Genomic DNA, 144,179 nt, shown 5'->3' with positions numbered 1-144,179 from the left:
TCAATGGTAACATCTTGCAAAACTAGTAAAATATTGCTACCAGCATATTGAAACTGATATAGTCGAGATACAGAACATTTCCTCTCCTTCATGTTGCTGTTTTTTTACCATGCTTACTTTTCCCTCACCCTCTCCCATTCCTTAATCTCTGGCAACCATGTATCTGTTATTTATTTCTATGATTTTTGTCATGTCATGAATATTATGTAGTAGAATTATGCAACATATGAGCCACAAATATGAGCAAGGAAAAACAAAAAGTTTTGTGCTAGACCCTTAAAATTAGGCACAGAAGGAGGAAAGTCTCTTTAAAATAGTAGTAGCAGGGCCAGGATCATCATTTAGTGCTCAATTTCATGTGAGGCCCAGTTGTTTCATTATTTAATAACCTGTTAAACACACACACACATATGCACACACTAGAATTGCCATAGACTAAATGCTTGCATCTCCCCAAAATTCATGTTGTAACCTAATCTCCAATGTTGCTATAGATAGAATATTTGTGGTTCCCCCAAATTTGTATGTTACAACTGAACTTTCAATGTGATGGTATTAAGAGATGGGACTTCTGGAGAGGTGATTAGATCATGGGGATGGAGCCCTCATTAATAAAGTTAGTGACTTTACAAAAAGGACCCCAGAGAGTTCCTTTGCCCATTCCACCATTTGAGTACACGTGAAAAGATACCCATCTATGAACAAGGAAGCAGGCCCTCATCAGACACCAAATATGTTGGTGCCTTGATCTTGGACTTTGCAGCTTCCAGAACTGTGAGCAGTAAATTTATATTGCTTGTAAGCCATTCCGTCAGTGGCATTCTTTTAGAACAGCTTGAATGGACTAAAACCAGGGTTTCACACACATATGCACACACATTTCAAATACATAGATATTTCAAAGATTTATATACATTAAGGGATATACATTTTTTCAGAAGACCCTAAGATATCTTGTTCTCCATGATATATCTGACCAACTGTCACCAATTACTACCTAATCCTCCTCTTCTCTGTCATTTTTTGACCAACTGGATTCTTTTACTCATTTACAGAAGATCATGAAGAACTTGACTCCTAGTCTTAATCACGAGAAGTCTTGACATCTTCCAGGTAGACTTCAATATCCCCGGAGGCAGTTCCTCCAATACCTAAATTTCTTTGCTCTTGAAGCTTCTTGGCTTTAGAGAACTGTAAGAGTAATCACTTAGCAATTCAACTTCCTGTCACACTGCCAAACATGTGTAATCACACTTTTTCTTTTCTACTTCCTACTTTCTTCTATTAGCCTTTTTCCATATGAATTAAAATGTATTCAAGTATCTCCCACATTACAAAAAGGAAATTTTTTTGAGCCTCTGATTCCCCCTTTAATTGCTATTCTAACCTTCATCAGTTCCTCACCTCTACCAATTAAGTTTCTCAAGGGTCCTCTTCCATCCCATGTGTACCTTCTCCACTAACACTAACTCCTCAGCCCAGTGCTTATTTTGTTTCTCAGGATTATATCACTAGCAACTTTTTCTTCTCACTTTATAGCTCATCCAAGGAAATGTCACAGACTACAATGACTTCAGCTGCCATTTGTATTCTGATGTTTCTTAAATCTGTTTTTCTAAGCCAGGTCTTTCCCAGCTTCAGATCTATATTTACAACATCTCCACTTGGTTGACCTAAAATGAACCAAACCTAGACTGTTCATACCTAAATCCATCTTTTGTCGTCCAACTATTTCTCCTACTCTGGTCAATACTTCAGTGAATTATATCACCAGCCATGCAGTTGTACAAACTTGGAATGTAACTCCTGGTTAAACTTGCCTCTTTACCTCCCATAGTCAATCACAATTACTGTCAATTATAGCCCAAATTCATTGACTTTTCTCTATCCTTATTGTTAATAGCTTATTTCAGGCCACCATTACCTCTCACCCAGATAACTGAACAGTCTTTCTTTATTTTGTTATTTACTAGTTATTTATTAAGTATCTACTATGTACCACAGACTGTTCTAGGCACTTGTGATACCAATAAACACTTATAAAAATCTTTGACTCTTGGGAGGCCAGGGCGGGTGGATCATGAGGTCAAGAGATCAAGACCATCCTGGCCAACATGGTGAAACTCCATCTGTACTAAAAATGCAAAAATTAGCTGGGCATGGTGGCATGTGCCTGTAATCCCAGCTACTCAGGAGGCTGAAGCAGGAGAATCACTTGAACCCGGGAGGCGGAGGTTGCAGTGAGCCGAGGTTGCGTCACTGCACTCCAGCCTGGTGACAGAGTGAGACTCCATCTCAAAAAAAAAAAAAAACTTTGACTCTATAAATGTTACTATATACTAGATAAAGATAGACAATAATCAATGAACATAATAAATGAGTAAATCATATATTATTTTAGAAAGTGAAAAGTACTACTACAAAAAATAATTCAAACAAGAAAGAATGTTATGGTAAATTTAGTCCTAGAGTAAAATGATTGGTTGTTAAAGGAAAAGGGATGTTCAGGACAAATCAGAAAGTCCAAGCATGTCATGAACAGCCTGTGTAAGTGACAATAAGAGGATTTATTTTTTAAAACTTGAAAACTTTTAAATGATCTAGTTATCTATGATTAAAGGGAAAATATGATGGTCTTTCTATAGATCAGGTTTGATGTTAAAAAAACCTCACTTATACACTAAAGAATAGAATTGATTAGAACAATGAAACTTTCTTAAGGGTTTATTCACCCTTAATAAATTATAAGATATTTTAATTTTTTAATTTTAACCCAAAGTTCAACTTTTATTGCATCTCACAGGTTTTGGTTTTCTCTCCCCTTTTAAAAGACATGAAATAGTAACACTACCCTTCAACTCATTTTCAGTTCATATAAGGTTCTATTTATTTATTTATTTATTTATTTATTTATTTTCCTGCTCAGGTTCTGTTTCTTTTGGCCTGATGCTAGCAATGTTTTCTTAAAGGTTTAAAGGAAATGTCTTCTTCCACCATAATATTCTATGCACTACAAAAGGTCTTTTCTTTTGCCTTTGGTAACTGGACTAACAGATTTTAAGTTTTATCAAAATAATTCCTATGCCACTATTATTAAGTTTGGTTTGCTCAGGAAAAAATTGAGATTAAAAAAATTTTAATTAATGTTATTGCATCCTTGTATCTTCCTGTATGTGCTTTTAAAGTCCTTGTGACATTGAGTTACAGGGCTTTGACTTCTGGGTCTAAAAAGAACACTAAGTCCCACTAAACTTAAGCTCTGACAGCAATTAAAGCCTCATCTTCAGGCCTGGTAGAAGATGCCAATCAAAATTAACTGCATTCCTGAGACACAGGGCTAGAAATTAAAGCTATTCAACTCCTCAAGGCTCAGGGACTATCTTGGAAGAGGTGGGCATATGAGATTGTAAGGGCCAATTTTAAAAGATAAAATAAGATCAGTTTCTCTATAAATTAATCATTAATGTCAAAGGCACACTGATGCAAGACCAGCATGTGGGTCCCTATGTCAGATTAACAAGGTTTTCTTGAAGCATTAACCTACTCCTTAATAAAGGTTATAAAGACTTATGGAAGTTATATCTTATGATCAGGATGATAATTTTATAGATTGTTTATAAAATTTTGGAAAATAAATTTAATTGGCTTCCTGCTGTTTTTATTAGGGCTTGTTGTTTGGAAAATTAAGTCTCCTCTCTCAAAGAATGAAGGTTTTGCTTTTTAAAAAAATCCTTGAGTTATCAGTTTGGTAAATGAATGATTTATTTTACAATGACCTGTGATCCTATTTTGTAATATCAAGTGTTTTAAACCTTTGATATTTGACAAACTTTCCAAATTCAAATTATAAATTATGTCTTTTTCTGACCTTATTAATCCTTTAAGATATTACTAATAGGTCCCCTAAAGTCCAAAAATGACATGTTTGTCTTATTTGGTATAAAAATTATACAGGAAGCATTGTCAAATGTAAAATGGTGTTTAGTTTTCTTTGCACTGCATTTGTGTAAATATGTTATTAGTACGTATTCCAAAATTATGGGAAACTCCTATAATTCTGATATCACTTAATGTATGTTATCAGTAATAATTATAATTGCCATGTTAAAAAACATTCAGAGTAAGGGGAATGCTAAGAGGTGGGAGTGGAGATGTGTCTGGTGTTAAATCAAGAAGATGAAAAAAACTTGAAGGAAGTAAGAACTATGTGGAAGTTACATGGAAACCTGGAGAAAGGGAAGAAAAAGAAAACAGCCAGTGCAAGGATGTCTTGGACCAGGCCTAGTGAGTTTCTGTGCCCTTTATTTAAATGAGTCCAATAAAACACTGTGCCAAGGAGTTTGGGCCATACACATACTGCATGAAGAGCCACTGAAGGTAGAGTACCATATTCAAATTTTCATTTTAGAAATAAATTTTCAGATTCTTGAACACAAAGATGATGTCCTGTATTTCTGTATCTTTAATTCCTAGACCAGTGCCTGACACACAATATACACTTAACAAATGTCTGTTGAATGAATGCTTAGAGCAGGCTGAGACTGGAGGCAGGGAAATTAATTGGAAAACTATTTCAACAATTTAGATGAGCAATGATAAAGTATTGGTCTAAAGAAAGACGATGTGGATGGAGAAAAAAGGACAGACTTGAGAGACATTTTGGAGGTAGGATTGATAAGACTTGATGGCTGATAGCTTGTGGAGGGAGTTTTCGCTTGATTGACTACACAGGCTATGGCAACAATTATTAAGACTGGAGAGATAAAAGTAGAGAATTTATTTCTATTTGATTTTGTATGCTTGTTTTGTTTTTATTAGGGGATGATGGTGAGACAGATTATAAATTTGGTGTGTGTGTTTTTTGTGTTGGTAGTGCTAGTGGAAGACTTAGGTGGAGATATCCAATGAATAGTATATATTCAAGAGTGGGGCTGGGAAAAGGTTTCAGCCTTAGAAGGACATAGCAGAGATTCTCAAATGTTAGCATGCTTAAGAACAAGCTGAGGAGCTTGTTAATACTGAGATTACAGTAGTTCTGGAGTATGGCTCAGGAATCTGCATTTTACGCACAGGAATAAACACAGGTGTTCTGGGCAGAAGGCTCCCAGACCTCACTTTGTGAAACACTAATATTGGTAGTGGATAGGACCTGGGCAAATGAACTAAAAGGTACAAGCATAGAAGAGAAGAGGATCAGAGGAAGAAATCTAGAGAATACATATTTATAGAGAGGCCCCAGGAAAAGAAACCTCCTGCGCTGTGCTCTGAAGCCTTTTTTTTTTTTTTTTTTTTTTTAACCAGTTCATATTACTGGCTGAATGCCCTAGACTGTGGTGCTTCTTGTTTGAAGCTTGGAGGTAAGTCTGCATTAGACAAAGGTTAGAGAGACACTTTTAAAGTTAGCTGGGTTCAAATGTAAACGGGCCTCAAATGGCTAAACAAAGGAGTTTGTTCTTTATATTGTCATTGGTGAAAGCGTTTGATCAGGACCGGGAGATGATGAAAGCAGAATTTCTGAAAGATTATGTTTGTACTAAATGGTCAGGAAGAAAAGAAACTGGAAGCAAGGTGAGTTAAGAAAAACTTACAAAGGGAAGAGTCAAAAGACACTAAACTACTTAAAGAATAAGAAAACCCCTGTGAAAAAGGCAGAGGACTGAAACAGAAACTTAATTAGTTTGAAATCTCAGAGGCCAAGGGAGGAGGAGAGAATTTTGAGGCTGGATGTTTACAGTGCCAAGTAGTACGGAGATGGCACAAATCCATCTGCCATTTTCTAAAGAGAAACAATAATAATCTATACATTGCCATTTAAAATAGTAATAATAATGTATGCATTGCCAAAGGGATTTATGCTGAACAGTGAACCCCCGATCCACATTCTCCTGCTAAGATGATATGCCTTTAACTTATTTCTTGCCATGATAAAGTATGCATTGCCAAAGGGATTTATGCTGAACAGTGAACCCCCGATCCATATTCTCCTGCTAAGATGATATGCCTTTAACTTTTATTTCTTGCCATGATAAAGTATGCATTGCCAAAGGGATTTATGCTGAACAGTGAACCCCCGATCCACGTTCTCCTGCTAAGATGATATGCCTTTAACTTTTATTTCTTGCCATGATAAAGGGGGTCATTCAAATGAAGTCACTGTGACCTTCTGTGAAATTCTTAAAAAGGAAGCTTCCTACCTTTGTGTGGTCTTTTGAAGCCAAGTAAATGACCCAGAAAATTAAGATAAATATCAACATCAGCAGTAATTTTCGAGCTATGGCATTTGGAAACAAAGTGAGTATCCTATAAGAGAGGACAGGAGAAATAATCACATTAAATCAAATAAGCACGACATAGCTCCATATACTTTGGTTCCTCTTCAGTAATTTCCAGAACAAGGTGATGTTATCCTGGATTTTCCAAAAGTTCCTTTATATCTTCTATTGTCAATCAGAAACAAAGTGTTTCCCTGAGATAGGGAACAAAAATCCCAGAAGGACTCTTGGTTTCTGATGCTCAGGTTAATTCTTTGGGTTTGGAGTCACATCACATACTGGAACCTGTTTTCTTGTTGAGGTCTCAGCATGGACAGCAAGGTTTTAGATTATTTACCAGAAAAAACAGTACCCCCACCCCCATCCTACCCCCGCCGTGTCCTCTAGTGAATCGTGGTCTCTAAATCTCTTTCTCTGATACACACACACACACAAGCACACACGTGTTGTCTAGTGTCCTCTCTCCCTGGTCTTATCTGCTTCCAAGAGCTTCATTATAAACCTCCCATTTACTATTTTAGGCAGCTTGTTGCCACCTCAGTTATCTCCTCAAGCCAATGCAGTTGATTAACACTGCCAAAAAGAGTAAAAGTTAGTCTTTAAAAAAGCTCAGTGTTGAGTGGTTAGAATTTTAGTGTTAGTTTTTAAAACCCAGAATCCCAAAAGTATGTGGCAAAGAGCTAAAGTATGGCAATCTTTACCGAACGTTTTTGACCAGGACCCACAGTAAAAAACCAGAACAAACAACCCCCTCTCCAAAAAAAAAAAAAACACATCATACCAAATCCCAATTTAGGACACATGAATGCATACACACAAACACACACACACACACACATCCCGCAAAAAACTCATAAAACAATACTTATCTACAATGCACTATGATTTTTTTCTAGTTACTGTTTTATTCCATTTAATTGCATTCTATTTTAAAAGTATTTTTACGTCCAAGTAAAATGATTTTACTATCCTCTAAAGGGTTGCATCACACCATCTGAAAAACACCAAATGGTCTATAGTTCTCCCCTCCCTTCCCTGACGTTAGCTTGCCAGTAAGAGTTGGAAAGTACCACACCTATGGATGAATATTTTCTCCATCATCTTCTCATGTTCTCACAGGAATTACAGTTGTCCAGAGACTCTCCTTGATTAAAGCAGTCTTTGCATTTATTTTAGGGTTGGAGTTTCCCTATGAGCTTCATTGATCAAAAGCTGAAATCCTATTTGTGGCCACAGCGTGCCAGCTGGAATCATACACCTCCTTTTCATGATCTGTTCCTGCCCAACCCACACCACAGAGCCAGAAGAAAAATGCCATGAGGAAGCTCTGAAGTTTGTTTTTAGAGACTGGACATCTAATTGCAGCACTGGGTCACCTCTGGTTGAGGTTTTACTTATTTATAGACAGAGTGCACTTCCCTTGCTCATGCCTTCGTATGGTTTCCACGTGGGATTAGTCACCTCCAAGGTAGCAGGAGGAGTAACTGAAAAATCAGAAAGAAGAAAAACAGAAGCCCCGAGTCCACAGTTCTTGAAGGCCTGAGAATTGATTCAGCTGGGTCCTCTCAATTTTTGGAGTGCTTTCTTTGTAAACTTTCTCTTGCTCTAAACCATTGCATACATCAAGCAGTCCAACAGTGACGATTTAAGTTAAATCTCAGGCCACAAGAGGAACAGCCACAGGTCTAAATCTCACTGCAACTTGAATATGTAACAAGGTAAGAGAATCCAAAAGAGCAAATTCTGCGGATGTGGGTATGACACTGATCTTCAGTGGTCACAGTGCAACTACTAGCCAGGTGGCCCTGGTACCACCATATCACACGAGCCACACTCAGTATGCATTGCTCTGCATGAGAGTGTCTAGATATAGATCTCTATATCCAGATATAGAGAGATGATAGCTATCTAGATATAAATATGGATATATACATGTGTATATTTCATAGATATATATATATATATATTTATATACACATAGCATTTGTTTGTTTGCATCTAAGCCAGTGCCTCTAGCCACCACATATCCCTCCATGTCTATATAACAGCATGGATATCAGAACTGAAATCACAGCATATTGGAGATTGGCTCAGAGATCCAGTAGATAACTTTTAAAGAAATTTATTGAAAGAAAAAAGATATAGATCCTGCCAATTATTCCTCACTCCTTATAAGGCATGTTCTTCTCCTCTGCCTTGTGCTGCAGTGCTATGACAGTTATAATAGTGCATCCACAATTTTTTTCAACTTTATTGAGGTACAGTTACAAAGAAAAAATGTATACATTTACAGTGTATAATGTGACGTTTTGATATATGCAGACATTGTGAAGTGACTACTACAATCAAGCTAATTAACATATCCATCACCTCACATACTTATTTTTATTTGTGTGGTGAGAACGCTTGAGATCTACTCTCTGCAATTTTCAAGTATGCAATAAAAAAGTATTAATTATAGACACAATGCTGTACAATAAATCTCTAGAACTTATTCATCCTGTGTAAAGTGAAACTTTGAGTCTTCTGACCAACATGCCCTATTTGCCCCTCTCCCTGACCAGCCCCTCAGCAACCATGATTCTGCTCTATTTGTATGAATTTGACATTTTTTATTTCACATGTGAATGAGATAATGCAGTATTTTTCTTTCCGTGTTCTGTGACTGGCCCATTTCACCCAGCATAATGTCCTCCAGGTTCACCCATGTTGTTGCAAATGACAAGATTTCCTTATTTTCTAAGGCTGAACAACACCCAACTGTTTATGTGTATATATGACACAATTTCTTTATCAGTTCATCTGTTGATGCATACTTAACATTGTTTCCATGTCTTTGCTACTGTGAATATGGGATGCAGATATCTTCTTAAATACTGACTTCCTTTCCTTTGGATATATACCCATTAGTGGGATTGCTGGATCACACAGTATTTCCATTTCAAATTTTTTGAGGAATCTCCATATTGTTATCCAAAATGGCTGTACTAACTTACATTCCCATTAACAGTGTACAAGTATTCCCTTTCTCCCCCTCCTCACCATCACTTATCTTTTGTCTTCTTGATGATAATCATACTAACAGGTATGAGGTAAGCTCTCATTATAGTTTTAATTTGCATTTCATGATGATTAGTGAGGCTGGACATTTTTTTTTTTTTGTATACCTCTTGGCCATTAGAATGTCTTCTTTGAGAAATATCTATTCAGCTCCTTTTCCCATTTTCTTTTTTTTTTTTTTTTTTTTTTTTTTTTTTTTGAGATGGAGTCTTACTCTGTCACCCAGGCTGGAGTGCAGTGGCACAAACTCGGCTCACTGCAAGCTCCGCCTCCCGGGTTCACGCCATTCTCCTGCCTCAGCCTCCTGAGTAGCTGGGACTACAGGCGCCCGCCACCACGCCCGGCTAATTTTTTGTATTTTTAGTAGAGACGGGTTTTCACCGGCTAATTTTTTGTACTTTTAGTAGAGACGGGTTTTCACCGTGTTAGCCAGGATGGTGTCGATCTGGTGACCTCGTGATCCGCCTGCCTCAGCCTCCCAAAGTGCTGGGATTACAGGCGTGAGCCATCACGCCCGGGCCCCATTTCCCATTTTCTAATTGGATTATTCGTTTTCTTACTATTAACTTATTTGAGTTCTTTTAAATTTAATTTAAATATTAATTCCTTATCAGATGTATGGTTCGCAAATCTTTTTCCCATTTCATAGATTGTCTCTTTATTCTGTTGTCACCCTTGCAGTACAGAAGTTTTTAAGTTTGATGTAATCCCATTTTGTCTATTTTTTGTTTTGTTGCCTGTGCTTTTGGGGTCATATCAAGAAAAACCTCAGTGATCATACCAATATCAAAGAGATTTTTCCCTACGTTTTCTTCTAGCAGTTTTACAATTTCAGGTCCTATGTTTAAGTCTTTAATCCATTTTCAGTTGGATTTTTTTAATATGTTGTGAGATAAGAGTCTAGTTTCATTCTTCCACATGTGGATATGCAGTTCTCTCAGCACCATTTATTGAGAAGCCTGTCTTTTCTCCATTGTGTGTTCTTGGCACTTTTGTTGAAAAATCAGTTGACTGTAAATAAGTGGATTTATTTCTGGGGTCTCCATTTGGTTCCATTCTTCTATGTATCTGTTTTTATGTCCTTACCATGCTGTTTTGATTACTAGAGCTTGTAGTAGATTTTGAAATCAGGTAGTTTAATATTTCCAGCTTTGATATTATTGGTCAAGATTAGTTTGGCTATTTGGGGTCTTTTGTGATTCCATGTAAGTTTCAGAATTATTACTTTTATTTCTGTTAGAAAGTCCATTGGAATTTTGATAAAGATGACATTAAATCTGTAGAATGTTTTGGGCAGTATGGACATTTTAACAATATTAATTTTTCAAATCCATGAACACAGGATATTATTCTACAAACAGATCTTTTCCCTACTTCATGAAATTAATTCCTAAGGGTTTTTTATGCTATAGTAAATTGGATTGTTTTCTTGATTTCTTTTTCAGATAGTTTATTGTTAGCATATAGAAAATCTATGTATTTCTGTGGTTAATTTTGTATCCTGCAACTTTACGGAATTTGTTCAACAGTTCTAACAGTTTTTTGGTGGAGTCTTTAGAGTTTTCTACATATAAGCTCCTGTTGCCGGCAAACAGAAACCATTTTACATCTTCATTTTTTATTTGGATGCCTTTTATTTCCTTCTCTTGCCCAACCATTCTGACTAGGACTTCAGTACTATGTTGAATGCAATAGCAAGAGTGGGTATCCTCTTATTCCTCGTCTCAAAGGAAAAGCCTTTAGATTTTCACCACTGAGTATGATGTTAGTTGTGGGTTTGTCATATATAGTCTTTATTGTGTTGGAGTATAATCCTTCTAATAATCCTTCTATACTCAATTTTTTAGAGATTTTTTCTTCATGAAAAGACATTGAATATTATCAAATGCTTTTTCTTTATCTCTTGAGATGATATGATTTTTGTCCTGTATTCTGTTAATGTGATGGATTACATGTATAGATTTGTGTATGTTGAACAATCCTTGCATCCTAGGGATAAATCTCACTTGATTATGGTGATTCATTCTTTCAGTGTGCTATTGAATTCAGTTTGCTAGTATTTTCTTGTGGATTTTTGCATCTATGTTCATTAGAGATGATAGTCTATAATTATCTTTTCTCCTAGTGTTCTTGTCTGGCTTTGATATTGTAGCAATGCTGGTCATCTAAAATGAATTTGAAAGTATTCCCTTTACTTCAATTGTTTGGAAGAGTTGGCATTATTTCTTCGTTAATGTTTGCTAGAATTCACGAGAGAAGCCATCAGGTGCTGGCTTTTCTTTGTTAAACAGTTTTGTTCATTGTTTTCTAACTGCTTTATAGTTACTTTGTGCCATTCTTTCTCTCTTGTTGTATTCTTTTGTGATTTGATTTTTTTTGGGGGGGGTGGTATGTTTCGATTCCTCTTTATCTTTTATGTTATCTACTACAAGTTTTTTCTTTGTGGTTGCCACGAGGTTTGCATAAAACATTCTATGGCTCTAAAATCCATTTTAAAGTGATAACAACTTTGACCACATACGATAGGATTCTCTCCTAATGTGGAATCTAGTCTTTAGGTAGCTAAGTGAAATTATTCAACTCCATAAACACTTGATGATAAATGTGTGTCTGAGCCACATCATAATTACTGAAGCACATTTTTCCCATTGTGTTATTTTTATTTAATGATTTTTCGAGGGAAAATTAAGGTTATTTGGTTGGCAAATAATTTCAAACATTTTTGTTAGTCTAAACTTCAGCATACCATGCTAGGAAATGCAACATATGCATGAATTTTTAAAATAAAAGACTACCAAGGCATTTTAATCCCTTAGCAGGTTTTGTTTACTTGCTTGTTTGTTTCTTTGTTTGTTTTTAAGCAACGTCCACCAGCCCCTGGAGGCCCCTTCTCTCCCTTTGAAATTTTTAATATCATCTAATCCCATCATCATCTTTGGGATGATTTCTAGTCTTGTCTTTATCCTGCACTTGTGAAGATAAGCTGATAAATGACATTGTCAGGGTGAGATTTAACAGAATTCTGGTTTCGGGCTAGTTTATAGGAGGGATATGTATCCTGAAGGATTTAGGAATTCACAAAGAATTTCCTCATGAGCAATTTGAGGGAGGCTATCTGGGGAGATATGTGGCTTCCTATCATTGTGGGAACCCAGTTTACGGATGAGGCTCTCACATAGAGTTGTGAAATTATAGATCTTTGGGAACAAAAGGAAGGCAGTATTGCATGACTCAGTTCCCAAGCTTAACTTTCTCTTTGGCATAGAGAGTTAAGGGTCCCAAGATTCTATTTTCTTTCACAATAGGGATTTTTTCTCTTTTATTCCTGATTTTAGTAATTTGAGTCTTCTCTTTTATTCTGAGTTATTCTAGCTAAAGGTTTGTCAATTTTATTGGTCTTTTGAAAGGGCTTCTTTTGGTTTCAACGATTTTTCTGTCCTGTTTTTCTATTCTCTATTTTATTAATTTCTGCTCTGATTTTTATATTTTATTTATTTTGCTTGCTTTATGCTTAGTTTGCTCTACATTTTCCAGTGTCCTTAGGTGAAATGTCAGGTTATTGATTTGAGATCTTTCTTCTTGTTTAATATGGGTGTGAACAGCCACAAATTTCCATCTAATCACTAGTTTATCTTTATCCCATAAGTTTTGGTTTGTTAATACCTTCATTTTCATTCATCTGAAAGTATATTCTGATTTCCCTTGTGATTTCTTCTTTGACACCTTGATTATTTAGTAGTGTGTTGTTTAATTTTATATATTTGTGAATTTTCCAAATTTATTTTCATTACCGATTTCTAATTTCATTTCATATAGTCACAGAGTATATTTTGCATGATTTCAATTATTTTATATATTTTATATATATATATATATATATGGAGAGAGAGAGAGAGAGAGAGAGAGAGAGAGAGAGAGAGAGAGAGGCTGTTTTATGGCATAGTATATGGTCTATCCTAGAGAATATTCCATGTGTACTTGAGAAGAATATGTTTTCTGTTGTTGTTGGGTAGAATGTTATATAGATATCTATGTGGTCTAGTTGGCTTATAATTTTGGAGTCTTCTGTTTTCTTATTATTATTCTGTCTAGTTGTTCTAACCATTATTGAAAGTATGATATTGAAGTCTCTAACTATTATTGTTGAATTGTCTATTCCTTTTTTCATTTCTATAGGTTTTGGTTTATATATGTTAGGTCTATATTGTTAAATGCTTATATTTTTCTAGGTATTATATCTTCCTGATGTATTGACACTTTTATCGTTAGAAAATGTTCCTCATTATCTGTGGTGACGTTATGGGTTTTAAAGTCTATTTTGTCCACTTCATTTTTCTTATTATTACTGTTTGAATGATATCTTTTTTCCATCCTTTTAGTTTCAAACTGCTTGTATCATTAAATGTAAAGTATGTGTCTTGTAGGCAGCATATGCTAGTTGGATCTTGTCACATTAACCAGTCTGGCAATTTCTGCCTTTTGATTGGATTGTTTAATCCATTATTCACATTAAGTATTATCATTAAAATAGTTATTTTACCTTTTGTTTTTAATATGCATCTAGTATCTTTTTTCTCTGTTCTTCCTTTACTGATTTCTTTTGCATTAAGTGAATATTTTCTAGTGTAACATCTTAATTCCTTTCATTATTGCTGTATTTTTTGAAAAAAATTAGGGATTGTTCTAGCAATTAACTTGTACAGTAGATTCTTATTATTCATGGTTTTTATGCTCTATAGTTGCTTTTTGTGTATGATATGGTTTGGTTCTGTGTCCCCACCCAAATTTCATGTTGAATTGTAATTCCCAGTGTTGGAGGAGGAATCTGGTGGGAAGTGATTGAATCATGGGGGTGGACTTCCCCCTTGCTGTTCTCATAATAGAGTTCTCATGAGATCTGGTTGTTTCAAAGTATGTAGCACCTCCTCCTTCTCTCTATGTCTTTCCCACCAGCCATGTGAAGATGTGCTTGCTTCGCCTTTGCCTTCACCATGATTGTAAGTTTTCTGAGGCCTCCTCAGAAGTAGAAGCCCATACAGCCTGCAGAAACATAAGCTGATTAAACCTCTTTTATTTATAAATTACCCAGTCTCAGGTATGTCTTTATAGCAGTGTGAGAATGGACTAATACAGTGTGTTTGTCTGTTTGTGTATTCAAATTACTGTCTGTGGTCACTTGCTTTCAAACTGAGGAATTCTCCTTGCTATTTCCTGTAAAACAGATCTGTTGGTTATGGATGCTCTCAATTTTGTTTATCTGAGAATTTCTCTTTTTCCCCTTCACTTTTAAAGACAGTTTTGCTAGATAAAATATTCTGTTGACAGGTTCCTTTTATTTTTTTCTCTCAGTACTTTGAATATGTCATCCTACTGCCTTCTGGTTCCACTGTTTCTAAAGAAAAGTCAGTTGTTAATCTTATTGTGGTTACCTGGTATGTGATAAATTATTTTCCTCTTGCTGCTTTCCAAATTTCCACTTTGACTTTGACTTTCATTTTTGCTATGATGTGTCTGGGTGTGGATTTCTTTACACTATCATACTTGTACTTTATTAAGTATCTTGGATATATAGATTAATGTTCTTCATTAAATTGGAGGAATTTTCAGCCATTATTTCTTCAGTTTTTCTGCTCCTTTCTCCCTATACTCTCCTTCTAATTCCTCCATTATGTTTCTACTGCTGTGCTTAAATTTCTACCATATTTCTCTAAGGATCTATTGATTTTTTTATTATTTTTCTCTCTAGACTGCATAATCTCTACTGATCTACCTTCAAGTTTGCTGATTTCTTCTTCTGACAGTTCAAATCTACTGCTAAGTATCACTAGTTAACTTTTCATATCAGTTATTATACTTTTCAACTCCAGAATTTCAATTTATGATGTTTACATATATATAATTTATATATATAATTATGTTATATATAAATTATATATAATTATAATATATTATATTATATACATATTTGTCCATATATATATATTTGTCCTTACTATCTCTCCTTGATGAGATATTGTCATAATAATTTCCTTTCTTTTTTTAAGCAGGCCTTCCTTTAATTCCTTGAACATATTTACACTGACTATTTTGCAGTCTTTGTCTGACTTGGTTTGACAGCTTGGCCCTCTCAGAGGCAGTTTCTGTTGCCTGCTTTTTCTCCTGTTTGTGGGTCATTCTCTCCTGTTTCTTTGCATGTCTTATAATTTTTGTTGAAAACTGAATATTTCAGATAAAATATTGTAGCAAATTTATATACTGGTCTCCACTCTATGGAACTTGATATTGTTGTTTGCTTGCTTTACATTTATTTATTTATTCATTTATAGAGACAGAGTCTCACTCTGTTTCCCAGGCTAGAGTGTAGTGGTACAGTCATACCTCACTGTAACTTTGAACTCCTAGGTTCAAGTGATCCTCCTGCCTCAGCCTCCTAAGTAGCTAGGACTAGGTGTGCACCACCATGCCTGGCTAATTTTTTAATTTTTTGTAGACATGAGGTCTTGCTATGTTTCCCAGGCTGATTTCAAACTCCTAGCTTCAAGGGATCCTACCACAAGGGCCACTTTAGTGCTATGATTACAGAATGTGAGCCACTGCGCTTCATCTGCTTGTTTGTAATTAGGCTGGACTATTTTAGTAAAGTCTATTTCTCCAGAAGTGCATAGTCTCTGATGTTGCTCCTCAGAAAGTAAAGGCTTGGGCATGCACACAATCATCTTGGAATAACCGTGATTTTATCAAGGCTCTCTTTGACCATGTCTTATTTTGATTTCTCTAAGCTCTCTCCATCTGTTGGTATCATACCTAGCTGTTAGCCTCTACTAATTCCTGGCTGATTGCTCCATTGTTTCCCACAAGGTCCTGGGGCATAAACTGCTCTATAGTCTAAATAAATTAAATATAGGCTCCTTTGAGGGGCAGTTTTTGAGACCAGTCTTTGAGGTTTGTTCTAATTTTATAGGGCTCTACCTAGCTATGTCTTTGTGCAGTTTCCTCTGGTAAATTAGTTGGTTTATGGTTTTGGTTGTTGCTCTCAAGGAGCTGCCAGCTTGCTCTTAACCCATTTATGCCTGAGGTTGCAACGTTTTGAATTTTTGCAATCAGACCTTGAGGATGACCTCAAGCAGTAGGATATAAATAACTCCCACATGCTTAGCGTTCCAATAATGGAACACTAGGCATAATTAATTGCCTACAACCAGTATCCCCATTATCTTTGGAAGAGTTTCTTTAGGACTGAAATTCCCTTCAGTCTGCTCCAAATAAAGTCAGTACCCTTGGAAAAATCTGTGGAACATTCTGTTGCTATGACTTGCCTCTCTTCCTGGGCAAAACTTCTGCCAGAACTGAAGTCAGTGACAGTGGCCCATTTCTCAGAGTGACACTCTAGCTTTACACATAAATCTTCTTGGCCTTTCTCTCCCAGCCAATGAGCTGAAGTGAGAATGACTGGAGCTTCGTGTTCTCAGTCCGTCAAACCTAGAAAAGTGTTTCTGCTCTATAAGTAGGGGCTGGGTAGAGAAAGAGGGTCCAGGACTTCTCAGTCATTCTTGGGTAGAGTAGAACCTCTGCAACACAGAATTGGAAGGAATGAGAAATGCTAGTGGACTATCCCTTCAGGTAAGATATTCTTGACTGGCAGGTCAGGGAAGATGAAGTCTTCTTGATTGCACTCGCCAGAGTAGAGCTTTGTCATGCTAACTTGTGGGCTTGGAGGGAGAGAATGGAAGGATTTGGTGGCTCAGTTTCCAGTCTTTTTCTATTCTTACTGAGATATAGAAGATTTTCTTTAAAAAATGTTTATTCATTTGCTGTATGCCCTTGGGATAATTTCCAAAGACTTTAAATCATTGTTTGTTTTATAATGTGTATCAATTTTGAGTGTTCCACTGGGGAGAGGGGTCCACAGAGCTTCTCACATTTTGGCTGGAAGTCATCTCTCAATTTCTATTGTTTTTGAAATCATTCCAGAGCATGGGAATTTTCTGTGGCGCTCTAAATCTGATCAGTCTCCTCCACTTGCAGCAGGCTACCATTCCTCACGGAAACCACTCTGTAGAGCTTGGAGTGGAATGGGAGCAGCCCCAAGTTAAAATCACAGAGATTCCATTCTTCTCATCAAAATTCAGTCATTGTTCTTAAATAAGTGTTGTCTGATTTATTGGACACCTTTGGTTCCTTTTCAGAGTTTTGCAATGATTGTTTTTGATGATTTTGTCCAGTTATTTCAGGGAGAGGATTTGCCAAGCTTCTTATTTCACCATTCCAAAAATGCTGTCCTAATACTCGGCTTCTATATTTACAATATTCACTAAAGATTAACAAGCAACTTATTAATATTTTATAAAGAAAATATAAAGATAAGTCATGGTCTCTGTCCACTCCCATTTATCTTCCTAGTTTGTTCCTTTTCCCCACTTGCTCTGGGCAGATCTTAGAATACCATGTGCCCTTACATACCTTATGGCTGTGTTTAGCTGGAGAACTCTAACTGGTACGTTAGCCTATTCACTAGCAGAAATAGGAAAGAGACAAGCAGGAGCCTGTCCCTTATCTTCCTCCAGAAGTCTCCCTCTAGTGTCCCTTAATTAACATAGACCCTAATAGGAAAGCAGCTAAAGTTTGCGGAGTCCCAGCCACAGAATCACAAAACAGAGCACAGAAAAGTAGTTTGGAGTTGAGGGCCAATAGCTTAAGAGTAGGCACACTATCCATCTATCTAGAGGTATTCAGTCTTTTCCAAGAACACTTCCTGAACATCCTTTTCCCTAAGAAACGCTGAGGTTCCTTCTGTGTGTGCCTGTAGAACCTCAACCTCACTGTTGTAAATAGTGCTTGTCACAATTTTTTGTTTGCTTGTTTCTGTATCCTCTGTGTATTAGTTATCTACTGCTGTATAACTTAGTAATTTAAAACAACAAACATTTATTATCTCATAGTTTGTGTAGTTGAGAACTTAGGAGTGGCTTGTTTGGGTGGTTCTGGCTCAAGACCTCTAATGAGGTCTCTGTCCATATGGCAGCTGGAGATACGCTCATCATCTGAAGGCCTGGCGGAGGCTGGAAGATTTACTTCCAAGATAGCTGATTCAGATGGCTATTGTCAGGAGGCCTCCGTTCTTTGCTGTCTGTTAGCAAGGTCTCAGTTATTTGCCACTTTCCACGGACTGTTGAGTGTACTTATGATGTGGCAGCTGGTTTTCCCCAAAGCAAGTAATCCAAGAGAGAAAGCAAGGAGGAAATCACAATGCCATCTATGACCTACTCTCACATGTCATAACTTCCACCAAATTATATTTGTTAGAAGCAAGACCAATCCATTATTACTCAAGAGGAGGGCAATTGGGTTCCACTTCTTAGAGGGTGGAGTATCCAAGAATTTATGGACCTCTTTGGTGTTGCATGTTTAATTAATGGTAACCTCCAACTGAATTAACATTTAGAAGTCTGTTACTTCAGAATTAAGCTTCAAATGGACATTTTTAGAGAAATTTGTCTAGTTATTAAATACAATTACATTTATTAAAAACACCTTTTTAAATTCACTCTGCTACTCTTTCTCAACTTCCTATTTGTAATGTGAAAAGAATAAATTTAAAAAGTTCAGAAAGATACGTTCTAAAAGAACAAAACCAGTTTTATCACTGTCTGTCAATCAGGACCTGGATCTTCATGTTAATATCTTCGTGTATACAGATAACTCACTGGACCTCATGGCCATCACAGCACAGGTAGAACAACACCTGGCACATGTAAAATTTTGTTGCATGAATGAAAGAAAAATAGAAACATACTTTAAAAGTGAGAAGGTTAGATGTTCATTAATGTTCAAACCTGTGTTTGTGTTTCTGAGGGCTATGGGTATGGATATATGTGTGTGGGTGTGTGCAGGGTTTTTTTTTTTTTTTTTTTTTTTTGTATATATGCTATAGAGAAGTGTGTGTATTGTGACTGAAGGGTAATATTTGTTTTACCTTTGATAGTTCTGTCCATTATGACTGAAATAAAAATTCAGTTCAAATGTTGCAAATACAAGGAAAAGACTAATACTCTAAGAGAGCATTCCAAGACAACCTGATATTCTAGCTTATAAAAGCTTCTCATGTGCATACACTAGCAATTTGAGACCCTAATACCTCTTTAAAAATTATTTTGTGAAGAAATTATTTTGTGAAGCCTTGAATAATATTTCAGATCAAAAAACCAAAGTACTAAGTGCTTATATGATTTAAGGCCATATATCCTATTAAACAACAGATTTAAGATAGAACTGGTCTCTTGACTATCAATCCAGTTAATTTGTTATGCCATTTTACCATTTCTGAAAAAAGGAGAATTATCTTTTGTTTGAAAGTTCATATATAATATTTTAAGACAAATCAATACTGACACATTTTATACTTTGATAGTAATAATCAAATTGAATTACCTTTAGGGGAAAAAAATCTTTCACCCCCGAACTGGGGTAATTCTGGATGTGTGGGACTTTTACTTTACTTTAAAGGAGGCCTGGAAGTGGCCCCAGGCTAGCAAGAAATGTTGTAAAAATGAAAATGCTGCTGTGTGTCCAGGAAGATGACGGTTTAAAGAGGAATGAATCTGCTATAGGGTAGCAAAGGTATATAGCTTTCAAAAAAGCAAAATGGAGAAAAATGTGAGAGCCTTAGAGAGAGGAGAGGGTCAGTGGAAAGGATGGCATGGCTGTCTAAAGATGTGGAGAGTCATCAGAAGTCTGGGAAAATGTGTGTTAGGGCCAAAGGAACCTGAATACTGGAAGGATTCTCATAAGATGCAGGATAGTTGGAAGTAAGGGCACTGGAATCAGAAACCTGTAGATTCAACTCCTAACCCTGTCCCCTACCTCAGTCTCTTCACTTGTAAAACAAGAGTGATAATAACTGCACACAGATTTGTCATGGAGACAACTGTTTCAGTGCAAGCAAAGGTCCTAGTGCATTGTAGGTGGTCAATAAATGGCACCTTTAATTAGCTTGAAGTAGTGACAGTAATGTGATAGGAAAGGACAGTTCCAAGGAGAAACTTTTAACCTGAACAGTCTTAGCCCTTCTCCAAGTCCCTGGAATCTGACCTTGACTTTATCTGTGGATGTTTGCCACCTATGCACTGTCTTTCTGACTCCAGATTACAAATTATTTAACCTGCTGAACTATCTTCCACCTACATTGACTCTTAGCAGTCTGTTCTAGTTCTTGCTGTCCTGTCCTACTAATATTTGATGTTAACTACGTGGGCTTCAGAGAAGTTGTTGAAATACTTTAAAAGGTACATATCTCTTTGCGTGCTTTGAGAACCTCAGGCTTTTCAAACTCCTTCCTTTTTAGAAATGATATATTAAGGACTGGCATATGGATGGTTTTCACGAAGTATGACTGAAAGTGGAATTGAAATCAGGTTTGCTATGTTCATAGAATTTTAAAACTTTGGACAAGTTCAGAACATCATTGTTAATAGATCATCAAGATGTGATGGGCTTATAACCACGACATTCTAATTAGAGAGACTGTGGGGGAGAAATTAGCATTTCAAATGACTTAAAGCTGGATGAGAGAATATTTTAGAGACTAGAAAGCATTTTTTGAATTTGTCTTAAATAGATATTACTTTCTGTATTTTGCTAAGATAATGGCATCATCATAAAGAAAATGGGAAAGACGTGGCAAGGCTACTTTATATATCTATAATGAAACCCTAATATACGTTTTGTTTGAGAAATGGGAATATAAGATAATAATGATGCTGTGTACAGATGCGCCCCAGCTTACATGGGGTTATGTTCCATTAAACCCATCATAAGTTGAAAATATCATAAGTTGAAGATGCATTTAATACATCTAACCTACTAAATATCATAGTTTAGCCTAGCCCACTTTAAATGTGCACTTACATTAGCCCACAGTTGGGCAAAATCATCTGGCAACCCAGTAGTACACTGTAGAATATTGGTTGTTTACCCTTGTGATTGTGTGGTGGACTGGGAGCTGAGGCTCCCTGCTGCTGCGCTGCCTCCCAAGAGAGTATCCTACAGCATATTGCTAGGGAAAAAGATCAAAATTCAAAATTGGAAGTACGGTTTCTATTGAATGTTTATCACTTTTGTGCCATTTTATGAGTCAAAAACTCATAAGTCAAACCCTCACAAGTTGGGGACTGTGTCATTAAGTGCACACAAAATCATATATGTCACTTTAAGGAATTTGTACTTTCAAGGAGGTCCTTTTCTTCTGTGTGTGCAGAACAGTCTGACAACGAGCAAATGTGGGAAATGGCACTCTGTCCAGGTTTTTGTAAAGTCAATTTATTGTGGTACAATTTACGTACAGTAAAATTCACTATTTTTTTGTTTACAGGTGTAAGCTTCGATGATCATGTAACTACCACCACAATCAAAAGAGAGAATAATTCCCCACTATCCAAAACTTTTACTCATACACCTTTGTGTTCAGCCCTTGTCCCTAATCCCAGACCTTTACAAACTCGCCCTTAATTTATTTTCTGCCATTATGGTTTTGCCTTTCCCAGAATGTTATATAAGCCTTTTTGTCTGTGTTCTTTTTACTTCACATACTGCATTTGAGATTCATATTATAGTACTTGTGTATCTCGTTGCCACTGAATTACAGCATTCAGCAGTATGGATGTATCCCAGCTTGTTTAATTAGTCGAAGGACATTTGAAGTATTTTTCAGTTTTTGGCAATTGTGAATAAAACCTCTCTATAAATAATCACATATAAACTTTTGTGTGAACATAAGTTTTCATTTCTCTGGTGTGGCGTTGCTGTGTGGTAAGTCTGTTTTAACATTATAAGAAACTGTCAAACTGTTTTGAATTGTCTGCACCATTTTTGCGCTCCATCAGCAATGTGCCAAAGTTGACCTTCTAATAGGTGTGTAGTACAATCTCACTGTGATTTTATTTTTATTTCCCTAATGACAGATGATGCTGAGCATCTTTTTATATGCTCATTTACCATCTCTATATCTTTTTTGGATGAAATGTTTAAAGTTTGTCCATTTTTTACTTTGGTTGCTTATTATTATTGAATTTGGCAATAGGTAGGTAGATTAGATAGATAAATAGATAGATAGATAGATAGATAGATAGATAGATAGATAGATAGAGATGATAGATAGAGATAGACAGGAGATGGTGAAGGGGCCTGGTGACCTTACAGCTCCCAGTTTACAGCCCTACTGAGGGGTGGGACACTCATGCTCTTGGCTTCCATAAGACACCACCATGTCCATCTAAGGCAACCACCATTTTATTTTACATAAACCCACACCCGTTTTTTGTTACCTACAACCATTGAGTCCTAACTCATGAACAGGAAGAGGGCCCGCCAATCCAGAGATTGGCAGGCTACAAGAGCAGCCTAGGCACAGCATTGAGGCTACAATGGATATTAATGGTTCTATTGTACTGCAGCTAAGTTGGCACTGAAACCACAAGACACAGTCCTCCCCTCTTTTCCCTTCCCCTTTCCAAAGTAAGAGGCACTTCCACCTGTGGCTACCATCACAGGCCCAGAGGGAGCACTGCCAGACTACCACCAATGTTCCCTTAAGGCCCAAGGGCTCTTCAGTCAGCCTTTGGTGAATGATGTCTGGCCTGGTACTGATGCTTCGGGGCAATGGGCTCCTGTCTGGTGCAGAGCAGGTCCAGAAATGCCATATAAGAGACAAGTGCTGGAATCAGGGACCTCAAGAGGCTGCTTGTTGCTCTCCTCCATTGTGGCCGAGCTGGTACTTACAGACAGCAAGTCTCAGGCTCACCCAAGGCCCTCAATATAGTTCCCGGATATTGCTGCTGGTTATTCAAGGCCCAAGCGCTCTGCAGTTAGCAGGTGATAACTGCTGCCAGGACTGGGTTCTGCCTTCAAGGTAGCAGGTTCCCTTCTGACCCAAGATGTGTCTAGAAATGTCATTCGGGAGCTAGGGCCTGGAGCGGCAGCCTCACAGCTCTGACCCATACCCTATCCTGCTGTGGCTGGGCTATCCTAAATGTAAGACAAAGTCCTCACCACTCTTCCCTCTCCTCCCCTCAAGCAAAGGAAGGGGTTTCTTTTGGAGCTGTGAGCTGTGCAGCCTGGAATTTGGGGAGGGGTGATGCCAGCACTCCCTTAGCCACCCCAGCTGGTGTCTCAGAAAGTTGTGTGCTCCCCAGTCCACTGACTCTGGGCCAAGTTCAGCACTAGTAGCAGCTCATCTAAAAGTTGCAGTCCTTGTGGCCTAGACTGTCTTGGAGTTTACTTGGAGCCCCAGAGCACTTCAGCCTGCAGCGGTGAGGCTTGTGGGAACTCAAGTTCCAATAACCCGGATGGGTAATTCCCCTCTGGCTAGGGCTCGTTTAAATGCTGTCTCTGTGGGGGGGCATCAGCTGAGTTTGGTCCAGTTTTGCTTTCTGCTATAACAGGGCAGCACTGAGTTCAATGCCTCACAGTTGCTGTGCACTCTCCCTGTCTCCCCCCAGTGCACAGAAACACTCTCCACACTATGTCACCACTGCCGGGATTTGAGGGTGGGGTTTTTCCTACCTCTTCAGTGCCTCTCTCAGTGATATGGACTTAAAACGAGGTACTGATTTTTGGTTCTTATAAAGGTGCTTTTTTTGTGTTGATAGTTGTTAAATTGGTGTGCTTGCAGGGGGTGGGTGGAGAGGGTGGTGATTGGTGGAACCTTCTATTCTGCCATCTTGCTCCACCTCCCACAGGTCCTTTTACCAGCATAATTTCTTGAAAAGACAAAATTTCTTCATTGAGTTGCCTTTGCACCTTCATCAAAAACCCATTGACCATATACATGTGGGTATATACAGAGAATCTTTATTTTTTTTCTGTCAACCTATGTGTCTGTCTTTTCACTGACACCATACTGTCTTAATTACTACAGCTTCCCAGCAAGTGTTGAATTGAACTACTATGTGTTTGTAAGAGGACAAGTCACCAGTGGCCTTGGCCAACGCAGTTCTTGTCCCTCTTGCTTGCATTTCTTGGGAAGAATGTATCGATAATGCAAAATCATGAGATAAAGAGGAAATGTCTGTAACAATCAAGGTTTTGTCCTTGTTCCACCCAGAATGGGATGTTCTACAATGCTCGTACTCAGCAACCCAAGTGGTACGCAGGATGTAAAACTCAGAGGAGAGTACTTTTGAAGTCCATCAGCTGCAGTATGATGACAGTGCAGGCAAAACAGGCGTTCCTGAGCTTGCTCACCATGGATCCTGGGCTTCTGTTTACCTTTGTTGCCTATCTGAGTAATAAAGTTGCTTTGCCTGACTTGTGGTACAAGTGTTCTGTCTCACTGGACCAGACCCAGGAACCTTTGCAGAGTCCTCCAATAGTGCTCTTCTTTTTCAGAACCAGTTGATTATTCTATTTCCCTTACCTTTCAACATAAATTTTAAAATCAAATTGTTGATTTATACAAAAAGTACCCCATTGGATTTTTATTTCAATTTTATTGAATCCATAGATCAATTTTGGGAGAACTAATATCCTAATCATATTGAACCTGCCCATCCACAAACATGGCCCGTTTATTTATGTCTTCTTTGATTTCTTTCATCATGGTTTATGGTTTGCAGTATACAGATCTTGTGTGTTTCATTAGATTTATACCTATTTCCTGTTTTCTGTGCTATTCTTAAGCATGCTGTGTTTTTAATTTCAATTTTAAACTGATGATTGATAGAATAACAATAAAACTTTATATTAAGGAGCAGGCCTGAAGAAAAAAACTTTATATTAGCCTCGAACCTTATAGTCTTGCTGACACTAAACAGTTCTGGTAGATTTTATGTAGATTCTTTGGAATTTTCTATTTAGATAATCATATTGGCTGTGAAGATACATAGTTGTATTTTCCTTTATCCAAATTGTATGCCTTTTATTTTATTTCTTTCTAACACCTCCAGTATAATGCTGAATAAGAACAGCAGGAGTGAACATTATTGACTTTTTTTCGATATCTTGGGGCAAAGAAGTCTTTCACCATTGAGCACGATATCAATATAGGGTTTCCTAAATGCCTTTGAGTTAAGAAAACTCCTTTCCATTTTTAGTTTACCATACGTTTTCATTATGAAGAATGCTGAATTATGTTAAATAATTTTCCTGTTTATACTGAGATTATCATAGGGTTTTTCTTCTTTAGCCTAATGATACGGTGATTACTTTGATTGATTGATCTTCAAATGTTGAACAAGGCTTTTATTACCAAGATAAGCCTCACTTTGTCAGGATATATTATCCATCTTAAAAATTGCTAAATTCAATTTGCTAATACTTTGTTGAGGATGTTTGCCTCTGTGTTAATTATAGTTTTGAAATTAGGGTTTTGGAATCTCTTTTTCTCATAAAATGAATTGCAAAGTGTCATCAGTGCTTCTATTTTCTGAAAAAAAAATCAGTAGAATTGTTATTATTTATTCCTCATATTTGGTCAAATTTGCAAATAAAACCATTTAGGCCTGATTTTTCATTAGGAATTACGAAAAATCCTGATGCAGATTTTTCATTAGGAATGTAGTTTCTCCCAAAGCTATAGAATTTTCAGGTTATCTATTTTTCTTAAGTGAATGTTGGTAGTTTGTGTCTCTCAAGGAATATTCTCATTTCCTTTGAGTTGTAGAATTTATAGATATAAGATTATTTAGTATTCTTTTAATATCTGTTATATCTGTAATAATATTCCCTCTGTCATTTCTAACATTGAAACTTTGTGCCGTCTCTCTTTTCAGTCATCCTGAGCAGTAATTGTTTCATTCATTTACTTTATTTTGTTTCGGTTTTTTAATTTCATTGATTATTTGCTCTTATCTACATTATTATCTTCCTCTGCTTACTTTGGGCTTAATTTGTTTTTCTTTTTCCAGTTTCTTAAGACAAAAGATTAGTTTATTGATTTTAGACCTTTGTTCTTTTCTAATACATGTATTTAATGTTACAACTTATCCTTCAAACACTGCTTTACCTGCATCCCCATATTTTGATATATTGTTTTCATATTCATTTCATTAAAAATATTTTCTAGTATTCTTATGACTTCTTATTTGTCCCTTGAGTTATGTAGAAGTATATTGTTTCTTTCAAAATATTTTGGGGTTTTCCAAACATTTTTTGTTAGACCATTTGATATTATTTCACATCTCTAGGGTAATCTATACTGGTTTTTTTTCTTCACTCTTTTTTTTTTAGTAGAATAATTTTCATTGACCTGTCTTCATATTCACTGATTCTTTCCTCATGCTTGTCAACTCTACTGATAAGGCCATCAAAAGCATACGTCATCTTGATGACTGTTTCTGCTGATAATACCAACATTTGGTCATCTCTGAGTCTATTGATTGCCTAGCTCTTTACTGTGGATTATTTTTCTTCCTTTTCTGTACATCTCATACTTTGTTTATTATTGAAAGGCATAATGTTTAAAACAATATAGATTAACATAAACAGTATTCATGCAAAGAAATGGGTACATATCTTCTCCTGAGCCATGAGGTAGAGAGGAGCATTGACTCAATCTAGTCAGCCCAGCTGTGTTTGAGGTTTTTGTTGCAAATTTTTCTGGTTACTTGGTGCTTAAGGTGGCTATTGTTTTGACAAAGAGCTTTTCTCAGTGTTCCTATTTCACCCTTAGCTTAGTCCTTCCTTGTGTGTCAATGTCCCAGAAAGAGCTTCTCTTTATGCTCTTGTCCTTTCTTCCATGGTAGATTGCTGTTGCTTTCCACCTGGTGCTGCCTAGCCTACTGGGAGAACAAGTGAGATTCTCTTTTGTTGGGGATCAGCCTCAATCCTAGGTAGGTCTTGTGTTCATGTTATTTTGTAGGGTTAGGGAAAGGCCTTCTCAGTGATCCTGTCCTCTTCTTCATAGTATTAGAAAAATCTCTGATGGTCTGAGCCCAGGACAGTTTCCTGTCTCTCCCCAGGATGGTTTTCTGCCCTTCCTCAAGAAGTTCACAGTTTATTATTTTTCCATTTTCCCAGCCACAGGGGTCTTCATATGTGTCTTGAAATCACAGAGTTTGCTGCCCTTCTGCCAGTAGCATAACATTTTAGTCTTCTTAGGGGAAGGGCATGAGGGAGCTGTATGTCTTTTCCTTTGAGGCAGCTACCCTCCCCCTCCAGGCCTGCATTAGTGAGGTCTGGTCTCCTGCCCTGACCCATCTTTCTCATGAGTGCCCAGTGGAGGTCCAAAACAAAGAGGTACGAGGTAGGAACAAATTCTCTTTATGTGCAAAGTCCCTTTATGTCTATGCTCCTGAAAGTTCAATACTCTCATACTAGCCCACATTCAGCCTTTAGAAATTCACTTTTAAATTTAGCTGAATTCTTTTTACCCATCTATATGGCAGTTCATCCTCTTCCCCTGCTTTCTTTTCAAAAGTGAGTCAGTATTTGTGTTCTTTCTGCTCTGCCTTTCATTAGATTTTAAGTTAGATAGTTGGCCTGTGACCTTAATTTCTGAGTTAAGTGAAAGTTATTTTGTAGATTATCCAGATTTTTCTTTTTTATGACGGGAGTGATGCCTCTTGCAGCTAAGTCTTCCAAGGTTTATTTATTTATTATTATTATTTTTTGAGACAGAGTCTTACTCTGTCGCCCAGGCTGGAGTGCAGTGGCCGGATCTCAGCTCACTGCAAGCTCCACCTCCCAGGTTTATGCCATTCTCCTGCCTCAGCCTCCCGAATAGCTGGGACTACAGGCACCCGCCACCTCACCCAGCTAGTTTTTTATATTTTTTAGTAGAGATGGGGTTTCACTGTGTTAGCCAGGATGGTCTCGATCTCCTGACCTCGTGATCCGCCCATCTCGGCCTCCCAAAGTGCTGGGATTACAGGCTTGAGCCATCGCACCCGGCCCCAAGGTTTATTTTAAAGGAAACAAAATTATGTTAGGAAGACAAGGTCCTTAGACCAGGAAATATAACTTAAAGAAAGAAATAAGTTAGTTTGTTCAATAAGCTAACTGATTGGGCATTAATAGACTATGACTAATGGTAAATAACTGTATTCTATTCCTCTTTTGATTGAGAAGATGATGGTGTTAAATGAATCTATGAGAGATTTTGCTCAGTCTGTAAAATTGGGGATGGAAGCTGATTTGTAAGTGAAAACAGTATATTTAAGTAAATTAATGAAAAATATAATGGTAAGTTCTAAAACAGGGGTTCGTATATCCTTTTATTCTTTGTTCATGGAAGCCTTTTATGATCTATGTACTTTTTCTCAAAACAGTGTTATTAAATGCATGAATTTAAATATAAAAGATTATAAAGAAAACCAATCATATTAAATTACAGTTTTCTAAGTATTTTATTATGATATATAAATATACCTCCTTCCTATTATACAACATTAAATAGCAATATCTAGTGTGGGCCTAATTGCTATAATTTCAAAGTAGTGGTAAGAGTAAATGGCACTTTGTGATACCTGCAACAATTGTAGCATGATATGAAATATTATAATTTCCATTGATAAAAATCTTGGATATCACTAACACTGCTGAGCTTTATTGCCTACATTCAAATTAGAGAAAATGCTGAACTTCAATTAGATGTTAGTGAAAAATAAAGATGTGATCTTTTTCCCATCTAAGTTCACAGACTCCAAATTCTATATCAAGATCTCTCAAGGGGACCCCTGGCTACGAACCTCTGTGCTAAAAACAGAGAACCATCAACAGCAATCAGAGATAGAGGTAGGAAAAACAGAGAAGGCATCAGGGAAATTCCACGTGGATGTTCCAGCATCTGAAAAATTGTACAACTGAGGATGAGTATAGTACAATCCAAGAACTGAAAATAATTTTTTTTGAGACATTGTCTCGCTCTGTCACTCAGGCTGGAGTGCAGTGGCATGATCTCAGCTCACTGCAAGCCCTGCATCCTGGGTTCACGCCATTCTCCTGCCTCAGCCTCCTGAGTAGCTGGGACTACAGGCTCCCGCCACCATGCCCGGCTAATTTTTTGTATTTTTAGTAGAGACAGGGTTTCACTGTGTTAGCCAGGATAGTCTCGATCTCCTGACCTTGTGATCTGCCCATCTCGGCCTCCCAAAGTGCTGGGATTACAGGCAGTAATTTGGTATTTTTAAACAGTACTACTACTAGTTACCATTTTAAGGGTATTTTATAATAAATATCAAGTACTGTATAAAGTATATTATAAATATTTTTCATACAATTAATTTCATGATTTGGCTCTCTGCTTGCCTATTTTTGGTGTAAAGGAGTGCTTGTGATTTTTACACATTGATTTTGGGTCTTGAGACTTTGCTGAAGTTGATTATTAGTACTGTATTAAGTATATTATAAATATTTCTCATGCAATTAACTTATCACAACATTTCTTTGAGGCAACATATTTGATCCCCATTTTAGAGATGAAAAACTTGGGATCTAGGGAGCATGAAGCCTCCAGCTTTGTTCTTTTTGCTTAGAATTGTCTTGGTTATACAGGATCTTCTTTGATTCCATATGAAATTTAAAATAGTTTTTCCTAATTCTGTGAAGAATGTCAATGGTAATTTTATGGGAATGGCATTGAATCTATAAATTACTTTGGGCAGTATGGCCATTTTCTTGATATTGATTCTTCCTATCCATGAGAATGGAATGCTTTTCCATTTGTTTGTATCCTCTCTTATTTCCTTGAGTAGTGGTTTGTAGTTTCCTTGAAGAGGTCCTTTGCATCCTTTGTTAACTGTATTCCTAGGTATTTTATTCTCTTTGTAGTAATTGTGAATGGGAGTTCATTCATGATTTGGCTCTCTGCTTGCCTTTTGTTGGCGAAAAGGAATACTTATGATTTTTGTGCATTGATTTTGTATACTGAGACTTTGCTGAAGTTTATCAGTTCAAGGAGTTTTTGGGTTGAGATGATGGGGTTTCCTAAATATAAAACCATGTCGTCTGCAAAGAGAGACAATTTGACTTCCTCTCTTCCTATTTGAATACCCTTTATTTCTTTGTCTTGCCTGATTGCCCTGGCCAGAATTTCCAAAACTACGTAGAATAGAAGTGGTGAGAGAGGGCATCCTTATCTTATGCTAGTTTTCAAAGGGAATGCTTACAGCTTTTGCCCATTCAATATTGGCTGTGGATTTGTCGTAAATTGCTCTTATTATTTTGAGATGTGTTCCATCAATACCTAGTTTGTTAAGAGGTTTTTCTTAACATGAAGGGATGTTGAATTTTACAAAGCGACAGTAACCAAAACAGCATGGTACTGCCACCAAAACAGATATATAGACCAATGGAGCAGAACAGAGGCCTCAGAAATAATACCACACATCTACAACCATCTGATCTTCCTCAAACCTAACAAAAACCAGCAATGGGGAAAGGATCTCCTATTCAGTAAGTGGTGCTGGGAAAACTGGCTAGCCATATGTAGAAAACTAAAACTGGACCCTTTCCTTACACCTTATACAAAAATTGACTCAAGATGGATTAAAGACTTAAATGTAAAACCTCAAACCATAAATACCCTAGAAGAAAACCTGGGCAATACCCTTCAAGACATACGCATGGTCAAAGACTTCATGACTAAAACACCAAAAGCAATGCCAAAAAAAGCCAAAATTGACAAATGGGATCTAATTAAACTAAAGAACTTCTGCACAGCAAAAGAAACTATCATCAGTGTGAACAGGCAACCTACGGAATGGGAGACAATTTTTGCAATCTACCCATCTGACAAAGGTTTAATATCCAGAATTTACAAGGAACTTAAACATATTTACAAGAAGAAAACAAACAATCTTATCAAAAAGTAGGCAAAAGATATGAACAGACACTTCTCAAAAGAAGGTATTTACATGGCAAACAAACATATGAAAAAAAAGTTAATCACCACTGGTCATTAGAGAAATGCAAATCAAAACCACAATGAGATACCACCTCACATCACTCAGAATGGTGATTATCAAAACATCAGGAAACAATAGGTGCTGGCAAGGCTGTGGAGAAATAGGAATGCTTTTACACTGTTGGTGGGACTGTAAATTAGTTCAAACATTGTGGAAGACAGTATAGCGATTCCTCAAGCATCTAGAACCAGAAATACCATTTGACCCAGCAATCTCATTACTGGGTATAGACCCAAAGGAATATAAATCATTCTACTATAAAGACACATGCACACATTTATTGCAGCATTGTTTACAATAGCAAAGACAGAACCAACCCAAATGTCCATCAATGATAGACTGAATATAGAAAATGTGGTACATATACACCACGGAATACTGTGCAGCCATAGAAAGGAATGAGATCACGTCTTTTGCAGGGACATGGATGAAGCTGGAAGCCATCATCCTCAGCAAACTAACACAGGAACAGAGGGCCAAACACTGCATGTTCTCACTCATAAGTAGGAGTTGAACATTGAGAACACATGGACACGGAGAGGGGAACAACACACACTGGGACCTATTGGGGGTTGCTGGGGGTGAGGGAAAGGAACGTAGAAGATGGATCAAGAGGTGCAGCAAACCACCATGGCACACATGCCTATGTAATAAACTTGCACGTTCTGCATGTGTATCCCTTTTTATTTTTTTTTTTAAGAAATAAAAAAAAAGTTGGGATCCCAAGATTTTAAACAACTTTCCTAAGATCCGATAGCTTGAATGTGGCAGAGCATATATTTAACACAGCTCTGTTTCATTCAAAGCTCCTGAGGGGCTTTGGGTGTGTTTTTCTCTGGATGGAAGGCAGGCATCTCACTCTGGAAATGCTCAGCGATGAAGAGACTTGAATGCCAGGCTAAGGGTTATAGATTAGATCCTGAAAGCCAATGTGGGGTCTACTTTCCAACCTCATCTCCTGCTTCTTTGTATACACCTTCACCACTTTGTATCACTGTCATTACTTGATTTCCCTACGTTCATGCTTTGCATGTTTTCCCCTCTGCCGGTTATGCCTTCCTTCCAGGTATGCCTCCTTCTCCTGGCTAACTGGAACTCATGTTTCAAGATATCATGGGAACTTCCTCTCTAGTTCACAAATGCAGATTGCTCTTCCTTGCTTAGGAAAGCTAGAATCTTGAGCTTTCCAGAGGCAAGTAGAAAGGAAAGCAGGACAAGGATAGTCCTAACAAGAAAAGGGAATGAAATACGGAGTACAAACATCCAAGGGTTAAATATTTTCAAAGCTGCTTTCCAGAGGCAGCAAGAAAAGTAGAGTCACATGAGCAATGAAGAAAAAAATAGATGGTTTATTGTCTATATGACAAAGCCGTTGAACTTATAGGGACAATAAAATTAACAAGAGCAGACTGAGATGGCTGATGCTTTCTTGAACAATATTGTCTGGGCTCAGCCCTTATAGAACGTTTTTATAATGTCTGCTTACATTTCCTTTTGCACTTCCAGTCTTACATTGTTAAATCTAGAATAATAAATGTTTTGTTTTAAAATCCCTTTCTCCAGATACTTTTATAACTTTGAAACTTATAAAACCAGTCAGTATTGGTATAAATACTTCTTAGAAAAGCCTTGTTTTGAAAATTTATACATTCAATGAGTAAAAAGGCACAAGGCACTATGGAACATATAATGATGAGTTCTACATCAGCAGAGCCGTCCAGATTTTACACAGAGGTTGCAAATTTTCATCACACAGTCATCTTTTGTTTGCTCCAGATTTTTAAGAATACTAAAACTTCAGATTTTACATAATCATCTGGATTTCTGGCTTGACTTGAAAAAGTGGTTGGCACCACTAGGCTTGTAGTACCAAATGGAAAATGCTCTAGCTGAATGCGTTGCCTTTTATAAACTAGACACAGGCATTTCAGTGCCCCATAGGTGCCACCATTCTGCCAACCCCAGAGTCTCAAAACATAGAGTCATTCTTGACTCTGCTGTATCACCCTTCATATTCATTCAGCAAGTCAGGTTCTCTACAATATTCTTTGCTTCAATTTCCTCTTCCTAATTCTAACTTCAAGAATGATTTCAAGACTTTATTACCTCCTGATGACAATTATAACAATAACAGTTAACATATGTCGAGCAACACTCACTGTGTTAAGCATTTTACATGGACCATCTCTTTTAATCCTCACAACAGCCCTTAGAGATGAATTCCATCATAATCCTCATTCTATAGCAGAGAACTGTGAGACCCTAGAAGCTTAACACATCTGCCCAAGATCTCAAATCCTGCAAGTGTTGGAATCTCACTCTGGACACTGAATTTTTGACCGTACAAATCACAGTCTAGGGAGTTTCAAGCTTAGGCACAGGTAGCTTTGGCTCTGGTGCTTTGAAGCCTTTCCAAAGGGGTAGAAAGGAACAGGATTCCTTAAGGGCATCATTTCCCCTTCCATATGCTCAACATCCATAAATATTTTTTCATGTGCCAGATTCACCTGCTAACTCAACTGAGGTCTCAGAGCCCCTCTCAGTGTGACCCTTCTCTCCCTGCTTATCTCTCACCCATCCGGAGTCTTATTAGAGTACTTTGACCAGGGTGTGAAACACTCTAGGCAGTAGATTAAAAAAACAATTTGAAGTACTGGTGTAGGTTTTAGAAAAAGTAAATAGCTTTATCAGTTGGGTAACAAATGCTTTGGAATTCCAACTGAGTTCCAAGTTCCACTTCAACCTGGGATGCAGCAAGCTGGGGTGCCACTGTGAACCTAACAGCACCCTAATAATTTGGTTTGTTTTGTTTATGGTTTTTGTTTTGCTATTATATATGTAATATTATATATATTATACATTATGCTAGCTATTATATTATTACCTTCAATGTACCACAGACTTTGAATTCTTTGTTGCCTTCTGCTTAGGGTGGGGGCTGAGATGCAGGAGGGTTTTTCCTCAGTGTTCCTGCTTCCTGCTGTGCTCTCAGCCATCTCTGTTAGCCAGTATTACAAGGCTCCCCCTTCACCAGCTGCAGCCTGCCGTTTTTACTGTTGTTTCTTGGGGTAGGGCAGGAGAGAGACTCCATTTTCCTGGTCCAACCTCTGTCTTTGGCAAGCACCTGCTCCTCCTTCCCATGGCAGCCACACTCTGCCTTGTATCAATGGTTGGTCTTGGATGGGAGTTGCCTGCCCTATTCATGGTGGTAGCAGATTTCTGCTTGATATCAGCATATATCCTGGGTCCAAGACAGCTTCCTGCCCCTAGGGGTAAAGGTCTTATTCTTCCACCTCCTCCCTTTGCAGCAGATTTTTGCTCACCTCCTGGGGAAGGAGAACAATACCTGCCCTTCCTCCATTGATGTAAGGCTCTTGCTTAAGGAGAGGGCTTTATGCCCATCCCCTAGCTGCCGCCAATTACTTCCTTCATGCCTGCACCCAATAGGAGCACCCTCTCAATCTCCTGGTCTTCTCTGAGTCTTTCTCATAAATACTAGTAGAGGATCATAGGGAAGAGCTCATGGGTGATTGTGACCTCCTCTTTTCTGGTAATCCCAGCTATTCTGAATTAGCACACTAGCTCACACTGGGCCTTTAACAATTCATTTTAATTCTGGCAGCATTCTTCTTTTCTTTTTCTATTGCTCTCTTCTCTTTTTCCTGTGCTCTGCCAAAGATGAAATCATTTGTGTATTTCATCTCTCCCTGAAGGGGCTTGTTCCTCTTTAGAATTCCGGCCACTTGGTCATCTTGCTACTTGAGCTCCAGGATGTATTTGAGAAAGTTACATTTTTGTATATTATCTGGATTTTTTTTTTCGTTGTTAGGGTGGAAGCAGTGTTTTTGAAGCTTATTACAATTTATGTAGAAACCGAAATCTTTATTGACCTTTTAAAATACAACTTTATGGGAGGCATATTTACATATGATATAATTCATCCATTTCAGATGTACAATTGAAGCTTCTTACAAACTGCACTCATTCACCAACCAGCCCTAGAATCCCTGCCTTAGTGAAACATTGTAACTGAAAAGAGTGTCAGAACCCTCAGGCACATATTCCAACATGGGAAATGGTTGGTAAATATTAGCTCAGAGGCAGAAAGTCTATTCTGGAGGCTATTGTGTGAGTCAAAAAAGGCAACTGGATTCATCACCCCACCCGGCCTTGGACTCCTATGATCATTTCCTCCTACTACCTGTTTCCCCCACCTCCAGTCTCCTTCCAGCTCAACCTACTTTATGTTTCATAGGGGTGTATTACCATCATCGTAAGTTAGAAAATTTTCATCATCCCAAGATGATTTTTACCTAGTTGCCCAGGCAACCACCAATGGGCTTTCTGTCTCTATAGCTTTGCCTTTTCTGGCTATTTCAATCAAGTGGAGTCACAACATGTGGCCTCTTGTGTCTGGTTTCTTTCACTGAGCATAATAGTTGTGAGGTCCTTCCATATGCTAACATGTACTAGTAGCTCATTCCTTTTCATTGCTGAATATTATTTCATTGTGTTCATATGCCACATTGTGTCTATCCATTCACCAGTTAAAATACATTAGATTTTCTCTAATTTTTTGCTACTAAGAATAATGCTTCTAAGAACATGTATGTGCAAGTCTTTGTGTGGTTCATTAGTATTACCCTGCCCTATGATTAACGTCAATGGAAAACTAAAATGACCCAGTCGAGGCAGGATTAATGGTCCAGACTCTTCAAAAGTAAAGGTTTGGGTCATCCCACCAGGTAAAAAAAAAATGACAAGCTGAGGTGCTTGCTGACGGCAAAAGGCATATGGAATGGTAGTGGAGGATAAATATCAGTTATAACCATGTGAGCAGTTACATAAACAAAGACTGTAATTGTCATGAGTATTTCCTTCTTATTTTTGTATAAAAATATATTTGTATTGTGTGTATAAAGCAAATTTGTTTGTTTTCTTTCCTCTTATCTCCTTATCATATAACATAAGATGCATTGACTTCGTATCATAGTATTTAAGTACTGTTCACTTTATATTGTATCATTTCAACTATGGCATACAAGTTATAAGATATCAAGTATTCAAGTTATGGAATATGAAGAAGAGTAAATATCACTCAAGGACTTTATCACCTTTTCTGGAGAAGAGGTTAGTAAGTTTTCAGTTGTATGCAGGATTGTATCATAATTTAGGTGGAATTACGACCTTGTCATTGTCTTCATTTGGAGATTAAGTGTGATTTAAGGAGATGCATATGGGTGCTAACTTGACAAGGGGTAGACATGATGATTAATTTTATGTATCAACTTGACAGGGCCATGAGGTATACATATGTGATTAATCATTATTCTGGGTATTTCTATGAGAGTGTTTTTTGGTAGATTAACATTTAAATTAGTAGACTGAGTAAAGCAAATTGTCCTCCCCAATGTAGGTGAGTCTCATCCAATCTGTGAAAGCCTGAATAGAACAAAAGGCTGACCCTCCTCTGAGTAAGAGAGAATTCTTCCGGCCTGAATGCCTTCACACTGAGATATGAGTTTTTGTCCTGTTTTCAGACTAGAACAAAACATTGGCTCTTCCTGGACCTGGAGCCTACCAGCCTTTGAAGCGAACCTACACCATTGGCTCTCCTGGTTCTCATGCCTTCAAATTCAGACTGGTGACTAGCTCCCATCTTTTAAGGTCATCTCAGGGCCCCTCCCTGAGTCACTTCACTAGCACGAACTCAGATGTGCTCAAAAAGGGCTCATTATAAATAGGCAAAGATACTCCTATCATCAGGAAATTCTAAGGTTTTTTGGAGCTCTGTGTCAGGAACCAGGGGCAAAGACCCATGTGTTTCATATACCACAGGGAATATTAACAAAACCAAAATCTAGTTCTTAAAAAAACGTTAAGTTGACCGGGCATGGTGGCTCACACCTGTAATCCCAGCACTTTGGGAGGCTGAGGCAGGTGGATCACGAGGTCAGGAGTTCAAGACCAGACTGGCCAAGATGGTGAAACCTCGTCTCTACTAAAATTACACAAATTAGCCATGCACGGTGGCAGGCGCCTGTAATCCTAACTACTTGGGAGGCTGAGGCAGGAGAATCACTTGAACCCAGTGGGAGGAGGTAGCCATGAGCCCAGATCATGTCACTGCACTCCAGCCTGGGTGACAGATTGAGACTCTGTCTCAAAAAAAAAAAAAAAAAAAAAAAAAAGGAAATCTCCCAAATGCTGATTGACAGAAAGAGACAAAATACAGAATGAGATTAAATAACCATATATAATCCAGAAGCTGAAAGAGAGAATGTTAAGAAATTTATTAAACAGCAAATGTAAAACCTAGTAGTACTGATACATTTCCAAAAAATAGAGAATGCCAAAATTGTGGCAGAAAACTTACAGTTAGTGAGCATTAAGGAAATAAAACATGGTAAAGACTTTGCCTCCCTTTAAACAAGCACTAGATTTAAATGGTTTTACAAGTGACAGCTATCAAACTTTTATGGAAGAACTCATTCTATCTTACATAAGTTGTTCTGGAAAGTAAAGGGAACACCCAAAATTCATTTTATAAAACTTTGTACCAAGGCTGATAAACACAGTACAATAAAAGAAAATTACAGGCCCATTTAACTTAGGAACATAAACTCAAAATCTTAAGTGAGACATTACTTACCCAAATCTACTAATGTAGAAGGTGAATAACATAATAGTGATAAATACCCATTCAGGTAATAAGAATCAGTATAATTAGTGGTTTTATTTAATATTACTATTTCAACTTATGAGGGCTCATGTTTGTTTACAAGGTTCATTCTGGATTTAGGGCACATTGCAAGCAGGTGTGCTTTAGGAGATGCAACCCAATCATGGGTAACCTTTGCAGGTGTGCCGTCAGTGTCTCTTCTCCTTTCAAGACACTTGTGTTGGTTTACAGCACTGATATTCTCCAACCTCATGCTTCTTATTTGCCAACTTTTTCATGAGTATAATATCATTTGCCTTGCTTCTATCAAGTTCCTTTGCTCTGTTTTTTGTTTTTTGGATAAACATTGAGAATCACATATGGTCCTGCTTTGTAACCATAGTCTTAAGCATAAAGTGTATACTAGCTTAAAAAGAAAATTATTTAATGAGAGAAGACAAAACTTATTATATTGTGTAATTAATAAAGAGAAACTATCTTGGCAGGTTGTGTTCTCAAAATAATTTTCAATTATTGAGGTAATTCGGTTTATTTTAATGGTATTTGGTGGTGTTATAGTAAAAATACTTGTTATTTTGATGCTAAGAATGTGTAACATATTTTCCTATTGAAATGACTAGCAACTACATTTGATTTATGATAATTCACTTTTATAATTCAGGCTTTTTTAAAAATTACATTTCTCTAATAAGGTTAAGTGATCTTAACCTCATGATGAAATGAGATTCAGCTCAAAAATGCAAGAATGTTTTCACACAGAAAATTTCTAAATGTAATTCACTGAAATACCACCTAGGGACTTACAGATAAAAATTAACACTTACTGTTTTTTAATTAAACTTTATGTTCTAGGGTACATGTGCACAACGTGCAGGTTTGTTACATATGTATACATGTGCCATGTTGGTGTGCTGCACCCATTAACTCATCATTTACATTAGATATACCTCCTAATGCTATCCCTCTCCCCTACCCCCATGCCACGACAGGCCCCGGTGTGTGATGTTACCCACCCTGTGTCCAAGTGTTCTCGTTGTTCAATTCCCACCTATGAGTGAGAACATGTAGTGTTTGGTTTTCTGTTCTTGCGATAGTTTGCTGAGAATGATAGTTTCCAGCTTCATCCATGTCCCTACAAAGGACATGAACTCATCCTTTTTTTATGGCTGCGTAGTATTCCATGGTATATACGTGCCACATTTTCTTAATCCAGTCTGTCATTGATGGACATTTGGGTTGGTTCCAAGTGTTTGCTATTGTGAATAGTGCTGCACTAAACATATGTGTGCATGTGTCTTTAGCAGCATGATTTATAATCCTTTGGGTATATATCCAGTAATGGAATGGTTGGGTCAAATGGTATTTCTAGTTCTAGATCCTTGAGGAATTGCTACACTGTTTTCCACAATGGTTGAACTAGTTTACAGTCCCACCAACAGAGTAAAAGTGTTCCCATTTCTCCACATCCTCTCCAGCACCTGTTGTTTCCTGACTTTTTAATGATTGCCATTCTAACTGGTGTGAGATGGTATCTCATTGTGGTTTTGATTTGCATTTCTCTGATGGCTAGTGATGATGAGCATTTTTTCATGTGTCCATTGGTTGCATAAATGTCTTCTTTTGAGAAGTGTCTGTTCATATCCTTTGCCCATGTCTTGCTGGAGTTGTTTTTTTCTTGTAAATTTGTTTGAGTTCTTTGTAGTTTCTGGATATTAGCCCTTTGTCAGATGAGCAGATTGCAAATATTTTCTCCCATTCTGTAGGTTGCCTGTTCACTCTGATGGTAGTTTCTTTTTCTGTGCAGAAGCTCTTTAGTTTAATTAGATCCCATTTGTCAATTTTGACTTTTGTTGCCATTGCTTTTGGTGTTTTAGACATGAAGTCCTTGCCCATGCCTATGTCCTGAATGGTATTGCCTAGGTTTTCCTCTAGGGATTTTATGGTTTTTGGTCTAACATTTAAGTCTCTAATCCATCTTGAATTAATTTTTGTATAAGCTGTAAGGAAGGGATCCAGTTTCAGCTTTCTATTTATGGCTAGCCAGTTTTCCCAGCACCATTTATTAAATAGGGAATCCTTTCCCCGTTGCTTGTTTTTGTCAGGTTTGTCAAAGTTCAGATGGTTGTAGATATGTGGTATTATTTCTGAGGGCTCTGTTCTGTTCCATTGGTCTATATCTCTGTTTTGGTACAAGTACCATGCTGTTTTGGTTACTGTAGCCTTGTAGTATAGTTTGCAGTCAGGTAGCATGATGCCTCCAGCTTTGTTCTTTTGGCTTAGGATTGTCTTGGCAGTGCAGGCTTTTTTTGGTTCTATAAGAACTTTAAAGTAGTTTTTTCAATTCTGTGAAGAAAGCCATTGGTAGCTTCATGGGGATGGCATTGAATCTATAAATTACCTTGGGCACTATGGCCATTTTCACGATATTGATTCTTCCTATCCATGAGCATGGCATGTTCTTCCATTTGTTTGTGTCCTCCTTTATTTCATTGTTAGTTTCATTCAGTGGTCTGTAGTTCTCCTTGAAGAGGTTCTTCGCATACCTTGTAAGTTTGATTCCTAGGTATTTTATTCTATTTGAAGCAATTGTGAATGGGAGTTCACTCATGATTTGGCTCTCTGTTTTCTGTTCTTGGTGTATAAGAATGCTTGTGATTTTTGCACATTGATTTTGTATCTTGAGACTTTGCTGAAGTTGATTATCAGCTAAAGGAGATTTTGGGCTGAGATGATGGGGTTTTCTAAATATACAATCATGGCATCTGCAAACAGGGACAACTTGACTTACTTTTTTCCTAATTGAACACCCTTTATTTCCTTCTCCTGCCTGATTGTCCTGGCCAGAACTTCCAACACTATGTTGAATAGGAGTGGTGAGAGAGGGCATCCCTGTCTTGTGCCAGTTTTCAAAGGGAATGCTTCCAGTTTTTGCCCATTCGGTATGATATTGGCTGTGGGTTTGTCATAAATAGCTCTTATTATTTTGAGATACATTCCATCAATACCAAATTTATTGAGAGTTTTTAGCATGAAGGGCTGTTGAATTTTGTCAAAGGCCTTTTCTGCATCTATTGAGTAATCATGTGGTTTTTGTATTTGGTTCTGTTAATATGCTGGATTACATTTATTGATTTGCATATATTGAACCAGCCTTGCATCCCAGGGATGAAGCCCACTTAATCATGGTGGATAAGCTTATTGATGTGCTGCTGGATTCAGTTTGCCATTATTCTATTGAGGATTTTTGCATTGATGTTCATCAGGGATATTGGTCTAAAATTCTCTTTTTTTTGTTGTGTCTCTGCCAGGCTTTGGTATCAGGATGATGCTGGCCTCATAAAATGAGTTAGGGAGAATTCTCTCTTTTTCTGTTGATTGGAATAGTTTCAGAAGGAATGGTACCAGCTCCTCCTTGTACCTCTGGTAGAATTCGGCTGTGAATCCGTCTGGTCCTGGACTTTTTTTGGTTGGTAGGCTATTAATTATTGCCTCAATTTCAGAGCCTGTTATTGTCTATTCAGGGCTTCAACTTCTTCCTGGTTTAGTGTTGGGAGAGTGTATGTGTCCAGGAATTTATCCATTTCTTCTAGATTTTCTAGTTTATTTGCACAGAGGTGTTTATAGTATTCTCTGATGGTAGTTTGTATTTCTGTGGGGTCGGTGGTGATATCCCCTTTATCATTTTTTATTGCGTCTATTTGATTCTTCTCTCTTTTCTTCTTTATTAGTCTTGCTAGCAGCCTATCAATTTTGTTGATCTTTTCAAAAAACCAGCTCCTGGATTCATTCATTTTTTGAAGGGTTTTTTTGTGTCTCTCTCTCCTTCAGTTCTGCTCTGATCTTAGTTATTTCTTGCCTTCTGCTAGCTTTTGAATGCGTTTGCTCTTGCTTCTCTAGCTCTTTTAATTGTGATGTTAGGGTGTCAATTTTAGATCTTTCCTGCTTTCTCTTGTGGGCATTTAGTGCTATAAATTTCCCTCTACACACTGCTTTAGATGTGTCCCAGAGATTCTGGTATGTTGTATCTTTGTTCTCATGGGTTTCAAAGAACATCTTTATTTCTGCCTTCATTTTGTTATGTACCCAGTAGTCATTCAGGAGCAGGTTGTTCAGTTTCCATGTTGTTGAGTGGCTTTGATTGAGTTTCTTAATCCTGAGTTCTAGTTTGATTACACCGTGGTCCAAGAGACAGTTTGTTATAATTTCTATTCTTTTACATTTACTGAGGAGTGCTTTACTTTCAACTATGTCGTCAATTTTTGAATAAGTGCAACGTGGTGCTGAGAAGAATGTATATTCTGTTGATTTGGGGTGGAGAGTTCTGTAGATGTCTATTAGGTCCGCTTGGTGCAGAGCTGAGTTCAATTCCTGGATATCCTTGTTCCTTCTGTCTTGTTGATCTGTCTAATGTTGACAGTGGGGTGTTAAAGTCTCCCATTATTATTGTGTGGGAGTCTAAGTCTCTTTTTAAGTCTCTAAGGACTTGCTTTATGAATCTGGGTGCTCCTGTATTGGGTGCATATATATTTAGGATAGTTAGCTCTTCTTGTTGAATTGATCCCTTTACCACCATGTAATAGCCTTCTTTGTCTCTATTGATCTTTGTTGGTTTAAAGTCTGTTTTATCAGAGACTAGGATTGCAACCCATGCCTTTTTTTGTTTTCCATTTGCCTGGTAGATCTTCCTCCATCCCTTTATTTTGAGCCTAGGTGTGTCTCTGCATGCGAGATGGGTCTCCTGAATACAGCAAACTGATGGGTCTTGACTCTTTATCCAATTTGCCAGTCTGTGCCTTTTAATTGGAGTATTTAGCCCATTTACATTTAAGGTTAATATTGTTATGTTTGAACTTGATCCTGTCATTATGATGTTAGCTGGTTATTTTGCTTATTAGTTGATGCAGTTTCTTCCTAGCATCTATGGTCTTTACATTTTGGCATGTTTTTGCAGTGACTGGTACCGGTTGTTCTTTCCATGTTTAGTGCTTCCTTCAGGAGCTCTTGTAGGGCAGGCCTGGTGGTGACAAAATCTCTCAGCATTTGCTTGTCTGTAAAGGATTTTATTTCTCCTTCACTTACGAAACTTAGTTTGGCTAGATATGAAAATCTGGGTTGAAAATTCTTTTCTTTAAGAATGTTGAATATTGGCCCCCACTGTCTTCTGGCTTGTAGAGTTTCTGCTGAGAGATCTGCTGTTAGTCTGATGGGCTTCCCTTTGTGAGTGACCCAACCTTTCTCTCTGGCTGCCTTTAAATTTTTTCCTTCATTTAAACTTTGGAGAATCTGACAATTATGTGTCTTGGAGTTGCTCTTCTGGAGGAGTATTTTTGTGGCATTCTCTGCATATCCTGAATTTGAATGTCAGCCTGCCTTGCTAGGTTGGGGAATTTCTCCTGGATAATATCCTGCAGAGTGCTTTCCAACTTGGTTCCATTCTCCCCGTCACTTTCAGGTACACCAATCAGATGTAGATTTGGTCTTTTCACATAGTCCCATATTTCTTGGAGGCTTTGTTCATTTCTTTTTACTATTTTTTCTCTAAACTTCTCTTCTCACTTCATTTCATTCATTTGATCTTCAATCACTGATACCCTTTCTTCCAGTTGATCGAATCAGTTACTGAAGCTTGTGCATTTGTCACATAGTTCTCATGCCATGGTTTTCAGCTCTGTCAGGTCATTTAAGGACTTCTCTACATTGGTTATTCTAGTTAGCCATTCGTCAAATCTTTTTTCAAGGTTTTTAGCTTCTTTGCAATGGGTTCAAACTTCCTTCTTTAGCTCAGAGAAGTTTTATCATCTGAAGCCTTCTTCTCTCAACTCGTCAAAGTCATTCTCCATCCAGCTTTGTTCCATTGCTGGCAAGGAGCTGCATTCTTTTGGAGGTGGAGAGGCGCCCTGATTTTTAGAATTTTCAGCTTTTCTGCTCTGTTTTTTCCCCTTCTTTGTGGTTTTATCTATCTTTGGTCTTTGATGACGGTGAAGTACAGATGGGGTTTTGGTGTGGATGTCCTTTCTGTTTAATTAACACTTATTTTAATGTATGCAGAAAAGAACTTAAGTTATTTACATTTATTTGTAATATAAATATATGTAATATTTATGAAAAAAATTCTTGAAAAACTAGAAGTAGAATGGAGCCCTCATATTTTTAAAAGGCTATCTGGTGAAATTCCATAGCAGTGATTGTACTTAACAGAGAAACTTTAGACATAGCAATTTTAAGATATAGAAATGACAAAGATACTACTATTACCTCAGGCCAGCACATAAAAATAAGAAAATATATTAAGCAATAAAAGACGTTGAAGGGAAGTCACAAGTTGTCATTTGCAGATCATATCATATCTGCATTTAGCCTAGCAAAATCAAAAGATTTGTCTCTGAAGTACTAACCAATAGATATAAATGCTGAGTCAAAGGCTATACACATATTTAATTTTACTAGATGTTGCCATAAATGTTCTCCCAAAATGACTGTCATACCAGAAAGGTAGAAGAGCCCCATTACGCCAAATACTTACCAACAAATTATAATTTTTATACTCTCAAATTTGGCCTATCTAATGAACATGACATCTGTCACTGTGATTTGAATTTTCACTTATTTTATAACTAGTAACATTGAACATTTTCACATATATATACTCGTCATTCAAATATCACTGTATATGAATTGTTTATTCCTGTCTTTTCCTCATTTTTCTATCAGGTTTTCTTTTCCTTTACTTTGGAGGAGTTCTTTGCTAATTTTGGACACAAATACATTGTTCATTTTATTAACTGGACGTAGCTTATGCCTTGCATTTTTACTTGTTTTAGGGTATCTATTATTGTACTGAATTCAAAAATTCAATATAGTTAAATTTATCAACATTTTCTTCTATCATTTATATTTTTGGTTTTGGTTTTTGTTTGTCTTTCAAAAATCCTTTTATTCTCTAGAAAATACATCCTTTTACATTTTCTCCTGAAATTTGGAAGATCTACCTGGAATTTGCAGAGGCATGCATGACATGGTATAGGGAATCTTTTAGGGATTGGGTTTTTTTATTTTTATTTATTTATTTTTGAGATGGAGTCTCACTCTGTCACCCAGGCTGGAGTGCAGTGGCATGATCTCAGCTCACTGCAGCTTCTGCCTCTCGGGTTCAAGCGATTCTCTTCCCTCAGCCTCTGTGTAGCTGGGATTATAAGTGCACGCCATCATGCCCAGCTAATTTTTGTATTTTTAGTAAAGATGGGATTTCACCATGTTGGCCAGGTTGGTTTTGAACTCCTGACCTCAAGGAATCTGCCGGCCTCATCCTCCCAAAGTGCTGGGATTACAGGCATAATACACCATGCCCGGCCTTTTTTTTTTTTTTTTTTAATAGTGTGAATAATCATTTATTAAGTGTTTATCCTTTTTCATCAACATGTCATGATAATTTCTGTTACTTATCAAGCTTTTTTAATAGATTGAGTTCTGCACTTTTAATTCTATCTTAGTGGTCAATTTGTTTATAGCTGTGCAAATGCTACATTATCTTAATTACAGTTTTTTTAAAATTGATATCTGGCAGGGTGGGCTCCATTATTTTCATCCTCTGCAGATTTACATATGTATTTTTGGCCCTTTGCTCTTCCATATAATGTTTAGAATCAGCTTATAGAGATATGATAAAATTTGGAGAAGAATTACCATCTTTATGATATTAGAAATTCCAATTCATAAACCTGACATAATATTCCATTTATTCGTGCCTTCTTTCATGTCCTTCAATATTGTAATGTCCATAAAAATATTGTATATCTTATTTTAATTTCAGATGTTTACATGGAGTAGCAAATAGGATATTTTTCTATTACATTTTTAATAAGTTACTATTACTGCTTAGAAAAGGAATTGATAAAATTCAACACCCTTTTATGCTAAAAACTCTCAATAAACTAGGTATTGATGGAACATATCTCAAAATAATAAGAGCAATTTATGACAAACCCACATCCAATACCATACTGAATGTGCAAAAGTTGGAAGCATTTCCTTTGAAAACCGGCACAAGACAAGAATGCTCTCTTACCATTCCTATTCAACATAGTATTGGAAGTTCTGGCCAGGGCAATCAGGCAAGAGAAGGAAATAAAGTGCATTTGAATAGGAAGAGAGGAAGTCAAATTGTCTCTGTTTGCAGATGCCATGATTGTATATTTAGAAAACCCCATCATCTTAGCCCCAAATCTCCTTAAGTTGATAAGCAACTTCAGCAAAGTCTCAGGATACAAAATCAGTGTGCAAAAACCACAAACATTCCTATACACCAGTAATAGAGAGCCAAAACATGAGTGAACTCCCATTCACAATTGCTACAAAGAGAATAAAATGCCTAGCAATACAACTTACAAGGGATGTAGAGGACCTCTTCAAGGAGAACTACATACAAATCACTGCTTAAGAAAATAAGAGAGGACACAAACAAATGGAAAAACACTCCATGCTCATGAATAGGAAGAATCAATATCATGAAAATGGCCATACTGCCCCTATAGATTCACTGCTATCCTCATCAAGCTACCACTGACTTTCTTCACATAATTATTTAAAAACTACTTTAAATTTCATATGGAACCAAAAAAGAGCCCATATAGCCAAGACAATCCTAAGCAAAAAGATCAAAGCTGGAGGCATCACGCTACCTGACTTTAAACTATACTACAAGGCTACAATAATGAAAACAGCATGGTACTGGTATCCAAAACAGATATCTAGACCAATGGAACAGAATACAGGCCTCAGAAATAATGCCACACATCTATAACCATCTGATCTTTGACAAATCTGACAAAAACAAGCAATGGGGAAAGGATTCCCTATTTAATAAATGGTGTTGGGAAAACTGGCTAGCCATATACAGAAAACTGAAACTGGACCCCTTCCTTACACCTTATACAAAAATTAACTCAAGTTGGATTAAAGGCTTAAAGGTAAGACCTAAAGCCATAAAAACCCTAGAAGAAAACCTAGGCAATATCATTCAGGACATAGGCATGGGCAAAGACTTCATGACTAAAAGACCAAAAGCAATGGCAACAAAAGCCAAAAGTGACAAATGGGATCTACTTAAACTAAAGAGCTTCTGCACAGCAAAAGAAACTATCGTCAGAGTGAACAGGAAACCTAAAGAATGGGAGAAAATTTTTGCAATCTATCCATCTGACAAAGGGCTAATATCCAGAATCTACAAGGAACTTAAAGAAATTTACAAGAAAAAAACAACCCCATCAAAAGGTGGGCAAAGGATATGAATGGATACTTCTTAAAAGAAGACATTTATGCAGCCAGCAAACATATGAAAAAATGCTCATCAACACCTGTCATTAGAGAAATGCAAATCAAAACTGCAATGAGATACCATCTCATGCCAGTTAGAATGGTGATCATTAAAAAGTCAGGAAACAACCGATGCTGGAGAGGATGCGGAGAAGTAGGAATGATTTTACACTGTTGGTGGGAGTGTAAATTAGTTCAACCATTGTGGAAGACAGTGTGAGGTTCTTCAAGGATCTAGAATTAGAAATGCCATTTGACCCAGCAATCCCATTTCTGGGTATATACCTAAAGGAATATAAATCATTCTACTATAAAGAGACATGCACACATATGTATACTGCAGTACTATTCACAATAGCAAAGTCTTGGAACCAACCCAATGTCCATCAGTGATAGACTGGATAAAGAACATGTGGCACATGTACATCATGGAATACTATGCAGCCATAAAAAGGATGAGTTCATGTCCTTTGCAGGGACATAGATAAAGCTGGAAACCATCATTCTCAGCAAACTAACACAAACCAAATACCACATGTTCTCACTCATAAGTGGGAGTTGAACAATGAGAACACATGGACACAGAGAGGGGAACATCACACACTGGGGCCTGTCAGGGCCTGCAGGGATAGGGGAGGGATAGCATTAGGAGAAATACCTACAGTAGATGACGGGATGATGAGTGTAGCAAACCACCATGGCACGTGTATATCTATGTAACAAACCTGCACGTTCTGCACATGTGGAGAACTACAAACCACTGCTCATGGTCAGGTATTTTATAAACAGTATCCCTCAATTGGGAATTATCTGGTGTTTTTTTCATTGTAAGACTGGGCTTTTTGGATTGGGGGAGAAGGACCACAGAAGTAAAGTGCCATTTTCATCACATCATATCAAGGGTACATATTACTATAATTTTCACTGCCAGTGTTGACCTTGATCATCTAGCTGAGATAGTGTTTGCCAGGCTTTTCCACTTTGGAAGTTACTCTTTCTCCTTTTCCATGCTGTATTCTTTGGAAAGAAATAACTATGCAGAGAATAATTACTTTTTTATTGGGGTTTTAAAAATTTCCCTTCTCATCAATTGTGTTGTTATATACCACAAAAATTTGTCCTCTGTGTCAAACTTTGCAAATGTGTTGGCATAAAGTTATTCTAGTGTTCTTTCATGAGAACACCAATTCAGATGTGTATCCTGTTTTATTCCCCAAATAATCTTTAAAATATCTTCCTGGCGTCAGATGTGATATACCCTTTTTCACTCCCCAAATTAATTGTTTCTGTGTTTTCTTTTCCCCTTAATCAAATTTACTGGAAAGTGGCCCACTTTCAGTTTTGCTCTAAGAGTTAGCTTTTTATCCTGCTGATCATCTCTATTGTTTCTTTGTTTTACTTCCTATTAGTACCTTTTCTATTTGTGATTTCCTGACTTCTACTTTTTCCAGGTTTACTTTGCTATTCTCTTCCTTTCCTTGACTTGGACATCTAGCACATTTAGTCTTAATTTTCATTGCTATTTAATAGCTTCATGTACAGTTATATATTTCTCTCTCAATATAATTTGGTGGCATTCCCTAATGTTTGATATAAAGTATTTTCATTGTCATTCATTGTCAAATATTTTGCAATTTCGTTGCAATTTACATTTAAATAATGAATTTGAAAGTTGCTGAGATTTCCTTTGTGACTCAGTACATGGTCTATTTTTGGTTTTCACATGTACTTGAAAATAACGTATTGCTTCTCTACTTTTCATTGGATTTTTTACCTTACCTTTCTGGAATTTTAAAAATATAGATAGTGATATTATTATTTCTTTCCCCCATATTTTTAAACTTGTCTTTCATATTTTTTCAACTCTATATTCCTTCTTGATTATTTCTGAGAGAGTTCTTCAACCTAATCTTCCAGCTCACTTATGTGGTTTTGGTATACATTCTACTTGTGCACCAGACTACTATTTATTTCAGTTATTATACTTTTCAGACCAAGAATCTTCAACTGGTTCTTCTTTCTGATGTCTTGTTTCTGTTTTGCATTTTAAATATTTCTACCTTATCATTCTCCAGTGATGTTGATTACACTTAATTCTAATTATTGCTCTATGTGTTCTACTGCCTTTTTCCTTTCTTATATAAATGCCTATGCTCTTCAAATGTCTCAGTAATTTTTCTGTGAGGTCACATTCCCCTAGGATTATCTGCTACTTTTGATGGTAATGTCTCCCAAAGAAAATAAGCCAAATTTCAAGCCTTGGCTTCTGCTTTTACTGGTGATTTTAGGAAGCTAGAAGGGTTCCTTAATGCTAAGAACCTCTCTTTTAATTTGTCCTCAACCATTTCCCATTCCCTCATTCGCACATATAATGTGACACTGATTTCGGGTGACTTTTCTCTACTTTCGCCCAAGCACAACTTCTCCCAGAAGCCATCACTGTATTGGGATCTAATCATCTAGAACGGAAGTTCTCAACCAAAGGTGGCATTTAGAAATGTGTGAGGAAAATTTGGGGATTGCTATAATGATCCTGGGTTACCACAGGCATTCAGTGCAAGAAAAGAGGGTTACTAAATATCCCATAGTGCATGTAAAACTCCCACACAATGAAGTCCCAAACAAAATTACAATAGTGCCCTCATGTGTAGTAATGGGAAGGAGTTAAAGTTTTTGATTGACTAATTTGTACATGTAGGTTTCTACTATCTCTACTCAGGGTTTTGTAGTGGTCCCCAATGTTACTACACTACCTCCAGTTGGGCTGAATGATGATGCTATTTTTCTCTCTGACTAGAGAAGGAAGGTGGCAATCAATGTGCTAACCAGGGAATTGTAAGGGACTTAAAAGAACTCAGAATGCTCACTGAGCCCTTTCCCTGTCATGGCTTCTAGTTCTTTTCTCCCTCTGGGTTGGTTTCCACTTCTTAAACCCTCACTCCATCATATACATCAGAATCCTATCACTAGGACTTTCCAGGGATTTCTTACAGTTTTTATTATTATCTGAAATCTATCATCTCCTTCTCATTCTGTGGCATCTCCAAGATTGGATCAAACTTGGGCACTAGTATCCACTGTTAGTATTCCATCTTGCTACCTTACTAGGAACACTGATCCTTAACAGCATACAAAAAATAAAATAAAATAAATGGATAGCTAATTTTTTTTAAAAGAGCAACAAAAGGGATTTACCCTTAGAAAGTGAGATATATATAAAGCCAAGTTTTAAAAGAAATACACAATCCAAATATTTACTGCCTTCAAGAAACCCTTGTAACTTATAAAAATTCTTATAGATCAGGCCGGGTGCAGTGACTCATGCCTGTAATCCCAGCACTTTGGGAGGCCAAGGCGGGTGGATCATGAGGTCAGGAATTCAAGACCAGCCTGGCCAATATGGTGAAACCCTGTCCCTACTAAAAAATACAAAAAAAAAAAAAAAAAAAAAAATTAGCTGGGCGTGGTGGCAGGTGCCTATAATCCCAGCTACTTGGGAGGCTGGGGCAGGAGAATCACTTGAAAACCAGAAGGCAGAGGTTGCAGTGAGCCAAGATCATGCCAGTGTACTTCAGCCTGGGCAACAACAGTGAAACTCTGTCTAAAAAAAAAAAAAAAAAATCTTACAGACTCAAGGTAAAGGAGTGAAAAAAAAATATTGTACACAAATGGTAACCAAACAGACTTTAAATCAACAACAGTTTAAAAAAAAAAAAAAAAAGCCAGAGAACGTCATTACAAAATGATAAGGGGATCAATTCAACAAGAAGATACAACAATTCTAAATGTATATGCACCTAGCCCCAGAGCTCCCAGATTCATAAAACAAATATCACTAGATCTAAGAAAATAGATAGCAAATATAATAACAGCACAGAACTTAAATATTCCACTGATATCACTAGACAGATCATTAAGGCAGAAAGTCAGCAAAGAAACACTGAACTTAAACTGGACTTTAGAACAAATAGACCTAACAAACATTTATTAAACTTTCTACCCCCAAAACTTCAGAATATACATTCTTCTCATTGACACATGGAACATTTTCCAAGATAGGCCATATGATAGGGCACAAAACAAGTCTCAATAAATTTAAAAAAACAGAAATCACATCAGGTATCTTCTCAGACCACACAGCATAATAAAACTAGAAATCCATTCCAAGAGGAACTCTCAAAACTTGTAAGTACCTGGAAATTAAATAATCTGTTCCTGAATGATCTTTGAGTCAATGATAAAATCAAGATAGACATCTAAATTTTTTTTTGAAAAGAATGAAAACAGTGCCACAAGTTATCAGATGTCTGTGCCAGGAGGAAAGTTTATAGTGCTAAATATTCACATCAAAAAGACAGAAACATCAAAAATTGACAACCTAACGTCACATCTCAAGGAACTAGAAAAATAAGAACAAACCAAACTCAAATCTAGCAGAAGAAAAGAAATAGCAAAGACCAGAGCAAAACTAAATGAAATTGAAACAAAGAAAACACAAAGGATCAATGAAACAAAAAGTTGGATTTTTGAAAAGATAAACAAAATTGATAGATCACTAGCTAGATTAACCATGGGAAGAAGAGAGAACATTCAAATATGTTCAATCAGAAATGAAAATGGAGATATCACAACTGATGCCACAGAAATAAAAATGATCATCCAAGATTACTATGAATACCTGTATGCATAAAAACTAGAAAATTTAGATAAAATGGATAAGGACTTAGAAACAAACAACACCCCAAGCTTGAATAAGGAAAAAATAGAAATCCTGGAAAGACCAATAAGAACTACTGAGACTTAATCAGTAATTTTAAAAACTCCCAAAAACAAAAGACAAGATCAAATGAATTCACAGCTGAATTCATCAGACATTGAAAGAAAAGCTGACACCAACCTTTCCGAAAGTATTTCAAAAGATTGAGAAGGAGGGAATCTGTCCTAACTCATTCTGTGAAGTCAGTATCATCCTGATACCAAAGCCAGAAAAGGACACATGCACAAAGAAAACTATAGATCAATATCCCTGATGAAGATAGATGCAAAAATTCTTAACAAAATACTAGTAAACCAAATCCTATAGCACATCACAAAATAATTTGCCACGATCAAGTGGATTTCATCTCAAGTATGCAAGGAGTCAACATATGCAAGTCAATAAATGTAAGTCATCACATAAACAGAATTAAAAATGAAAACCATATGATCACTTCAATAGATGCAGAAAAAAAGCATATGATAAAATCCAACATTGCTTCATGATAAAAATCTTCAACAAACTAGGCATAAAAGGAAGATATCTGAATTTAATAAAAGCCATCCATGACAAACCCACAGCCAATATCATACTGAATGGAGAAAAGTTGAAAGCATTCTCCCTTAGAACTGGATCGAGAAAATAATGCTCACTTTTACCACTTCTATTCAACACAGTACTTGAAGTCCTAGCTAAAGCAATAAGGTAAGAGAAAGAAAAGAAGAACATCTAAATTGGAAAAGAGAAAGTAAAACTATCTCTGTTGGCTGATGATGTGATCTTACAACTAGAAAACCCTAAAGACTCCTCTAAAAGACTCCCAGGTTCGATAAATTCAGCAAAGTCTCAGGTTACAAAATCAATGTATGCAAATTAGTAGAATAGCTATACACTAATAACAACCAAGCTGAGAGTCAAATCAAAAACTCAATCCCATTTATAATAGCTGCAAAAAATAAGATAAGATACCAAGAATGTACTTAACGAAGAAGGTGAAAGATCTCTACAAGAAGAACTATAAAACACTGACGAAAGAAATTGTAGAAGACACAAACAAATGGAAAAACATTCCATGCTCATGGATTGGAATAATCAATATTGTAAAAATGATTATACTACCCAAAGCAATCTACAAATTCAACACAATTCTTGTCAAAACATCAACATCATTTTTCACAGAATTAGCAAAAACAATCCTAAAATAGATATGGAACCAAAAAAGAGCCCAAATAATCAAAGCAATCCTAAGCAAAAAGAACAAATCCGAAGGCATCACATTACCCAACTTCAATTATACTACAAAGCTATAGAAACAAAAACAGCATGGTACTGGTGTAAAAGACACATAGAACAATTGAACAGAATAGGAAACCCAGAAAAAACGTTAAATACCCAGAACCAACTTATCTTCAACAAAGCAGACAAAACCATACACTTCAGTAAACGACACTCTATTTAATAAACAGTGCTGGGAAAATTGAATAGCCACATGTAGAAGAATAAAACAGGATCCCCATCTCTCACATTATACAAAAAGTAACTCAAGATGGATTAAAGACTTAAACCTAAGATGTGAAACCATAAAAATTCTAGAAGAAAGTCCTGGAATAACTCTTCTGGATATTGGCCTCGGCAAAGAATTTATGACTAAGACCCCAAAAGCAAGTGTAACAACAACAACAAAAAAGTAAATGGGACCTAATTAAACCAAAAAGCTTCTGCACAGCAAAAGAAATAACAGAGAAAATAGAAAACCTACAGAATGAGAGAAAATATTTGTAACCTACACATTTGACAAAGGACTAACATCCAGAATCTACATGAACCTCAAACAAATTAGGAAGAAAAAATAAATAGTTCCATTATAAAGTGGGAAAATTACATGGACAGACATTTTTCAAAAGAAGACATACCAATACCAACAAATGTATAAAAACTACTCAATATCACTAATCTTCAGGGAAATGGAAATTAAAAGCATAATGAGATACCACCTTACCCCAATCAGAATGGCCATTATTAAAAAGTAAAAAACCAACAGATGTTAGTGAGGATGTGGTGAAAAGGGAACACTTACACACTGTAAATTAGTACAACCTCTGTGGAAAATAGTATGGAAGTTTCTCAAAGAACTAAAAGTAGATCTACCATTCAGTCCAGCAATCCCATTACTTGGTGTCTACCCAAAGGAAAAGAAGTCATATCAAAAGACATCTGCACTTGAATTTATATTGCAGCACAATTCACAACTGACCAACAGATGAGTGGATAAAGAAAAAGTAGCATATATATGCTACATTTATATATATATAAATATATACAATATATAATATAAATATATATGAATTTAAAAAGAACAAAATAACGTCTTTTGCAGCAACATGGATGGAACTGGAGGGTATTATCCTAAGTGACATAACTCAGGAATGAAAAACAAAATACCACATATTCTCACTTATAAGTGGGATTTAAGCTATGAGTACCCAAAAACATAGAGAGTAGTATAATGGACTTTGAAGACTCAGAAAGAGGGAGAGTGGGAAGGGACATGGGATGCAAAATTACTTATTGGGTAAAATATATGCTATTTGGGTGACAGGTACACTAAAACTCCAAACTTCACCATTATACAATTCATCCATGTAACCAAAAACCACTTGTACCCCTAAAGTTATTTAAATATAAATAAACAAATAGCAAAACAAAAAACAGCAGTGTGACATTGATAGATTAAAACTAGATTAAAGCATATATAGATGGCAACTTGAAACGTTCAAGTGGCAGCATCAATCTGTTCAAAATGATGAACAAATTATTTGGCAAATTATTTGGTAAATGATATGAGGAAACAATCATTTCATGGAGAACTATATGATTTTTTTCCCATTTGAGAAGGTTTTAAACTTTTTTACTTTTAATACATTTTTGAATTACAGAAAAGTTTCAAAGTAGTATAGAGGATGCTTATATATCCTTCAGCCAGCATCAGTAAATAACATCTTGCGTAATTATCACCAAATGTTCAGAATTAAGAAATTAACATTGGTACACTAGCAACTATCAATGAAATTACAGACTTCTTTTGGATTTTACTAGTTTTTCCATTAATATCCTTTTTCTATTTCAGGACCTAATCCAGGATCTCAAATTGCATTTAGTTATCATGTCTCCTTAGTCGGGGACAGTTGCTTAGTCTTATGTGGTTTTTCATGATTGTGACACTTTAGAAAAATTAGTTATTTTGTAGAATGTCACTCAATTTTTTTCTATCCAAAATTTTCTCATAATTAGATTGACGTTATACATTGTTGTCAAGCATACCATAGACGTGATATGCCCTTCTCAGTACAGCATTTGTGTCTTATTATTAGAAATGATTAACTATTTGGCAGACTATTTGGTAAATGAAGGAATTAGGAAACTGAGTCATTTCATGTATAACTTTTTTTTTCAACTTGAGAAGATTTTTGATTGTTTTGACTTTTAAATGTGTTTTTGAATTACAGAAAAGTCTGGCAGATTATTGCCAACCAATATATGTCTTACTACTGGTTATGTTAACCTTCGTCACTTGGGTAAGCAGATGTTCATTGATTTTCTCCACTCCAATGTCACTATTTTTAACTTTGAAATTACAAATATATTGGTGGAAATAAACTCTTGTTTTTCTTCAAATTTTTCTTCGCTGATTTTAGTATTCATTAGCAGATAATGAGTACAGCAATTATTACTGAAGAGTTCTAATGCTCATTTTGTATTTCCTTCACTTTTGCCATTTTTGTTAGTTGGAATTCTTCTGTGAGGAACAGCTGTTTCTTCTACCCCATTTATTTATGCTATTATTTACTTTTATAGATATGAACTCATAGGTTTTTTTTTTAATTCTATGGGTTATATTCTGATATGGCTTGGATCTGTGTCCCTGCCCAAATCTCATGTGGAATTGTAATCCCCAGTGTTGGAGCTGAAGCCTGGTAGCAGGTAATTGGATCATGGGGGCAGAATTCTTATAAATGGTTTATCACCAACCCCAACTGGTACTGTATAGTGAGTGAGTTTTCACAAGAGCTTGTTGTTTAAAAGTGTGTAGCCCCTTCCACAAACTCATGCTCCTACTCTGGCCATGTAAGACACCTGCTCCCACTTTGCCTTCTGCCATGAGTAAAAGCTCCCTGAGGCCTTCCCAGAAGCAGAAGCTACCATGCTCCCTGTACAGCCTGTGGAACCATAAGCCAATTAAATCTCTTTTATTTATAAATTACCCAGTCTCAAATATTTTTATAGCAGTGTGAGAACAGACTAATACAGAAAATTGGTACTGCGGAGTGGAGCACTGCCAAAAATATACTTGAAAATGTGGAAGCAACTTTAACTGGGTAACAGGCAGAAGGTAGAGGGCCCAGAAGAAGATAAGAATATAAGAGAAACTTTGGAACTTCCTAGAGACTTGTTAAATTGTTGCCACCAAAATACTGGTAGTGATATGGGCAACGAAGTCCAGGCTGAGGAGGTTTCAGATGGAGATAAGGAACTTATTGGGAATTGGAGTAAAGGTCATTTTTATTATGCTTTAGCAAAGAACTTGGAGGCATTGTGCCCCCATCCTAGGGATCTGTGGAACTTTGAACTTCAGAGTGATGATTTAGGGTATCTGGGAGAAGAAATTTCTAAGCAGCAAAGTGTTCAAGAAGCAGCCTGGCTGCTTTAACAACCTATGCTCATATGTATGAGCAAAAAATGATGTAAAACTGGAAATTATATTAAAAAGGAAGCAAAGTATAAAAGTTTGAAAAATTCGCAGCCTGGCCATGTGGTAGAAAGAAATGGCCATTTTCAGGGGAGGAATTCAGGAAGGCTGCAGAAATTTGCATAAGTAAAAAGGAGTCAAATGCTAATAGTGGAGACAATGGGGAGAAGGCCTCAAAGGCATTTCAGAAACCTTTGTGGAAGCCTCTCCCATAGCAGACCTGTAAGCCTAGAAGGGAAGAATGGTTTTGTGAGCCAGGCCCAGGGCCCTATCACCCTGCACAGCCTCAAGACACTGGTCCCTGCATCCCAGCTGCTCCAGCTCCAGCCCTGGCTCAAAGAGACCCAGGTACAGCCCAAGCCATTGCTTTAGAGAGTGCAAGCCATAAGCCTTGGTGGCTTCCACAGGGTGTTAAGCCTGCAGGTGCACAGAGTGCAAGAGTTGAGGCTTGAGAGACTCTACTTAGATTTAGGAGGATGTATGGAAAAGCCTGGATGTCCAGGCAGAAGTCTGCTGCAGGAGTGAAACCCTCATAGATAACCTCTACTAGGGCAGTGTGGAGGGGAAATGTGAGGCCTGAGCCCCCACACAGAGTCCCCACTGGGGCACTGCCTAGTAGAGCTGTGAGAAAAGGTCCACCATCCTCCAGACCCCAGAATGGTAGATACACTGGCAGCTTGCACTCATCACCTGGAAAAACCAAAGGCACTCAACATCAGCCCTTGAGAGCAGCTGCAGGGACTGAACCCTGCAAAGCCACAGGGGCAGAGCTGCCCAGGTCCTTGGGAACCCACCCCTTGCATCAATGTGCCCTGGATGTGAGACATGGGTTCAAAGGAGATTATTTTGAAGCTTTGAAGTTTAATGACTGCTCTTCTGGGTTTTGAACTTGTGTGAAGCCTGTAGCCCCTTTCTTTCTGCCAATTTTTCCCTTTTAGAATGTAAATATTTACCTAACACCCATAGTCCCATTGTATCTTGGAAGTAACTAACTTGATTTTGATTTTACAGGCTCATAGGTGGAAGGGACTTACCTTGTCTCAAATGAGACTTTGGACTTTGGACTTTTGAATTAATGCTGAAATTCACTAAGACTTTGAGGTACTGTTGGGAAGGCATGATTGTATTTTGAAATGTGAGAACAATGATTGTATTTTGAAATGTGAGAGTAGACTAATATGTGCTCCAAAACAATTGTTATTTATTTTGTGACTCAAATTGTTGCAACTTTGGTAATCAGGAGCTCTTTCAGGTTAGCTTCTGGACCATTTTGTCATGTCCCTCCATTTTTTAAAAGACATTTCCTAGCACCACAAGATGCTCTAGGCTCATCTCATATCCCCTGACAAAGTGATGGAATCAACTAGCCACTTCTCTAAGAAATTCTGGCTCCCTTTACTGGAGAATAAAGAAACCAAGGTCTAGCCACTAGGTGTCATTGCTTCTAGGGCTTCTCTATGGATAGAGCTTGAAAATATATGTCTGTGTGCATGAACCCATGTATACATACAAATGCATATTTATCCATCAAAAAACTCTGAATGCATACTGATAATTCTAATCCTTGTGAATATCACAAGGTTAATTTTAATATACCCATTACATTTTCTTGTTTATAGTTTCTTTCTCCTAAAATATTTTCTATCTGATTCTTTATAGAAAAAGTTTGTCCACCCCTGGTTTATATCATTCCGATTTCAGATCGCTGTTCATATATTTGAATTTAAGAATATATTGACAGAAGTTTTCCATGTTCCACTTCTTTTTTTCCTTCTTTTCCTTCTATTAGGCTAACCAAACATATTTTATTATTTCATCTAATCCTCATTGTTGATTTATTATATATATCACTTTTTAAAAGAAATATTTAGTGGTTATACTAGGGTTACAGTATTTTTCTTAATTAATCAGAGTCTATCTTCAAGTAATGTTATCCCAATTCACACATGGTATAAAGACTTCAAGATAGTTTTTCCAACTTCCTACTTTTCATTCTTTGTGCTTACGTTGTCATACATATACACTATAAACACACAGTGTTAGAGATCAAAATGACAGGAATCTTGGATTCAGTCCTGTTTCAAAGTTCATCAGATGACCTGCACAAATCATTCAAACTTTGTTCTGTGCTCTTGGTTCTTTAAGTCAAGCATATCTATTATGCCTACCTCATAAAAAGATCCCAGGTTAACATTAGATTTCAAAATCTATGTGACCAAACCAAATTAAAATCTATAAATCTATATGTCTCAGAGTAGACTGTGAACTTGGGTGGGTGCTGGCATCAGTCCTCTATGGAGCAGCCAAACCAAACCCACTGCAAATACTTTTTCCTTATTACAGGCTCCTCAGTGAAAAATTTGACAATCATAGACCCAGTTTTATAAGGTTAAAACAGCTTTTCCAAAGGTCATCAAGTAAAGACATAAAGAAGAATTGTTAAAGCGAATTTGGTAGAACAGGACCAAAGATGTTGGAAGAATTTCAAGATCTGAAACAAGAAGACCAGTTGTGAAATTGGTCTCGATTCCATCTTTTTAAAAACATAAGACTGGAAAGATTGATGGGCATGCTTAAATAAGTTTACCCTCCTGTGTAGGGCAGCAGTAATAAACCCATGGAGGGAGCCACAGGGCCAGCAGTTACTGCTTCCTGTGGGCACTGGTGCAGCTGTCTGGGTGCCTGCTATTTCCAGCACTGTTTTCATCAGATCAAGAATACAAATCCCAGATGGATTCAAACCCATGACTATAAGCTTTCACTCTGTTAGTCTCAGATGCAATTAATATTACTGTCTTCCCTATGTTATATTTGAGGTTCTTTTAGTTCAATTCAGCAAATTGTATTGCAACCTACTATGTATGAGCTAATATGCACTTGAATCCTGCCAACTGGGTCTTGATGATAATGCTCAGATGGAAACTAGAAAGTTTGACTTTCGGTTGACAATTACTCTCCATCATTCAAACTTCTGGCTCTTTTTCTCATCAGTTATTTATTGTAACTATAATATTTATCAAATTGTATTAACTAAATACAATTATTTATCCAACACTCTTTTTCTCGTCAGTTATTTATTGTAACTAGAATTAGACTCATAAAACTTTAGGAATTTGAAATCATATAGCCTACTATGCAGAACACTTCATTTCTCCTTCCTGACTCTGCTTGAGCTAATAACTACAGTTTGTGATCCAGGCCCCACCTTAAGGTGGAGTTGACATAGCTGACGCTTCTGTCTTAGCTGAAACAAGCAAAAGGTTGTGAATCCATGCTAAAGGTAAACAAACTGTAACTTATATCTGCAGTTTATTGTGGTACAAAGGAGAGGTATGCCAGTAGCACACTGGTGGCTTCAGAAGAAATCCTCAACTCCTAGCTCGCCAGAGAGTCTATGTATGGGATTGAACAGTCTTCAAACTAAAGGTATGAAAATATTTGTAAAATTGGGGGGGTGAAGGAAAAGTGTAACATTTATTTTTGGGTGCAGAAATGTCTAATGCCCATGTATAAACTAGGGACCTGGGGTGAAAGGTGCTTCTACAGGAGGGTAAATTTTGAGGGATGGAAAGTTTTAGAAGGGCAGCATTCAAGCAATCTGATGTTAAAGTTTAAAGTTCCAAGTTAAAAGAGAACTTGGAATTCCAGTGCAAAGAGAAATGTTAAGACAAATCATAGAAAAATACTGATAAGGCCTGAATTGTTTTTTAAGTAAGAAATGTTTTAAAATAATTCTTTTCAAGCTTCAGAGGTGCTAGAAAGCCTGCCAAAACAGAAAACGAGGACGTATTAACAGATTGGCATTAATGAAACAGAAAAACTAATTTATATTCAACAGGCACTATAATCATGTGGTTCTCGGTGTCAATATTTGCTGGAGTATTTTGTGTCTGCCCTTGAGTTTAAGGCAATAGAACAGGGAACCTGATAGGTGACAAATAGTCTGGAGACTTCATCTAGACACAAGCAAGCTTGCATACTTCAGGCCCTTAGCTGCTCGATTTCTTAAAGTTCACTGTGGGCTCCATGAAATATTTGTTCTGTAGAATGTACAAGCAGATAGCTAAAAGAGAGCACCTGGGAGATACCAAGTACAGCTTGGAGGGTGAAGGTTTACTTCTGGGGGTTATTTATGTGAGGCTAAAAAGTAATCATGAGTCAAAAAAATTTCAAATGTTTCCAACGTTTGTTTGCTTTTCTGTTTTGTTTTGTTGTATGTTTTTGTGCTTGTTTTTGTATTGTCTCTTGTAGGATCCTAATCATGAAAATAAGTATGATAAATTATAAGTCGCTGTGGGCACTGTTGTTTATATTAGCCTCCTGGATCGCTTTTACAGTTTTCCAGAACTCCACAAAGGTAGGAAATGCTTTATTTATGTGGTTTTCAAAAGCTTATTTTTGCTTGTTACCTCATCTGTTCTAGGAAAGGCTAAACTACAAGACTTGTAGATCATAGGAGGGGAGTTTCAACAGCTAGATACCAAACAACATACCTGATAATCATTAAGCAATATGTGAGAGGATAAATACTGTGTGTGTGTTCACACATACACATTCTTTCTTTGTCACAAATAAATGCATTGCACTTATCTTCTTGCAATGCTTACCTCATCTTTTTACTTTCTTTAAGGGAACATCTGAAGAACAGAATATCTGTATTTTTGGGTTTTATTTGTTTGTTTTTAATTTTTAATTTTTGTGGGTACAAAGTAGGTGTATGTATTTATGAGGTAGATGAGATATTTTGATATAAGCATACAATACATAGTAATCACATCAGGGTAAATGGGGTATTCATTGCCTCAAGAGTTTATCTTTTCTTTGTGCTACAAACAATACAATTATACTCTTTTCGCTATTTTTTAAATGTAAAATAAATTATTGGTGATTGTAGTTACCCTGTTATACTATCAAATACTAGATCTTATTCATTCTGTCTAATCATATTTTTGTACTCATTAACTAGCCCCACTTCACCTCCATGCCCCCACTACCCTTCCCAGCCTTTGGTAGCCGTCATTCTACTCTCTATCTCCATGAGTTCAATTGTTTTAATTATTAACTTCCACAAATAAAAAAGAACATGCAAAGTTTGTCTTTTGTGCCTAGCTTATTTCACTTAACATAATGACCTCCAGTTCCATCCATGTTGCTGCAAATGACAGAATCTTGTTCTTTTTATAACTGAATACTACTCCATTATGTATGTATACCATATTTTCTTTGTGTATTTGTCTGTTGATGGACATTTAGGCTGCTTACAAATCATGGCTACTGTAATTAGTACTGTAATAAACACGGGAGTGCAAGTAGCTCTTGGATATACTGATTTCCTTTCTTTTGGGTATATACTTAGCCGTGGGATTGCTGGATCATATGGTAGTTCTATTTTTAGTTTTTTGAGGAACCTTCAAACTGTTCTCTATAGTGGTGTACTAATTACTTTCCCACCAACAGTGTACAAGGGTTCCCTTTTCTCCACATCCTCACTAGCATATGTTACTACCTGTCTTTTGGATAAAAGTCATTTTAACAGGAGTGAGATTATATTACATTGTAGTTTTGATTTGTGTTTCTCTAATGATCAATGATGTTGAGCACCTTGTAATATACCTGACTGCCATTTGTATATCTTCTTCTGGTAAGTGTCTATTCAGATCTTTTGCCCATTTTTTAATTGGATTGTTAGATTTTTTTTTGCTATAGAGTTGGTTGAGTTCGTTGTATATTCTGGATAGTAATCCCTTGTCAGATGGATAGTTCGCAAATATCTTCTCCCATTCTGGAGGTTAACTCTTCACTCACTTGATTGCTTCTTTTGCTGTGAAGAAGTTTTTAGTTTTATATAATCCCATTTGTCTATCTTTGCTTTTGTTCTCGGTGCATTTGAGGTCTTATCCAAAAATCCTCTGGCTACTCCAGTGTCCTGAACAGTATTCCCTATGTTTTCTTCTAGTATTTTCATACTTTGGGTCATACACATCAGTATTTAATTCATTTTTAACTGAGTTTTGTATATGGTGAGAGAAAAGGGTCTAATATCATTATTTTGCATATAGATATTCAGTTTCTCCAGCACCATTTATTTTAAATACTTTTGTTCCCCCATTGTATGTTCTTGATGACTTTGTCAAAAATCCAGATGACTGTAAATATGTGGATTCATTTGTGTGTTCTCTATTGTGTTCCATTGGTCTATGTGACTATTTTTATCCCAGTATAACACTGTTTTGTTTACTATAACTTTGTAGTATATTTTGAAGTCAGGTAATATAATGCCTTCAGCTTTGTTCTTTTTGCTCAGAAAAGCTTTGGCTATTCTGGATCTTGTTTCCATACAGATTTTAAGATTGTTTTGCTATGTTGACAAAGAATATTATTAGTATTTTGATAGGGTTTGCCTTGAATTTGTAGATTGCTTTTAGTAGTCTGAACATTTTAACATTTATTCTTCTAGCCCATGAACATGGAATATCTTTCTATTTTGTGTGTGTGTATGTGTATGTGTGTGTGTGTGTGTGTGTGTGTGTTTTCCAGTTTCTTGCATCAATGTTTTGTAGTTTTCACTGTAGAGATCTTTCACCTCTTTAGATCAATTTATTCCTAGGATTTTTTTTTTTTTTTTTTGTAGCTACTGTAAATGAAATTGCTTTCTTGATTTTTTTTCAGGTTGTTTGGTATTGGTGTATAGAAATGTTACTGATTTTTTTATGTTGATTTTGTATCCTGCAGCTTTACTGAGTTTTTAAAATCAGTTCTGACAGTTTTTCATTGAAGTCTATGGGGTTTTCTAAATATAAATTTACGTGGTCTGCAAACAGGGACAATTTAACTTCCTTCCTTCCAATTTGTATGCCCTTTATTTATTTCTCTGACTTAATTTTCTTCTAGTCCTAGCTCTGGCTAGGACTTCCAATACTATGTTGAATGAAACTGGTAAAAAGCGGTCAACACTATCTGTTCCAGATCTCAGAAGGCTTTCAACTCTTCCACATTGAATGTGATGTTAGCTGTGGATTTGTTATACATGGATTTTATTGTTTTGAGGTACATTTCTTCCATACCTAATTTGTTGAGATATTTTTATCTGAAGCAAAGTTGAATGTTATCAAATGCCTTTTCTATTGAGATGATTATATGATTTTTGTTAAATGAGAAGGGTCCACCTGACAAATGGACTTTCAAAAAATTAGGGACATAATATACCCTGGTCAATATCTCAGATAATCCTTGCATCAAAGGCTGTCAGTCCAAACATATCCTGTTCACCCACAGATTTGTAGGTCACTACTTTTAGCAAACATCATACAGGGGTCTGGAATTCCATGAGGAATTTATTGTTTCGAGGTACATTTGGTGAAAGATTTTAAGGACTTTCCATTGGCTGGAGGCTGGCAAGTGGAGTTTGCCATATTCTGACTGTAGTCATCCTGAGAGCTGGAAAGTAAACCCTTGAGAAATGGCCCATTCTATTTCTGCAGGGGAGTACTGAGGCTTAATTTCTTTTATGGAGCCTTTCCAGGTTAGAGGGGCTTCAAGTTGATGCCATGAGGCTTTCTTGCTGCTGACTTGGCTGCCTGATCTGCTAACTTGTTTCCTTCAGCTATTTCTTTTGTTCCCTTCTGATGTCCCTTACAATGCATCACTGCTACCTCTCTCATGGAAGGAAAACTGAGGATAATAATCTGTTAGTTTCCTGGTGGTAATTTATAGTAGATTCATTAGTGGTAAGAAAGTGTCTTTCCTTCCAAATGGTAGCATGAGCATGGAGAACTAAAAAAGCATACTTGGAGTCAATGTAAATGTTAGCTACCTTTCACTTGCTTAATTCAAGTGCTCTTGTAAGAGCTATCAGTTCAGCTAGTTGAGCACTTACGCCTGGATAGAGAGGTGCACTTTCAATAATATCATTCAGAGTTGACTACTGGATATTCTGCCTTACGGGCTTCTTGCTCTACAAAGGAACTGCCATCTGTGAAGATGGTCCAGTCTGGATTTTCTAGGGCAGTTTCCCTGAGATTCTCCCTGGCTTCATAGATCTGTACCACAACTTGCTCACAGTCATGTTCAGGTTCCCCAGTTTTCTTGGGGAGGAAAGTGGCTGGGTTTAGGCAAGAACAAGTTTTTAACTGAACTGCTGACCCTTCTAACAGCACAGCCTGATATTTAAGGAGCCAACTGTCTGTTAGCCAAAGGTTCACCATAAAAGACAGCAATCCTGCTACATTATATGGGGCATAAACAGTTAAGCCATTTTCCCAGGGATAGTTTGGTGACCTCTAGTACCAGTAGGGCCAACATGGCCATTGCTCAGAGGCATGCTGGCCATCCTTCACCCACCAAATCAAGTTTCTTACTCAGGTAGCCCACTAGTTGTTAGGCTGGTCCTCAGGCCTGAATTAAAATTTCCATTCCCATTCCTTTCCTTTCTGATACATAAAGATTGAAGGTCCTCCCTACAGGATGGCTGAGGGTTGGTACCTTAAGTAAGGCCTGCTTTAGCTGGCTAAAGGCCTTTTGAGCTTTAGGTTTCCAGGTTAGGAGATGAGTTTTATCCACTTGAGTTTCTTTTATGAAGTGATATAGAGGATGACCTATCTCATCATACCCAGTTATCCATAGCCTGCAAAATCCTGTAATGCCCCAAAATCCTGTCAGTTGCTTGAGGATTTTAGGGAGGGAGAAGGAGGAAATGGGCTTAATTCTTTCTTCCCCTAATGCTCTGATCCTTTCAGAAGCACTAAACCAAGGTACTTTACCAAGGTTTTGCAAAGTTGGACCTTAGATTTTTAAATCTTATATGCTCTGTCAGCTAAGAAATTAAGAAGAGCTTTAGTGCCTTCCCAAGAGGTTTCCTCAGTTGGGGCACAGAGCAGTATATCATCCCATATTGCAAGACCCTTACCTGAGGATGGGAAAACTCAGAGAGGTCCTTTGACAATGCTTCTGTCCAAACAAATGAGGGATAATCTCAAAATCCCTGAGGCAGCACCATGCATTTTAACTGGGCAGTTTGGCCAGAGGGATTCTTCAAAGGCAAACAGGTATTGAGAGTCACGATGTAACAGTATGCAGAAAAAGGCATCCTTTAAATCTAGGACTGTAAACCATTTAGTTCCCGCAGGTATTTGGATTAGCAAGGTATAGGGATTAGGTACCACCAGATGGATTGAGACTATGGCCTTATTAATGAACCTCCATTCTGCATTGGGTTTTTGTGCTCCTAATATTGGGGTGTTGTAGGGGCTGTTACAGGGTTTAAGGAAGCCCTGCATCTTCAGGTTATTAATAACGGCTTCTAGCCCTTTCTTAGCTTCTGGCTTTAGGCGATATTGTCTCTGATTAGGAAAAAAAGTGGGATCATTAAGGTAGATCTAGACTGAAATAGTGGTTACAGCTCAACCTATTCTTCCTTGAGTTGCTCAGACTTCTGGATTGATATTAGCTTCCACTGGAGGAGAAAAAGAGTTTTTCCTGGGGCTGGCCCCCATGCAAGCTAGAATGTCTCTACCTAATAAAGGAGTGGGACTTTCAGGCATGATTAAAAAGGCACATGTAAATATGTCCCCACAACTGCAACTAAGGGGTTGAGAAAGACATATCAGATTAGAGTTTTTCTGAGACACCCCTCACCTCTCATGCTATGGGAAGAGGGTAGGCCTCGATTATAGAGGGGAAAAGAGAGGCTGGCTCTGGTGTCCAGAAGGAGGTCCACCTTCCTTCCTTCAGTTTCCAGAATTACCTGGACTCCTGTGCTGTAATGGCAGTTTGAGCCACTGGAGCCAGGGCTTGAGCCCTGGGACCCATCAGTCCAGTCCTACTGGACCATCTCTGAGACTGGTTCTGAACCTGTTGACCTCCATCTCTGGGGGCAGTCTGATCACCAGTGGTCCTCGTCACAGGCTAGAGAGGGTTGAGGTGGCTTCTTCTTGCTTCCTGGGCACTCCTTTTTAAAGTGCTCTGACTTCCCACACTGATAGCAACTCACAGATGCACCTCAGGGATCCCAGACTTTGCAAGCCTGCAAAGCAGCTACCATAGCCTCAGTCCTTCTCTTGTGTTTCCTCTCTTTTTTCTGGGCCTCTTCCTGGTCCCTACTATAAAAGACCAAGGTGGCCACCCTCAGGAGATTCTCCAAAATGCTGTCTGGCCCTATAGCCTACTTCTGTAGTTTCCTTCTAATATTGGGAGCTGCCTGTGTAATAAACTTGTCATTTAGAATGAGCTGTCCCTCAACTGAATCAGGGGACAAGGAGGTGTGTTTTATTAGTGCCTCTTTCAGCCTTTCCATAAAGGCTGTGGGATTCTTTTCTGGATTTTGGTTTACCATGGACAGTTTAGGGTACTTAAGAGGTTTGGCCCTAGTTCTTCATAGGCCCCCCAATATACACATTAAAAGGTATTTCCTTTTCTATTCATCTATAATGTCACTGGGGTTCCAAACAAGGTGGTCAAGAGGTAGTGCCTCTCTTCCTATTGGGAATGATGCTTCCCCTATTTCTTCACTTTCCCTATTTTCTTTTTTTCCCTTTTGGCCTACTGTAGGAGACATATTGTTCATCTTCGAATTTCTCTCCTGCCTGCAGAGCTGCCTGTTTTTCAGCTGCAGTTAGGGTCTGGCTTAGGAGCAGCATAACATCCCCCCATGAGAGGTTAAACACCTGAGTTAAATTTTGGAAAGCTTTTATATACCTATCAGGGTCATCAGAAAATCGGCCTAAGTCTCCCTTTATTTGCCTAAGATCCTGCAATGAGAAGGGAACCCTAGTGACATCACCTCCATTGAGCATATCCTGTAAGGGTAAGAGTGAAGCTGGGGTAGTGGGGAGTTTTGGAAATGGTGGAGCTGAAGGACCTGATGGCACAGCTGGAGGGGGCCTCAGAGAGGGAGGACAAGAAGAGCCTAGACACTCAATACTTGCCTCAAATAGTTCCCCTGGAGGTTGCTTCTCTAGTTTTGGAGAATCATTCCCATTGGGTCCTCCTGATATGACTGCTGAAAGAGCTGAGCTGATTGTGCAATGCTTGCAAAGTTCTGGGTTGTCTCACAGGGTGAAGAAAGCCTGGACATAAGAGATCTCTGACCATTTGCCATCCCGTCTACAGAAAACATCTAATTGTTGGATAGTATTAAAACCAAGGCTCCCCTCTGTAGGCCAGGCTGGTTGAAGATGGTAAGAGGGCCACACCCTTGTGCAAAAGAAAATGAGCCACTTTTTCTTCAGAGTCTTGGGGTCAAAGGAATCTCAGTGCTTCAGAAAGCACTCCAGAGGAGTGCAGACCAAAGATAGTCTGTTATTCATCTAGAAAGAGAAGCAAGAAAAAAGATGATGTCCCTTTAGTCACCTTCCTTTCCTTTGGAAAGGCCTAGGGTGGAGGGGAAGACAGTAGAGGGCATCCCCCCAACTGTTTTCCCTCCTTGGCTCCCTGAGCCTTGGCATCCTTTAAAGGTGCCATCCACTGATGCAGGCATAACCCTCAGCAATGAAACCAGAGGAACCAATCAATTGGGATTAGTCATGCTCACCCATGTGATTCTAGTCCTCTGCTGGTGATTTCCCTTTGACTTCCTAGACTTGTGTGATCTGCACGACTCCCAATAAATGGATCTCGAGAGAGACTGTGTTACACTTACATTTGGGCAATGCCCTTTAACGGAGAGAGAATGCAGGTTTGAGCTGTACAATTTGCTATTATGGCCTGTACTAAAATATTTATTCTTAGGCAGTGGCTCTGGTTAACTTCCAGAATTAAATTCCCCTTACTATTTAAATACCATTTTAAGTGGAGGCAGAATAGGTGCTTTAAAAGAACATAGGAATCAAATGGTGGTTTTCCTGCTGATGGGACCGTGTTGAGACTAAAATTTGGTTTTGGAGGACCTTTTTCTCCTCATTGTTGAAGGCAGAGTTTTCTTGTTCACAGAAGGAGCATAAAGCCTGGTCTCTAGTAGAGGGGCACAAAAAGCAAGAATTGGGAAGCTAAGAGTGTTTTGGCAAATGGCCAATAATATGCCTAATGGGATAGGGTTCCTACTTCACTAGGTAGTGCTGTTGACCTTGAAGTACAATGTGCTCTCCAGACCAAGGGTAAAGAGAAAGATGTCAACAGGAGGTGTGGGGGAGGGAAGGACGCCCTCTCTGCCTAGAAAATCACAAAAACAGTAATCCCATGAGCTATATTCCCAGGTACTATAGCATTTCCTGATCTTGCCTAACAGGATTACTTTACTGAATTGTAAAAATTGTCAAAGTATTGCATATAGAGAGAGGGTAGGAGACATGGAATTTGCAGATAGGAAAGGAGAAAATTTGCAATAGAAAAGGCTTGGAGATCCTGTTGCCATCATCCACCAGGCTGTTGGAGGCTGGAATTAGTCCAGAAGCCTTCGGGTAACACCAAGGTATCTCCCTGGCCAGGAACCTTCAGTGCCTCTTGACCTCTTCCAGCCCCACATGACAGCTAGGCTCTCTGTAAAAGGAAACCAATTAGAAGCAAAGTCAACATTCCCAGCGCCCTGAGGACACGGGGAGATTAGCTAAGTTCTCCCTGGCAAGTCTGTCAAGAGTCTTGTAAGGCTGGTAGCCATGCTAACTTTTTAAATGGCTGATTGAGGGCCCAGTATTTGGTTTGATTTTTAAAATGGAGAGCAGACGGCCTTGAAATGAAGGAGTTAGGGTCCACTCCTACACTCACCCTTCCAATGAATCTTCCTCAGATCCCAGGTGGGCCCCCACAATGAAACGGCATTGTTCATCTGGGATAATACCCAAGGTTCGTTGTCTCACATCAAGGACATGGACATACAAGGAATGAGTTTATGAGCAGAGGTTTAATAGGCAAAACAAAGAGAAAAGCTCTCTTCTGTAGAGAGAGGGGTCTTGAGTGGGTCTTTTGGTCCACAGTGAAGTGCAGGAGATTTTATAGATGAGCTTGAGGAGGTAGTGTCTGATTTACATAGGGCAAGAAAGATTGGTCAGACCAGGTGTGCCATTTGCATAGCACGTGAAGAAGTTGGCTGTCCCACTCTAATCTTTTATTATGCAGATGGATTCTCTACCTGGCCAGTTCCATGTTGCCTGCTTTTTTACTGTACACATTGTGACAAAGAAAATGGAAGATGGGGCCTCCATGTTGAACATGCCTGGCCCTCAGTTAGCCCTTTTCTATTGATACAGCTGCCAGCATTCACCTTACAAGCTTTCAGCTTGCTTATCTATGTTTGCAGCTTGATTTTCTGGGCTGCTCTTTGTTAGAAAAGAAATGACTTGGGGGCTCCTTTTTGTTAAAAAGGGAAGCCTTGCCAAGGACTCCTTTACCCTCACTGTCTACCTAAATAATTTCTTTCTAGCTCCTGTTTCATTTCCTTTATATATTTAGGTGTTCTGAATGTTAAATGTGTATATATATATATTTATATATATATTTCTCTTGATGAATTGATCCCTTTATTATTACATAATGACCTTCTTTTTCTCTTTTTACAGTTTTTGACTTAAAGTCCAATGTATCTGATATAAATATAGTGATTCCTGCTCTCTTTTGGTTTCCATTTGCATGGAATATCTTTTTCCATTACTTCACTTTCAGTCTATATGTGTCCTTAAAGATGAAGTGAATCTCCTGCAGAAGGATAGAATTGGGTCTTGTTTTTTAATAATCTACTCAACCATTCTATGTCTTTGGGGCAGGGAGTATAGAAATATACCATTTTATTACAGTCTCACAAAGATAAAAATAGTATCTCAAAACTCCCCCAATTCTGCAGGTGGAGGAGGGCAGGACACTAGCCTACCATCCTCCACCTGCGGAACTGGGGGAAGACAGATAGCAGTCAGTGTGAGTTTTCTGGCTCGCTTGAGGCCAGTGAGAAGGTATGAGAATGGAACCAAACTAAAAATGGCTGATGTTACTTTAGGAGCCTGAAAAGAACAGGGCATCCTTGAAGACCCAGCCACCCCTTTTAGAATGCGCAATAAAGGCACCTTTCCAAAGCTACTAAGCAGGCACTTGGCATTTCAGTATTTTGTCTCATGTTTGCACAAAAGTATTCCTTTCACCCAGACCTGGCACCTTTTATGCTTCGGAGTTAAGACCTGCGGAGGGATGGGTGGCAAGGCAGCTCCTAGAAGAGATCACCCAGCACAGCTGCCCTGGGCTCAGGGTCTTGATTTCTGTCTAGTCCCTGGAACTATTTATATTTAATAAATTTTATATGAATACCTGGATAAATAGAAAACATAAAATCTGAGGGTTTGGGAGAGAAAGACTGGGGACTAGGCAGGAAGCCAGAGCTGGAGAGCTTTCCTCAGGCCAGCTTGACCTGGTCCTTGACCTCTTTGGCTCCTGGCTTCTTCTCCTTTGTTTTTCTCCACTTCTGTGACTTCTTTCTTCATCTCTGAGTCTCTCTTTTTCATCCTGTTTTAACCCTCTTGGATTTTCTGAAGATGGGAGAGATCTTGTGGCCACCCTCTCCCTCCTCAGCAGAACCGAAGAACTCTTCCTCACAGGTAATTCCTCTGTCAGAGAAACAGATGGAGATGCTTGTCAGGGTCTTCTTCATTCTCGATGCCACCCTCTTGAGGGACAGCATCCTCAGGAATCACCTGCATTTGGACTGCAGATGGATGGGGCTGCATTACTAGGTTCTCAAACAGCCATTATTTAATCTTCTCCAGGTACTCATTAGTGTTCTAGTTAGTCATATTGGAAGGACTGATGTAGGGCTTGAAATATGGTCTGAAGTATTCAAACTAGTCATTGTATGAAGGCTCATTAGAAATCTCCATATCCAGAGCCACAGCTATTTCTTATTTCCAGCACTGAGCAACGTTATAAATGGTGTAACCACCTTCTGCCATCAACAGTATAGGCAGGTTGAAGCTCTTGACAAATTCCATACACTTGGCATGCACTTTAATGGTCAGATTATAGCAATCTAACTGATCCCTAAACAAGGCATCTGAGACATGCCATAAGACCACCACACTAGACAGGAGCATCTCTATTACTTTGGACATGATCAGTTTCAAAATGGCCTCACAGGACTCATAATCAATCCCATCTAGGAGCAGACAGTTAACAGCATAATATCTGCCTTGCCAGTCCCAATATCCCATAGGTCCCCATTTCCTGGGAAGTACTCTCCATATTTATGAAAGGACACAGTCCTGACCTGGCCTGTAATATAGAAGGTCTCTTCCATGCCATCATCATGGTGAATATCAACATCAACATACAACGCCCTCTGGTGATACTTCAGCAGTTCCAGGGTGGCCCAGATTGTATCACTGATATAACAGAGCCAGATGCCTTGAACTTCTTTGCATGGTGCAGGCCCCCAGCCCAATTCACAGCAATGTCCATCTGCTGCTTATTAAGTTTCACAGCACTTGCCACAGAGCCACCAGTAGACAACTGACAGAAGTCAAACAGGCCATCAGATACTGGACAGTCCTCACTAACATTAAATTTCCGCATCTGCTTGCTGTGCTTGGACACGTAATCTGGACAGATGGAGCACAATAATTTAATGCAGTAATCACTGTGGTACTTGGTCATCTCCTCAGCATTGGCTTTGTGAGGGTGAGGGTTTCCATTTTTCAGTAGAACCCATAGTTGAGCAGCAAACTGTGAGTCATGCAGAGTCAGTGAGGCTTCCTTGGGTGGGCTTGTCCATAATAGTAATTTCCAATATCCCTATCATAGTAGTAACAGACTTTCCTCCTGGTGCCCTGCCTTTGCGCCATCTTGCTCACCTCCTGTCCCTCTGTCCCTCCTGTCAGTCATTCTCCGTTCTATGTCTTCTTATTGGATAATTTAAATAACATTGACAATAGCATGTAAATAAATATTGAAAATCATAATAAGTAAAAATGACAGGAACAGAACTAGGAACAGGTTAATTTCATAGCATGTTACACTTCCTCTCATTTCAGCTCAGGTATGCTTTAAATTTATCCATCTCATATCACATTTGCTGTCATTTCAGATTTGGTCTGCTCTAAACTTACCCATCTCCCTCCATCACTGGAACAATTCCATAAAGTCCTTATTCCTTAAAGCACCACTGATACCATTAAAGCCACTAACAGAGACTGAACTCAGAATAAAGGAAATCATAGAAAAACTAGATCAGCAAATCCCACCCAGACCTTTCACCCACATGAACACCACTACCAGCGCCACACACAGCACAGCCACCATCCTCAACCCTCGAGATACGTACTGCAGGGGAGACCAGCTGGACATCCTGCTGGAAATGAGGGACCACTTGGGACACAGGAAGCAATATGGTGGGGATTTCCTGAGGGCCAGGATGTCCTCCCCAGCCCTGATGGCAGGTGCTTCGGGAAAGGTGACTGACTTCAACAATGGTACCTACCTGGTCAGCTTCACTCTATTCTGGGAGGGCCAGGTCTCCCTGTCTCTGCTGCTCATCCACCCCAGTGAAGGGGTGTCAGCACTCTGGAGTGCAAGGAACCAAGGCTATGACAGGGTGATCTTCATTGGCCAGTTCGTCAATGGCACTTCCCAAGTCCACTCTGAATGTGGCCTGATCCTAAACACAAATGCTGAATTGTGCCAGTACCTGGACAACAGAGACCAAGAAGCCTTCTACTGTGTGAGGCCTCAACACATGCCCTGTGCTGCACTCACTCATATGCATTCTGAGAACAAGAAAGTTTCTTATCTCAGCAAACAAGAAAAGAGCCTCTTTGAAAGGTAAAAATAATTACTTCTTGAGACTACGTGTGCAAATATTGTGATTTGGCCTATATACTGATCCAAAGAAAAGTCTTGTGAGTGCATCAATTTTGGGTGTCTTTAGTAAGAACCTTTTGGGAAAGGATCTGTGAATTCATTTAGAGACAGTGCCCATTCTCTAGTAATCCACAAACTTTTTGAATATTTAATTCTTATCAATGAGATAAAAATATATACAGAATAAAAACTAAAAGAAAATGAGAAATGCACATTTGTATATGTGTGTATGCTCTAATACATTTTTTCTGCATCTCAATAAATCCTCTCACATGCCTTCCGGGTAACTGTATCCCATAGCCTAATAGGCAAAGAAATGGAAATTTACTAAATGGCCTGAAACTGTAGGCATAATAATTGACTTATCTCTAAGAAATAACTGAGGCACTGGATAATCTAGTTTCTGTATGTTTCCTGATTTGAGGCCACCCACAGATTAATTTCTGTATTTGTGTCTTTAAGGTCAAATGTGGGTGTAGAGATTATGGAAAAATTCAATACGATTAGTGTCTCCAAATGCAACAGTAAGTACTCCTGTGTTTGGTGGGTGGTGCCTAGTTTTAGACTCATTTAAAGGGTTTCTTCTTTCTACTGGATTTGTTCACTGTTTCAGTCCTATCAGCACTCTGTTCATCTGGCTTATCTAAGGTTGGCCAAGACACCAGTTATCTAGGTGAGTGAATAATTGAATCACTGGGATATCATAAGCCTATTTTAGTAACTGTAACTCTCATCATCAGTCTATTTGTCAGTCAGTGAATTCCCTGCCCGATTTATACAATAACCTTTAAGTGTTAACTCTTTCCCAATTCTGTACCTAGTTCTTTACCTCACCACAACACCCCTCTTCATACCACTGCCATCACCTCTTCCCACATCACCACTAGCCCATCACCATCTAGAGGTTTCCAACCTGCCATCTGGGTGTCAATTTATTATAATCCTTCCCTCTGGATCTTTGCCACCTTTCAAACAATTGTTAGCATACAAAATAGAACTTCCACACTTATATTTACTAATTACTCTCCAATTTCTTTGAATCCAAATAGCCTAGGAAACTCCTATCTAAAATGATTCAAGGCAAGAGCTTTTATGTCTCTGCAAGTTCAGCATTAAAACCTTGCTAATCACAAAAAAAAAAGAAAGAAAGCCTTGCTAATCACTAATAAACCTATCTACACTGAAGTCTAAATACGTACCTAGATATAGAAATGTTGTTTTTCACTACACATACACGAGTACACGCATACCAGTTATTAAAATATTAACCTACTTCTCTCGGTTGATTAATAATCACTGCCCCAAACCTGCCATGGGCTCCTCACCATCATGGCTTCCTCACCATCATGGCTTCCTCACCATCATGGCGACCTCAACACTTGGATTCCAAGACTCTTCTAAACCCCTCCAAGACTGAGGGGTTAATCCCTGGCCCATCTTGGACCTCCAAGATACTGTACAGCCTATAGCCATATTCATTTGGATTGGCCAGTTCCCAAGTCAAACTGGTTGTTAGTATTTTTTATGTCACCTTTATTTAACTCAAAGGATTTGTATTTTGATAGTGGCATTTAAGACACTTACAGTGTGACAAACTTAGGGGTAAAGTGAGCTAAAATGATAGGATAATTGAGCTTCCATTCCTATGCAAGAATTCATGACTTTACTTTCATAGAAAGGCTAGAAAATACTTAAATTTTCCCCCAGAAAGCCATTCTTTTCTAGGAGGAAACATATACTCTTATAATGAACATTAATGCACATTATTTAGGAAATTCACATCACAGAAAAATTTTTATTAAAAAAAAAAAATCTGTTCCATTAAGAGAATACTTCAATAAGACTTTTTCCACCATTACCACCACCCTTACCCCCTCTTAGGATACTTAGAGGATAGAAGGCTCTTAATAAATACTGATGGGTAATTTGATGTTTTAGAAGATCCTATCTTACTGATTCTTTGGCAGAAGAAACAGTTGCAAAGAAAGAGAAATGCAAGGTTGGAATGACATCCACAATCCCCAGTGGGCATGTCTGGAGAAACACATGGAATCCTGTCTCCTGTAGTTTGGCTACAGTCAAAATGAAGGAATGCCTGAGAGGAAAGCTCATATATCTAATGGGAGATTCCACGATGCGCCAGTGGATGGAATACTTCAAAGCCAGTATCAACAGTATGCCTCAGTCTAAGTTATAATTCTTACCCCTTTCAAAAACTTCTTTTCCATTTCAAAGGGGAGAAGGGAATATGGGAAATGCCTCTTTATTTTTCATATTCCTCAATCACAACACACCAAAATTTTTCACAAGGCATTGTTATCTTTCCTTTAAAAAAAAAGACAGCTATCTAACTGGAAGGAAACCAGTGTAGAAAAAGGTTTACTATATCCCTATCTCTGCAGAATTCACACTTCAGTATGTACCCAGTAGGCTCAGAAAACTATTGATGGAGCCAAAGATAACTTAAGATATTAAATTGTCCAGCTTCTAGAACCAGCATAATGATTAAGGGTATGATTCTAAAACCAGACAGCCTGGGTTCAAAACTTGACTTCCCTACCTCCTATCTGGGTGACTTTGAACAAATTACATAACCATTCCATCTCTCAGTTTTCTCATCTGTCAACTAAAGATGAAAAGAATTTCTATCTGGTAAAATAAGGTAATCCATACAATGCATTTAGAATATTGCTTCTCACATGGTTAAGTTCTCTTTTGTGTAAGGTATTATTACTGTCATCATTACCTAAAAGAACAGATGTCAGAAGTGAAATAGACTGCATCAGGTAGGCACAAGTAAAGTATGGGTTTGGAGTCTAACAGACCTAGGCTGTGCTATTTAGAAACAATGACTTTGGGCATGTTATTTATTTTCCCTGCCTGGTGTTTCTCATCAATCAACCAGGAATAATAATAGTGATATAGTTTAAATGATTATCCCCTCCAAATCTCATGTTCAAACATGATCTCCAACACCAGAAGTGGGACCTAGTGGGAAGTGTTTGGGTCATGGAGGTGAATCTCTCATGAATGGCTTGGTGCCCTCCCCATGGTAATGAGTGTGTTCTTGCTCTGTCAGTTCATGTGAGAACTGGTTACTTAAAAGAGCCTGGCATCTCTCTTGCTCCCTCTCTCACCATGTGACACACTGGCTCCCCTTCCCTTCTGCCATGACTGAAAGCTTCCTGGCCTCACCAGATGCTGAACAGATGCTGATGCCATGCTTGTACAACCTGCAGAACCATCAGCCAAATAAGCCTCCTTTCCTTATAAACTACCCGGCCTCAGGTATTCCTTTATAGCAATGCAAACAGACTAATACAAGTTTGTATAGAAGATTAAGTGAAGTAATGGATATAAAGTATTTAACACATTGCAAGGCGTAGTGGCACATAGAAAGTGCCCAAAAAACCAATAGCCATTGCAATTGTTATCATTACTTAATTTAAGGGTCAGGAATAGAATCCAATTGCTAAAATCCTAGTTCAGTTGCTCTATTTACTAAACCAAGAGTGCACCAGTAATAACTCCAAATTTGCTAATGGACCTTAGCTACCTCACCTACAAAACCACTATTGGCTGTCCCTCTATGACCCCGGATCCTGGCTCTCATCACTGAGAGAAATGCAGTAGCTGTGGCTCCATCCTGGCCTTCCCAAAATGAGGCCACTTATGATCTCAAACTTAGAAGGAAAGTTGATCCAATAAAAGTAGGAAAATTGGTAGGGCCTTAGTTCTAAGTTATAAGAAAAATTCTCAACAGAAGGTTTAAATTGTCAACTCAAAGAGCTTTAAATTGTGATCTCTGGTAAATGACTAAACTCCTAGGGAAACCTCAATTACCTCATCTACAAAATTCAGGGTCTAGTAACAGCCTTTAGCATCACATTCCATAACAGTGATTCTCTTAGGTCATATAAAGGACTGAGTTATGGAGTTACCTACCTCTTCAACTCATCTTTTAATTTGTCATAGAAAAACAACTGTTGTACATTGTGTTAAAAGTTAAATTCTATGGCCAGAGTGTGATTTGGAAAAGAAAACTGAAGTAAGTTGGAAGCAGAGTGAAGAAAATAGCTCTACCATTTTCCTCCAACTTACCCTAGAGCATCTCTGTTTTCCAGCCTCACTGGGTTAAGTCTTCAAACGTAGCCCTTTGCTTCTAAGACAATCCCGTGTTACAAAGCATCAATAATCCTTCTCTGCACATTTTCCTCAAAAGTTCTAACTACAAGGCAGTTAGCCCTGCTGTTCTGGTAAAAGTCTAATTAATATGATGAAAATGGAAGAACTTCATTTCATTCTATTCATGTGTCAATTAAATATACATGAGAGGATCCTTGAGGTTAATGGATAGATCAGTCCAAATAAATGCTTTGTATATTGTAAAGGGTTCCACAAATGACTAGTAATACTTATTATTATAGTAAGGCACTTAATATTATCCCATGCATATGTGAAGGAAACACAGAAGTACAGAATATAATTTCAGTCTTGAGGGAATTTAAACAGTGGCTGGGGAAATAGGGTTTACATATTTTTTAATGAAAAGACCATCAATTAGTACCGTTCTCTATCCTCAAATGAGTTTAGTCTACAGTCAACAAAATGTACAAAAATAATATCTACAAAACTGACCACATAATCCTCCAAGGAAGTTACTTCACTACCTTTCCATCCCCACTCCACTAGATTCCACATGATTCTATAAGGTAGCATGAACATAATCTCTCACATTTACATACACTTTTTTAATTTTTATTTTTTTTATTTCAGTAGGTTTTTGGGGAGCCAGTGGTGTTTGGTTACATGGACAAGTTCTTTAGTGGTAATTTCTGACATAGTGATGCACCCATCACCCGACCAGTGTACACTGTGCCCAGAGTATAGTCTTTTATCCCTCATCAACCCTGAACCTTTCCTCCGAGTCCCCAAAGTCCATTGTATCATTCTTAGGTCTTTGCATCCTCATAGTTGAGTTCCCACATATGAGTGAGAACATACGATGTTTGGTTTTCCATTCCTGAGTTACTTCACTTAGAATAATAGCCTCCCATTCCATCCAGGTTGCTGCAAATGCCATTATTTCATTCCTTTTCATGGCTGACTAGTACTCCATAGTGTGTGTATGTGTGTGTATAACATTTTATATATATACAACATTTTATATATAATATATATAACATCTTATATTATATATATACAAATAAAACATTTTCTTTATCCTCTCATTGATTGATGGGCATTTGGGCTGGTTCCATATTTTTGCAATTGCAAATTCTGCTGCTATAAACATGAGTGTACAAGTATCTTTTTCGTATAATGATTTTTTTTCTTCTGGGTAGATGCCAAGAAGTCAGATTGCTGTATCAAATGGTAGATCTACTTTTAGTTCTTTAAGTAATCTCCACACTGTTTTTCATAGTGGTTGCACTAGTTTACATTCCCACCAACAGTGTAAAAGTGCTCCCTCATTACTGCATCCATGCCAACATCTATTGATTTTTTGAATATGGCCTTTTTTACAGGAGTGAGGTGGTATCACATTGTGGTTTTGATTTGCATTTCCCTGATAGTGATGTTGAGCATTTTTCCATATGTTTGTTCACCATCTGTGTATCTTCCTTTGAGAATTGTCTATTCATGTCCTTAGCCCACTTTTTGATGGAATTGTTTTTTTCTTGCTGATTTCTTTGAGTTCTTTGTAGATTCTGGATATTAGTCCTTTGTTGAATGTATAAATTGTGAAGATTTTCTCCCACTCTGTGAGTTGTCTGTTAACTCTGCTGATTATATCTTTAGTTATGCAGAAGCTTTATAGTTTAATTAAGTCCCATCCATTTATCTTTGTTTTTGTTGCATTTGCTTTTGGGTTCTTGGTCATGACGTTTTTGCCTAAGTCAATGTCTAGAATGGTTTTTCTAATGTTATCTTCCAGAATCTTTATGGCTTCAGGTCTTAGATTTAAGTCTTTGATCCATCTGGAGTTGATTTTTGTATAAGATAAGAGATGAGGATCCACTTTCATTCTTCTATATATGGCTTGCCAGTTATCCCAGCACCATTTGCTGAACAGTTGAATAGGGTGTCCTTCCCCAACATTATGTTTTTGTTTGCTTTGTCAAAGATCAGTTGGCTGTAAGTATCGGGCTTTATTTCTGGGTTCTGTATTCTGCTCCATTGGTCTGTGTGCCTATTTTTATGCCCGTACCATACTATTTCAGTGACTATGGCCTTATAGTATAGTTTGAAGTCAAGGAATGTGATGCCTCCAGATTTGTTCTTTTTGCTTAGTCTTGCTTTGGCTATGAGGGCTCTTTTTTGGTTCCATATGAATTTTAGAATTGTTTTTTCTAGTTCTGTGAAGAATGATAGTGGTATTTTGATGAAAATTGCATTGAATTTGTAGATTGCTTTTGATAGTATGGTCATTTTCACAATATTGATTCTACCCATCCATGAGCATGTGATGTGTTTCCATTTATTTGTGTCATCTATAATTTCTTTCAGCAGTGTTTTGTAGTTTTCCTTGTAGAGGTCTTTCACATCCTTGGCTAGGTATATTCCTAAGGATTTTACTTTATTTTATTTTATTTTATTGCAACTATTGTGAAAGGGGTCGAATTCTTGATTTGATTCTCAGCTTGGTTGCTGTTGGTGTAAAGGAGAGCTACTGATTTGTGTATATTAATTTTGTATCCTAAAACTTTGCTGAATTCATTTACCATTTCTAGGAGCTTTTGGGATAAGTCTTTACGGTTTTCTAGGTATACTATCTTATAATCAGCGACAGGAAGTAAAAAGATTTCCTCTTTACCAATTCAGGTGCCCTTTATTTCTTCCTTTTGTCCAACTGCTCCAGCTGGGACTTCCAGTACTATGTCGAAGAGAGGTGGTGAGAATGGGCATCCTTGTCTTGTTCCAGTTCTCAGAGGGAATGCTTTCAACTTTTACCCATTCAATATTATGTTGGCTAGGGGTTTATTGTAGATGGCTTTTATTACCTTAAGGTATGTCCCTTCTATGCTGATTTTGCTGAGGGTTTTAATCATAATAGATGCTGGATTTTCTCAAATGCTTTTTCTGTGTCTACGGAGATGATCATGTGATTTTTGTTTTTAATTCTGTTTATATGTTGTATCACATTTATTGACTTATGTATGTTAAACCATCCCTGCATCCCTGGTATGAAACCCACTTGATCATGGTGGATTATCTTTTTGATATGCTGTTGGATTTGGTTAGCTAGTGAGGATTTTAGCATCTATGTTCATCAGGGATATTATTGGTCTGTAGTTTCCTTTTTTTGTTGTGTCCTTCCCTGGTTGTGGTATTAGGATGATACTGGCTTTACAGAATTATTTAGGGAGGATTCCCTCTTTCTCTATCTTTTGAGATAGTGTGAATAGGATTTGTATCAATTTTTCTTTGAATGTCTGACAGAATCAGCTGTGAATCTATCCTGAACTTTTTGTATTGGCAATTTTTTTATTACCATTTCAACCTCACTGTTTGTTACTGGTCTGTTCAGAGATTCTGTATCTTCCTGGTTTAATCTAGGAGGGTTGTATATTTCCAGGAATTTATCCCCTCTAGGTTTTCTAGTTTATGTGTTTAAAGGTGTTTATAGTAGCCTTGAATAGCCTTTTGTATTTCTGTGGTATCAGTTGTGATATCTCTGACTTTATTTCTAATTGAGCTTATTTGGATCTTCTCTCTTCTTAGTTAATCTTACTAATGGTCTATCAATTCTATATATCTTTTCAAAGAACCAGCTTTTTGTTTCATTTATTTTTGTATTATTTTTGTTTCAGTTTCATTTACTTCTGCTCTGATCTTCATTATTTATTTTCTTCTGCCAGGTTTGGGTTTGGATTATTCTTGTTTCTCCAGTTCCATGAGATATGACATTAGTTTATCTATTTGTGCTCTTTCAGACTTTTTGATGCAGGCATTTAAGTCTATGAAATTTCCTCTTACCATTACTTTTGCTGTATCCCAGAGGTTTTGATAGCTTACATCACTATTATGGTTCAGTTCAAAGAATTTTTTAATTTCTATCTTGATTTTATTGTTGACTCAATGATCATTCAGGAGCAGGTTATTGAATTCCATGTATTTGCTTGGTTTTGAGGGTTCCTTTTGGAGTTTATTTCCAATTTTATCCCACTGCGGTCTGAGAGAGTACTTGATATACTTTCAATTTTCTTAAATGTACTGAGACTTGTTTTGTGGCCTATCATATGTTCTACTTTGGAGAATGTTCCATGTGCTAATGAATAGAATGTATATTCTTCAGTTGTTGGGTAGAATGTTCTGTAAATATCTGTTAAGTCCATTTGTTGTAGGGTATAGTTTAAGTCCATTATTTCTTGGTTGACTTTCTGTCTTGATGACCAGTCTAGTGCTGTCTGTGGAATGTTAAAGTTCCCCACTATTATTATGTTGCCATCTCTCATTTCTTTGGTCTATTAGTAATTGTTTTGTAAATTTGGGAGCTCCAGTGTTAGATGCATATATATTTAGAATTGTGGTATTTTCCTGTTGAATTAGTTATTTTATCATTATATAATGTCCCTCTTTGTCTTTTTAATCTGCTGTTGCTTTAAGGTTTGTTTTGTCTGATACAAGAATAGCTACTCCTCCTTGCTTTTGGTGTCCATTTGCATGGAATATCTTTTTCCACCCCTTTACCTTAAGTTTATGTGAGTCCTTATGTGTTATTAACAGGTGACTTTCCTAAAGACAACAGAAACTTGGTTGGTGAATTCTTACCCATTCTTCCATTCCGTATGTTTTAAGTGGAGCATTCAGGCCATTTACATTCAATGTTAGTATTGAGGTATAAGATACTGTTCTATTCATTGTGCTACTTGTTGCCTGAATACCTTGATTTTTTTTTTTCATTGTGTTATTGTATATAGGTCCTGTGACAATTATGCTTTAAGGAGGTTCTATTTTGGTGCATTTTGATAACTTGTTTCAAGATTTAGAGCTCCTTTTAGTAGTTATTGTAGTGCTGGCTGATAGTGGCAAATTCTCTCAGCATTTGTCTGGAAAATATTATCTTTTCTTAATTCATGAAGCTTAGTTTCACTGGATTCAAAATTTTTGGCTGATAATTTTTTTGTTTAAGGAGGCTAAAAATAGAACCCCAATCCCTTCTAGCTTGTAGGGTTTCTGCTGAGAAATCGGCTGTTAATCTGATAAGTTTTCTTTTATAGGTTACCTGATGCCTTTGCCTCACAGCTATTAAGATTTTTTCCCGTCCTCTTGACTTTAGATAACCTGATTACCATGTGCCTAGGCAATGATCTTTTTGTGATGAATTTCCCAGGTGTTCTTTGAGCTTCTTGTATTTGGATGTCTAGATCTCTAGCAAGGCCAGGGAAATTTTCCTCGATTAGTCCCTCTAATATATTTTCCAGACTTTTAAATTTCTCTTCTTCCTTGGGAATACCAATTATTCTTAGGTTTGGGCATTTAGTATAGTCCCAGACTTCTTGGTGGATATGTTCATTTTTTTTAAATCCTTTTTTGTCTTTGATGGATTAATTCAAAAGCCTTGTCTTTTAGCTCTGAGGTTCTTTTTTCTGCTTGTTCAATTATATTGCTGAGACTTTCCAGTGCATTTTGCATTTCTCCAAGTGTATCCTTGATTTCCAGAAGTTGTGATTGTTTTTTATTTATACTATCTATTTCACTGAAGAATTTTCCTTTCATATTCTGTATCATGTTTTTAATTTAAGTTGGACTTCATCTTTCTCTGGTGCCTCCTTGATTAGCTTAATAATTGACCTTCTAAATTATTTTTCTTACAATTCAGAGATTTATTCTTGGTGTAGATCCATTGGTGGTAAACTGGTATGATCTTTTGTGGGAGTTAAAGAATCTTGTTTTGTCGTATTACGAGAATTGGTTTTTGGGTTTCTTCTCATTTGGGTAGACATGTCAGAGGGAAGATCTGGGATTCAAGGGCTGCTATTCAGATTCTTTTGTCCCACAGGGTGCTCCCTTGATGTGGTTTAATCCTCCTTCCCCTAGGAATGGGGCTTCCTGAGAGCCAAACTGTAGTGATTGTTTTTGCTCTTCTGAGTCTCACTACCCAGTGGAGCTACTGGTCTCTGGGTTGGTACTGGAGAATGTCTGCAAAGAATCCTGTGATGTGACACATCTTCAGGTCTTGCAGCCTTGGATACCAGCACCTGCTCCAGCGGAGTTACCAGGGGAGTGAAGTGGACTCTGTGAGGGTCCTTGGTTGTGTTTTTGTTTAGTGTGCTGGTTTTGTGTTGGTTGGCCTCCAGCCAGGAGGTGGCACTTTTAAGAGCACATCAGCATCCTATAGGCAGGATGCAAACTTGCCCTAGGGACACAGTTTTTCAGCATCTCAGAGAGGCTGCAGTGGTGATCCTGTTCATTCAAAGGGTCTATGGATTCTCCTGACTTTCCTGGTATGTTCCTGTGGTAGTTACTGGAGCAAAAGTTCATGATGTGAGTCTCCACATGCTGCTCTGTCTGTCCAAGTGGGAGCTGCAAGCTAGTCGTGCCTCCTATCCACCATCTTAATCCAAGAAACTACGTAACACTTTGAGTGTTCAAATAATTTTCAAAAACATCTCCTCATCTAAACCTATAATAAATTAGACATGATTAGCTTATTTAATTATACCAATTAAATCTCTTCTATCTTTATATCTACTCAATCTTGGTAACTATATCCTCATTTTATTTTGGGATTGCCTATTTGTTATCAGCACTGAAGTCAGTGGATCTGCATGAATCTGGAAAATTGCAACACCAGCTTGCTGTGGATTTGAATAGGAACATCAACATCCAGTGGCAAAAACATTGTTATCCCTTGGTAGGATCAATGACCTATTCAGTCAAAGAGATGGAGTACCTCACCCGTGCCATTGACAGAACTGGAGGAGAAAAAAATACTGTCATTGTTATTTCCCTGGGCCAGCATTTCAGACCCTTTCCCATTGATGTTTTTATCCGAAGGGCCCTCAATGTCCACAAAGCCATTAAGCGTCTTCTTCTGAGAAGCCCAGACACTATGGTTATCATCAAAACAGAAAACATCAGGGAGATGTACAATGATGCAGAAAGATTTAGTGACTTTCATGGTTACATTCAATATCTCATCATAAAGGACATTTTCCAGGATCTTAGTGTGAGTATCATTGATGCCTGGGATATAACAATTGCATATGGCACAAATGATGTACACCCACCTCAACATGTAGTGGGAAATCAGATTAATATATTGCTAAACTATATTTGTTAAATAACACAAAAGTCTGAAATTCATTCACTTAAGTAAAAAAATTTATTGACTGTCTACTAGCAGGCCAGATGCTGTTTGGCTCTGAATTCCCAACTAGCAAGAGCAGAGAATCTACATTATGGCTGATCCATAAGCCACCAATTCAGCTAAATGAGATGTTTTTAATCTGGGCTTTCACTTAAAAGTAAAACTAAAAACACTCATGAAAAGAGTCTACCCTTCTTGATCAGAGCCATACCACTCTTCACCAATGGGAAGTCAAGATACCTATGGGTAAAAGTTCTCTCTGATGCATGAAAATTCAGAGTGATAAAGTAATTTTAAAATAAATATTTGGAGAAAGCAGTCCTGTTTGTTTATTTCTATCACTAAAGACAAGCTCTAGATGAATTTCCAAGTCAGAAGAGAAGTCTTGTGAGGCAATTCTCCCATAGTCATAGAGAGGATTCTAAGTAAGGAAACGTGGGTCCTGAAAACCTCTAAATTTTCTCTCTCTGTAGGAACTCCTGATACTAGGCTCTAATCTGATTCTATAGCATTTTTCATCCAGGTTTATAGGATAACACAGGTAAAAGCACGGGGCATTAGAATTCAGGAAGTTTGTCTTTAGTCTTGTTGCTGTTGATCATTTGAAGACTTTGGAGGGTTGGGTGCAGTGGCTCACACCTGTAATCCTAGCACTTTGTGTTGCAAGACAATCAAAGACTGGAGAGGCCAAAAAAGGTTCAGAAGAGTTTATTAAATTAAGGTGATCAAGGTCAGGAGATCGAGACCATCCTGGCTAACACGGTGAAACCCCGTCTCTACTAAAAAAAAAAAAAAAAAAAAACTAGCCGGGCGAGGTGGCGGGCGCCTGTGGTCCCAGCTACTCCGGAGGCTGAGGCAGGAGAATGGCGTAAACCCGGGAGGTGGAGCTTGCAGTGAGCTGAGATTCGGCCACTGCACTCCAGCCTGGGCGACAGAGCCAGACTCAGTCTCAAAAAAAAAAAAAAAAAAAATTAAGGTGATCACCGGCTCAGCCAGACATATGTCCAGAAAGTCTGAGCCCTGAACAAAGGGCTTTTCCTACTTTTAAACACCTTCAGGCAGGAACCACATGAGGCAGGAAGTGAGTTACAGAAGCAAGAAACAAAGGCAGCATTACAACATTTCTTACATCTGGAGAGAAACAGGTCTTTCAACCTAAAATCATCAGTCTTGTGACCCTGCAGCCATACAGGAAGGTAAGCAGGAACTCTCTGGGCCTGTAATAAACTTTGAGGAATGTGCAGTTGGGGAGTATAGATAAGGTCCACTGTCCACAGAGAGAAGACAGGCTGTTAATATTCCCTTTTAACTTGAGTGTGGGGTTGGGGGGGGTCACCCTTTGCAGCAGCTTTAAGAGGATTTTAAAATTGCTAATACTACTATTATTAGGTTGTAGTTGATTCCATTAATTCCTTCTTCATTTGGAGGCTGAGGTGGAAGGGTCACTTGAGTCCAGGGGTTTGAGGCTGCAGTGACACACCCCTACACTACAGCCAGAGTGACAGCGTAAGACCCAGCCTCAAAAAACAACAACAAAAGACTGGATAAGTAACTTCAGCTCTCTGGCCCTCATGTGGTACTTTGGGTACTACCTTGAGGGGCAGTAGTCAGGGGAGGTACCCCATGGGGCAGAGTACTAGTTCCAATACCACTGCTTCAGCCAGAATATCAGTCACTCTTACCTATATGTATATGGAATCCTGGGTCAGCTTTTTGTTTGAAAAAATTCCGCGGCTTAAAACATGTTTGAGAGCTGCTATTGTCTGAAAACGATTATGTAGATAATCAGTAACAATGGTTCCTATAATCTACACATGTAGGTTAACATTTTAATCACTCTCATTTGCATTTTAATAGGCCTTCCCAAGACTTGATCAAAAAAGAGGGTTGGATATAAGAATTTCAGTTGAAGAGAGCAATGTGATTATTGTCAAGCAGTTTGGTACCATATTCTTCCTTAATTTTGTACTCTTCACCGTGCCCCAGATACTACTGGGCCCCTGACCGAATAGACAGAATGGCAAGAGTAGCTGCATCTGGAAAAAAACAATTATAATAGGGCAGCTTAAATATGTTTATCCAGGTTTTTTCGGGGGGGGGGGCAGGAGACAATACCTTTTCTATTTATTTGCCAATAATCACAGTTCATAGTTCAATGCCCCATATACACTCAGATGGTCAAAATTTTTTTTAAAATCCCTACCATATGCTAGGAATTGTTCTAGTCTTTAGGTATACAGTCATCAAAAAGACAAAGATATCTCACCATCGAAGGCTTTATATTCTAATAAAGGAAAAAGATAATAAACAAAAAAGACATAAAATGATTCCATAATTCACGATAAAGTCATATGAAGAAAGCATATCACATCAGTGATAGTGTAATGGCATGGTGGTGATGGAGGTGACTAGATATTTAGAAAAGCATCTCAGAAGAGAAGCATTGTGAGCAGGATAAAAAAGATCAAAAAAGGAGGCAGTCATGAGACAAAATGGAGGAAGACAGAGGCTTGAGAAGTTAGAGAAATAAGCAGGAGCTAGATCTTATGTGGCCTTATTACCTATGGCAAGGAATTTAAATTTTATCCTAATTACAATGGGTGGGTAGTTGAGGGAGAAAGGAAGGGGAGAGGGAAAATAAGAAAGAAGGAATGAAAGAGAATAAGAGAGTGAAGAAAAGAGGGGGAAATAAAGGGAGGGGGAAGCAGTACCTTAACTCAAGCATCACCAGGGACTACTATAGCTGCTAAGATAAGAATGACCAAGGGTTGTGAAGCTCCAAGAATGGTAAAACAGCACCTGCTTTCTTTTATTAATACAGTGATTTTCCACTACCCCTTTCTACTTGAGGTAAGGATGGATAAAAGGCATTGAAGATCTTGCAAAAGGGGCAGAATATTTAAAGGGAACATAGAGCACTATAAATTTAGCACAGAAACTGAAATTTGAATGTGACCCAAAGATTTTTTTTTAAGAAAAGGAAAAGAAGATATATATTTGTAATATGTGAACTCTAAGAGGGAATGTAAGCTCAGATAGAAAGTTACATTCAGAATGATGATTCTCAGAAGTTAGCACTTTCTAGCAGCAATCCATAAAGGTTTGATGGTTCTTCTGAAAACCAAACCAATATACATACAGAGTTAGCTGTGGCAATGTCTGTGTGATGTTTTGTATGTTTATTTCCTGTCTGAGATGATTGGCCAGTATATATATATATAGCAAGCACAAGTTGCTCTTCCAACAGAGGGAAAAAGTAAAAATGACTGACATACAGCCCTTGGAGCTGAATGGATTCTTCAATATTTTGGATAAATACTCCACAAAGAAAAAAAATTGTAAAAATGTCCAAGGGAAACTATTAACAAGAGGCAAGCATATTAAAGAGTATACTGAAAAGAAACTGACAAGGTGAGGTTTTTTTTTTCAAGAGAGGGTATTTAAAAAGATAAAAAGTACCAGTTTGTGTTGAATTCTTGCAGTTATAATCTTTCTCATCATTGTAACTAACAGTCTGGGTCCAATGAGGAGGTAGAAACCACCCAGTGGGCCAAACAGGGGAAGTTTGTTATAAAGAATTACTAAACGCTGATAAATGAGTGACTATCAGATAAAAGAAATCTCTATGTGGTATGCCTAAGGCTGAGGGACGATGTCCAAAAGGAACTTAGAAGAAGGTCCCTCCCCAAGGCTGTGGTTCAGCCTTATTGGGAAATGTATAACAGAGAAGATCGTTGGTTTTCCCAGGCTAGAGCTGGTCTGCAGTTGCTGCACAAGCAGAAGGGAATCCTCCGTAGTCCAGGCAGGGTGCAGGCAACCAGGAACCAGGGGTGTGGACAAGTGGGTGAGGGCCCAGGACAAAGATGAGCTGTGCAGGGGGCCTGCATGGGGAATCGAGTGCCCATGCAAGCAGTAGGCCTTCACAGACAGGGAGTGCTGGGGTGCTGTAGCTAATGTGGAAGGCCAGGAAAGGTTATTGCCAGGCCAGGATGAGGCTGCAAGGTTGCCAAAAGATTGCTTATTCTGGGAACATGGCTGGGGAAGAGCCCCACTGCATGGCCCCATACCAAAAACACTAGCCTACTGCACCGCCACCAGAAACAGCAGGAGAGTTCCTTCTTTCTGCAATGTCCCTCCAAAGTCCTCTGCTGAGAAAGGTTAGCAATGTGCTCACTATACAGGAGGGTGCTCAAGGGAATTCTGTCCATGATTGCAGAGAATGTATAGAAGGCCACATTTGGAGTCAAGAGGCAACAAATCATTAACTGACACAGTCATCAACCCAATCCTTTCTACTGGGTCATTTCTTTAGGAAACAAATAGACTGCTCTCTAATAGTTTGCATCTCAGAAAAGAAAACATAAATTTAAATATATATATGTGTGTATAGAGAATATAAATATTCTCCATGTGTGTGCAAATATGCTATATATACAGAGATAGAGAGAGAGAGAGAGAGAGATCCCCTGATACTGTATGTTTCTCTTGAGGTATGGCCACATATCTTCTCCCCTTTTCATAAAACCTTCTTGAAAACATGGTCCATATGTTTTTGTCCTTGCTACCTCCTATTGTCTGTTACAACACATTCCAGTTGGGCTTATGTTCTAAATCACTCCTGCCAAGGGTACTGATGGCCTTTGTGTTGTCAAATCCAATGGCTACTTCTTTGTCTTCATCTAACTCAAGTCTCTCAGTAGTGTTTGACCCAATTGACTGTGCCTTCTTTATTCACTCACTCACTTTCCTTTGTTTCTGTGCCACAAATTTCTCTGTGTTTTCCTCCTGCTTCCTTGGTCACTCCTTCCCATTTTCCTTGGCCAATCCCCACTCTGCTGCTTGGCCTCTAAAGTTGGAGTACCCTGGGGTTCATTCCTAGGCATCTACTTTGCTCTATCTATATGCTAATTTGTGATGATATCCACTCCCTGGCTTAAATACCACCTCTGATTTCCGTAACTTCTAGGTATTTGTCTCCAGCTCTGATTTCTCCATTGCGCTTAAGACTTGCATATCTAATTGCCTACTTAATTTCCCATTTACCTATCTAAGAGGCATCTCAAACTCAATATGATCAAAAGGAGAACTCTTGATTTATATTCCAAAATGCATTTGTCCCTAGTTTTCTCCAGTTCAGAAATGTTTCCAAGATTCATACAGGCAGTCATAAATTGTCGTTGATTCATCTACTTCTCTCATTCCTCTCAAAGTTCTGCCATATTTTTTTAGAATATATGAGGAGAATCTTTCTCCTCTTCTCTATCACCATTGCTACCATCTTAGTCTAAACTATGTCACCTCTTTCCTGTACTCAGGCAATAACTGATCTTTTGCTCATAATCTTGAAACTTCTACAACCCATTCTTCACCCAGTAGCCAGACTGAGCTTTTTAAACTGTAAATGAGATCCATTTGACATCCCTATATAAAATCCTGTAATGGTTTCCAAACTCCTTTCCATGATCTGTAAGGATGAGTCTTTCTTGTCACTTAAATCTCAGATAAGTTTTCCTGACCACACAATCTAAAACTAGATCACTCCATCTCCCTATTATTCTTAATTACTTCACTGTTTCCTTTTCATGAGTGTATGTATCACTATCCAAAAAATTTCATTAATCTAGTTGTATATATTATTTTTACCTGTTCTACTCACAGTAAACTCTAGGTTCTCTAACAGTAAGGACCGTGTATTTGTTCACTAGGTGCCTTGTTCACAGCACCAGGAATTATGTCTAGTATATGTTAAAGATTCAGTCTATAGCTAACAAACAAAATACAATGATTCATTTTACATTTGCCAGGGAGTAAGTGGAATGTAACAAGCACCTATTTAAACAGATGGTTTTGTGTAAAAAGGGCTTTTTTACACAAATAAAGACATGTTCTCTGCTAGGAGAATATATCCAAAATATGACAGAGAGGCCCCAAAGTTCATCAAGCCTGCAAAAGTGCCCCACAAAAAAGAATTCTCAATCACCCACCAGTTCTCTGCATGGTGTCCACTGACAATGTGTTCTCTTGTTTGGAGTTGTCGCGAGACTTCAGATTTTCTGAGGAAAGCCTATCCATAGAGTCACTTGGGGTATTTTTACACTATGACTTCAAGGACCACAGCTGTTTCAGAACTAAGGGGTTTTCCATTCCCAAACATGTGTTCACAGACAAGAAACAAACAAGTTTTACACAGCCACAAGAGCCAGTTAAGAACTCACAGGTACTTTTCCAGCCACCCAGATAGGAGAGATCATTAAAACAGGTGCAAAAGCAAAACTATGGAGACTGCCCTTCTCTATCTCTAATCTTGCCAGTGATCAGTGGAGGGCAGGGAAGAAGAAAGCAAAAGGAATTAGAAAGGCTGTGTCTGCCGAGGGGTTCTCCCAAGTCAGAGAAAGAGAAGAAAAGGGAGAGAGCTCAGAAGAAAGTGTAGGAAACAAAAAAAAAAACTGATAGTGAGAGCCTCTCTTAATGACAAGGATAGGCTGGTTTTGATGGTGAGACAGCATCAAGATAAAATATTTCTCTAATAACCGACCAGCAAAAGTCCCCAGTGCTCTGTGGGAAGCAAGCACGGATACAGTCACTCAACCTAACATCTAGTTGGAGAGAGGAAGAAGGACATCAAAAATACCTGTTTACAGCTGGTATTTCTTTGCCTTGTTTTATGTATGACATTGTTTGGGTGAGAAATGTATGAATATGTCACAGGAATTCAAAATATGGGAAAGATCATTGTGGTCTAGAGTCATGCTGGAAAGTTTCCTGTAGAGATTGCCCCTGAGTCGGGGATTCACTGACTATAGAGTCTAGATTGGTGCAGGGGCAGGCCATCCCAGGTGGGCAGCAGGATGAGCCATAAACAAAGCCAGAAAAGCAGGAAGAATTCCTTTTTAATTTGTATCTTTGAATATGTGTGTATCCATGTATTGTGCTTTGTATGTGTATTTTTAATTTACATAAAAATGTTGTGATAAAGATTTATAATGTTTCTTTCTTTCTTCACTTAGAGCTGTTTTAACGAGCCCTTCATGTTACAGATAAATCTAGTGAGTTGCATCTATCTGCTGGATAGTGTCCCACAATACACATCCACTACTTGTTTCTTAACCATTTCATAGTAATACATATTAAAGTCTATTTAATTCCCTACAACTACACCTATATATATAATCAACTGAAGACAAACTTTGTATGTGATTCTTTATGGACCTGACTGAGAAGTCCTCTGTGATGTATCCAGATTGAATTGCTTGGACATAGGGCATAGATAAACACAAACTAACAAAAATATTGCCATTCTGCTTTCAAAACGATCATGTTAATTTGGACTCTTACATAGTACAACAGAGTTATGTATAAATATCCAATCTATATTATGACCTAGTTCAGCTGAAGTCAGTAACAGGAGGATTGTTTAGCTTTAGAAAATATACTAATGTAATATATCATATTTAAACATAAAAGTTTAAAAATTCATATAATTACCTCAATGAATCAGAAAAGGCCTTTGTCAATAACTCAACTTCCATTAGTAATAGAAACACTTCACAAACTCTTTCTTAAAAGAGAACTTCCTCAATCTAATAAAAGGCATTAAGAAAAGCAAATATCATACATCCAACATCATATATTTAATCACACGTAGTAAAACGTTGAAACTAGCAATGAAAACAAGGCAAACGTATCCAATATGGCCACTTCTAATCATCTTTGTTCTCTATGTGTGACTATATAAAAGCACTATTAAAATGAAACACTTATATTTCTACATATCAGCCACAGATATTTGTTTGGAAAATGAAAAAAAATAAAAACATATAGAACGTGCATATATATGTATGTATATACATACACACATAAACACATATACATAGATGGGTGTATAGTTTATATTTATAATTATAAATACAATTTATGTTTCCCAAAATAGCAGACTCGCTTATAATCTCCTTTTGAGAGCAACTAGAAAAGCTAGAGAATGTTATATTTGATCTGTTAAGCATCACAGAGCAACTGGGGCAGTGAGAAGTTGAGAGATCTAGAATCTAGAGAGAAAGCAAGAGAGGAACAAAGGGCAGTTAGGGAAATAGAAGGAAAATTAGGTAACATATTCAAAGTGCTGATGCTCTTAACCACCAAAAACAAAAACAAATAAATAACACTTGTCAATCTAGAATTGTATAGCCAGCAAAAGTAACCCTCAAAATGAAAGCAAAATAAGATTTTTAAAAATGTAACCTTGAGAATTTGTCACTAGAAGATGTCTTACAGAATATTAAAGATAGTTCTTGAAGCAGGAGATAAATTCTCCCAAATGACAGTAGAGAAAGGCAAAGAAGAATGAAAAAGAAGGAAACTAAATGTACAAATCTAAATGAACAAGGATTTTATATATATATATATATATATACACAAACACACACACACATATATACAATAATATATAATATATTGTGGTGTTTTAAATATTCGTAGAATTAAACCAGTCAGTGGTGAGTGCCTATAGTCCCAGCTACATGGGAGGCTAAGGTAGGAGGATCACTTGAGCCCAGGAGTTCCAGTCCAACCTAGGCAACATATTCCTTTTCCATCTCTAAAAGAAATAAAACAAAATAAAATAAAATAAATAGTTCTAGAACTAAAATGCCTGACAATAGCAAGAAAATGTGAAGGAGTTAAATGTAAATGGAGTACAGTTTTCTAAGGTCCCTCATTTCCTAATGATTAGTAAAAGTACCAATTTATATTAGACTTCATTAAGTCAAAGATGCATATTGAAATTTCCAAAATAGAGTAGAAATTGTTAAAGTAGTTTGTATAACAAGCTAAATGAGAGTGGAAATAGAATAATTTTAGAATTTTTGATTAATACACAAGAAGTCAAAAAGGGGCCAGGCATGGTAGCTCATGCCTGTAATCCCAGAACTTTGGGAGGCCGAGGCACGCAGATTATTTGAGGTCAGGAGTTCGAGACGAGCCTGGCCAACATGGTGAAACCCTAGCTCTACTAAAACTACAAAAAAATTGGCCAGGTATGATGGCTCATGTCTGTAATCCCAGCTACTCAGGAGGCTGAGGCACTATAATCACTTGAACTGGGAGACAGAGGTTGCAGTGCGCCAAGATAGCGCCACTGCACTCCAACTTGGGCAAGAGAGTGAGACTCCGTCTCAAAAAAAGTCGAAAAGGGAGAAAATAGAATAGAGAAGTTGGGACAAATAAAAACCAAATAGTAAGATAAAATTACATAGATATATCAATGATAATATGAAATATAAATGGACTAGGAAGTTCCAGCTGCAAAAAAAATGGCAGAGTGGCTTAGATGAGACTAACATTTCTCATAGAACAGTATTAAACTCTGGAAAAAATACATTTTTAAAAATGATATGAAAGCACTAGAAAAAGGCCAACAACTGGCAGAAACTGGAGCGAATTTGACACTTAAAAGTAGCAAATTATGCTGCCTGGGAGTCAGCTTTAAGGACTTTTATCCTGACAATATACCTTAGTGTATATTGTGCAAAGCAACTTGAATACAAGGAGAAAACTGCAGATTTGCAGCCTGGAGATGTCATAGGATGGAGTTCAAGGCAATTGACCAGGGAAATTCCAGGAGAAAGGCCTTAGAAGCAGCAGCCCCCAAATCTACTCTCATATCTTTGACTGATCCCTGAGCTCTGTGTACCCAAGGAAGACTCCACAAAGCGTAGCACAGAACAGATGGACGAGTGGAGATTTAATCTCTTGCTCACTGAAGGAGGAAACAGAGTTTGTAGGTTTCGAGTTCCAGTAAAAGAGAGGAGCGTGGTAAAAAGCCCAGGCTTTTCAAGACCCACCTTAAAGTACATAAAACCAAGTCTCCATAAATTCAAACCGAGAGGTATAAACGGTTTTCATGAATTGGAAAACTCAATATTGTTACTATAGCAATTCTCCCCAAATTTACCTACAGATTAAGAGCAATAAATTCCAGTAGGCTTTTTATAGAGTTGTCAAAAGTTAAACATTTACTTACCATATGGCCCTGTTATTCCACCCTTGGGTATTTACCAAAAAGAAATTAAAACATTTGTCCATATGGAGAACCATATATGAATATTCAGAGCAGCTCTGTTCACAATAGCCCCAATCTTGAAACAACCCAAATATTTATCCAATGAGGAATAGATAAAATATTATGAGATATTGCTCAATAATGAAAAGGAACAAACTACTGATTAATGCAACATCGATGAATCTTCAAAAACATAATCCTAAATGCAAGAAGCCAGATACAAAAGAGTACATTCTACATGGTTCTATTGATGTGAAACTCTAGAAAAACAAATCTAATCTGTAGTGCCAGAAACTAAATCCTTGATTGTCCGGGGCCAGAAACACGTTAGGCATGGGCAGAAGGGCATGCACAGGAGGAGGACAGAATTGACTAAGAAATGGAACTTTGGGGTGGTAGTAATATTCTACTTATTGATTGTGGTGGGTACACTGGTGTCTACATTTGCCAACATTCATACAACAGTGCGCTTAAAACGCATGTATTCTTGGCTGGGTGCGGTGGCTCACGCCTATAATTCCAGCACTTTGGGAGGCCAAGGAGGGCAGATCACAAGGTCAGGAAATCGAGACCATCCTGGCCAACATGGTGAAATCCCGTCTCTACTAAAATACAAAAAATTAGCTGGGCATGGTGACACGTGCCTGGAGTCCCAGCTACTCAGGAGACTGAGGCAGGAGAATCACTTGAACCCAGGAGGCATAGGTTGCAGTGAGCCGAGATCTCACCACTGCACTCCAGCCTGGGCAACAGGGCAAGACTCCATCTCAAAATAATAATAATAATAATAATGTATTCTTATTGCATGTAAATTATACCTCAGTAATGCTATAAAAACAAAGCTGAAATAATTCCCAGTAAATGCCCCAGCAATACCTATACCAGACTGCAACAGTGATGACAAAAAAAGAACCACAAATCGAAGAGATACTTAATAGGTTAATAAATAGATGTAGACAGGCTGGACTGCCATCAAAAAAAAAAAAAAAGGACTCCCAAAATGCAATGACTTAAATAAGAAAACAAGACAGGGATTTATGTCTCATGTAACCATCTAGTTAGGCTGTGCACCTTGAAGCCAGACATCAAACTCTGCTATCCTCTGCCAGTGGTCTTATTCTAGGGTTGGCAGGCCCACAAATGGGCCCATGGACAGAATTTAGGAGGCCTGTGAACCTGAGAGGGAAAAAAATTACATCTTTATTTTCAGTAGCTTCTAAATGAAGTTTAGCAATCTCTTCAATGATGAATAGTGACAACAAATCACAGTAGTATTAGCAATGCCTGTGGCTTAGTCAAGCAAGTTGAAATTACAGATATTTTCATATCATAATACAGTTAATAAAGAATCTTGAAATATCACTCATAATTATTGCTTCGAAATTACTGTAAATATAAGACCTGGCTGCTAAATTTTGTTATTTAGTGTGTTAATAAAAAATTGCTATATGACTATATAACAAATTAGGTTATTTAAAATGTTGATAATTGTACCTCAGTATAATTGGCCTTAGTTGCAACTCTACACATTTTATTTTATGCATTTGGAAAAGAGGTCACAGGACTGCAAAGGGCCCATGTCACAAAGAATTTTTCAGAACCCTCTGTTCTGGGATACTGTCATCACCTCCGTGGTCTAAGCTAGGCTGCTGCCCCCTCTATTTTACACAAATAGGAAGAGGAAAGAGAACCTGGAGGAGGTATGACACACATGGCCTCTGCTTACGTATCAGAGAACTCAGTGTCCTGGCCACACTCAAATACAACCAAGGTCAGGAAAGGTTGTGTATCTCAGCTAACATATGCCCAGCTACAAGTTTTATTACAACTGATGAAAGAGACAACTAGCAGGCTCTGTATATTGATTCAATCCTGTCTGAGGATGACCATATAGAAGCTTAAGGAGAGGAGACACAGTGAGTCAAACACAGTGGCCAAGTTTCTGATTTGGGATACCATTCACAAAGACGGGGAGAAGAGGAAGCAGGAGACATTTGGAAGAAGAAAAAACATTCCAATTGGACAAGTTGACTTTGAGATTCCTTCGAGCAGGGGTATACTGACAAACCTGCTCTCCCAGAAAACAAAAACAAACATCCTGTTTACAGCCTTTGATGATTTCCATGACGCAAATGTACCCATCGTGGCCTATTTCAAGCTACCAAGATGATGTCACTGAATAAGCAGTTGGAAAGAAATGTGCATGAACAGGCTTTCATAAGCTAGCAAAGCTGGGTTCAGCTCACCTCCACCAGTGAGGATTTCCAAGTGGAGACTTCTTAAAGACACTGGGATATGCAGAGCTCAAGCTAAGGAGTAGAATCTAAGTGAGACATTGATTTTGGAATAAATGAGATTATCTGGCCATAGGATTCTAAGAAAAATTCTGATTTTCAGTTACTATGGCTTAGACAAATGTGATCTTGATTAAGGGTTCCAAGTAGAAAATAGATGCAAAAATAAGTATGGTATAGAGGATGGGGTTAATAAATTTCCAAAACTCTGCCATCAGTAAAAATCCTTCTGACAAAGAAGCTCTCTGGCCACTCTCAAAGAAGCCAACTCTAACCAAAGTTGGTAGTGCATCAGTGGAAATGTCAGACCGGGGATATGAACCACAGAACTGCTTGGTTGTCAGGACTGGAATCTTGTGACATATCAGCAATCCAAAGTAGGTGGATTCAGCCTGAGGTGATTCTCCTCTCGAATGAGGGACTCTCTGAAGGAATCTCCTCTAGAATGTCTATCAGTCTAATGAAGGCACAGACGCATAAGGAGATACAACAGTGTAGCACATATTATTACAAAGGTACGCATATGAGACTATAAGAGCACAAAGGAATAAATTATCAACGAAAACGATGGAGGAAAGAACAGTTGGCATTACTGTTTCCCTTATAACATGTTTCTGGGTGTTAAGTCATAGTTAGAAAGTTTTTCCCGCTCAAAGATTATACAGGTATTCATCCACGTTTTCTCATTTTTTTACTTGTAAAGTTACATTGTCTATAAATATCTGATCTACTTGGAATTTATCCTGTTGAATGGTATAAGATATCAATCTCATTTAACTTTTTCCATATGGCTCTCCGATTATCCTAATCCTCTTATTAAAAATTCCATCCTATATCCTCATTGATTTTTAGTGCGGCCTCCATAGCATACTAAATATGTATATATAATGAGGTCTATTTCTGATTTTCAATTCTGTTACATTGTCTTTTTATTCATGCATCAATACCATCCTACTTTAATTATAAAGATTTTTACAAGTAAGTTTTAATATCTCGTAGAGTTAATCCTATCCACACCCAACACTTTTGGCTTTTCTATTCCCCATACATTTTGTAACTATTCTCTCTATTTATCCTTTCAAGTGAGCTTTCTAACTGGCCTGTCTGGCCCAAAAGATATTTAGGACATTGTTATTGTGATTGTATTAAATGTATAAGTTAACTTTGGAAGACTAAACAAGATCCTTATGATGTTTTTTCTATCCAAGGTCATGGTTTCCTTTATATTTGTTCAATTTTGTTTTCTTCAGGAGTGTTTTGCAAGTTTTCCTCATATAAATCTTGGATACTTGTGCTAAATGTACACTTAAGTATTTTATTATCATTTTGCTGCCATATATTGGATTGTCCCTTCCATTTTAGCTTCTCTCTGTTTTTTGTCTATATACACAAAAGCTATTGATTTTTTAATATATTAATTTTATTTCCCACTATTTTGCTAAATTATTTTATTATTTGTAGTCATTTCTCCATTGATACTTTGGGGTTTTTCAGATAAATAATAATTGCATCTGAAAATAAAGATTATTTTATTTCCTTTTCAATTCCAGTGTCTCAAATTGCTTTCTCTTCTCTAACTGCATTAGCTAACACCTCCATCCCAATGTTCAATGTAATGACTATCTCATTACATTGGCATCCTTGTCTTGTTCCTGATTTTGGTGACAAAGCCTTTAGTGTTTCCCTTAGGTAAAATGCAAGCTTTTGAGTTAAAGTATATATTTTATGTGTAGAGGAAATCCATAAATTTCTTTTTGTTGTGTTTTTCAACATGAATTAGGACTCCCAGGCTGGAGTGCAGTAGCACTATCTCAGCTCACTGCAACTTCTGCCTCCCAGGTTCAAGTGATCCTCCTGCCTCAGCCTCCTGAGTAACTGGGATTACAGACATGCACCAGCACACCCGGCTAATTTTTATATTTTTTGGTAGGATGGGGTTTCACCATGTTGAGCAGGCTAGTCTCAAACCCCTAACCTCAAGTGATCCGCCTGCCTCAGCCTCCCAAAGTGCTGGGATTACAGGTGTGAGCCACTGCACCCAGTCAACATTACATTTCATTGTTACTTCTCTTTAGGCTTTCCTTGTTTTTGATGACATTGACAGTTTTAAGGAACAGTGGTCTGGTATTTTGTAGACTGTCCTTCCATGTTCATTTGTGTGTTGTTTTTCTCATGGTTAAAAAGAGTTCATGGGTTTAGGGAAGGAAGAGCACAGAGCTAAGTGGTCTTCCACTCATCACATCACATCAAGGATGCATGCCGTCAATATGACATCACTGATGATGTCAATCTTGATCACTTGGCTGAGCTGATGTTCGTCAGGTTTCTCCACAGTAAGATTACTCTTCCTTCTGCCCCACCCTGCTCTTTACTGTACTCTTCCTAAAGAGGTCACTAGTTCAATTCCACACTTAAGGATTGGGCAGTTCTGTTCCATCTCCTTGAGTGGGGAGAATCTACATACATTATCTGGAATTCTTCTGTACAAGAGATTTGCCTATTATCCCTCACATATTTGTTTATTCAATAATTCATTTACATCAGTGTGAATTCATAGATATTTATTTCATACTTTGAGACATAATCCAACAGTACGTTATTTTGTTACTCAAACTGCTCTACTTTGGCCATTAGCTCTTTCCATTGGTTCCTGTGTTCCTTTGTTTGTTTGCTTCTTTTGAGCATTTCTTGCTTTCCAACACTATAAGATGCTTTAGGCTCATCTTGTATATTCCCTACCCCAGCCCTAGAATCAGCCATTTATCCAAGGAGCCCTGATTCCTTTTACTGGAGAATGGTATTGGAAACAAAGATCTAGACACTGGCTTTGTTTGTTACAATTGGGGTGTCTTTCCTTCTAGGCCCTCTCAGAAGACAGTGCTCAGAAATACTGGCCAGGCATGGTGCCCCATGCCCATAATCCTAGCACTTTGCGGGGTTGAGATGGGAGGACTGTTTGAGACCAGGAATTCGAGATCAGTCTGGTCAACATAGCAAGACCCCATCTCTAAAAAAAAGAAAAGAAAAAGAAAAAAAAGAAATATATGTATGATACTAGCCAGTAATACATGCATATCTATAATTATACATAAAATATCTGTTTCAATCTATATTAAGCTAAACATGGGCTCATACTGATATTTCTCTCATCCATCACTATACAGTTCACACACTAGTCTTCACCTACCACATCGATAATGAGGAATCTGGTTCCCACCATCTGTCATCTATTTATTTATTTATATGTTCACCCCCCAGCATACACACACAATGGTTTCAGAACTGTTAACTGAGAGTACAGTGTTTATAAGCAGTTCTTTTTGTCTTTCGTCTTACAGACTCTATTAATTTCCAAAGCAGCTTAGGTCAGCAGCTTTCTCCAGCAAGGTTATGTCATACATTTGTAATACAGTTAAATTTGTAATACAGTTAAAACACTGTGTTCTACCCTTTAGTCCCTCAATCTCCTAATTGATTTTTTTATCTTGCATACATTAAGATTCACTCACCCAGGGACAGTGGCTCACGCCTGCAATCTCAGCACTTTGGGAGGCCAAGGTGGGTGGATCGCGAAGTCAAGATATCAAGACCATCCTGGTCAACATGGTGAAACTCCATCTCTATTTAAAAAATACAAAAATTAGCTGGCGTGGTGGTGCACCCCTGTAGTCTCAGCTACTTGGGAGAGTGAGGTAGGAGAATTGCTTCAACACAGAAGGCGGAGGTTACAGTGAGCCGAGATCACGCCACTGCTCTCCAGCCTGGCGACAGAGCAAGACTCTGTCTTAAAACAAACAAACAAACAAAAAAAGATCCACTCTTTGTGTTATAAGATTCAAAGAACGTCTGCAGTTTCATGTATACACAACAGTATCATACACAGTAATTTCACTGACCTAAAAAGTCCCCCTATTCAACTCTCTCCCCTCCCCAAACGTCTGGCAACCATTGATTAGTTTTTGATCTCTATAGAACCACCTTTTTCCAGAATGTCATAGTAATGCAATCATACAGTGCATAGCCTTTTCAGATGGGCTTCTTTCTCTTAGTATTATGCATTTAAGATTCACCTACATTGTTGCATGAATTGATAGCTCATTTTTCTTATTGCTAAATATTATCCCACTATATCAATGTACTACAATTTATCTATATTCACCTACTGAAGACCTCTTGGTTGCTTCCAGTTTTGGGCAACTATGATCAAAGCTGCTATAAACATTCAGGTGCAGGTATTTGTGTGGACATAAGCATTCAAATCAACTGGATACGTACACAGGGAAAAATTGCTATATTGAATGGTAAGACTATGTTTAGCTTTATAAGATATTATCAAAGTGTCTTTCAAAGTAGCTGTGCCATTTTGGATTCCCCCAGCAATGAGTGAGAATCCTACTGCTCTACATCCTCACCAGCAACTGGTATTGTCAGGTTTTTTATTTTTTAGTTTTAGCCATTCTAATTGATATGTAATAGTATTTCATTGCTGTTTTGTCTCCCTGACAAATAAAATTGAGTGTCTTTTTTATATATTTAGTTATAATTTGTGTATCTTCTTTGGTGAGGTGTCCATTCAGATCTTTTGCACATTTTAAAATTGTTTTGTCCTATTGTTGAGTTTTAAGAGTTCTTTGTATATTCTAGATGAAGTCCTTTACCAGATCAGTGCTTTGAAAATATATTCTCACCCTCTATGGCTTATCTCTGCATCCTCTTAACAGTGTCTTTCACAGGGCAGAAGCTTTAATTTTTAGTAAAAGCTAACTTACCAGTATTTCTTTCATGGATTGTGCTTTTTATATTATTTCTAAAACCTCATCAACAGCTCAAGTTCACACAGATTTTCATGCATGTTTTCTTCCAGAAATTTTAGATTTTATATTTAGGTCTGTGATCCATTTAGAGTTAACTTTTCTGTCAATTGTGAGATCTGTGTCTAGGCTTATTTGTTTAGTATGAACGTCTAATTGTTCCAGCACTATTTGTTGAAAAGACTCATTTTTCCATTAAATTGCCTTTGTGCCTTTATCAAAAATCAGTTGATAATATTTGTATATGTTTATTTATTAGCTACTATGTTCACTTGATTAATGTGTTCATTCTTTCACCAATACTGCATTGTCTTGATAACGGCAGCTTTGTAGTAAGCCTTGAAGTGGGACAATGAGATTCTTCCAATTTTGTTCTTCTTTCTCAGAATTGGGTTAGTTATTTTGCTTCCTTTACCTTTCCATATAAAATTTCAGTTTGTTGATGGCTACAAAAAAATTGCTGGGATTTTTATTGAAATGGTATTGAATCAATAAATCAAATTGGGAAGAACTGACATTTTAACAATATTTAGTCTGTCCAATCCATAAACATGGAATATCTCCCCATTTATTTAGATTTTTAAAAATGTCTTCCATTAATGTTTCATAGCTTTCTACATATAGATCCTGCATATATTTTGTTAGATTTATACTTACGTACTTCACTTTTTTGGTGCTATTGTAAATGGCTTTCTTTTTTGTAATTTCAAATTCCAATTGTTAATTGCTAGTATACAGGAAAACAATTAAATGTTATATATTGACCTTGTTTCCTGAAACCTTGCTATATTTACTTAGTAGTTCCAAGAACTTTCCGTAGATTCTTTGGGTAGATTCTATATAGACAGTCATGTAATTTGTTAATAAAAACAGCTTTACTTTTTCCTTTCCAATATATATTTCTCTTATTTTTCCTTCTTGTTTTATTGCACTGACTATGACTTCCACTACATTGTTGAATAGGAGTGGTGAAAGAGGACATTCTTGACTGGTCCCAATCCTGGGGAGGTGTTTAATCTCTCATTATTACGTACCATTCTTCTTTTATGAAAAATCTTTCTGAATCTGTGTTGTAAGTCTGTCTCTTATGTAAGCCACAGTGTTAGATTTGGCTTTGTTAACCAATCTAAAAAGACTTTTTTGTTTTTTTAAACAGGGTCTCTCTCTGTACCCCAGGCTGGAGTGTAGTGGCATAAACATGGCTTCCTGGGCTCAAGTCATCTCCCTGCCTCAGCCTCTTGAATGGCTGGGGCTACAGGCACACACCACCACATCTGGCTAATATATAATGTATATAATTATATATAATTAAGAGTCTTGCTCTGTCGCCCAGGCTAGAGTGCATGGAATGCAATGGTGCAATCTTGGCTCACTGCAACCTCCGCCTCCCAGGTTCAAGCAATTCTCCTGCCTCAGCCTCCCGAGTAGCTGGGATTACAGCTGCCCGCCACCACGCCCAACTAATTTTTGTATTTTTAGTAGAGACAGAGTTTCATCATGTTGGCCAGGATGTCCTCAAACTCCTGACCTCAAGTGATCTGCCCGCCTCAGCCTCCCAAAGCGAATTATTTATGTATTTTGTAGAGACAGAGTCTTGCCATATTGCCCAGGCTAGTCTCAAACTCCTGGCCTTAAGTGATCCTCCTGCCTCAACCTCCCAAAGTGCTGGGATTATAGGCATAAGCCACTGTACCTGACCTGAAAATATACTTTAATTGGTGAGATAAGCTAATTTATATTTATTGATGTGGTAAACATGTTTGGTGTCAGTATGACATATTGTTTTACGTTATAATCATATATATTCATGTCTTTATAGGGTCTAGTTTATTTGCTTGATTTTTTACTGTTATTTAGTGAAATTTATATTTTTGTTCTAATGATTATGTCTATTTTAATCCATTTATATAACCCTTCTTTACTTTTTTTCTTGGTAAATGACTATTGCTTCCCTCTAATGAGCAATATTGAAAGTAACTATAAACCTCTTTTGCCCCAACTCCCCCTTTTCCTCAATATCTGATTTGAAGTAATGTCCTTTTACTTCAGTTAATAACTATAAGGCAAACAACAAGCTAATTCTACTTTTCATAGCTCTCCCCACTCCCCCACCAATTTTTTATAGTTGTACTATATCTACATTGTCAGAGCACACAACCATTGCATACTATTCTCTATTCCTTGTAAGCATAATTTAGACTTATTTCTGTAAGTAAATATATGATTCATTCTTACCATAAATCCTTATATCAAACTTTTCAATTACGTTGGTTGTTTAATGTTCATGCTGTTTAGTAGATTCCTTAGGAAGGATCTGGGCAAAATAGTCCCTGAATTCTAATGTTTTCATTAGAATTTGCCTGTGGCTCTTATAATGAAAGGTCAGTTTGTCTTCTTATAAAATTTCTGGCTCATATTTTCTTTCCTTGATTTTCTTAAACATTTTACTCTACTAAATTTTGACAAAATACTGATGTTACAAAGTAAAGAAAATAGAATTTAAGAAAAGACATAAATAAGGATAAAGTGAGATGCTACATAAGGAACAATTTACAAAGAAGATATAATAATAATAAATGTGAATGGCCCTAGCAAAAAATCTCAACATACATAAGTGGGAACAGTCAGAATCACAAGCTAAAATTGATATAGCCACAGCTATAGTGGGAATTTTTATTAGGCCTCTTTCAGAAACTTATAAATCAAAAAGACCTTAACTTAGTAAATGGAGACAAGGTCTAAACACAATTGATAAACATAAACTTGATCTAACAGATAAACACTGAAAAGCAGGGGGACAGTTTAGCGTAGTGAATTAAGAGATACATTTTTATCTCAGATATTGTTTGTTCTTTTGTAAAATTTGTTTGGTTCTTTCTGAGGACTAAGCTCTGATTTTTTTATCTTGCTCAAATTCTTCTATTAATTCCAGGTCTTTAGACAAACTCAACCAATTGTCAATCCGAAAATGATTAAATTTACTTAGAGCCTGGAAGCATCATCCCCCCGACTTCAAATTGTCCTGCCTTACTGGAACAAACCAATGTATTTTTCAAATGTATTTGATTGATGTCTCATGCCTCCCCTAAATATATATAACCAAGCTGAACCCCAACCGCCTTGGGCACATGTTCTCAGGACCTCCTGAGGGCTGTGTCACATGGTCACTCAGATTTGGCTCAGAATAAAGCTATTCAAATATTTTACAGAGTTTGACTCTTTTCATCAACATTTCTAAATATTTCTCCATCCTTGCTGAGATTTCTTATCTTCCATTCATTACAACATATTTTCTTTTACCTCACTGAGCATAGTTATAATAGCTGTTTCAAAGTCCTTATCTGATCAGGCCAACATCTATGTTTTCTCAGGGTTGGTTTCCATTAATTGTCTTATCTTTTGCAAAGGACTGCATTTTTCTGGTTCCTCCTATGCTGAGTAATTTTGAATTGTGTCCTGGACATTGTGACTGTTACATTGTGGAGATCACGGATTCTGTTTTACTCCTCAGAATAATGTCGATGTTTTTGTTGTGGCAGGCAATCGATTAACTTGGTTCAACTCAAACTGCAAACTGACCCAACCTGTGGTTATAAGTAACTCACATCTCAGTTGAGTTCTGACTAGCTGCAGACTGCTTTGTGTCTACCCCATAGGTGTGCTTCAGGGGTCAGCTAGAGATCTAAGCAAAGTTCATACTCAGAAATTGGGGCATGACCTTCTCTGTCTCTCTGTGTCTAGGATTTCCCCCTCCTTCCAGTGACTGTGTTACTGCAGACTCTGCTCTCAGGTTGTTGAAGCCAAAAAAAAAAAAAAAAAGATGGCTTTCTATTTCTATTGTGTTTTAGCTACTCTCTTAGTGGACTGCCCTCAGGTTAACACATCAAAAACAGGAAACTTACCTCCTGTTAATGGCACCTTCTTCCAAGTTTCATCTTCCCACCAAAACTTGCCTGCTTTTGTTCACTGTCTTTAGCTTTCAGGTACTTGTTTTTGGCATTTCGTTCAGAGTTGAACATTGCTGTCTGAAAGAGAGCCAGAAGTTACTTGGTCATATATGAAACAGAACTCTTTTGTTACACTTAAACGAAAATTATTTCCCACCCATACTCTCCTTCCTCTTTTCCCAATACGTACCTACCATTCCATACTAGTTATTTCTCAGAGTGTTTCAATTCTTATTCAATACGTGTATTTATGTATATATGTGGACTAGGATGATATATAGTTACGAGTTAGTGTTTATATTTATTTTAACTTACATAAATACTTTAATTTTTTCATTCAAAATAGCTTTTTGAAATCTAATCATGTTGCTATATGTAAATGTACTTCATGATGTCTGAGAACTGCATGTATTTCATTCTATGAATATACAAAGTTTAATTTATTCAGTCTCCTAAATAAATTGGATTAGCCGGCCGGGTATGGTGGCTCACACCTGTAATCCCAGCACTTTGGGAGGCCGAGGCAGGCAGATCACTTGAGGTCAGGAGTTTGAGGCCAGCCTGGCCAACATGGTGAAACCCTGCCTCTACTAAAAATACAAAAAATTAGTTGGGCATGGTGGCTGGCGTCTGTAATCCCAGCTATTCAGGAGGCTAAGGCAAGAGAATCACTTTGGAGGTCTTATTTAAGAAATACTTGCTGATGTGAGGTCATAAGGAAATTATAAATTTCTTTATATTGAACTTTTAGTTACAATATTCCTATTTAGGCCTTTAATTCATTTGGATCTTTAGTATGTCGTGTGATAAGAATCTTTGGGTTTTTTTTCAATATAGTGAAACCAGTTTCTTGATACAATTTATTAAATATAATTTTCTGATTTCTGATGTTACCATTAATCTATAATAAACTTCAAGTCTGCTTCGAAGGTGTCCACTCCTTTTGATTGGTTTATTTGATTGATATTGCACTTTATAATTCTATTTTCTTTCGATAATTTACACTAGGGCTAATATTTTTTAAATAGTTACGATTTATAGACAATTATATTCCCTAAAATTTTAGAATTAATCAGATTCCATCTTCCACCTTAAGAATTTGATTAGAAATAAAGAAAATTTTTAAATTTTTTGAGAGAGAATTAACAACTTTAACAAATTAAGCCTTACTACATTTCAAAGTGCTACATCTTTTCATTCATTCAGGCATTTTAAAAATATCCTTAAAAGAGTTTTCAAAATACCTCCATTAAGGACAGAGCTTCTTCAATTGTATTTTCTATAACTGAAATGCTTTTGAGTTTGTGAGTTTGTTTTGCATTCCACTCCTTGCTGACTATCTTCATGCTAATAATTTGCTAACTCTGGTTTCTTTGTAGACAGTCACAACACCTACAAAAAACAAAGAAAAGAAGGGAAAAAAGTCGCTTCTCCCCCATCAGTCTCATACCTTGGATTTTTGTTTGTTTGCTTTATTTTATTGTTCAGGACTTCTAACATTATGTTGAACATTAATTGAGTCAATGGTGGCTAACGTCCTTGTCTCCTTGATTTTTAAAATGTTTAAGGTTTCCTATTACTGAATTTTAATGCTAAGTAAATGTTGAAATACATCAAATGCTTTTATTGCAACTGCAATCCCAATCAGATAAGCCTGAGAACAGTGAAAAATCATAAGATTTTGTCTTTAGTCTATTAATATATAAATGATACAACAAGATTTTTCACTCTAGAACCATTTTTACAACCCTGAATTCACCCATAATCAACCATGACAAATGCACCCACATCTGTATATATTTATCTAATCTACCTATATACTTTTGTATGTACATACATATATGCACATACACACAGAGAGAAAGAAAGAGACAGAGAATTTAAAAATCATGTCCATGAATAAAATGGGCCTGTGTTTTTCTTGTATCATACTTACCTAGTTTTAGTATAAAATATATTCCAAGCTCATAAAATTGATTGGATTGTTTTTCCTTGTTATATAAGCTAGGGATATCTATACTCGCCAATAAAAGCATCTCAGCCTGTGACTTGCGGAGGTGGGAAAAATAGAAAAAAGTGTATCATCATGATGATTATATTCTTATTCATACTGTTATTTATATATTACATGATTATTTTCTATTCCATTTTTAAATTGTATTTTTATCTATTTTATAATGTAAGATTTTTATATTTTCCAGAGATCTACAAAAAGGTTCTTTTGGGGGATTTCACTTATTTGCATCTCTATTTCTTGGTTGGCATTGCCAATGATTTGTCTTTTGGCTTTGCCAAGGTTTTTTTCAAAACTTCAACTTGGGTTCTGTTCATCTTTTTTAAATGATATCTCATTGTCCTGTTTCTCCTCTCCTTTGGCTTATTCTGCCACTTTGTTACCAATCACAAGGGTTTTACTGCCTGATGCAGGGGTGCAGTGCAGCCAGGCCTGAATTTTTTTCAAAGCTTTATATGTGTTCTAAAGTGTGAGAGGGGTTGACAACTACTGGTCTACAATCATTCTTCTCAAATCTATCTGATCCTAAGATTGCTTTTGAGGCTTTTGGAAAACATATACTCCTGGACAACATAATGTAGTGATTATGACTCAGTTGATCTAGACTGAAGCCTAAGAGTTTGTATTTTTTTAAAAAAACTTGGCAGGTGTTTCTGACTACCAGCAAGATTTGAAAATCACTGAATTTGAGTGCCTATAAAACACTGTATAGTGCCAAAAGCATAAGTGACCTCTGAGGTTGTAGTGATTTCTAAGGTAGAAGTTAAGAGATGTTTAGGTGGTTTGGGGGAATTCGGGGGTTACTCAGCAATCCAGGAAGAGGAGAAAGTATTAGTAAAGAGCAAGAGCTGAAAAAAAGGAAGGTCAGCTCCTAAAAATAAAAGAAGTCTTATCAAGACATCAAAAGCAAGGAAGAGAGTAGCAAGAACTAGAGTTAAAAATAGGCCACAGACAAAGCCATATTACAAATGGACTTTTACCCAAGAATTACAAGAAGCCATTGAAAGAGTTTAAGCAGGGAGATGATACAAATAGAGTTTTACTTTAAAACGACTGGTTTAGCTACAGAAGAGGAAATTAAATGGAGGGAAAGCAGGACTGTCTTCCTTGAAGTCTGAAGACAGTCATCATCCTTCAGGTGGCCACTATAATCCAGGAGATAAATGATGGTGGCTTGAACTATAATACATTTGGAGAGAAAAGGACTACTAGGCATGACTAAAAGATATAGATGTTACTGGATGTAAGGCATATATGAAAACAAAGAGTAAACTTATCATCACCAGTTTATTGCTCATAATTATTCTCTGAGCTATATATTTTGGATCGAATATATCTACAACTGTTCAGACATTCTCTAAAATATTGAGGTAAAAGTGTAAATGCTTATATGTTATACAAAATTGTCACAGTTTAAATAATATTGATAATAATATATAATACTATATCATCATCATCATAATATCTCATTTCCTTTTTTCTCTTCTCTTTTGGTTTACTCTGCCACTTTGTTACCAAATATTCAATTTGGTAACAAATTGAATTCAATTATACAAATATTCACTGTAAACAAATATTCAAACTCATAATAAGTGAAAATGACTAGACAGATTAATTTCGTAGTATATCACAATCCTTGTCATTTCAGCTTTGGTCTACCCTAAACTTATCCATCTCCATCCATTACTGGAACAACTCCACAAAGTCCGTATTCCCTAAAACATCACCGATACCATTAAAGTCACTAACAGAGACTGAACTCAGAATAAAGGAAATCATAGAGAAACTAGATCAGCAGATCCCACCCAGACCTTTCACCCATGTGAACACCACCACCAGCGCCACACACAGCATAGCCACCATCCTCAACCCTCAAGATACGTACTGCAGGGGGGATCAGCTGGACATCCTTCTGGAAGTGAGGGACCACCTGGGACACAGGAAGCAATATGGTGGGGATTTCCTGAGGGCCAGGATGTCCTCCCCAGCCCTGATGGCAGGTGCTTCGGGAAAGGTGACTGACTTCAACAATGGCACCTACCTGGTCAGCTTCACTCTGTTCTGGGAGGGCCAGGTCTCCCTGTCTCTGCTGCTCATCCATCCCAGTGAAGGGGCATCGGCTCTCTGGAGGGCAAGGAACCAAGGCTATAATAAAATTATTTTCAAAGGTAAATTTGTTAATGGCACCTCTCATGTCTTCACTGAATGTGGCCTGACCCTAAACTCAAGTGCTGAACTCTGTGAATATCTGGATAACAGAGACCAAGAAGCCTTCTATTGTGTGAAGCCTCAACACATGCCCTGTGAGGCTCTGACCCACATGACCACCCGGAATAGAGAGATATCTTATCTTACAGACAAGGAAAAGAGCCTTTTCCACAGGTGAGTCTACTTTTCATCTATACTGAGAAGTGTTCCCTGAAAAGTGCCCCAGTCAGAGCTACATTGCCCATTGCAACATTAAGCATGACTCAGAGCCCTCCTCTACTCAAGGTAAGACATGTGGTGTCTTCATGGGGCCTCTCCTCACCACTCTGCGCCAAAGTTTGCATTTTCACTATATTGTCCATTCAGTCATGTGTTTTGCTATAACTGTTCTTCTGTGTGTTCATAGATGTTCCACTGAAAAAAAGATTCCTTGATAAGTGTATGATAACATCCATGTTCCTTCACCTCCCATATCATCTTTTGTTGTTTTTGCTCTTAGATATCTTTGCATTGATCCATTTTCCCCTATGCACAGTGCTGCTATGCAAGTTCAGACCATAATTATCTCATCTAGATCACCCATACCAGCTTCCCAACTGGTCTCTCTCCCAGCAGTCATACCCTCTCTCATCCATTCTCTACACTGAGTGATCTTTCTGAAAAGCTAGTTCCTACTGGTTTTCTCCAGTTGATCCCATGATCAGATATTCCTCCGTATATACCTCTCAGGGTGGAGAAGTCCTTCTTACTCCTTATGTTGTGACCTAGTGATTCCTGCAAACCCCTAGTTCAACAGACCACCACAAACCGGGGTGGAAGCATGTTTCTTCTATCAATCATGGCTGCAACAATGCCAAGCTTTTATCCCCCGACTCACAAACAGATGCTCACTTCCTGGTTTGCCTGTTATCCACTAACCTGAAAACCACTTTGTTGATTAGAATGAACCATCAGGGTTGCTACATGGGCCACTTTGAGGATTTGCAAAGGGTAACTATCTGTTATTACAAATCCCAGAACTGTGAGGCAAGCCCTAAGACATCTATCGGTTCCAGAGACTTCTGCTCATTTGCTAACTTTCCATAAGTCTCACAGGCTCAGTCCATTTCTTTTTCTCTTTCAATTCTGCCAGTACCCTTTTTTTTTCCCTATGAAGATTTATTTCTCCTAAGCTTGGTGACAGAGTAGAATGCTAGGTTCACAGCTATCCCCTTCTAACAGTTTTCAAAGTCAAGTTTAGTCTTTTTTCCATAAGCTTTCAAAAAAATATGCTAAGAGTAGGCACCCAACATGACAAAATAACATGCATTCCAGAATCTTATCTCATTATCTAAGTTTTGGCTCCTGATCTAGTCCCTGGCTCCCTTCTGAAAAGTAAAAGCACAGTTAAGTTTCTGTTCCTTCCTTTTTATCTCTGATGGTACAGCTCATCAAATCTCTTCCTACCCGTCAACCATCCTTATGCCTAAATCCTAGAAAGGATGAAAACATGCTGATCCTTTCCTTCTCAGGATGGCATGTGGAGAGACATCCATAGTAGGGAATCAGGTACCACTTATATCTGTTATACTTGGCACTTAGGTCCCCATTCTCCCCTTAATCCTTTTCTTCCTTCCTCCACTTACATGGCCATATACAGAGGTTTGAAACAAAGTGTGAGTAAGAGCTTTCAAGCAAGAAGAGAGTCATCTTTCATCAGTTGGAGGAAAGAAATGTAAGGTACATTTATCAACACATCAGATTCAACAATACTTTCTGATAGTCACTTTCATAGATATTAAGGATACAGCAGTGGACCAGACACATGCATTACCTTCCTTCATAAAGCTTATGATCTTCAGAAAGCAAGTTTGTCGGAAAAGTCAAAGGTAATCATAGCAGGAAATGTGAATTAAAAATGAAGAAGAGGCCCTCCGATAGAAGGTCTACCTGCCACCCAAAAAGGCTGGATTCCTTGGGTACATGATGGGGAGACAGTAAAGGGATGTAAGCAGTAGTGCAGTTGGATTTGCAATGAGAAAGGGTGCTCTGGCAGTCGGATTGAAAAACTTAGGTGGGATAAAACTGAGACCTGCATGGCCAATTAGAGGCTCACAGTAATCCAAGGAAACTATTCTGCAAACTTGAACAGGAGATGTGGAAGCAGAAAGAGAGAACTTGTAAATTAGATAAATATTTTGAATCTAAAATTCCAAGACACAGTGATTACATGTAGCAGATCGGTAGAGCTGCCCTGGACTTCAGGTGCTCTCAGCAGGGTAGAAAGTCTTTCAAAATCTTCACTCATTTACAATACCCAATGTATCTAAAATTTACAACAATAACAATAGCCTCCAGTTATAGAAAATTAAAATTTTTCCTTCACTCACAAGGAGATGATTCACTTTGATGTTACGTGGGCATAGAGCAGGCTAATTTATTGTTCTATTTTTCTTTTTGAAGGTCCAAAGTGGGAGTTGAAATGATGAAGGATCAGAAACACATTGATGTCGCTAATTGTAACAGTAAGTTGGCTCTGTCCTGAGTTAGGTGATGCTCAGAGGAAATTTTATCAGCATTAACCTAAGTAATTGTAGTTCTCCTGGAGCACAATTCCTAGCAGATGTCTACGATGTCAATTATGCTGGACTTTAAAGGGAGAAATTAACTCAAGGAAATGATTTTCAAAATTTTTATAGGAGATGACATCTTGACATATCCAAAAGGAGAAAGTATTAGTATCCTACATTTGTATTTAAACCTGAGAGTTCATCTCCTAGAGTCTAAGGCACTGTGCAAATGTCTTTGAAGGATGGATACCTACAGCTTCAGAGTAGGAACGCTTTCAGTTCTGGTTTCCTAACTCTCCGTTGGCATAACCCCCTAACATTTAGTTGATGCAATTACCAATTTTATATGGAGTTTTCATCTTATTAAATGTTTTAAAGACACACAAAGCCATGTTACTTATGAAAAAATATTTATACTACCTTAGCTTTAAGATAACTTTTTATAAAGTCTATCTTAGTTTACTGATAACATCCATCATGATACTTACTTCAACTTATAATAATTTATTGCCATCATTTATTCATTTATTCTGCAAATGTTTATTTTTCCTCACATCATATGGATAATGTGCTGATGTCATAACAAGATTTGAGGGAGACACATCTCACACATGAGCATGAAAACTCAATCATCTTGCTTCTGAACTACTAAAGGATCAGCAAACATTTACTGAGCGCTGAATAGGTATCAGGCATTATGGACAAATGGAGAAAAATAAATGCTCAGTTAGCTTGCAATGTGAAAGACATTCAACCTACAAACTCTATGAAGACAGTAAAGAGGCAAAAGAGCTTATGTTAAAATTGGTATTTGACTGAGTCCTGAAGGATATGTGTAGTCAGAGAACGAAGAGAAACCTCATAAAGATCATGGGTAGTGTTGCTGGATTTAAGCAAATAATAATACAGGGAATCAAATGAATATGGGTAATTTCTAATTGCCTGTCATATATACATTGAGAAAAGGGGAAAATATTGCATGGGCCATACTTACACTAAAAAATTATTCCTTGTTAGAAGTCATACAAATTTAATATGGTGTCCTGTATTTTTTATCTAACTCTTTTTATCTGATAATTCCAGTCATGAACTAAGTCATCATGGACTTGTTCAATAGGCCAGTGGGGTGAGCATATTGTGGAATGTAGCAGAGGATAAGCCTAGAAAGAGAAGAAGGACCTAATCATGAAGGTTCTCAAGTGCCATGCTGAGGATTTCAGTGACTATTCAGTAAACTCGAAAGCCACAGAAACCAACTGAGGAAGAAAGTGGTATAATCCACTTTGTGCTTTAAAATGCAAATTCACAATTTAACAAAATGCATGATCTGTAGAAAGACAATTTAAAATGTCACTAAGGAATATAAAACAAAATTCATATAAATAGAAGCAAAAAACACTGTCTCTGGATGGGATGACTTTGTATTTAAAAGAATGTCAGTTGTCTATATATCATTTTCTTATTGCTGCTATAATAAAGTGGCTTTTAAAAACAAAAATATATCATCTTATAGTCTGTAGTCCAGAAGACCAGTGTTGGGCTCATTGAGCTAAGCCCAAGGTAGAGCAGGAGCATGTTCCTTACTGGAGGCTCTAGGGCAGAATCTGTTCCTTTGCTTATTCCAGGTTTTTAAGGCTGCCCACATTCCTTGTACCCCTCTTCCTCTATCTTCAAAGCCACAGCAGAGGGTCAAGTTTTCCTGTCACACCTTTGACCCACTCTTCTGCCTCCCTCTTCCACTTCTGAGGACCAGTGACATTAGATTGGGCCTACCCATGTAATCCAGGATAGTCTCTCCATCTGAAAGGCCATACCCTAGTCATATCTGGAAAAGGCAACATTGTTGTAGGAATTAAGGGACAGGAGAGACCAATGGATGGAACAGGAGGATTTTATTTAGGTGGCTACCTGTCCAGCAGATTAACATCCAAAGGCTGAGCCCTGAACAAAGACAGGGCTTGACTCTTATACATGTACCTGAAAGGGTATTGGCTAGCTTGAATATACACTTCACTAAATGGTGCAAAACCTACAAGGTGGCCAACAAGTCTACAGAAGCAGAATAAAGGCAGTTTATCAAACAGTGACAGGTTTTACAACTCAAGCCAGATGTTGCAACTCAGCCATATGTTGTGACCTTCACTGTGCTGCACAGAAGGGAAAAACAGGAACTTACAAAACTCGCAAAGGTAATTGTGAGAATAGTAAGGGGGGAAGGGGGAAGCTGAATGAGAAAAACTTGTTTTTCCCAACCTTGCTTCGGGATGGGAGGGAGAGACTCTGGAGCCCATCCCTTCTGGGACCTGGCTCTGCAGATAATGCTGCCAAAGCCTCGATAGAGCCCTGCCCTTCCCTGGGTCTTGTAGTGGGTCAGCCTAGTACAGGAAAACTTGGTTTTCTTTTTATATCTTCTGCTTCAACATATTCACAGGTTTTAAGAATTAGGATGTGGATATCTTTGGGGGACTATTAGTTTCCCTATCTAATCAAAAATATAATGGAATCTATTTCTCAGTGGGCAGGTCTGTGCAAACCTACTCCCAAAGTTTGAGGAAGCTGAGAGGCCAAAGAAGAGTCTGACACATCCAGTTTCTCAGAAAGAAACATTTAGTAGGGACTTACAAGCAGAAGCCATGTTTATGTCTCCATTGGTGAGACAAGATGGTGGATCTCCATACCATTACCCCCAGACCCAGGGCTTACAGAGCATAAGGGAAGGATGGCTCAGATGGGATGTACAGGACAACTGAAGTACAATACCACCAAGGCTGTTTGACCTAAGGGCAAGATTTACCATAAGTACCTGCTGTTGTACAAGAAACAATAGATAAACTGGGGTTAATCAGGAGCCAACATAGCAGATTAGCATCTAAAATGGAGTTGCTTTTGCTGATATACAGAATCCTGATATTATTACCCACATACTGTTCAAAATGCTCAAGCCTATTCTAAAATTATTAAGTAAAATAAACATGTAACAGTAATCATAAGTGGATTTGTTACAAGTTTGAGACATGGCAAAATGAATACCTGACATAAAGATTACACAACATAGGATTTACAACAATACACTTAAAGGCTATGTTCTCAGCAAAGTGTGCCAGTACATTATTAGGATAAAGAATACTTACTAACTATGAATCTCAAGTTTCCAGGGTCATGGTATTCAATCATCTAGGGTGCAATGCTACCAAGCCTCATAGAAACCCATCAATATCACACTGTAATTCCAACATAATTATAGGATTATACAAACTCCCTTTAGTAAGCCAAATCACCAGGACTTAAGAGCTATTCCAGGTGCACTTTCCAATTCTGCAACCAGCACCATTTTACCACTTTGTCCATAGGTTACAAATACAACACAACCATGTAATGATGCACAATTCTGTGGACATAGGCAGCCAGAGACTGCAAGGCCTCTGAGGAACTAAGCAAGGAGGGTAAAGCAGAGACTGCCGATGGTTCCCCAGTATTCACTGCCTCCTCCTTCTTTAGTAATAGAAACCAGTTTGTGGCTAGACCCATGGCCATCCTTCCTTATATCTAGTTGTGGCCATGACTAAGTTTTTTCCAGGAGTGTGAGTGGGAAACTTCTAAGTCATGCTTTAAAAGCAAAAAAACTTGCCCTCCCTATCCATTTCTTCCCTAACTACTAGCTGAACTTTAGATATAATGTGAGAATGGCAAGACCAGGTTAGACCATGAGATTGAAGCCACATGGTAAGAATGGTATAGCCACAACATAGAAGAAACAAGAGTCCCTAACACCATGCAATGCCATATTAGCCCTGTCCTTCTCACTCCAGGCCTGTTATGTGAGACAGAAATAAACTTTTATTTTTAAGTCATTATTATCTTGGTCTTTCTTACAGCATTCAAACTGGTTTCCTATCTCATACAGAATATAGTATCAGCACAGAAGTCCTGATGTAACAAGTCCTAAAATACAAGGCATTGGCTCAGTGATGGGATGGCAGCATAGATAGTGGCAAGGAAACATGACAGGAGAAATTGGATGACCTTTGTTATGCTATAACAAGACATTTGCTGCACTGCTACCTACTCGTAATGGAAGGCAGACCATGTGCAAACAGAGCCTAAAACTCTAGTGAAACTTCCTGGAATATCTCAGAATATTGGTTTGTAATGGATGTCGCATGTTGCTTTTAGCAAAGTCTAGTTTTAAAAAAAAAATTGTCAAGCTAGGTGACTAATATACTATTTGAGGTTTTTATTTTTAATGTACATATTTTAAGCCATTTTTTGAACACGGAAAAATTAAGATTATTCATTCCTTCATTAATGAAACAAAGGTAAAGGATTTTATACAACGGCACCAACTGGCAGACCACTAACATCATTCAGGTAAGAGACAAAGACAGAAGTCACCACAGAATCAGGAAGAAAGGACAGAACGTCAAAGAAAGGATAGAACGTCAAGATTTAGCTAATGACCAAATTTAAGAGAAAAGGAATTAGACAGGAGGCAAGATGACTCAAAATCTCTCAAAAGAATAAGTAGAAATGCCTGAAGCAAAGCTAATGATCAAAGAATAGGACTAGAAAGGGACAGAAAAAGGAAATAGGCATTACAGGAAGAGGAAAAGAGAGCAAGAAAACAAAGGACCAGGAAAGAAGGCTAGATGTCTAACTTATGCCAATAAAATCATTTACAAGTGTCTTTGTTACCAGAGAGTGAAAAAATAGAAGAGAAATGCCAAGTTGGAATGAAGCCTCCTGTCCCTGGTGGTTATACTTTACAAGGAAAATGGATAACAACATTTTGCAACCAGGTTCAGTTAGACACAATTAAGATAAACGGCTGTTTGAAAGGCAAACTCATTTACCTCCTGGGAGATTCTACGCTACGTCAGTGGATCTACTACTTACCCAAAGTTGTAAAAAGTAGGTAGTTACTTTATATTCTCTCAGAAATTCAGGCTGGTTTTAAAGTACTTTTAATGAGGTCTCTGTTCTCTGATTTGAGCTATTTTGTTTTTTACTTCATTTAGCTTTCTGGATTTGAGCCTTTAAATTTAAAATGTATTTTATTTCCTCTTTCATAAGAAATGTTGGTCCTCTTTTAAAATTCCAATGAGAACTTTACATTTTTTATTGACATTTTTCATGTATGAACTGCGGGTACCGTACCCTAGAGAGTAGAAAGACTCCAGTGAGCAATTATCTAGGTGGGGTGGGTATTTTAAATGATTGATAGGACATTCTTTTTCATGAATATTAACCATTATCTTCTAATTAAAACATCTATTTATTTTTTTATCAGCACTAAAGTTTTTTGATCTTCATGAAACTGGAATTTTTAAGAAACATTTGCTTCTGGATGCAGAAAGACACACTCAGATTCAATGGAAAAAACATAACTATCCCTTCGTCACTTTGCAGCTCTACTCTCTGATAGATCATGATTATATCCCTCGGGAAATTGACCGGCTATCAGGTGACAAAAACACAGCCATCGTCATCACCTTTGGCCAGCACTTCAGACCATTTCCCGTTGACGTTTTTATTCGCAGGGCCATTGGTGTCCGAAAGGCTATTGAAAGACTGTTCCTAAGAAGCCCAACCACTAAAGTGATTATTAAGACAGAAAACATCAGGGAGATGCACATAGACACAGAGAGGCTTGGAGACTTCCACGGTTATATTCAATATCTTATCATGAAGGATATTTTCAAAGACCTCAACGTGGGCATCATTGATGCCTGGGACATGACCATTGCATATGACACTAATACCATCCACCCACCTGATCATGTGATTGGAAATCAGATTAACATGTTCTTAAACTACATTTGCTAAGGGATAAATACTATACAAAATCACTAGGAATCAATCTCAGCACGTAATCCCACATGTATTGTAAAGTCAGTTTTATTCATTTTAGGAACTAAGGAAAATAAATTTAGAAGAATCTTTTTTGGGAGGAAGGCTATGTAAGGACAATGACAACTGATATGGGATGCAAAACCAAGAGAATCAGACATGTAGAATGACTATACCATGCCTGGTTCTGATGCTTCTTTAAAATATTAAAGAAGTTTTTTAAAAGTCATGTTATTAAGCTGATTTGAAAATATCTGTACAAATTCATGATGCTTTCTATTTCCAATATAGATATTTCCTAGTTCTGTCTATTGAAAAGGCCTAGAAGCAATGATAACCCATTAGCAATAATCACTCCGAGCACCCTGACTGTGGTCTCTAAGAACAGAAAACAGGCATCCTTGAAGGAAAGGCTGATTCCAGGACTGGAACAGAAAATATATATACCATGAGCCTGGACATCTTGTTATGCCAGAAAGCAAATAATCAAAGACAAATGGAACCGTATCATGGAACAGAGGAGGTAACCCAAAGGAATCTCTTCCTTGGCCATAGCTAGATTTAGCATCAACAAGACTAATGACTGCAGTTAATTGAAATACATAATATATAAAATCCATGAGCTCATAATAATACAAAAAGAGACATGCAAGAATAAAAGCAAAATCTCTCATGTGTCATAAGTGGAGTTGGGTAAACCCTTATTTTGAAAATTGGCAACAAAAGGCAAATATGTGAACATTTATCCTCTTTCCTCTTAAAGAGAAAATCAATAACCCTAATAGATAAGGGAAATTTCTTCTTTTTGGAAGAATTATAGCTAATGAATACAGAAAGGATGACAGAATTAGGAAATCACCATTTAAATACTTCTACTTAAATAAGTAAGTAAAGCAGAGATTATCAGTGAATGAACTTTTTTAAAAGTTTGATTGGAACTTTACTATGGATATAGCAGGCTGTCACTTCTGAATCTGCTGCTCAAACTTAGCTTTATTAACAGCAGAACAACCTGTATTATGTCCTACATGATTTGATGCAATGTAAAGTATACAACACCACCTATGAAGCAGTATTCTTGCAATGCTTTTTACTCTAGATCATCTCATCCAATGACTCCAAAATTTTTATTTTCAGCTTTCTAGTCTAATGCCAACTTTACATGAGACATCTCCACTTACACTTGACAGACCTCAAATACAGCATGTTAATGCCAAAAGAAATATCTCCTCTCTACCAAATTTTCACCTCTTTCTGTGTTCCATTTCTTGATCAATGATAATAGTATCCACCCAGTTTTCAAAGCTGGAAAACCATATTTTGTTTAAGTAAACAATTATTGGCATCTATCCTGTGCCACATGCTATGTTAACCAATTTTGATACAAAGGAACAGGGCAAAATGACTATCATCCTCAGTCTTGTGGAGAAGACCAAGGAGGTAGATTCAAAGTAATGCAGTATCACAAGGGTCAAGAAGTTATAGAAACACACCAACAAATAAAACCTGAACTCTGTGATAGAGAGATGCTATCAAGTTTTATAGAGGAAGTATTACCTGGACTCATTCATGAAGAATGAGAGAGTCAAGTTGACAAGGAAGGAAGGAGAGAGAGAAGTGGGACAAACTTGTTGAAAAAAAGGCTCATTCAGGAAATGGCAAGAATTACGAACCTTTAGTGACACAAAACAATGAGAAAAAAGTGGGGAGGCAGCACCCAAATGATGAAGGATTTATATGACATGCTAAGAAATGTGGGCTTTAATCTTAAAAGTACTGGGGAGTGGTTAAAGAACCATAATACAGACAGGACATGATTAGATCTGCCTTTCAGAAAGAGAAATGAGGCAAGATATTTAGAACTATGGCCAATGTGGCATAACGGAAATAAGATAGAGATTGAGGTCAGACCTGGTTTTGAATTCCAGTGTCTTCATTTGTCAACTCAGCCAATTTAGGAATTTAATCTCTGAACTTCAATTTCCTCAATGTTAAATTCAAAGAATTAAATTAGATGATATATGGAAAATGTTTACCTAGTTCTAACACATGGTATTATTCAATAATTTTTCCCTTGAGGCAGCTCAATTAGAAGTTTCAATGATACCCGCAAATTGTACACAAATAACTTGAAGGAGAATCCCAACATTCGCTGAAGAAAATAAAGGGGAAGGAAGGTATTGGGGAAAAGGGTAAAATGAATTTAGGTTTTAGTTAAATGAGGTGGAGGTTTCCATACAAATATCAAAATGCAATGTCCTGTAGATAGAATATGAGTCTCAATTCAGGAGCGAGGTCTATAAGAAAGATGCTCAATTTGTAAGTCATCAGTATATATAGGTGGCTGCTAAAAATGAGGAGATGTTAATATTTTCTCACACACAAAGGGAGCTCTTGTACACTCTTGGTGGGATGTAAGCTGGTACAGCCATTATGGAAAACAGTATGGCAGTTCCTCTAAAAACAGAACTACCATATGACCCAGAAATTCCTCTGCTGAGTATCCCAAAGGAAATGAAATCAGCCCTTCATAGAGATATCTGCATTCTCATGCTCATTGCAGCAGTATTCACAATAGCCAAGATACAGAAACAATCTAAATGCCCATCAATAGATGAACAGATAAATAAATTGCAGTATATATGTACATTGGAATATCATTCAGCCTTACAAAAGGAGATGCTGCTATATTTGCAACAACATGGGTGAACCTGGAGGACGTTACGCTAAGTAAAATAACAACATTGAAGAAAAGAAATAATACTGAAAGAAAAATATTGCTTGATCTTACTTATATACGGAACTTTAAAATTACACACAGAAACAGGGTAGAATGGTAGATATCCAGGTTGGGAGGAAGAGAAAACGGGGATATGTAGGTCAAAGGGTACAAACTTGAAGTTGTATTGGATGAATATCTAGAGAGCTAATGTACAGCATGAGGACTATAGTTAATATTGTATATGGAAAATTTGCTGAGAGACTAGATTTTATGTATTCTACCTCAATTAAAAAGGTAATTGTGCAGTGATGAATATGTTAATTTCTTGACTATAGTAATCATTTCCCTATGCATATGTGTATCAAAACATTACACTGTATACCTTAAATGTATGCAATAAAAAATAAAAGATACATACATAAAATTTTTTAAAAGTCCGACACACAAGACAAATATGTGTCCAAATACCTCAGTCTCTCAAGCCTCTGCACCACTCTACATGCTGCTCCTTCTGACTCGAATGCCCTCCTGCCCCTCCTTCCACCTGTCAAACTCCCAATCACCCTTTAAAACCCAGTTTGAATTTTATTTCTTCTGTGAAGCTTTCCCTGACACCCCCAAAAAGAATAATGTTTCCACAGTGTTTTGTCATTTACTCCATAAAAGAAACAAAAACATGTATTTTAAAAAGTATCTGTCATCTCTAATAGCTTGTAAACATCTTGAGGAAAGAGACTAAGTTTTGCTTCTTTTTCCCCCAAAGAGAACTTTATGAAAACATTTACCATTTCTTTAGAAAGAGGTTTTACCATCTCTTTAGAAAGCTCCAGAATCTATAACCAGGAATAAGTGTTAATGGGATAAGAACCAATGAGAGGACAGCATATGATGCTGAAATGTACTTTCTTATTAATATGAATTCAATGGGCTCATGGAAGGAACCCTTTTATCAAACTGGGTAGAAAGCATTTTCTGTAAAGTATCTTTAGAAAAATATGTACAATTTGAAAAATGGTTATCCAAATTTAACAACTGTCATATAAAAGGCTCATAAAATGTGTGTGGCTGTGTTTCTCAAGATTGTGCGGTCAACTCTGTCACCCTGTCGGCAACCTTGGTCACATTATGCCTAGACATTGTGATTTTGTTCTTGGGGTTCTTAATAATGGTTGTGGTTTTATAAGAAAAGGAAATCTGAAATCTTGTCCCTGTTATTAATACTCATGTCATTACTAATAAAAGTGGTTTGTTGATATGCTAAACAGGTTGTAAAAGCTGTCACTTTGCATGAAATTAACTAGAGAAATACTTCTTTATAGCATGAATATGCAAATGTTCAAAACTTCACAGTAAACTCAAGACATGAATTTCCAGTTCTCTCACCTTGTATCCAATATAAGTGTAAATTAACTTACATTTAACCTTCCTGGGCTGAGGTAAGTAAATTTGCAAACACAGAGTTAAAAGCTTCCTTTTTATTCCCCAGAAACATTTCTGTTAATTCACAGCCCTTCACTGGATCAGTCAAGATTTTTGACACTCTGAGGTGTCACCACAGAGGAAAGGACACCTCAGAGCAAAGTGATGGTCTCCCCAAATCTCAATTTCTCCTTCCATCTATTCAATTTCCAACAATAAAGATTTCAATTTCCAAATATATCCAAAAGATCTTCAGACATGCAGACAAGAACCCCATTCACTAAAACAAGGTGCCCTCACATAGAGTAAAAAACATTCCCTTTTTGTCAAGGTTTATTTTTCCAGTCTTCACCTGAGGCTGGTAGCTAGCAGCGTCTTCTTTAAAGATAGGGTTTTCCTTCATTGAAATATACCATGTGGCCCTTTGGCTATCTGGGCATGTTTTACAGCCTAAAGGTATAACACCGAGAGCACAGTGCAGTGGCTGTGGGGCTGAATGTGCTGAGCTAATCCTAACGTTTTCTGTACCTCTCAGCAGATCTCGGAGAGGCAAGGCAGATATTGCTGAGCACAGTGTTTCTCGCCACTGCTCCTGGTCTCAAAGCCTGAATTGTGTTATTTGCAGCTCTTGGTATGGAAAAAGGAGTGCTGGTGTGAAGATAAGCACCAAATAGCAGAGGGCCACATTCAACCCGAAATTTATATCCAGCGTGTGGGAACACTTGGGTTCCATCATCGCACACTACAGAGCCTGCTCCAACCTCACAGGAGGCCAAGACATCCAGGCACCTATCTACCTTGTGAACCTGCTCCCAGCATTCCTAAGGGTCACTTTAATCCATGGCATGTGCCTCCCCCTGGTACTTGTGCAGCTACAACAAAGAGGAGGACTAGCAGATGCAAAGCTGTGGGAGCAGAGCCATCAGGGGTGCAGCTGGGGCCTCCATCAGGGCATGGTTTATGAAGGCCCCTAAGTGGTCTGTGTGCCACTTTGATGTCAGCTTCCCACCACTCTTCCGTCTCCCCTTACTTCCTGACCCCCAGCCTCTGGTTTCTCTATTCTCTTCCAACTCACCAGAGTGGAGGAAGCATCCTCCATGGAGATGCACAGCTGTGATCCTAGCTCCATGCTTGGAACAATTTTATGCATCTTTAGTCCTTAGCACTGGGCCCAGCACATAGTAGCAAGCAATAAATATTTGTCAAATACGTGATGCTATATCTCTGTGTATCTAGAACATGACAGAAAACAGAAGATAAATGGTAATGTACATTAACAAGGGACACAGCACATTTCAGAAATTAATCAAAAATAAATCTTCTGTGAACTGAGGGAAGGAAGAATCAAAATAAAACAGAGCAGCACCATGATCATCTATGAACAAAGGACCGAAATGCTGTGTTTATAGTGAGGATAATCATGGAAACTTCTTTCCACCTCCTGATTTCTGGGTAAGGGAGGAGGGATACGGAGTTGACATTATTGTGTGGGGAAGAGACAATAATCTAAGAAGCAGGAAACCTGGGTCTTCCAAAAAATTTACATACAGCCACTAATTGCCTTGTCTTCGAGTTCCCTCCTTTTTTATTATGCTAATGATACATACTGAGAACCTGAAAGATCCCAATGGAGAAGACATTGAAGCAGCTGTAAGGAAGAACAAGGTTCTGGTCTGAGAATCATTTATTCAATAAACATGTTATTTACTCATCAACTCTTACATGGTAGGCCTTGAGATGGGGACACAGCGCTGAACAGGACAGGTGTGGTCCCCGTCCTCATTAACGATGGTAGAGAGAGAATACCAGTAAGTAACAGGCTATTGGAATACTGCATGATGCCTGCTATGGAAGGGTACCAGGGTGAACACATGGGTCACCCACCTCAGAGATGGGGGCTTGAGGAAACTGTCCCAGAGGAAGTGATATCTAAGCCAAGACTAGAAGAAGAAGTAGGGCTCAGGGAGGTGGAAGAGAAGGGACAGAGAAAATAACCCAGAGGGAAATGTGGGAAAGCATTCCAGAAGGAACAGCATGTACAAAAGGGACCATCTTTTCATGTGGCTTTGTGTCCATGTCCTCTCCGTGTGTGTGCTCTTATTTTCAGGTAAGATGATTTGTAAAATAATGTGGCACTTCTGTTAAGGCTCATTATATAGATCATTTTTACAACTGTCAGAATTCCAAAAAAGTTTTAAAATAATAATAACAATAATAAGGCTTACTTTCTCCACTTACAGAATAATATCTATCTCAGAATTCAATCTACCCCAGGTCAGACCAAAAACATACCATCAAATTGTCTGGTGATGAACTATGGACAGGTAGGTTTTTTAATTGGGAAAGATTTGATAATCCATCACTTTATCTATGATTTTCTAACCTGAGAGACCACGGTAAGGAAGATGGATAGAGTTAAACCTGTTTTCTCTTAACTTGTGACTCCTACTAAATTTTGAATTGCTCTTGAGCAGGCTCTTGAGTGTCCTACCCTTGCCTGAATGTCCCTACTACACCTAGTATAAGACAGAGTCCAGGACCTTTTACGTGCTCCTCAGTCTCTCCACCAACCCTAGGATTGCATTCAAATAAAATTAACAGCAACAGCGCACCCCACACCAAACACAACTGGAAGGCAGGGCTGCAGAAACGTTAGATCACAGGCTTAGCAACAGACAGCCTGGATTTGAATTTTGACTCCGGTAGTTATTAATTGTGTGGCTATAGGCAAACTACTTAACATCTTCTTGCTTAATTGCCTAATCTGTAGAAGGAACATAAGATAGGATTAACCGGCCAGGCGCCGTGGCTCACGCCTATAATCCCAGCACTTTGGGAGGCCGAGCGGGCAGATCATGAGGTCAGGAGATCGAGACCATGGTAAAACCCCATCTCTATTAAAAATACAAAAAATTAGCTGGGCGTGGTGGCAGGTGCCCGTAGGCCCAGCTACTCTGGAGGCTGAGGCAGGAGAATGGCGTGAACCCGGGAGATGGAGCTTGCAGTGAGCCGAGATCGTGCCACTGCACTCCAGCCTGGGTAACAAAGCGAGACTCCCTCTCAAAAAAAAAAAAAAAAAAAAAAAAATGATAGGACTAACCTCATAGCATCGATTGTTTGCCCCAAATTCACTTAATGATCAGGTATCTGGCTAAATCTTCATCTTTTCCCAGAACTCTTCCATTAGGCCCCCTCTAAGTCAATTCAAAATTGAAGCTTTATGGTGATTTTTCTTTTGAAATACCAGTACCTGCAAATCTAATGTGTTTTGACAACCCACTTCAAGGGCCACACCTTGAACCTTGTTATCACCTGAACTGCTCTACTTCAGAAAGACTGCCTTTCACACTTACTTTCTAACCACAGCCTCTTACTCTTCTTTATTTCCTATAAGCTTATTCTCATTGCACCTCCCAGAAACTCTGAATTCAGTCACAGATTCAGTAAACAAAAATAGATCGAATGCCAGGCACTGTTTCCTGGTTTCTTTCCTTTTCTTTCATCTTATCAGATCTCTTCTGGTCCCAATTTCCTTTTCTTCCCAACCAGGGCCCTACAGTTAATTATATGAACTATTTTCTCTGCTACACCCTCAAATTCACTGAACACATGTTTTTCTGTTTGAAGTCTCAGTTTCCTCTCAGTTTCAATTAATATATGCAGAGGAAAGCATATATTAATTCTTAATTTGTCTCTTGGACAGTTTCATCTTTCTGAAGGTTAAAGAAGTAATAAGCAAAAATTGTTTGTCTAGATCCTGTACATTACTGGAGGTTACAAATTAATTTGTATTCTCACCCCATACCACATATCAAATAGGTCCCAGGTTATTTATAGATTCAACTTTTAAAAAAATCCAACTATTACAACAAACTCAGGGGATATAGTTCTCATAAGCTCTTCTTTAAAAAAAAATACAAAAGACTAGCTTCAGCTAAACAAGAGATAAATGATAAAGACTCTTATAAACAGAATGACAAGTACTGAATCCACTTAATTATAGTACTAACCAAAGAACAAAATAAAACAAAACTATGGAGATTATAAAGAGAAAACAATGTAAATATTATATACTATGACAATATAGAAATGTTGTAAATAAAAAAAGTTGGTGAAGGACAGGTGGAGATACTTCCTTATCATTTTTAGCCTCGTGTTAAAAGATACTACTTAATATATTAACAGGATATATATAAATATAGACATAGTTTATTAAAACTTGTTTTTAAGAAAATAGATGTAAACACAAAGATAAATAAGCAACAATATAGTCATAGAGAGAAAAAATTGGAGCAGGGAAGTATAAATAAATATTTTAGTCACCGTCTATGCTAGGGAGTCAATAAACACTGCCGAATAAAGAAAAGATGAAGTATTTTACGTAAATATATTATACGTATAAATTTTTATGTTATGTAAAGAAAATCACGACTGGGCATGGTGGCTCAGGCCTGTAATCCCAACACTTTGGGAGGCTGAGGTGGAAGGATCACTTCAGCCCAGGAGTTTGAGGCCAGCCTGGGCAACATAGTGAGACCTCATTCCTACAAAATATCAAAAAATTAGCTGGGTGTGATGGTGCACGCTGATGGTCCCAGCTACCTGGGAAGCTAAGGCAGGAGGATCACTTGAGCCCAGGAGATGGAGGCTGCTGTGAGCCATGATTGCACCACTGCACTCCAGCCTGGGCATTAGAGTGGCCCTGTCTCAGAAAAGAAAGAAAGAAAGAAAATCACTAGAACAAAAACGCAAACCTTCCTATTTTTCAGAACAGGGCATGCTTTTAAACTTCAATGTAGTTATTCCATTTCCAGGGTGCAAATACAAGATTATACTTTCAATACTGTAATAGCAAAAGATTGAGAAAATCTATATGTCCAGCAATGAGAGACTGCTTAAAAAATCCATACAGTGAAATGCTGTGTATCCATCTTAATGGATGACTGAGGGAGTTCAATATGTCCTGAAATGAAAAGACATTAAAAATACATCATTACACAAAAATGCAAGGTACAGAACAATGCATTTTATGTAAAAAAGAAAATATAAGTGATATATGCATGTACACATACATATGTACACATAGGCTCTAGAAAGGTATTTATAAGGAGGATAAGAGTGATGAATTTGGGGAGGAAAACTATGTGGCAGGAGACAGGAATGAAACAGAAATTTATTTCCACACTTCATTCCTTTTTGTGTCTTTTGAATTTTGTACCATGTTTACATGATACCCATTCAAAATTTAATGAATTTTTACAAAATGTCTTTGCATTTCACTGTTGAAAATGTTAATTTTTTCATTATGACTTTTCCTTTCATTCTATTAAGACTCAGAAATACCTCAATATTTCTTAATAATTACTTCCTTCAATTTGCTATTGTAATCATTTTTTAATCAAATAATTTTTTCTTAGCCATATATTTTTAGGTTCAATGGGTTTTTTAAATGGATTTTTAACATCCTATGGAATAAGTGGTTAAAGTACAAATGGAACAACTGACTCATGTGATTTACTCAAAACTTTCAGCATTTTAATTATGGCCAATTTCTAGATTGAACACTTCAGTAGTTATATATGAATAAAGATATAAATGCATTATTAAGGTTAATGAAATAAGGACAGGTTCAGCTGCATACACGTAATAAGTCACATTCTTTGCCATTTCAGTTTTGGTGAGGACAAGAGATGCCTATCTTTCTTCATCACAGGGATACCTTCCTAATATTCTCTCCTGCCATGAAGCACCACTGTGTCCAGAAGTTTCAGCAGCAGAGGCTAAGCTGAGAATAAAGGAAATCATGGAGAAACTAGACCAGCTGAGCCCACCCAGACCTTTCACCCACATGAACACCACCACCAGTGCTGCACACAGCACAGCCACCATCCTCAACCCTCGAGACACACACCACAGGGGGGACCAGCTGGACATCCTGCTGGAGGTGACAGACCACTTGGTGGGACATAGGAAGCAATACGGCAGGGATTTCCTGAGGGCCAGGATGTCCTCCCCAGTGCTGATGGCAGGTGCTTCAGGAAAGGTGATCAGCTTCAACAATGGCACCTAACTGGTCAGCTTCACTTTGTTCTGCGGGGGCCAGATACCCCTGTCTCTGCTGCTCACCCACCCCAGTGAAGAAGCATTGGCTTTCTGGAGGATGAAACACCAAGACTGTGACGGGATCATCTTCACAGGCCAGTTTTCCAGGGGCACCTCTCAGGTCAATACTGATTGCACTCTCGTTTCAAACTCAAATGCTGGATTGTGCCAGTACCTGCATACCCAAGAAGCCTTCTACTGCTACTCAGAGGTCAGGGACCCACTTGAGCAGGCAGTCTGTCCTTTCTCAGATCTCACCCTCCATGCTGGGAGATGCACTGCTCTCTTCAAAGCTGTCAGACAGGGACATTTACCTCTGCCGAGGTTTCTGCTGCTTTTTGTTTAGCTATGCCCTGTCCCCAGAGGTGGGGTCTACAGAGGCAGGCAGGCCTCCTTGTGCTGTGGTGGGCTCCACCCAATTCCAGGTTCCCAGTGGCTTTGTTTACCTACGTAAGCCTCAGCAATGAGGGGCCCCTTCTCCAGCCTCGCTGCCACCTTGCAGTTAGATCTCAGACTGCTGTGCTAGCAATGAGGGAGGCTCCGTGGGCGTGGGACCCTCTGGGCCAGCTGTGGGATATAATCTCCTGGTGTGCCCTTTGCTAAGACCCTTGGTAAAGCACAGTATTAGGGTGGGAGTTACCCAATTTTCCAGGTGTTGTGTGTCTCAATTTCCTTTGGCTAGGAAAAGGAATTCCCTTTCCCCCTTGCACTTCCCAGGTGAGGCGATGCCTCGCCCTGCTTCAGCTCTCGCTGGTCAGGCTGCACCCGCGAACCAGCACCAACTGTCCAACATGCCCCAGTGAGATGAACCCGGTACCTCAGTTAAAAATGCAGAAATCACCTGTCTTTTGGGTTGCTCAAGCTGGGAGCTGGAGGCTAGAGCTGTTCCTATTCGGCCATCGTGGGCACTCCCCTTGTTGCTCTTTTGAAGGGATTTTTTGTGTGTGTGACTCAATCTCCTTCACTTCAGCTCTGATTTGGTTATTTCTTGGCTTCTGCTAGCTTTGGGATTTGTTTGCTCTTGATTCTCTAATGCTTTTAGTTGTGATGTTAGGTTGTTAATTTGAGACCTATCTAACTTTTTGATATGGGTGTTTAGTGCTATTAATTTCCCTCTTGACACTGCCTTAGCTGTGTCCCAGAGATTCTGGCATGTGGTATCTTTGGCCTCATTAGTTTCAAAGAACTTCTTGAATTCTGCCTTAATTTTATTATTTACCCAAAAGTCATTAAGGAGCATGTTATTCAATTTCCATGTAATTGTATGGTTTTGGGTGAATTTCTTAGTCTTGATTTCTAATTTGATTGTGATGTGGTCCAAGAGTCTGTCTTTCATGATTTCAGTTCTTTTGCATTTGCTGAGGAGTGTTTTACTTCCAATTATGTGATCAATTTAAAAGTATGTGCCATGTGGCAATGAAAATAATATATATTTTGTTGTTTCTGGGTGGAGAGTTTCATAAATATCTATTAGGTCTATTTGATCTGGTGCTGAGTTCAGTTCCTGAATACCTTTGTTAATTTTCTGTCTCAGTGATCTGTCTAATATTGTCAGTGGGGCATTAAAGTCTCCCACAGTTATTGTGTGAGAGTCTAAGTCTCTTTGAAGGTCTCTAAGAACTTGCTTTATGAATCTGGGTGCTCCTGTGTTGTGTGTATTGTATTTAAGTTAGCTAGATCTTTTTGTTGAATTGAACTCTTTACCATTTGAATTCTTTACCGTCTTTGTCTTTTTTATTTGTTTGTTTTATCTTTCCTGGTTTAAAGTCTGTTTTGTTAGAAACTGGGATTGCAATCCCTGCTTTTTTTCTGTTTTCCATTTGCTTGGTAGATTATTCTCCATTCCCTTATTTTGAGCCTACGTGTGTCATTGCATGTGAGATGGATCTCTTGAAGACAGCATACTAATATATCTTTGTTCTTTATCCAACTTGCCACTCTGTCTTTTAACTGGGGCATTTAGCTATTTACATTCAAGGTTATTATTGATATGTGGGGATGGATTCTGTCATCATGATGTTGGCTGGTTATTTTGCAGACTTGTTTATGTGGTTGCTTTATAGTGTCACTGCTTTGTGTACTTCAGTGTGTTTTTGTAGTGGCTGGTAATAGTCTTTCCTTTCCATATTGCTTCCTTCAGGAGCTCCTGTAAGGGAGGTCTGGTGGTAAGAAATTCCCTCAGCATTTGCTTATCTGAAAAGGATCTCATTTCTCCTTCACTTATGAAGCTTAGTTTGGCTAGATATGAAATTCTAGGTTGGAATTTCTTTTCTTTAAGAAATATTGAATATTGACCCTCAGTCTCTTCTCAGTTGTAGGGTTTCAGCTGAGAGGTCTGCTGTTAGTCTGATGGGCTTCCCTTTGTATGTGACCTGGCCTTTCTCTCTGGCTGCCTTTAACATTTTTTCTTTCATTTTGACCTTGGAGAATCTGATGATCATGTGTCTTGGGGATAATCTTTTTATGAAGTAATTTACTGGGATTCTCTGCATTTCCTGAATTTGAATGTTGGTCTCTCTAGCTAGGTTGGGGAAGTTCTCATGGCTGATATCCTGAAATATGTTTTCCAAGTTGATTCCATTCTCCCCATTTCTTTCAGGTACACCAATCAGTTGTAGATTCAGTCTCTTCACATAATCCCATATTTCTCAGAGGTTTTGTTCATTCCTTTTTTTGTCTCTATTCTTGTCTGCCTGTCTTATTTCAGAAAGCCAGTCTTCAAGCTCTGAGAGTCTTTTCTCTGCTTGGTCTATTCTGCTATTAATACTTGCATTTATGAATTTCTTATAGTGTGTTTTTCAGTTCTGTCAGGTCAGCTACATTCTTCTCTATACTGGCTATTTTGTGTGTCAGTTCCTGCATGCTTTATTATAATTTCTAGCTTCTTTGTATTGGGTTACAACGTACTCCTGTAGTTCACTGAACTTCATACCTGTCCATATTCCGAATTCTACTTCTGTCATTTCAGCCATCTCAGCTTCAGCTGGGTTTCAAACTCTCGCTGGAGAGACGATGCGATCCTTTGGAGGAAAGAAGGCACTCAGGCTTGTTGAGTTTTCAGCATTCTTTGCACTGATTCTTTCTCATCTTTGTGGGATTATCTACCTTCAATCTTTGAGGTTGCTGACCTTTGGATTTTTTTTCCTTTGTCCTATTTGATGACTTTGAGGGTCTGATTATGGTATAAGGCAGATTAAGCCAGCTGGCTTCACTTCTGGGAGATGTTAGGCGGCCAACACTCAGCTCCCAACTCCTGGAATGCATGCTTTAACTGTGGGGGACTTGTACTGGGCCTGACTTTGTTCTCTGGGCTGGAGACTGTGTGTGCTATTGCACTAGAGGTGGTATCGGCTTGGGGTGGCACAGGTCTGGGTGCCTTCTCTGTGCCCCATAAGCAGGGGTGATCACTCAGGGTGTGGGAGGATTCCCTGTTTTCTGTACAGAATCAGTGCAAATGTGGGGCACTGGCTAGGTGGGGCTTCCTGGCTCTGTGCCGGCCAAGGATTTGTCTGCAACAGCCATCACTGGGGGTTAGTAGGGATGCATACTACACTCCTACTGGCAGGGCAAGTGAAGCAAAACCCACCCCTGCAGACACACATCAACCAAGTGATGTGGGGAGTTGCCATGGCCTCAGGGGAAGCTGCAGTATGGGGAGGAAATTTGCAGGCTGATGTGTGGCCATAGAGGCCACCTCTCTGGAGTTTTCCACTGGTCAGGCACAGTCTACAGGCACAGAAGCTATGGTGTGGGCCTCCAGAGTCCCCCAAGACTGCCCTGTAAGCAGGTAAGGCCAGGCTGGGGCCCTGGGAGAGGCCAGTAGACCAAAGAGTGCTCAGGTTGGACCAGCCCTGTCTGATGTGCAAGACTACCCTGCAGAGATCAGGTCTGACAGTACGGACATTTTCATTTATTGTGTTGGATACACTATGGATCTTTTCAAACTAGAGACCAGTGTTCTTAATTTCAGAAATATTGTATTATTATTTCTTTGATAATGGCCTCCCTGCCAATTTCTCTATTCTCTTCTTCTGTAATTCCCAATACTTCAATATTGTATCTCTTGGATTTATCTTCTAAGCTTCTTAATTTTTAAACTTTATACCTCTTTATTGTTTTGCTATATTTTCTGCAAAATTATCTTGACATATCTTTTGACACTTCTATTGATGGTTTTTTTTAAGTCATCAATTTTTTTCATTTTAAAAAGATCCTACTTGTTCTTTGAATATTCTTTTTCACAGAATTCAGTTGTTTCCTGGATACAACATTTTCCCTGATTTCTATGAATATATTCATTTTATTACTAATACACATTTTATTTGAAGTTTTATTTTATTCTTGAAATTGTCTCTGTCTCTTCTAGGTTCCTTTTATCTGTGTGACTATCTGGTTTCTCTTTCACACAGGAAATGTTCATCAAATACCTGAAATCCTTAGCCATCTCCTCATACCATTATGATATCCACTTAAAAAGCCACCTGGATGCTCTATGTATATGGATGGGACTGATTAATACGACAGTCTCACTGTGCAGTGATGAGGTGGCAAACAGGTCTATTCATCAGGACTTACACCCACAAATACCAGCATCTGAAGCTTTTGTCTTGGCCTGCTCAATTTCTTATGGAAAAAAAAAAGTATCTAATCTCTGAGGAGTCTAGCTCCTAGCCAAAATCCTACTGTGTGATCTTTCAGGCCCAATCATAGGTGCCACAACCACTTTATCTGGGAGCCTTGAAGACACCTTTGTCTACTGTGACTCAGTATTCACTGTTTTTCCACCCCTAGCCACGTGGCTAAATAAGTAAATAAATAAGTAAGCAAGCCTGGGATAACAATTCTCCCAGGGAAACTTAAAGGAAACAAATCAAACTCTTTCAGAATTCACACACAGAAGCCAAACCACATAGGTTTTTCATGTAACGTCCTACCAATCACAAGATCACAATATAGAATTACACAAGAAAACCATCTACCATAAGCAAAAATAGAAGGATTTCATGGAATTCGATCTCCAAGAAATTCATATGCGAGTCATCATTGAAGACTATAAGCATTTAAAATTACAAAATAGAATCAAATCTATGTGAAAGAAGAAACTAGGAAAAACATCACACAGGCTGGCAAAAGTACTACACAATACTTCCAGATATGAAAAATATAGTCATTAAAATAGCAAATAACAGTAACATTACAAAGTCCCATCATCTTAGAAAGTCCCTAATCTTATAAATTCTGTGGATGGGTCAAACAGCATATTAGACAAAGATGAAGAGAGAAATAGTGAAACTGCAGATAGACCTGAATAAATTACTCAGAATATAGTGCAAAGAAGATGGAAATATAAAATAGAAGGCTAGAGACATAAAGTATATAATGAGAAAGTCTAAAAAGAGCCTTTTTTTGGGGGAGTGGAGAGAAGAATTTGAAAAGATAATTAAGAATTTTCTATAAGAAACATGTGAATCCTTAGATTAAGATTCCCAATGAGTCCCAAGCAGCATAAAGAGAAGTAAATCTACACCTAGGCACAGTACAGAACACCCAAGAGATATGAAATGAGTCTAAAATTTCTTGTATTCACAATAGAATGAATGCTGGTACTTTTTCCTGAGATAGAGAACAATGAAAGAAGTCCAGAGTTTGGCTGGAAAGAACATGAACTTGATATGGGACATTTTACTTTGGGAAATCTCTGGGCTGTCAAGGGTAGAAGCCAAATACTCGCTTGTGGAAAAACCTTCTTTCACATTATTTGTCTAAGACAGGGTTTCCTAACCATTGCACTATTGACATTTTGGGCTGAATAATTCTTCGTTGTGGGAAGTTGTCTTGTGCATTGTAACATGTTTAGCAGCATCTCTGGTCTCTACCCACTAAATGCCAGTTAGCACTCCTAATTGTGAAAAACAAAAACTAGATATCCCCTAGAATACAAAATCACCTCTAGTTGAGAACCACTGGTCTAACAGAAGATGGTGATTTGGTATATACAGTATCTACTGAGAAGCTACAGGTTTTTGGTTTTTTTGTTTGTTTGTTTGTTTTTTATGTTCTCATGGATACATTGAGATACTCTCTTCCAAAGCCCTTCTTACCTCCAAAGCCCTTCTCTCTGATCTTGAGCCACAGTGCACTTCATTTGACAGCTCTCTTGGCCTTCTTGGAGCTTTTCTGATCCATTAGCCCTGGAATAAATAAGGCACTGACTTTCATAGTCCCAAAGATTCCTCCCTGAATCTTTAAGTCCCTATATTTGAACAGCAGAACAGTCATTCAGAATTAAATGGTTTTTGTAACTTGTAAAATACCTTAAATATACTACAATAACCATAAATATTATATTCTCTCAAGTTAAAAGGTCATTCAAAGATAACCTGACATTTGTGGTGATTTCAATGCTTGAGGGGAAAACCGGCTAATTGTCTCTTCCCCTTTCTTGAGGGTTGATTCTGTACACTGAAATAATGCAAAGCTTTGAATCCACTGAGGGCTTGGAGAGTAACCCTAAGTCTGCTTTTTGCTGTAAGGGGTAGTGCTTAGAGCAGTGGCTTCCAAATTGACTGGATGTCTCAGAATCACCTGGAAGAGCTTTCTAAAAACAGAAACTATCCAGTTTCTACACTGAAAATTAGGTCTGGGGTGGGGTTCCAAAATCTGTATTGTTTTAAAAAACTTCCCATGCATACTGCTAGGTTTCAGAACTACTTTAAAGGATGGACATCCCTACTCAGGTGAATAACTATTCGGCTTCATCACTGACATGGCCCTAAAATAATGGTTTTCTGTGTTGTAAGTTAGAGTTGTTGTTAAAGATGTCAGCATATTCCTAAATAATTCATGGTTCAAAGAGAGTATCAAATATAGAAACTTCAAACTGCAAGTATAGAAACAGAATAGAAAGTCTAGAAAAAGACCAACAAAATACACTCAACTGATTTTCAACAAAGGCACCAAAATAATTCCATAGGGAATGGACAGTCTTTTTTGCAAATGGTGTTGGAACAACTGGATATCAAAATGGGGAAAATAAAAATGAACCCTGACTTCTCCTTCATACCAATTCATACCACTTCATACCAAACATAAAAATTAATTTGGGAAGAATGATGGGATCAAGCACAAAACTATAAAGCTGTAAGAAGAAAATAAATTTACAATATTTAGATAGGTAAGGATTTCTTAAGTAAAACACAAAAAGCAAAGATCTTCTATTCTTCAAAAGACACTGTAAAAAGGATAAATCACAAACTAGAAGAAAATATTTACAATACATAAATATGACAAACAGCTTATATCCAGAATATGTGGAGAACGCTTACAACTCAAATAACAAAGAAAACAGACAACCCATTTTTTAATGGACAAAAGGACTGAACTAACCTTTCACCCCACAAAAGTATATGAATGGCCAATAAGCACTCAAAAAGATGTTCAATATCATTATCCATCAAGAAAATACAAATTTAAAACACATGATATGCTACTTTGGACCCAATAAAGTTACTAAAACTTAAAAGACTGAGAATACCAATTATTAATATCGATGTGGAATAAGTGGAAATCTCATGCATTTCTGTATGTAATATATATGGTACAAACACTAGAAAACATTTGGGCAGTTTCTGGTAAAATTAACTATACCCCTTGGCCCAGAAATTCCAGTAAATATGCACCCCCCAAAAATGAAAACATGTCCACAGAAAGATTTTTAAAGGAATTCCTATAGCAACTTTATGCATAATAGCCAAAAAACTGGAAACAACCCAAAAGTTCATCTAGAAACAGGGTAACAAATTGTGGTATAGTCATACCATGGAATGCTGCTCAGCAATTTAAGAAAAAAAAAGAACGAACTGCTGATATAAGCAACACTATGGATTAACCTCAAAATCACTTTGCTGAGGGAAAGAAGCCAGACACAAAAGAGCACATACTATAAGATTTCATATACACAAAGCCCAATAATCAATGAAATGAATCAGTAGTGACAGAAATCAGCAGCAGTTGTCCATGAGGATTTGGAACTGACTGGAAGGTGATGGGAGAGAACATTTGGGGTAGTGAAAGTTTCTGTGTCTTGGGTGGTGTGTTGGTTACACAGACACATGTATTTGTCGAAACTCACCAAACTGTACAATTAACATATGTGCATTTCACTCTGTATACATTTTACTTCATTAAAAAACTAATCTAATTGTACCCTTAAGATATGTGTATTTTATTGCTTGTAAACTATACTTATTTGTTACAAAAGCTTAAAAATGCAGTTACAGGCTATTAAATCTATAAATACAGCAAAATCTACAAATCAAAACTGATATGAGGATAAATATATTCAGAAGAAATTTTACAGTCTTAAATATATTCATTTTAAAAACAGAAAATCAAAATGAATTTGAAAAATGGCAAAAAAACAAGATGAGAAACCTAAGATATCAAGAGAAATTATTAGAAAATAAAAATAGATTTGATAAATACATCCAAGAGCTAATTTCTTTGCAAATATCAATAAAATGGACAAACCTCTTACATATTTAAACAACAGAAAACACATTCAAAACATTAAAAGCACGAATTAGGCTTTATTCACAGATATAGAAGTATGTTACAATGGTGTAAGAAATTTAAACACAGTAACCTAAGCTAAAAATTCTGAAAATAAGGATAAGACACGTGATTTTCTAAAAACACATAAACTTACAGAAAAGACTTGAGAAAATAGTTCATCTGGATGTCAATAATCACAGGAGAAGTTGAAATTTTTGCCTAAGAAATAACTCCAAAAGCAGTACCATGTCCAGACAATTTTACAAGTGAGTCCTATTGAAGCTTCAAGGAAAGATAATTAACATGCAATTTAAGTTGTTCCAGAGCAGAGAAAAAGATGGCACACTTCCAATTCATTTTCCCAAACCACCAATACTCTAATACCAAAGCCCACACATAAATACAGCACAAAAAAGGAAATCACAAACTAATCTCACTATTAATATAAATAACATGCTAATCCACTAGCATGTTAAAAACACCAGTCAATTAATTAGTCACATCAATACCTCTGAAGATTAAAATTAATTATTTCAATAATTGCAAAGATTAAAAATAATTAAACTGAAAGCAATATTAAAATAAATACAAAAGCCTCCTGAAAATAGAAGAAAACTTCCTTAATCTAATAGAAAATAGTTATTGCATATTGATAGCCAATATTATGGTTAATGATAAAATATAGAGTGTAGTCTCATTAAAATCAGGAAGAAGAGCAGTGTGTTCATTACTCTTTTGCATTTTTCTGTAAGTTATAGCCAATGTAACAAAGGACAATAATTTTTTAATTGATTATTTTTTTAATTAATTATTATGGATACATAATAGTTATACACATTTATACAGTACATGTGACACACTGATACAAGCATACAATGTCTAATGATCAAATCAGGATAATTGGGATATCTATCACCTCAAGTATTTATCATTTCTTTGTGTTAGAAACATTCCAATTTCACTCGTTCAGTTATTTTAAAATGTACAATAAATTATTGTTAAATGGGGACAAATGTCTCTCTGTTTTCAAGTGATTCTTCTCTATATGGAAAAGCCTGAGTAAATAAAATGAAAATGTACTAGTAGAAGTCAGTAAGATAACTAGTTTAAAAAGATACAAAAGTCAGCAACATAGATATAGATATTGACATCAGTACAGATAATAGATACAGACATAGATCTCAACGGTAATCACTTAAGAAATTTAACAGGAAAAAAGTTCCATCTTAAACAATAATCAGAAACATGCAATACATAAGAAACATCCTAACAAGAGATGCAAAACGTCTTATATAATGAAAACTACCAAACTTCACTGAGGCCCAAAAAAGACAATCTGTTTATTAGTACGTTTAATAACATAAACATAAAGCAATTTAAATGAAGATACCAATGAAATGCTTAAGAAGTAAACTCAATTATTTCAATGTTCATGTGAAAGAATAAACAAGTTATAACTGACATAAATTATTTTAAAAGATGCTTAATAGCATAATAAAATATGTGGAATATCTTTGTATTTTACCAAATACAGTTGTTCATTGCTTAATAACAAAGATATATTCTGAGAAATGCATCATTAAGCAATTTTGTTGTTGTACAAGAGTGTACTTACACAAACCTAGATGGCATAGCCTACCACACACCTAGGCTATATGATATTGCCTATTGCTCCTAGGCTACAAACCTGTACAGCATTTATACTGTTTTTATACTATATTTATACAGTATTGAATACTGTAGGCAACCGTAACACAAAGATAAATATTTGTGTATTTAAACATATCGAAATATAGAAAAAGTACAGTAAAAATATAATATAAAACATAAACAATGGTACCCCTGTATAGAATACTTACCACAAATGGAGCTTGCAGGGCTGGCAGTTGCTCTGACTGAGTCAGTGAGTGGTGAGTAAATGGGAAGGCCTAGGATATTACATGCACTATGATAGAGTGTATAAACATTTGCACTTGCTGTACAAAAACACTTTTTCTTTATATCTTTATTCTATAAGCTTTCTGCTAATTTTAAATTCTTTTTCTTTCTTAATTTTGCTAAAAATTAAGACACAAACACACACATTACTCTAGGCCTGCACAGGGTCAGGATCATCAATATCACTGTCTTCCACCTTCACATCCTATCAGATGGTGAGCTGCTCAGCGGCAGTAACATGGGGGGGTCATCTCCTATACTAACAATGCCCTCTTCTGGAATACCTCCTGCAGGACCTGCCTGAGGCTGTTTTAATAAGTAGAAAAAGTACATGCTGAAATAACAATAAAAAAGTATCATATAGTAAATACATAAACCAGTAACATAATCGTTTATTATCATTATCAATAATGTACCATACATAATTGCATAGGTTATACTTTTATATGACTGGTAGCACAGGTTTGTTTACACCAGCATCAGCACAAAGACATAAGTAATATTACATTACAATGTTATGATGGCGACTACATCACTAGGCAATAGGAATTTTTCAGCTCCATTATAATCTTACGAGACCGCCATCATATATATGGTCCATTGTTCATCAAAACATCATTATGCAGCTGACTATCAAAATATACTATAAAGACACACATATTAGAGTAATTGGGTATTGTAACAGGGATAAAAAATCAAGAATCAGAACAAATTATATATAACAACTACTTCTACGATTACAAAACAAAACAAAACAAAAAATGTCGAGGAGGTGGAACAAAATGGCCAAATGGAAGCCTCCTGTGATCCTCCCCACTGCAGGAACAACAAATTGAACAACTATCCATACAATAAAGAACCTAAAGAACCAAAAATCAGGTGAGGGATATCACAGTACCTGGTTTTGTTCGTTTATTTGTTTGTTTTTTTGAGACGGAGTCTCGCTCTGTCTCCCAGGCTGGAGTGCAGTGGCGTGATCTCGGCTCACTGCAAGCTCCGCCTCCCAGATTCAGCCACTCTCCTGCCTCAGCCTCCCAAGTAGCTGGGACTACAGGCGCCCGCCACCACGCCCAGCTAATTTTTTTGTATTTTTAGTAGAGACGAGGTTTAACCATGTTGGCCAGGATGGTCTTGATCTCCTGAACTTGTGATCCACCCGCCTCGGCCTCCCAAAGTGCTGGGATTACAGGCGGGAGCCACTGCACCCCTCCCACAGTATCTGGTTTTAACATCATATTAAGGAAAGAGAAACTGAAGAGGGTAGGAAAGACAGTCTTGAATTGCCTACACCACCCTCTCCCCAGTAGCAGTGGCATGGGATGGAGAGAAAAATCTGTGCGCTTGGGGGAGGGAGAGCACAGTGATTGTAGAACATGGCATTGGAACTAAGTCCTGCCCTGTCACAGAGGAAAGCAACATAGGACAGAACAGCTGGCACCCACAGAGGGAGCATTTAGACCAGCCCTACCAAGAGGCAAATTGTCCATACCAGAAGTAAGGACCTGAATTCCAGCAAGATCCACCAACATGGGCTAAAAAGCTCTGGGGTGGGCTCCTAAATTAATTTGAAAGGCAGTCTAAGCCACAAGGATTGCAACTCCTGGGCAAGTCCTGGTGCTATGCCAGGCTTGGAGCCAGCTGACTTGGGTTACACATGACCAAGTGAGATACCAGCTGCTGTGCTCAGGACAGGGCTTGTGTCATCTGTCTCCCAACCCCAAGCAGTGCAGCTTGCAGCTCCAGGAGAGACTTCTTCCTTGTGCTCAAGGAGAGGAGAGGGACAAGTAAAGAGGACTTTGTCTTGCAACTTGGAAACCAGATGAACCACAGTAGGATAGGGCACCCGGCAGAATCCTACAGCCCCCATTCCAGGTCCCAGCTCCCAGACATTTGTAAACACACTCTGGAGAATAAGGGAACCCCTTGTGTTAAAGTGAAAGACCTAGTCCTGGCGAAATTCATCACCTGCTAACTAAAGAGCCCTTGGGCCCTGAATAAGCTAATAGTAGCCAGGCAGTACTCACTTCAGGCCTTGGGTAAGACTCAGAGCAATGCTGGCTGCAGGTGTGACCCAGCACATTCTCAGATGTGGTGGCTCTAGGAAGACACTGCTTCTGCTTGAGGAAAGAAGGAAGACTAAAGGGATCTCTGTCTTGCAGCTTGGGTACCAACCTGGTAACAGTGGGGCAGAGCACCTAGTGGGCTCCTGGGGTAGGGGCGGCCATGAGGAGAGACCCTTCTGTTTGAGGAAAGAGTGGAGAAAACTTTTGTCTTGTGGCTTGGGTCCAGTTCAGCCACAGTAGAACAGAGCACTAAGGTTCTCAACTATAGTCCCTGGTCCCTGAATGGCATCTCTGGACCCACCAGCAGCCAGAGAGAACTCACCGCCCTGTAAGGAAGGACATAAGCCTGGCTGGATTTCCCACCTGCTGACTGTAGAAGCTCTTGAGCCTTGAGTGAACATAGGCAGTAGCCAGGGAGTGGTCAATGCAGGCCGTGGGTGAGACCCAGTGCTGTGCTGGTTTCAGGTCTGATCCAGCACTGTCCCACTGGTGGTGGCCACAGGTGTGCTTGTGTCACTCCTTCCCCAGCTCCAGGCAACTCAGCATAAAGACAGAGATTTTTGTTTGTTTGGGGGAAAGTAAAGAAAGAGAACAAAAATGTCTGCCTGGCAATCCAGAGAATTCTACCAGATCTCACCCAAAACCACCAAGGTGGTACCTCTGAGTCTACAAGAGCCACAGTATTACTGCATTTAGGGTGTGCCCTAAAGCCAATATGGCTGCAGTGACCAAAGACATCACAACATCCAAGTTCCTCTGAGTACCTGGAAAGCCTTCCCAAGAAGGACAGGTGCACACAAGCCCAAACCGTGAAGACTACAATAAATACCTAACTCTTCAATGCCCAGACACTGAAGAACATCCACATGCATCAAGAACATTCAGGAAAACATTAACTTACTAAATAAACTAAATACACCGTAACAAATCCCAGAGAGGAAGAGATACGCGACCTTTCAGACAGAGAATTCAAAATAACTGTTTTAAGGAAGCTCAACAAAATCCAAGATAACAGAGAAGAAAGTCAGAATCATATCAGATAAATTTAAAAAACAGATTGAAATAATTAAAAAGAATCTAGCAGAAATTCTGAAGCTGAAAAAGGCAATTGGTCTATTGAAGAATGCATCATAGTCTCTCAGTAGCAAAATGATCAACAAGAAAGAATTAGTTAAGTTTGAATACAGGCTATTTGAAAATACACAGTCGGGGAGACAAAAGAAAAAAAAATAAAAAAGAAGAAGGTATGCCTACAAGATCTAGAGTCTCAAAAGAGCAAATCTAAGAGGTATTAACCTTAAAAAAGGAGGTGGATAAAGAGATAGGGGTAGAAAGTTTATTCAAAGGGATAATTACAAAGAACTTCCCAAACCTAGGGAATATATCAATATTCAAGTACAAAAAGGTTATAGGATACCAACCAGATTTAATCCAAAGAGGACTACCTAAGGCATTTAATAATCAAACTCCCAAAGGTCAAGGATTTATAAATGATCCTAAAAGCAGCAAGAGAAAAGAAACAAATAACATATTATGGCGCTCTAATATGTCTAGCAGCAGACTTCTCAGTGGAAACCCTACAGGCCAAGAGTCAGTGGCATGACATATTCAAAGTGCTGAAGGAAAAAACTTTTACCATTGAATAGTCTATCCAGCAAAAATATCCTTCAAATATGAAGGAGAAACTAATACTTTTCCGAACAAAAGCTGAAGGATTTCATCAATATCAGACCTTTTCTATAAGAAATGATAAAGGTAGTTCTTCAGTCTGAAAAAAAGGAGGTAAATGAGCAATATGAAATCATGTGAAGGTATTCACTAATAATAGTAAAAACACACACACACAAAACAGAATATTATAACACCATAATTGTAGTGTGTAAACTATATCATGAGTAGAAAGACTAAATGGTGAACAAATAAAAAATAATAACTACAACTTTTCAAGACAGAGACAGTATAAGATATAAATAAAAACAATAAAAAGTTAAAAGGCAAGGAGATAAAGTGTAGTATTCACATTAGTTTAATCTTTGCTTGCTATTTTGTTGTTTGCACAATCAGTGTTAAGTTGTCATGGGTTCAAAATGATGGGTTATAAGATATTATTTGAAAGCCTCACAGTAACAAATCAAAAATCATACAACAGATATACAAAATAAAAAGCAAGAAGTTAAAACATACCACCTGAGAAAATCACCTTCACTAAAAGGAAGACAGGAAGAAGGGAAAGAAGGAAGAGAAGACCAGAAAGCAACCAGAAAACAAATAACAAAATGGCAGGAGTGAGCCCTTGCTTATCAATAATAACATTGAATGTAAATGAACTAAACTCTTCAATCAAAAGTAACAGAGTGGCTGAAAGGATAAAAATAAAAAGACCAAATAATCTGTTGCCTACAAGAAACACACTTCACCATAAGACATACATAGACTGAAAATAAAGGGATGGAAAAGGACATTTCATGCTAATAAAAACCAAAAAAGTTTGTAAGTATGAATAGCTACACTTAAATCAGACAAAACAGATTTCAAGACAAAAACTATAAAAAGAGACAAAGAAGGGCATTATATAAGATGGTCAATTCAGAAAGAGGATATAACAATTGTGAATATACATGTACTCAACATTAGAGCACCCAGATATGTAAAACAAATATTATTAGAGCTAAAGAGAGAAAAAAATCCCAATACAATAATAGTTGGAAAATTTAACACCCCAATTTCAGCATTGGACAGATCATCCAGACAGAAAATCAACAAAGAAACATTGGGCTTAATCTGCACTATAGATCAAATTGACCTAATAGATATTTAGAGAACATTTCATCCAATGCCTGCAGAAAACA

At 37.7% G+C, this 144,179-nt stretch overlaps 2 protein-coding genes, 1 non-coding gene and 2 pseudogenes across 8 annotated transcripts in view; 2 read left to right on the top strand and 3 right to left on the bottom strand.

Annotated features, from left to right (window-relative positions):
• Positions 1–6,300, bottom strand: part of LOC105476463 (neurexophilin and PC-esterase domain family member 2) — a 23,691-nt gene extending 17,391 nt beyond the window's left edge. The window contains exon 1 of the mRNA XM_011732435.2: positions 6,195–6,300. Coding sequence (XP_011730737.2) covers positions 6,195–6,254 — 60 coding nt within the window. The 5' untranslated portion in view covers positions 6,255–6,300. The remainder of the gene's footprint in view (positions 1–6,194) is intronic.
• Positions 6,301–57,742: 51,442 nt separating this feature from the next.
• Positions 57,743–122,517, top strand: LOC105476465 (NXPE family member 4). Of its 6 annotated transcripts, XM_071075614.1 has the most exons (7): positions 57,743–57,826; positions 60,034–60,151; positions 60,977–61,082; positions 109,578–110,311; positions 112,580–112,641; positions 117,382–117,594; positions 117,974–122,517. In XM_071075614.1, exons 3-7 carry the CDS (start codon positions 60,987–60,989, stop codon positions 118,507–118,509), a joined length of 1,641 nt encoding a protein of 546 aa, XP_070931715.1. In that variant the 5' UTR covers positions 57,743–57,826; positions 60,034–60,151; positions 60,977–60,986; the 3' UTR covers positions 118,510–122,517. The 6 variants fall into 6 exon arrangements, with proteins under 6 accessions (XP_070931715.1, XP_011730738.2, XP_011730741.2 ...); XM_011732436.3 differs by lacking the exon at positions 57,743–57,826 and having other exon boundaries at positions 59,967–60,151; XM_011732437.3 differs by lacking the exons at positions 57,743–57,826; positions 109,578–110,311; positions 112,580–112,641; positions 117,382–117,594; positions 117,974–122,517 and adding exons at positions 72,717–73,450; positions 73,952–74,013; positions 75,457–75,663; positions 84,244–85,642 and having other exon boundaries at positions 59,978–60,151.
• Positions 70,160–72,720, bottom strand: LOC105476464 (histone deacetylase 1 pseudogene; annotated as a pseudogene).
• LOC112425693 (small nucleolar RNA U13) lies at positions 113,240–113,343 on the bottom strand. Its single transcript, XR_003016832.1, has one exon. It is a non-coding gene; the product is annotated as a small nucleolar RNA U13 (small nucleolar RNA).
• A 2,191-nt stretch (positions 122,518–124,708) lies between the features above and the next one.
• On the top strand, positions 124,709–131,852 carry LOC105476500 (NXPE family member 2-like; annotated as a pseudogene).
• Positions 131,853–144,179: the final 12,327 nt, after the last annotated feature.

Source organism: Macaca nemestrina, chromosome 12 (genome assembly GCF_043159975.1).
Source record: "Macaca nemestrina isolate mMacNem1 chromosome 12, mMacNem.hap1, whole genome shotgun sequence".
In the NCBI taxonomy this organism is placed as follows: Eukaryota; Metazoa; Chordata; class Mammalia; order Primates; family Cercopithecidae; genus Macaca; species Macaca nemestrina.
Note: the sequence above shows the minus strand (reverse complement) of the source record. Positions and strands in the feature narration are given on the sequence as shown.

Bases quoted from the DNA above. Each gene is read 5' to 3' on its own strand.
- LOC105476465 (XM_071075614.1), top strand. From the start codon at position 60,987: ATGAAAATAAGTATGATAAATTATAAGTCGCTGTGGGCACTGTTGTTT. The intron at 61,083-109,577 runs GTAGGAAATGCT...TTGTCATTTCAG, and splicing joins TTTTCCAGAACTCCACAAAG to CTTTGGTCTACCCTAAACTT. The intron at 117,595-117,973 runs GTAGGTAGTTAC...TTTTTTTATCAG, and splicing joins CTTACCCAAAGTTGTAAAAA to CACTAAAGTTTTTTGATCTT.